At 48.4% G+C, this 106,361-nt stretch overlaps 5 protein-coding genes, 1 non-coding gene and 1 pseudogene across 13 annotated transcripts; 5 read left to right on the plus strand and 2 right to left on the minus strand.

The window, feature by feature from the left end:
• Positions 1-902: 902 nt before the first annotated feature.
• On the minus strand, positions 903-1,100 carry LOC120668326. Its single transcript, XR_005672418.1, has one exon. It is a non-coding gene; the product is annotated as a U2 spliceosomal RNA (small nuclear RNA).
• Positions 1,101-1,934: 834 nt separating this feature from the next.
• On the minus strand, positions 1,935-8,633 carry LOC120666773 (annotated as a pseudogene).
• A 1,979-nt stretch (positions 8,634-10,612) lies between these two features.
• Positions 10,613-13,682, plus strand: LOC120666774. The gene is made up of 7 exons (XM_039946703.1): positions 10,613-10,773; positions 12,208-12,345; positions 12,469-12,531; positions 12,665-12,712; positions 12,803-12,862; positions 13,126-13,183; positions 13,267-13,682. Exons 2-7 carry the CDS (start codon positions 12,220-12,222, stop codon positions 13,335-13,337), a joined length of 426 nt encoding a protein of 141 aa, XP_039802637.1. The 5' UTR covers positions 10,613-10,773; positions 12,208-12,219; the 3' UTR covers positions 13,338-13,682.
• Positions 13,683-26,685: 13,003 nt separating this feature from the next.
• Positions 26,686-28,872, plus strand: LOC120666776 (protein JINGUBANG-like). The gene has a single exon (XM_039946705.1). It carries the CDS (start codon positions 26,820-26,822, stop codon positions 28,263-28,265), a length of 1,446 nt encoding a protein of 481 aa, XP_039802639.1. The 5' UTR covers positions 26,686-26,819; the 3' UTR covers positions 28,266-28,872.
• Positions 28,873-31,027: 2,155 nt separating this feature from the next.
• LOC120666777 lies at positions 31,028-54,255 on the plus strand. The gene is made up of 36 exons (XM_039946706.1): positions 31,028-31,484; positions 31,706-31,793; positions 31,944-34,171; positions 34,421-34,535; positions 34,803-35,594; positions 35,804-36,104; positions 36,182-36,660; positions 37,410-37,536; positions 37,619-37,743; positions 37,891-38,558; positions 38,662-38,779; positions 38,895-39,011; positions 39,315-39,409; positions 39,596-39,747; positions 39,899-39,954; positions 40,044-40,257; positions 41,044-41,463; positions 41,570-41,847; positions 41,958-42,043; positions 42,116-42,202; positions 48,670-48,931; positions 49,018-49,440; positions 49,533-49,629; positions 50,521-50,837; positions 50,975-51,085; positions 51,235-51,402; positions 51,545-51,673; positions 51,768-51,857; positions 51,972-52,078; positions 52,161-52,309; positions 52,625-52,707; positions 52,778-52,873; positions 53,014-53,136; positions 53,220-53,303; positions 53,439-53,579; positions 53,663-54,255. Exons 1-36 carry the CDS (start codon positions 31,192-31,194, stop codon positions 53,993-53,995), a joined length of 9,552 nt encoding a protein of 3,183 aa, XP_039802640.1. The 5' UTR covers positions 31,028-31,191; the 3' UTR covers positions 53,996-54,255.
• A 214-nt stretch (positions 54,256-54,469) lies between these two features.
• On the plus strand, positions 54,470-58,757 carry LOC120666778 (receptor-like protein 1). 8 transcript variants are annotated; one of them, XM_039946708.1, is made up of 6 exons: positions 54,470-55,253; positions 55,363-55,512; positions 55,624-55,763; positions 55,875-56,024; positions 56,136-58,265; positions 58,628-58,757. In XM_039946708.1, the coding sequence occupies exons 1-5, from the start codon at positions 54,875-54,877 to the stop codon at positions 58,239-58,241; spliced, it is 2,925 nt and encodes a 974-aa protein (XP_039802642.1). In that variant the 5' UTR covers positions 54,470-54,874; the 3' UTR covers positions 58,242-58,265; positions 58,628-58,757. The 8 variants fall into 8 exon arrangements, with proteins under 8 accessions (XP_039802642.1, XP_039802641.1, XP_039802643.1 ...); XM_039946707.1 differs by lacking the exon at positions 58,628-58,757 and having other exon boundaries at positions 56,136-58,404; XM_039946709.1 differs by lacking the exon at positions 58,628-58,757 and having other exon boundaries at positions 56,139-58,404.
• Positions 58,758-59,423: 666 nt separating this feature from the next.
• On the plus strand, positions 59,424-69,738 carry LOC120666784 (receptor-like protein 1). The gene is made up of 5 exons (XM_039946723.1): positions 59,424-59,834; positions 59,942-60,091; positions 60,174-60,299; positions 62,710-63,228; positions 68,877-69,738. The coding sequence occupies exons 2-5, from the start codon at positions 60,067-60,069 to the stop codon at positions 69,224-69,226; spliced, it is 1,020 nt and encodes a 339-aa protein (XP_039802657.1). The 5' UTR covers positions 59,424-59,834; positions 59,942-60,066; the 3' UTR covers positions 69,227-69,738.
• The last annotated feature ends 36,623 nt before the right edge of the window (positions 69,739-106,361 follow it).

The following is a 106,361-nucleotide window of genomic DNA, read 5'->3' on the forward strand; positions in this document are numbered from 1 at the left end:
GAAAAAAAGGCTCGCTTAAGGTGGAGAGATACAGGGTAAACAGGTTCGCAGTGCAGATATATCAAAACCTGAAAATGAACTTGGTCTGAATCTATGGTACGGTGATACAAGTTTGTGTACTAATATCGCTGGAAAAGAATAATGAATGAGTATGTTCATGAATCCTCTTCTCCTGTGATGTGATGTCCGAGTAAGGGCAACCAAACAGGCTGTGCCCAGCTCGAGCTGGAGGCCCGCCTATGTTTTCGTTCATTCGATGGCTTTGCATTCGGACATGGCCTAAATTTGCTTCGTCTTTCAGCTTGGGTGCGTTTGCACCCCACCACAAGGTCTTACGCTTGATTGCCTCGCACATGAAAACAAGTTCCACCGGTGCGGCCCTCCTGTTACGAATACTGAGAACTTTAACCGCATTCTTGTCAACAACACTTAGCTTTAACCTCAGTCTAGTCACGAATACTTAAAACTTAACTAATGTACCCGATATTTAAAATATTGAGTATAGTGTAAGTATTTATGACCGATGATGGGTCTTTACGAATACAGCACGTCCCACTTGGGCTTATTGTTGCCTACAAAAAACTGCTCCATGCTAAAATGGCACTGGCATTGCAATTTGGCCCTTATTCAATCCTCAGCTGAAATTACAGCCTACTTTCCTACTAGTACCAGGTCTCCATTGTCCCTAGCGTCCACTAAGAGCATTGCCGAGCATTTGTATGTGGCTCGACAAAAATGTCTTTCAACTCAACAATCCAGACCTGAATAGCTAGAGCACAAGGTGGAAGGCACATGCTTCACCCTAACAAAGGAAAGGATACTTCTACTTTGAAGAAAAAATTTGTATACTTCTACTTTGAAGAAAAAATTTGTAATTTCACCAAATTTGTAACTTGATTTGGTAGGGGTGCACCAGGCCAAGGCTGTAGTGCAAAGCCAAGGCGACACACGAGGGCCCTAGTGGCAAGCCACTATGATGGACCCTCCCCCAATAAAAAATAAATTTAATATCAAAGTGGACACATGGTCCACATATCAGATATTAAACTGATAAGAACAGATACTACACTTGATCTTAGCCAAAAGGCCGAGAAAGGTATGAGTTATCCGGGTGTGCTGCACTTTCTTTTATAGTGCTCTCTCCCAACGCTGCTGTTTAGCTATTCGATGTGGTACTAAAACAATAGGTCGGTTCTTTCTAATACCGCTGCATCCCGTGTCCGATCATGCTTAGTTTCCTGGGCCCAATTCGGCGGCCCAACAGGCCAGTAGGCCCGTTGAATGCTGGCCATAGGTTTGCTCTGAAAGACATGAGCTGAATACTGGCCATTAGCCACCCAATTACAGCTTCAATGTAAACTTCGATGCTTGTGCTAGGACACAATGCGTTTGCGCAGGAGGGTAGACTTGGATGCGTGTTCGAGCAAATCGAATTCAGAGACTGTGTTTGTTCAGTTTGATTTATGTGCAAAGGGCTCAGTTTTTTACTCGTATTTTGGTGAAGCTAAGTTGCTTGGATGCCAGTCAGCTCCACATACAGCAACGCAAAGACAAGGGTTAAAAACTGATCTAAGTTTGTGCTGTAACTAGCTGCAAACTGCTGAAGTCAGATCAGATAGAAAAATGTATGAACTTGTAGTGAGAGCTACTGGAAGTCTGGAACCAACCTGACAGTTTAATCGATTTCATGCTTTACACACAAATGTCAGAACATGCTTCGACCAACCTGACACTGTTCGCTGGGGACAAAATTCACTTACAGAAACGAATAAATGAGTTTTGTACATGAAAATTAATGTTTCTGAAATCATCCTTTATAGAGTAGTCTCGTACAAAAATGTACAGCAAGCATACCTAGGGTTGCAGCCTATCGAGCAACGGACGGCATCCAAAATTGCAAATCCTCAGAAAATTTACCAGTTTACCACCACTTCTGACAAATTTGACCAACCATTTTATTCACTTGCTAGAATGTAATTTGTGTACAAATCATACGTTGATATCGTGTCCCGTAAAATACATGAATTCACATGGGTCCACAGTATAGAGCTATGATGCTACCACAGTCCAGAGCGCCTCTAACAAATCATGTATTGTTGGTAAAAAAATTGCTATATCCGCTGTATACTAATCACACAACCTTGGGGTTGCAACCATAAATCCCAAAAACATCCCTGTCAATAACAAAAAGAATATGTATAGACTAAGAAAATTACAGTGTTACCGGCTTAGTCTCCCTTGTGTCCCACCGAGGGCATTCCAAGCATTTGTGTATGCTGTATGCATCTAGATAAAAATGTTTCAAAGGTCATACTGCCAGGAAGGATCAAGTTTCAGATCCACTAACTTGATCTTAATGGCAGAATCCATCGCATCCTATTACTCAGCACTTTGGTCAGATTGTGCTGGAGTATCCGATTTGTTTTGTTCACCTTGTGTTGCATTGTTGCCATCATTGACAGGGAAAACTTCTGACTGCAGCACTGGCGAAATATTGTTAACTTGAAGCCATGTTGCTTCCCACAAACTGTTTTCACCAGTTTTTGTCTTTGACAGGATGCAACTTGCTTTCATCACCATCAGTACGTTCTTGATTAGCTCTGGGATAGCCTCCTGTAGCTTCTCTAACCTCCTCCCTCTCAATTTGACTTTCATAAACTTCTCTACCATTGCAAGGACTTCCAGCCAAAGCTTACCAAAACCGCTCTGTGCTGCAAGGTCTTTAAGAGACTGCAAGAACACCTTGCATAACAGTTTTACAGCATGCAAGAGGGACATCTCCATGTTTCTAAAATCTTTTGGTGAGTGATTCTGCGCAATCTCCAACAATTCATCAAGCAACTGGAAGATAATGTCAAATGTCATCAACCATGCTGAAGATGGAATTGATATTCCATCAACTACTAAGCATCTATGCAACGACAACAGTGCATGGTTTGTCACTTCTTCCCTCTGATCTGTGCACACCTTCCGTAGAGCCTGCACAAGACGAAGCCACATCTCAGCAATTCCTTCCAATATCCTGTCCACCTCTCCACCAGCTCCTTTAACCTCACGTGTCCACCGTGTTAGGCAATTCACTGAATCTGCCATTAGGATCAAAGCATGAATAGATCTTTCTGTAGACCCAAGCCGAGACTCTGCAAACTGCCTTGACGCCTCCACTGAAAGGGCAAAGTTGGCAGGTGAGAGGTGTGATCCCTCTGACATGATAAAAACTAGGGCTTCAAAACCCACGTCAGAAGCATCAGGATGGCGCGCAGTGATGCAGATCAAGGAAATGACAGTTCGCCAACCCATCTGGGATTTGATGTGGATTGCATTGGCTTTGACAAGCCGCGTGACCTCCAAGGTAATGTTCTCACAGTAAGCATCAGCTACACGAGCATCAAGTTTCAAAATTAGCTGAAGTGACCTCAGTAGGTCATCTACTAGGTTCTCCTTGTAAGGGAGCAACCTCTGACAGATGTGCAGGAGGCCAAAGACAGCCTTTTCCACCAGATTGCAGGGCATCACTGTGGACTGAATGATATGGGCTATATGTTCATAAACACCCTGCCACAAAAGAACAATCCTGACTCTGTTATTCAATGTGATAGTAATAAGAAGCTCTAGACAGAAGACGGCTGTTCCTTCATCATCAAGGAGCTGGTGATCTTCTGAGGTCGTCCAGCTGCCTGAATGAGGGCTTTTGCTAGATTTGAGAGTGAATCAGCTTGTAAGAATTTACTCTCAGTGAAGATAGCACCTATCTGGCACTTCCTTGCAGTCTCTGAAGCATTCCTCTGAGCAACAAGTTGCTCCTCGGTTGGTTGGGACCTAGGCTCTTCAGGATCGTAATACAGTAGTTGGCTGAACCTGCCCATCAGTCCATAAGATTTTTTCGGGGCGCTAACAGGGAATACTGGAGGTGCTGCTGCAGATGAGGAGGCAAGCTTGCTGGGCAACAAATCTGAGGAGTCCTGATCATCAAATGTATTGCCAGTGAGGCGAGAAGGAAGAATGCCAATCTTCTGCAATTTTAAAATGCATTCTACTATACTCGTCCATCCACTGCGTATATGATCACCATAAGTAGTTGCTATAGTGAAAACAGCCTCTGTTGCCATTCTAGCCTTCGTATCCTCCCCAAAAGCTGTTACAGGATCATCACTGTCGGTACTGTTCAACAAAGTTGTGAACTTACATAGTGCCACAACAAGATCCTTCAGCACATCATCAAGTTGATAGAATGCAGCCAGTTTCGCCACCGACAGTAAACCATCCATGCATCCTGTAAGGACCTCTTCATGCTCAACATTGTCAAAAACCACAGATATTGCAGCGATAGTTGGCCCAGCCATGATAGAAAACAAGTCATGATCAAGGAAAGGGCAGGAGTTGCAAGCAATGTACGCTGATGTTCTCTTTGACTTCCACATCAGGTCAACCCAACGGTTGAAAGACATCTCAGAACAACCAGCTCCTTGCTCTGGAATGGTTCTGATTTCATTCCGGCAAATAGAATAATAAATCTCTGACAAGAACTCCCTTGGAAGATCATTGCCTCCATTTTATACGACGATTGTTACTAATAAAGTCTTCTTCAGTCATCTTCTTCTTAACCCTTACATTGTGTTGATCGGTGTTAAGCAGGATTACTGAATATGATAACACCAATGCAGCATCAATATTGACAAATATTTGTGGTGATTGTTCATAGTATCGCTCAGAAAAAGCCTCAAGAATTCTATGTATCTTCTGTGACTCACCAGGCAGCCGGAAAGTTTCCAAGAAGAGCCTTAAAGCAGCATCCAAATTCATGTCCTTGAAGTCAAAGGTTCTAGCAAATTCATGAAGGACCTGAATAGAGAACTCGTCATGATTACCCAGGTAGTCCCCAAGAAGATTCTTGTCTAACCCAGGTGTGTACCGGAAGAAAAGAGCAACATTGTGTGGATCAAGTTTTTCAGGCAAGAGATGAGCACCTTGCAGGAACTCAAAACCCTTCTTTTTGTCCCTATTGAAGATTTCAACGCCAACCATTAGCTTGCTCTTGATGCCCTTTTGCTGGTTAACAAATTTAACCCATTGATCAGGATCTTTATTGTTCTCACACTTCAACTGCCAAAATGGAAAATATTCACTTATTTTCTAGCACTGTTTGATCATGATGCCGAGGTCCACTATTGGTCCGCTCTGCCATGGCCTGAATGACAGCTACCAAACCATCCGAAGCAAGCACATTTAAGGCCGACAAAGGGCTGTTCTGAGGAACGAGAGTACTCTATCCTGCTTGTGATGAGTGAATTGTCAACCGTGCGGTGTGATCGTGCGCTTGGTCTTTGGATTGCAGGTACACGGGCGTCGAGTGTCGACGGGGAGCTGCCGTGGACGTGCTGTGGCCGATGGACTGTGCGGTGGACGGCGGTGAAGGGCAGTCGGGACCGGAGCTCGGACCGGGCGGCAGCTGTGGCGTCCACTCCTGGATCGAGGGCGCAAGCGGCGACGGAAGGCGGGTTTCTTGGTTTGCGCCACAAAACCAAGGAGGCGGACGGCGGTTGAAGACGCCAAGTCGTGGAAGCACGGGCGTCGGTCTCGGGACTGACGGAGGCGACGGGCGTTGACGGCGTCTAGGGCCTCGCTGCGGGCGAGGAGGTGACGGGCGTCGGACGGCGTCTAGGGCCGTCAGAAGGCTGAGGCGGGAATGGCGTCTAGGGCCACGGCGCGGAGGCGGGAATCTTCCCGTGCGTGAGGTTTTGGCGGTTTTCTCAAAACCGGCCACCTACCCGGGTTTCGCGGACCCTCCAAAACCGCGGACTGGATCTTCATCAAGACGGCGGCATCGCGGAGAAGACTTCGTTTCGAAGAAAGAACCTCGGCCGTCGGATGAGATCGTGTACAGGGGGTGCTGCAGCCAACCGGTCTGACCGGTCCCTGGCACCGGTCTGACCGGTCTAACCAACCGGTCTGACCGGTCCAGCGTACCGGTCTGACCGGTCCCGCGGGTATAAATACCCCTTCACTTGTGTTAGGTTAGGAGCGGCTTTTGTATTGTGTCCGTGAATTCTCTGTTTCCCCAGGCCGCCGCCCTTGTGTTTCTCTTTCCCTGTTCATCTCTTTAGGGTAGATTTGAATGTTTTTTTGTGTGAGAACTCTTGTGGATTTGATTGGGAAAGGAGGCCCTAACCTCCTCGTGCCCTCTGGGCGGTTTGAATCAATTCATCTCCTCGTTTTGTGCCTTGTTTGATGAAATTTCGATTTCGTTTTTGGGGCACTTGATTGCGAGGAGTCCATGAGTTCTTTGCTGTGATTCCCATCCTTCTAATCCTGTCCTAAAACCTCTGGAATCACTGGCGTGTTCGAATTCGATTTCTTGAGTTCTTGAGAAAACCCCGATCCCTTTTGATCTCCCCCATAATTCTCTCGATTCGTTGATCTTTAGGACGAGATCTTTTGGGTATATGTTCACGGGGTAGGGGCGAAGCAATCCCCCAAGTTTCATCGGTTTTCGTGGTCGTTTGGTCGAGATTGACCGTTTGAATCTAAGTTTTCGGGGGTTTTCTAGGTGCCACCGGTCAGACCGGTAGGCAAGACCGGTCAGACCGGTCCAGCGCACCGGTCAGACCGGTCCAGGCAGATCAGTTCTGCAGTTTTCCCGAGTCGCTTCCGATTTGCTTCGTGGTTTCGCTCGCTCGTTCGAGGCCCTTTGTGTTGGTTTAGCTTTTCCATAGCTATTCCAAACTTTGGCCAGAACGCTTGAGGGGTTGGGTGATTTTCGGGATATAGGCCGACGGTTTGAATTTCGGAAGAAATTTTGATCGGCTCCCATTCACCCCCTCTGGTCGCCGGCTTCGGTCCTTCATGTTCACAGGGAATGCACTTTTAGACAGAAGGTTAGCTAGCTCTTCAAAAATATTTGAGCATTGCAAATCACAATCCATGTTCGCATACATCTCAGCCATAAACTAAAATCCACTAGCGCCTCCAGGGCGACTTCTTGCTGCTGATAACTAGCTCCATATCTACTCTGGGCTAATCTCAATATCACACATGAGAAGAAAGCCTCTATTTGCAGCTTAAGTTCATGACGCAAATGGTAAAAGAGAGTAAAAACAATGCTGCACACTGTCGATAGGATCAAGGGGCTCATTGACAAGCCAAAATGCATCAGATTGCGGAACAATTCATCCTATACAAAAGCCAAAAGTTTTGGGTGTCTGTGTATTGATGAAGCGGACAATTCAATAGCTGAATTAATCAACCCCAGAGCAAAGAGCGGCACATCCTCATCAAAGTCAATCGGATTCATCCTTGGCTTCACCTCAATGTCTTCTGCTACGTTCAAGAGGGAGCACAAGAATTGCAATATCTCTACCAAGCAAGGAACCCCAAACAGCTCCATCATGGTTTTGTCATGCGCAACACTAGATCCACCCCCCACCTCATCACCAGAGCTGTTCAAACACACATAGTCATTCCTTCCATTGTCCAACTCCCCAGCACCCAAACCATGGCCCTTCCAACTGGCAATCTGCAGAACAAATGCTATCAGCACATTCATAGAGTTAGCTCAGGATTGTATCAACCTTCCCAGTAACAAAAAGCTAGAGTGACAGCATTTACTTGGAACTAAGATTCCAAAATAAACCGTGAACCTAAAATGACAGTCATCCGTCATTTGTTTAGGCTGCAGACTGGCACGTCTCAGCATAGTAAGTCAAATTATTGAGTTCTGGGAGAGTGGAAAAGCAAAACATTTCATGCTCGTATGGTCGTATGGACAGCGCAAGTAATGACTAACTTGAATTTCCACAATAATCAGTCGCACCTGCTCGTCGGCAACCACGGTGGCATCAAGGTCCGGAAGGCGGGCAAAGACACAGCGGATAACCTCCTGCATGGTCTGGCGGGAGACGCGCTGCAGCAGCTCCCCCTTGGTCCCAGCCTGCTGCACGACGCGGAAGCAGGTGCTGACGATCGCGCAGACGTGGCGGTTGGACAGCGCGGGCGCGAACGCAGGCGAGCAGCACCTGCAGGACCCGCGCCAGGACGGCCTCCTCGGACGCCGGGTCGTTGACCTCGAAGCGGCAGCCGGTGACGGCGTCCACGACGGCGCCCATGGCCTCGGCAACGTTGGGCGCGGCGGGGCCGACGACGTCGAGCGAGAGCATCTTGTGCAGCGACGAGAGCGCGGCGCCTGTGATGGGCGCGCCGGTCTCGTCGGAGCGCACGACGTCGAGAAAGGGGCGGAGGTAGATGAGCGGGCCGACGTCGTCGCGCCACCGGCACGCGCGGCGGCGGAGGGACTTGAGCCCCGCGACGAGCGGGTGATCGAGGTGCCCGTCGGCGCCGCCGCCGCTGCCGTCGTGGAGGACGCCAGCCCAGCGGACGTTGCGGCGCATGACGGCGAGGACCGTGGCGACCTCGGACGCCACCACGCACGCCATCGCCACGCGCGCCGGCTGCGGAGGGTCCGGTCCCGCGCCCATCGGCGGCGGCGACGGCGCCCTGAGCCCGCCCATGGATATGAGCGCGCGGGGCGGGGCAAGCAGCTAGCCTACAAGAGGCATTCGGTAATTGGGATATGAGGGGAAGGGGATGGTGAGATCTGTTCGTGGTCTGGTGGCGACTGGCGAGTCACGGGAGGAACACAGGAGGTGGACAGGAGTGGGACGGAACGCGCGCCAGAGACACCGTGAGGGGCGAGAGGGAGGGATGTCTGCCTTGTGGGCCCGGTCGCAGGGGTTGGGTGGTGTCTAGGTGGGCCCACGCCAGTCTGGCCCCCACGGTCCAGGTCGTTTATGTGTGGGCTTTCTTTTTTTTTTTTTTTGGCCTTGGGCTAAGCTAAGGATCGAAGCTCATTTTGGAGGCCATCAGCTTGATACATACGGACGATCCCGTGTGCCGGCCCGGTCGTTGAAGTTTACCTTTCTACCAGTAAGTAGTTTTTTCTACCGTGGAAACCCCGGCCGGCCCTTTCGTTTAATTTCCAATGCCAGCACGAGTGTAGTGTAGCAATCCATGCCACTTGGAACGAGCTGCCGCTGTGTGAATCGGGCCTGTAATTGAGCCTGTGTGCGTTCGTTCTAGACCTTCAAAACACAAACGGCTTTCTATTCTACCAGAGACGATTTCATCAGCAGATAAAAAGCATCACTGATGCTCCTGATGTGTAGTAGCAACTCACTGTCAGCACGAGCATCTTCCTTGATCCATTGCTTCATTCGATGTGTTTGCTTGATTGTGGCTGGTGGCTGGTAACGATATGTTATGAGAGAACAGTACTGCTGACTGGTTGGTAGTCGGTGACTGGTACTGATTTAATCTGAAGTATACGCACGAACGAGTGTAAAAAGATAGTAGCAAAATTGGATGCCTGGGCTGATATGTATTGGGCCGTTTTCTTCTTTCCATACGGCCCCTCACTGCGCGTCGCTCCTGGCCTCCTGCGGCCTGCCCCAATCCCCCCTCTCCTAGCCCCCACCCCAATACGAGCACGGCCGCGGCGACCACCGGCGGCGACCGGAGCTCCATCCCATTTCCTCCCGTAAAAAGTCTACTTAACCCCTGAAGTATAAGTGGTAGTCTACTTCATCCCTCTAATTTTAAAACCGTCTATTTTACCCCCAAACTATCCAAAACCGGTCAAATAACCCCCTCAGTCAGTTTCGGGCGGCGATTTTGCTACAGTAACATAATTTTATTTTTTTCCTTTTTTATTTATTTCCACTAAATCTTTAAAAAAACATAGTAAATCACAGAAAAATCATAAAATGAAAAATCTAATTTTGTTGGACTCCACATGAGTAGATCTACACAATGAGCATATAATATGGTATAGTTTTGTACAAATTTTTTGATGTAGCTTTAGATCTATACTTTTCTGTAATTAATTGGAATAATTCATATGTGCAGCTTCTATGGTCCAATTGGGGTGAAATTTTTATGATAGAAAAATTATTGTATGCTTGAACTATAATAAAATTTTCATACTCATTGGATCAAGTATAAATTAGTTATAGATTTAATAGATTTCGAGCATAGATTTAACGAGCATAAAACTAAATAAATCTATAACTAGATTATACATGGTCCAATGAGTATGAAATTTTTATTACAGTTCAAGCATACAATAATTTTCTTACCATAAAAATTTCACCCCAATTGGACTATAGAAGCTGTACATATGAATTATTCTAATTAATTATAGAAAAGTATATATCTAAAGCTACATAAAAAAATTATACAAAACTATACTATATTATATGCTCACTGTGTAGATCTACTCATGTAGAGTCCAACAAACTTAACTTTTTTATTTTATAATTTTTTAGTATTTAGAAGTATTAAATAAAAGTTAATTATAAAACTACCTGCAGAACCCTGGGGCTAAATTGCGAGACAAATCTAATGAGGTATATTAATATATGATTAACGGATGGTTACTGTAGCATCACTGTAGCGAATTATGAATTAATTAGGCTCATTAGATTCGTCTCGCGAAAAAACACTCAGCTGTCAAAAAAACATTTATAAACAGATTTTATTTAATACTATAAAATAATAAAAAAATATTTAATGTGACAGGGACTTCTGAAAAAAAAATGATTCCGACCAGGGCTACTTTTTACATTTCCTCTCCGCGACTCCGCGTGCCCTTCCCGTCCCGGATCTTCACCTCCCGCTCCCTTGTCGGTACCTTCCCCCCTCCGTGAACCGTGCGGTGCTGCCCCAGGTCCCGGATCCCCCCCTCCCACACCTTCCGCCTCGCAGATCCGGCGGCGGCGAGAGGTGAGCTCATCCTGCGCTTCCCCCCGTTTATTTATTTCCCCTCCCGTGAGCTGCGTGCCGATGCTCAGGTAACGGGATCCTGATGGCACGGGTGCGCGTACGGGGAGAGGAGGGGATGAGGTGTTCATGTTCCACAGCCTTTCTCGCGCCTCCGCGCTGGGCATTTGTCCTGCCACTCGGGATCGTTGAGATGAAGCTCACGAAAAAAAACTGTTATCGTTTTCTTTAAGCATTTGCGGTGGCAATATGCTCCGATGCATCATGAATGAATGTCTTGAAGCAAGTGGATCAGCTAGCCATTCCCTTCGTGCTTGGCTCGCTGAGAGTTTTGTTTCTGCAATATCAAATGCCTCTGACTTAGTTTCTGCGTTTAATATTTCAAGACAACCAATCTGTTAACATGAACCTGCGTATATTGGTCTGTCCACTGGCCAAGTCTTGCTATAGTGGAGTTGCCATTAAAATCCATAGCGAAGTGATACTTTTCTGTCTCTTCTGGTGCATAATCTGATGCCAGTCTGGTAAGAAAGTAATGTTATCTGATCCACACCCAACAGTAAACACTTTACACCTAATAATTATTCTGAGAGGTTGTCAAAGAGAACGATTCTTTTCAAACCCACTCTGACTAGGTGGGTTTCTCAATATAATTTGCTTGGTTCATTTGGCCACTGGAAGTCCTACTGACCCAGCACGACAAAGTTTTCATGTGACTAATGAAGATATAGCTAACGGATATCATACATGTTTAGGAGCAGTTTAGATAAAAATGCAGTATCTTTTGTAATGGTAAACACTTAATGTTTATTGTTGTCTGATGATCTGCCTATAACTTTCTGTCAACAACATGACCTGACCCTAAGAAATATAGCTCGTTGGGAATTGTCAGGGATGAGATTGTTGTTTGATATCAAGCATGATTTCGGTCCCTATTCTACTGCGGTGCTATTCAGTCGATCAAACATTGCCCTTCTATTAATCGTCTGTTGAAGGAAGTTTAGTATTGGGAATGTTGAATGCATTCTCATAACCGAGTTTTGGTTGATGGGAGATCAATGTTAATGGCGTACAGAGTTATCATGAGCCCCCTTATTTAGTTGATTCGGTGATCTCCTGATATGCCATAAAGGAAAATTAATTATCTATATTTCGTATGTGAAAATATGAGTGCTTATTGGTATTCCGGAATTGTTTGCCTCACATCTGCGCATATTTTAGCTAATGCACATTGTTTTAATCAAATTAGCTAGTGTGTATCATAAATCATCCCGATCTTTATCATGATTCATGAGTACGAACTAACCATGAAGTTCATATATTAGCTAGTGTACACTTTTTAAAATCAATTTAGTTAGTGTATATCGTAAATTATCCTGATCGCTATCATGAATCATAAGTATGAACTCATCATGAAGTTGAATTCTTATCTGGTAGCTCAAGTTTGTAATGTCTGGGATGGCATCTGATGATGCAACTGCTCAAGAGAGGGTTGAAGGAGATGTTGCAGATAAAAAAGTAGAAGAAGTTCAGGACCAGAATGAAGTTGGTGGGATGCCCTCACGACAGGAGGAGGTACTGTCTTTTCCAAGCACTGTTTTCCTTTTATCTCTGTGCATGGTATTGACATAGCCTTTGTTTCATGCACTTGTATGCTTTTCCTTCTAATGGATCATTGCTACTTATGCATATCTGCAGGAGGCAGTAATTAAGAAAAAGTATGGAGGAATATTACCCAGAAAGACTCCTCTTATATCTAAGGTCAATATCATCGCATTACGTCATTGTTTTTTCCTGTTTATTTGAGCTGTGTAATATTTTTTCATATATAAATGTTGCAAATTTGTGTCTTTTTACTATATCGATATGATCTAAAATTGAAACATCTTATCAGGACCATGAACGTGCTTACTTTGATTCTGCTGATTGGGCTCTAGGAAAGGTAATAGTTTTTTCCCCTAAAGGTTTGATTGAATTTGATATTAACTATTCAAAGAAATGTGAAACATGTTATCTTCTTTTGCTCTTTCAGCAAGGTGGTGTTCCCAACAAGCCTAAAGGCCCTCTTGAAGCACTTCGACCAAAGCTTCAGGTAGCAATTTCCACCGCATCAGATGCATAATAGTTTATTCAGTTCAATTATGAGGTGTATGGTTGAAAAGTTCCCAGGCTTTTTTATTGTGAATAGGTACAGATCCATATAGTTGTCTTTTAGCATACTAATTTTATCAAAGTTGGTATGCGAGTCATCTTGATAAATTTTAGAATACTATTTGATACATTATAAGGTTGACACCACATCTTACATTTATCAAGCATATAGTAATTGTTTTTCCCTGTCTATTCTACTTCCAGCCTACTCAACAGAATGCGCGTGCCCGTCGAACTTCTTATGCATCTGCGGACAGTGATGGTACTCATCTCCTACTAGCAAATGCGTAATATTTTGATATTTACATTCCATTCCTATCACGGATCATTGTTTTTCCCTTGCAGAGACTTTGAACTTGTCTGCTGAGGATCTGGGCCAGCAAGGAGAACCTGTTGAGGACAAGAACAAGGAATAAGTACGCCTGGTGGCTCTAAGCCTTTTATACGGAAGATGCCATTTGCTGTGCTCATGCTAAGACCCTTGCCTTGATAATAAGTAACGCGGATTTGTATACTAAACACTGGTGAGTTTGACATGTGCAGTTCGAGCTGGATGTGAGGTGTGGTACATGTAATATCCGCGGCTACCCTCAGCTGTTCAGCCTTTCGGATGCCTGTAACAGCTAGGAATGAGTCAGCGAGGATGGTGACAATGTTTACAGTGCTGGATATGCACGCAAACACATGCAAATCCAATGGTTGAAACTCCCTTTGAATTGTAGTTACTACCTATAATAAAGAAGATTGTTCTGATGATGTCACTGAGATATATTGCAATGCTTCATTTGAAAAAAAAAACTGAAGTCACTACTAAGTTATCTAGATTTATTGCAATGCTTCCTCTCAGTCGTTATGTTGCAACTGGGGTTTATAGTTTGTGTGCGTGCGTGTGAGCGTCTGAGTTTAAAAAAAAATGCTTGCAATGTTAAACTCCTTATGCTCCTACATGGCACCTAATAACATTGACTTGAAGACGTGAAAGTTCGTTGCAAAAGATACCTAGGGGTATCGTATATGATGGTGTGGTCAAAACCATTGTCCTGGATAATGATCATTCGCACGAGTAATTTGCTACATCACATGGATGGTCCTGTGGGCCGGGTTGGCGAGGCTAACTTAGTCTCCTTTTGGTTTCTTCCGGTGGAAAGTGTGGGCGTTTCGTTTTCATGCCAGCGCACAAGCTAGAAGAAATCAAGAAGTCCATGGCAGAGGCAGCTCCTTCAAACTCTGCAAGAGTGAAGGAGAAGGACGGGTGAAGTGTTTGCTTTGTGGGAACGGGGCTTTGTGAGCGCTAGATTCAGAACACCGTTTGCTCACGGATTTGGAAAGTTTTGAGATGGGTAGGTAGGAAGCAAATGCCACCAAAAACGCCAGCGCTGCAAACATGGCGCAAGTTGGATTCAGGTTTCAGATCCTATCCTGCTCCAAGTTCAGACTTCAGACTGAGGCACAATAACAAGTTTGCAGCTCTAAACGATCAGCCTTCACCAGTTGACCCGAAATGCAATCTTTAGACAAGCTAGTTGATTACTAGTATTACTTTCTCCATTCGGAAATATAAGCCCGTTATCGGAACTCGACACGGTCTCCAATATGACACTTGACTAGTGATAAGTTTTAAAATATATCAAGAAACTATTTTTCATAATGATTCTAGTAATACCAATTTTATGTGTCGCCAGTTTATATAACTTTTTTGTGTGTGTATTGATAGTCAAGGGTAAATGCTTGAATTAGGATAAACCTGGACTGACTTATACTTTCGATAGAAGGAAGTAGATAAAGATAATGTGGATGGATAACTTGTGGCGAAATCAACCATTTCGTCTGCCGGCTGATTCAGCACCCGATCTACTGTATGGAAAACGACTCGATATATCCGTTGGTGATGAACCGATCGAGGGCGTCGAAAACGATGTGATCCGCGGCCGTTGACGCTGGCGTGCCGAGGCCAAGAAGATCAGCGTTTGCTGCTGCAGGCCGGCCTCTGATGATAGTTCATCAACTGCAGCATTAACTTCCAGGATCTCATTTTCTCACTGAGCTAGCAGTAGCAATCTAGGTGATGAGCTCGGTATCCTGCAGACAGATGGCGAGTTCCATCCAATCAAACGATTTGGGTGCCTGCACTCAACAAGAAATCTGGTGAGTGCTGATCAGGTTGCAATAATTCAAGATCACAATTCAGACAAGCACCTAGGTAGATTAATCTCCAATAATATGGACATGAGAACTACTAGTCTAATACTACTACTGGCTGATCAACTGCAGCTACTAATAATAGTCTAACAAGGCCTGTGTGGATATCTGAATCTCAAATTTCCTGAGGCTCGTGACTTGTCAGAGAAATCAAGGATCCAAAGATTAAGGACGAACACGGACGGATGGATCATAATAAGTAGCTACATATATCTTTGGTGAGGAACATGCTAAACACATGCTATAGTATCAGATTGGTTAGGTTGTTTCTTTCAGGTTGCTGCTGAAGGAAAACGCCACAAATTGATGCCTGGCTGCTGCAAGTCCGCAACCGCCGCAGTTAGTTAAGACGAGACATCTGCGGAGAAGGAAGTAGGAAGGGATTGATGCAGTGATATGCATGTAAGGCAACCGCTATTGCTGCTCCAAGATAATCACTTGACAAGGATCTTGGGGGGCGGTCATTTGTCTTGAGTTCGTGATTGGCGACGCTGACATGCATGGATCGTGATGTATCTGTGTCGATCTTTGTTTTCAGTATTAGCTGCACAAAGATACAGGTCACTCGTAATATTGGTAGCTGCTCCTAATAGTCAGCAAGAACGGCAGCCTGCACGTTGGTGTCAGTTTCAGTTTGTCCTGTCAATGGATAGTACGTGTTCAGACTTCAGACGCAATAGCGTAGCGAGTTTGTTGTTGTTGCTCCAAACAGTGGCGGATGCAGGATTGGAGGCAAGGGGGGCTGAAACAATAGAGATGTTGATTTGTGTGAAGATTTAATGGTGATTTAGATGTCTTGCTACAGTGTTTTACGTGTAATTAGGGGACCTTAAGGGGGCTTGAGCCCCCCTAGCCCCCCTCCTGTATCCGCCCCTGACTCCAAACTCCATCCGTCCAGTTTTTTTTTCCTTAAGAAAAACTCAGTCCAGTTTTAACCAGCAAATTGAACCTGGACAGCAAATCTTTAGACACATAACATGAGTTGATTATTTCTACTCCTAGTCTAGTCTAGATAAGGTAATGCGGACAGATAGCTTGTGTACTTCCAGCTTAGGTGACGAAGTGCTCTCCCAAGCTGGGCCTCAGCACCCGGGGGGGGGGGGGGGGGGGGGGGAGGAAAACACTGACAGAAATCAAGGGTATGGTGTCGTCTGGCGGCAGATTCAGCGATCCGTTGGCGAGCGATCGACCAACCCCAGCAGAGCGGCGTCGATCCAAGGCCAACGTACGAGTGGTTGCTGCTGGATGAAGCGCCAAGAAGGTCAGCGTTTGCTGCTGCAGCCTGCTGCAATATATATGCAGATTATTAATCTCCAATATTGACAGGAGAGCTGCTGCATGCTGATTGCTGTTGAACTAAGTTAGGATCTGCTTGGAGGAGCTAAAGTCGACTGCTAAACTTTAGCACTCATGTTTGGATACACTATTAATGCTAAAGTTTAATTTAGATGATCAAGTATAGCTAGCGTGCTTGCTTCTGAAACTTTTGATGATCAAGGCCGTTAAGTAACGATGACGATGTGCATCTGGTCTATCATTGTACTTGTCGAATATCTGGTACTGCTTATTATCAGCATTGCCGTACGATGCCCGAGCGTGCGCCGCGTGTGCGTGTTTTGATAAACTGTACGTTTGTGTATATACACGTACCATGACGAGCACACATTATATTACTTGAGAACCGCTCATCCATCCATCATATCCGACCTAAAAATACTGGTAGAAATCAAACCTAATACTAATACTAGCATTAATTATGAGTACTTTTTATGGTGGATGGAAGGCTTGTGGGAGACTAAACCCACAATTTAGTCATTTGGTCCAAAAATCAATCTCCAGTAGGGTGTGACTACTTGGGTGACTAAAATGAAATTGTGACTAAATTTCCTCCCCTACCTCCTCAATTTGGTCACTCACTATTTGGGCTACCAAACTGTGGGACCCACCATTTTTCTTTGTTTCTCTCCTCTCTCTCTCTCCTTTTTCTTCTCTTCTCTCTCCACTTTCCTCTGCCGAATATGCCGCGACGGATGCCCGACGCCGCACAAGCCCACTCCCTCGGCCGCCCCTCGCCGCCACGCGCCGGCTGAGACTGCCGCCGAGCCGCCGGCCGAGACCGCCGCCGCCCCGCCGACTGAGACTCGTCGGGTCATCTTTTCCCCCGACCTTTCTTTCTCTTTTCTCCATTGCCGACGTCAAGCAAGCTCCGTCCAAAATCTCCACTACCGGTGAGTCCCTGGTTAATTGCTCGGACCCGGATCCTACCTATTCTAGTTGCGCACCTCTAGAACCCCACCTTTCCTACCCTCCCCGGCCGTGGCCGCTGGAATCGACATTTCCGTCACTGCCGGTCGCCGTGTCCCCGCCCCCACAACCGTTGAACCTCCTTCCAGCACCTCCCCCCACCCGACCGACACATCGCAGAGCATCGCCTTGGTCAAGATGAGCTCGTGTGCGCCATAGCTCTCCCTCTCCGCCATTTTCCTCGCTGGAACACCGCCGGCAACGCCGTGCCCCTCCGTGGCTGCACCCCCTCGCCTACCGAGTTGCTCAATGACAAGTGGGGTCTACAAAAAATAGAAGTTTATTTAATCACCACTGTTGGATTGGACACCAAAATTTGAGTGACTAAATTTGAAAAGTGAGTGACTAAAATCAAATTTAGTCACTCAATTTAGTCAGTCTTGCTGGAGATGCTCTTAGGCCCTCCACGATGTGGAGTGAAACCACAAAAATACCAGGTCCCGCAACAAGAAAACCAAGCATCACTTAACTGTGCTGCAGTGTGTAAATGTTTGGGCACTGCTGCTATCTAAACTGGGGCTCACAACAAATAAAATAACCAGCTTTCACTGGCCATCTATTCTCTACTGTTCGCGTTTCCTTGGTGTAAGAATAATTTTTAATTAATTGGGCAGCGATGCCTGAACTTGCTCCGCTCCCATTTTTTCCGGCATCACTTGCAATTGGCATCGCATGCTGCAGTGGTAGAAATGATGCTTCAATTCTATCTCTCCTCTTTAGGCATCACTTTGGAGACACATTGTGGAGGGCCCGTTCAATCAGAATGCAATGAGGCAGGAGATAGGCGGTTCAGACAGAATGAAACAGAAGAAAAGGAAGTCCTCCAGGAGAAGCATTCCATTCGGGTCTGTCCTAAAGTTTTCACTAGAAAGTATCTACTCCGTATTTCCTCCAAACTGGGGTTAATAATGGAGTTTCATTCCTCACAACTTCGCGTCCCTGCTGTTCTTATGTTTATCCTCTCCTGTGCTAACTAGCCTGGCTAACTTTCTAGCCTGTAAAATCTATATTTATCATCAACAAATTACTATACAACTATTGAAATAAATATCTACCCGGGATTAAAAGTATCACTCACGGGTGAATTAAGACATACTAATAAGCAGATTCGGTGTGTCAATGAGTGAGATGATACTAATAGTAGAGTTCGTCAACCGTTTTTTTTCCACAAAATGACGTCACCTACAGTTAGGAGATGAGATGGGTAGGCCCGTGGGGACTGGGGAGACCCTTTCCCCAACTTAATTAACCTGGCGAGTTTTGCCACACGCCAAAAAAAAAAAAGGCGAACAACGTGTGTTGGAAGGAGGGAGACAGACGGCGGGTGGACGTGGCACTTTGGTGACGCGAGTGAGCTGATGATCTGTCGCGTTCTGGTGTACTCCAGACCAGGGTTTATCTTTTCGTTTTTTTTCCGAATCCCGCCGTTTGCCGGAAACGAAATTTCGGCCGAAATTTCGCCGAAATTCGCTAATTCCGAACGGAAAGGGACCTCAAATTCAAAAAACGAAATTTCGATGAATTCCGACCGAAATTTCGGTGATTTCGACCGAAATTCGGTGATTTTCGACCGGAAAATTATGTAATTTGTGTTTTTCCTACTGTTCCCGAGGTCAAATGAAAAACTTTTGAATACCAACTTTGTTCAGTTTTTCGAGATCTACAACTTTTGTTTTACGAACTTTTTCATTTGAGCAATGGTTTGAAAGTTATTTAATTATTTCAAAAACTACCAATTAAAAGTCTTTCATTTCATGTGACAACTTCCATTTTCTCTCTTAGGCCTCAACTCGACTTTTATTATTCTTGTTATTGCGGATATGCCTATAAATTATTACAACATAATACATCCAAAGTATATTAGAATTATTACAATCCAAAGATACAACAGAGGCAAAGGCATAGTCCATACTAAGTCCATGTAGCATATTCTCTGCATTTAAATACAACATAGTACACCAATTGTTATATATATTCATCATCTGACAAGGAAGCTTAATTTGTGTGAGTTCGGTCATGAAAAACATATTAATAGCTGGTTAAAATTTTCAAGTTCTCAAATACTCCAATCTATTTTACTCCTACTACTTGCCATCCTAAAATAATTACGGTCTCTCACAAATTTTGTCGCTAACTTTAAGGAAAAGCATGCATATAGATATTATTACAGGAAAAAAACAATTCACATGCATGATACGTACGGATTCATCGTCAGAGTTAATTCTACATTACTACAACTTCTCATGGTTTCTGCGTATAGCTAGCAGAAGCGACATAATTAAAGAGTAAACGTGCGTGTGTATTGCACACCTGCCCATGTCATGTCCAAACCACAAGCAAATTCCTGACAAATAAAGAAGAAGCGTTTATGTGCGTATGAAATTGAATAGGTACCTCACCAACATCATGATAAACCAAAGTCTAGTTGAAGTCGAGGGGAGAAAACAAATTTTTGCACATGAAATGACGAGTCATTCAAATTACGGTTTCAAATGTTAATTTTAGCCTAGCAAATGATCTTAGATTTGAGTGTGTTCTAGTCCTATTTGCTCAGAAGAACACCTAGTTTTTTATCATATTTTTTTTGAATTTTTTATAAATATTTTTGAATTTTTAAATTTGAAAACGAAAAATAGCGAAAAATACCGAAATTTCTCTTCCCGGTAACTAGCGAAAACGAAAAAAACACCGAAATTTCGGCGAAATTCGACCGGAAAGTTGAACCCTGCTCCAGACAGTAGGATTGTTAGAATACTCTAATAATTAATACTAGTACTCATCAATCAATCAATAAATGTATAAATATAGTTTGCCCCATGTCCTGGCGCCAAGCAAAACTATCGGCTCTCCTAATTGTTGAATTAGGAAGAAAAAAAACTTTGTAGAGTTTTTTTTTTGGGCAGCAGGGCTGGGTAGCTGCATCCTCGTCAACGGCTACATTAATCGCACTCGCAGCCAAGTTGAGCAAGCGTGCATGGGGACGGAGAGAGACGACGGAGGGGGGGGGGGGGGGGGGGGGACGTGTATACGGAGCTCAGCGTACGTGGCACTTTGGTGACGTACGTGCACACATCAATCTCTCAGCGCCAGGGCTAATTAGAAAAATTAAGAATACCGCTGCATGCTCCCCAGGCTTGGCGCCAAGATGGCAACGGGTAAAATCCCGCGGATAGTAATTTTATAAACCCGTACCCACATGCTAAAATCCGTATCTGCGCCTGTGCCCGCAATCCGCGACGGGTAGAAAACGACACCCGTATCCGCTACCCGCGGATACCCGTATGCCCGCGGATTACCCATATGCCCGCGCGCAGGAGCAAGACTTGCAGGGCGAAGACACCGGCGCTGGCTGCGAGCGCCGCCGGACTGCCGGAGAGTGGCCTGGGCGCGGGCGTCACGCAGCCCTCGAGCGCCGCCGTCGTGGGGCCTGGGTGCGGCCGTCGGTCGCCACAGGCGTGGGGGCCGGGACACCGCCGACGCGAGGCCTGGGCACGGCCGTCAGCTGCCGCCGGTGCGGGTGCCTGGGGGAGGAGGAGCGGTGGCCCATGGGAGGGGACTCGGGGTCTCACGAAGGGGCCGAGGGGGACTGGGCGACGGCCGACTGGGGGTGGCGGCCGAGAGGGGTAGGAGTGGAGAGGTCGGGAGGAAATGAGTGAACCCTAGAGATCTGTTATATATACAAGAGTATTAGGGTCCACATGTCAGCGGGTTTGCGGTTTTTCGGGTTCGGATATCAAATTTCTAAACCCATTATAGAATACCCGTCGGGTTTAAAGTCGTACCCGTGCCCGTACCCGCGGGCACAAAACACGACCCGAATCCGCGCCCAGCGGGTCGGATATCCGCGGATTTGTGGGTATTTTGTACCCGTTGCCATCTTTACTCCGCAACGCACGCGTCACGGATCAATAATGCAGATACGCACGTCGATCGTCGTAAAAAACGCGCTGGTCTTGTCTCAACGGTTTAATTAATACTAATTAATTAGCTGGCGGTTGATTAAACGCGCGCCCTCCCTAACCGAGCCTGCCACCGCGTCGCCGTCGCGCCATCCCGTCGCCCCCGCCCCCGCCCCCGCCCCCGGCCACCGCCCACCGATTGTCCGGCCTCGCCCGACTGGCGGCGCTCCCGCGCCGCCGCGCCCTCCGCCAGACAACCCGCCTCCACCGTCGGGTCGCCGCCACCCCCGGACCCTCCTCTATGGTCGGCGGACATGGAGCCACCCCACTCCCAACAATCCAGACTCTAAGACCGTTCGCCGGCGGCCGCTCCGCCCACCTTGCACCCTCCCTGCCCCCCCCCCCCCCCCACCCCCAATCCGAGCTCACGGCCGGGGCCGGAGGTTGAAGAGGACGGTCCGTGCGCAGCGCCCTAGGGCCCAATAAGAAATTCGGGTCCCCCGTCCATCGCCCAGGTCGTTTCCGATTATTGGCCTGCCTGGCCTGGCCTGGTCCGGCGCACCCGACACCGGGGGCTACTCCGATTTACCGCCTGGGGCTGCTACGGCCTACGAGTAGCTAGCTATGCCTAGCCGTTAGGAGTAGGTCCGGCAGCGAGCGGCGCATGCAGCAGTGACGGACGGTTGCGCCTCCGCCACGTGGCGCCGAGCTGCCGGAGTGCGTGCCTGCATGCACATGCACGCCCTGCCTGCCGCTCCCCAAGCCACAAAGTCCAAGGCCTTGCTGCACCGCCACTTTTGGCGCCCATCCCTTCCCTTCACCTGGTGGATCTGTATGTACGTGTCGGGTGCCACCACTCACCAGTGCCCGGTGAAAGGTGCCAAGTGGTACGAGGCCACCACGGGTTGGTTGCCTGCCGGCGGCCAAAAGCTACCGGCGGTTGGCACTTGTCAGCCTTGGCAATGGACGACGGATCATATAGCGATCAGCTGGGAGCCTGGGGTTTTTTTTTAACGAACAACACAACACTCGACGAGTGCGTTTATATTGATATAGCAGAAAAAATACAATGATATAGTCCTGAGAGGCCATAACTAAGAAAAAAACACTTGATAACAAAACCGGCGGATTGGATTGGGACATCAACACGCGCCGAACACAACTCCACATGCTGGTCGGATTGGGACGTCGACACAAACCACACAAATGTTTCCAAGAAATAAACACTGTCCAGTCGAATTAGAATGTCGACACGAACGAGACCACTCTACTACCAGAGGATTCGCACAAGCCGCCGTAGACGTACCGATCGGGCGTGCCGGCCGGCGATCGCTCACCGCCCAACTCGAACCACTTTCTGAATGAAACCTGCGATCCGGGGAGACGACCTGGGCTCCAGGGCACCTCTCTCTCACCCACGCCGCAGGCACACTGCCGATCGACTAGCAGCTGCAGCTCCGATCCGCGCGGCTGCCGGGCCGCCGGAACCAGAGGTTGCCGCTGGCGGCATCTCGCCAGCGGCGCGGCGCGCGCCAGGTGCACGTCGTACGTGTCCGCCGGACCTTCGCGTATAGGAGTACGTTTACTTCTTAACGTACTCGGTAGAAAATGCATGGCAGCCGGCCAGCTAGAACAGGTATGAGCAGGAAGCGCGCAAACGCTACTAAGTTCGTCGAAAAATAGTACGGATTGTAATACAAACTAACATATAGTAGATTCACCAGTGAGACAAGAACCCGTGAAGAAGAAAAAACACTGTATCTTCTTCCAGCTTCTACCAATTTTTAGCTCGGCGTCTCCAGTCGAGTACTCTAGTCCGCGGCGCCCCGCCGCCATGGCGCCCTCCCGGGATCCAAACATTTGTTCCAGAATAGGTCTTTGTTTTAGGTTATTTGTTCCGGTTACTTTTGGACCCGGGATAAAAGGTGGTTTTTGTCCCGGGTCCAAAGGAGCGAGGGGGATAGGGGCCTTTTGTCCCGGGTGGAGCCACCAACCGGGACAAAAGGCCCCCCTTTTGTCTCGGTTGGTGGCTCCACCCGGGACAAAAAGGTCCAACCTTTTTATCCCGGTTGTAACACCAACCCGGACAAAAGGGTGACCCTTTTATCCCGGTTGGTGGTACCAATCGGGACAAAATGCCCTTTTTGTCCCGGTTGGTGTTACCAACCCGGACAAAAGGCCCCTCCACGTGATAGTTTAAAAGGGAGTTATTCTTTACTGAGTCACATGTACTACTTAGGTGAGTTGGTAAGCAGACCATGCGTTAGGCAATAGGTCTTGGGTTCCAATCCCGCAGGGCGCAAAGATTTTTTAGCGCGAAGGACATTTTGTCCCGGTTCTACCACCCGGGACAAAAGCCTCCTGGCGGCCGAATCCCGGTTCCAAAATCAGGACAAATAGCCCTTTAGAACCGGGACAAATGACCCTTTCTGTATCTGTAGTAGTATACCCAGCGGTGGGTCGTGCTCGATCGTGCAGGCAGCGGTGATGGTCCATGGCACTGCACTGTGCACATGAGGGATTCGATCGGACAGGTGGCGCGGAGCTAGTAGCTACCGGCGTGCATGCTGCTAGTCGTACCATACCAACACGCCCTGTCAGTCATCACCAATCACCAGTGCGCGCGCACGATGCCACTGCCCCGCCACAACATCATCAGCCCCTAGGCTAGGCTAGTTTGTCCGATCCTTTTTCTCCGTGAGAGCCTGAGAGGCCAGAACATGTCGCGCATGTGAAATTTGAGCGCTCGCATTCATAGCATATTTTAAAATTATTGAATCGATCCAAAATATTAATAAATACATATATTGTAAGATTATTGAATCGATCAAAAATATTGATAAAATGAATTAGAATAACATTCGCGTAAATAACTTAGGCCATATTTAGTTCACGAATTTTTTTTGGGTTTTGGCAATTCATATCAAATTATGGACTAATTAGGATTAACAGATTTGTATCGTTATTTATAGTTAAACTATGTAATTAACTATTTTTTTCAATTGCATTTAATGCTCCATGCATGTGTCCGAAGATTCGATGTGATGGGCATCTTAAAAAAATTTTGGGAACTAACCAAGGCCTTAGTTGATCTAAAAATATTATAGGTAATTTCCAGTGAAGTTCCATAAGAGTTTTATGCACATTAAATAGCATGTCATGTCACCATTTTATGTGATGTGGCACTGATTAAATCGGTTACATCTGGATGAAACTGTGTATGCACGGTTACCGGCTCTAATAGTGTATGAAACACGCATTGTGGAGCGAGTTTCATCTATAGTTTGATTTTGTGTTTTGCTGATGTGGCATTCTTAGAAACAACAACAAAATAAAACCACCAATTAGGATTGACCTTGGTACCCATCTGCGTCCCTGCGAGCAGCACCGCAACATCAATGTCTTCCAAAAGAGAAAATAGGCAGGGGGTGGTCCTCCACCGTCCCGTTCACAATATGCCGAAATAATGAACCAACAAGAGGCGTGTGTAACAGTCTGGGACGCGAGATCGGGGTCGCCGCATCTGCATGCCCCGTGACGAAGGCCGCAGGCATCACATGTCCCCCGTTCCCTGCCTGATACTACGTAGTAGTGCGGCTAGTGCCGATTATTAGCGTATCTCAGGGCAGGATGCATGCGCCCCTGTCCGCTGCTTCCAGCAGGTCCGAACGTGACGTGCCGCCGCCGTGGTCACGGAACACACTATAGGCCGTGTTTGGTTAAGGCTGTAAAAAATTTCGCGAAATTTTTTTGGCCTTTGACCACTAATTTAGAGTAGTAAACGAAGTCTAATTACAAAACCACATCCACAACCCTCCGTGTAAATCGCGAGACGAATCTAATGAGGCATTTGACCGCGTGGTTAGAGGATGGTTACGGTAGTATCGCTGTAGCAAATCATCAATTAATTACCGTCATTAGATTCATCTCAAAAAGTTACATCTGTCTCTGAAAAGATTTTGCAAATAGATTACATTTAGTACTCCATGCGAAAGTTTCTCTGTTTGTGAAATCTTGACGTGACCCTTCACCAAACACGGCCATAAACGAGTTTCAAATGCTCACCCGCCCAGAAGATTCAAGTAAATGCTCGCGCTGGACCAGCACCGATCCAGATTTTACAGCTATGCATGATGCATCCACTTATAAACGTGGTAAAAATCCGAACGGCAGTGCTCTAATCTGCACATGATCCAATAAATCCGGTCAACCGCAAGCAGCTGCGCTGCGCATACGTGGCCGACCCGGCCGGCGTTGCATTTTGCAGCCGCCCAGGTCAAACCCGCCTGGTGGTGCATGCGCCGCCACCTGCCACCGGCACGGCCTCCCTCCTTCGGCGGCCGGCGTGGTCGTCGATCCCGTGCGCAGCAGCCGCTGCTCGTACGTTCTCCCCTCGTGTGTGGCCTCCGCCTAATTAGCGTAACCTTATCGCGCTAGCTGCAATTAAGCCCGCGTTGACATGGCGCGCGTGGGGGTGGGGCCCGCAGACGCTTCACGTGATCGATCGAGCTCCCGGCCAGCGGAATCGGTAATAATATTAATTTAATTTAATAAAGCCAGACGACGGACGGAGAAACGGTGAATCCGTGACGGGTTTCCCAGTATGGTAGCGTGACATGTGGCCGTGTACGGCGTATGTTAGAGCATCTCCAATAATTTGGCAAATCGAGTTGCCATCTTTGATTTTTTGGCAAAAACGTTAAAAATACTCCTCCAACAGTTTGGCAAAAGACTTGACAATTTTTGGCAACTTGGGAAAAACCAGCCTCCAGCGCGTAAATATACGCGCGCGGCGCGCGGTTGGCATCGTGGTTTCTAGTCAGGTGGGAGGGTAAAAAAAGAAATAAATAACAGAGAAGGGTTCCTGATTTAAGTTTTCAAAAGGTGGAAGGGCATAAATATAATTTTATTTCTCTATCAGGGTTCCTGATGTAAGTTAGATCTGGATTTGGCAAGTGAATTATGCCAAATTGTTGGAGATAAGCTCTTTTTTTATTTGACATATTTTTTTAGAAGTTGGCAAAACACAAGATATGTCATGTAAAATTTTACAAACTTTTGGAGATGCTGTTAGCGTGCCACCGGCCGGTGGAGTCGAGTCGAGTCGAGTGCACCGCGCACCACCAGCCCGCCACTCGGCAATCATTTGTACTGACCGTCTCCACATGCCGCCACGCGTCCTACTAGCCCCCTCCCGACCGCGCACGCCTTCCCGCCAAGGCGGCGGCAGCGGCAGCAGGCCCAGCGCGCGAGCGGCCGCAGCCGTCCACCTGTCACAACGGCCTCCGCTGCGACCGTACAACCGCCCCGGGGGAGGCCTCTATATATACACTAATACACCCCCCCAGCTGCCTCGTCTCGCTCTCAGCTCAACTATTTCCCAATCCCAAAATCACAGGACAGATCGACGCTTCGTCGACCTCCGGCAAGCTGCAACCCGGACGGACTACAGGCGATTCTTCTCGCTTCGATTCCTGCGACCAGGGGGCTACGGCCATGGGGAACCACAAGAAGCTGCTCCAGTTCCTGCACCCGGACCCGGCGGCTGCGGCGGCGGCCAAGCAGCAGTCGTCGTCGTCGGACGACGAGGACGACGGCTACGCGTCCTCCTCAGCGCCGACCACCCCGACCACCGGCGCCACCACGCCGACGACCGCCACCACCTCCGCGGCGGCCTCGCCCTTCGCCATGTCCCCCTGGACGCAGCTCCCGGGGCTCGGCTTCGGCGCCGGCGCCGGGTACGGCGGCGGCGCGGACGCGAACCGGACGGGGCTCCTCGGCTCGCTCGTCAAGGCGGACGGGCACGTCTACTCGCTCGCGGCGGCGGGGGACCTGCTGTACACGGGCACGGACTCGCGCACCGTGCGGGTGTGGCGGGACCGGCGCGACCTCGGCGGGCTCCGCTCCGGCAGCGGCCTCGTCAAGGCCATCGTGGTGGCCGCCGACGGCCGCATCTACACGGGCCACCAGGACGGCAAGGTCCGCGTGTGGCGCGCCTCCGCCGCCGACCCCGCCGCGCACCGCCGGGTCGGCTCGCTCCCGGGGCTCCGCGACGTGCTCGCCAGCGCGCTCCGCCCCTCGCGGTACGTGCCGACGCGCCGCCGCCGCAGCGCCCTCTGGATGCGCCACTTCGACGCCGTCTCCGCGCTCTGCCTCGACGCCGCGGCGGGGCTCATCTACTCGGCCTCCTGGGACCGCACCTTCAAGGTGTGGCGCGCCTCCGACTCCCGCTGCCTCGAGTCCGTGCACGCCCACAATGACGCCGTCAACGCGGTGGCCGCCGCGGGGTTCGACGCGCTCGTGCTCACCGGCTCCGCCGACGGCACCGTCAAGGTGTGGCGGCGCGGGGCGAGGGGCCGGAGGGGCCGCGACACGTGGCACACCATGGAGCGCGTGCTGCGGGAGGGGGACAGCGCGGTGACGGCCATCGCCGTCGCCGCCGAGGCCCGGGTCGTGTACGTGGCCTCCTCCGACGGCGCCGTCGCGCACTGGCAGTGGCGCCGCTTTGCGCCGCCGGGCGCCGCGCCCAGGAACGGCGGCGCGCTGCGGGGCCACAAGATGGCCGTGCTGTGCCTCGCGGTGGCCGGGCGCGTCGTCGTCTGCGGCTCCGCGGACCGGACCATCTCCGTGTGGCGCCGCGAGGAGGGCGCCGACCACGCGCGCCTCGCCGTGCTCACGGGACACACGGGCCCCGTCAAGTGCGTCGCCATGGACGAGGAGGAGCAGGAGGAGGGCGCCGACGGCGCGCGGCGCCGGTGGGTTGTGTACAGCGGCAGCCTCGACGGGTCCGTCAAGGTGTGGCGCGTTTCGGCCTCCGGCGGCGGCGCGCACGAGGACGCGACGACCCCCGCGCGCGCGTGGAAGGGCGCCTCGCCGTCGCCGCTGCGGTCGTGGACGCCGTACGCGGCGGCGCCGGAGCCCAAGCACATGGGCGCGGCGTGAGCGACGACGACGCAATGCCGCCGGCGCGCACCGTGGCATGCACACCGGAAGTAGAATAGGCAGGCTAGGGGATGTACACGAGGGTGTACGTAGAAATGGAAATTCTTTCTACGCCGTATCTACGTATGGCGTTACGTATTATTTTTTTTATCGTTCGTGTTTTCTAGCTGGGCCGCTGACGTGGACGGCTTGGCGTGTGTGGTTGCGATTTGGTCGGTGACCGGTGCGGCCGGTGGGCCCCGAGGAAGGTGTGAGAGGGGGTGGAAGCTCCCAAGCAACCCCTTGCTGGCACGACAGTTTGAAGGGGGAGAAATTGGGAGGTTTTCGCCTTTTCGGCTGGGAGATGTGAACGTTTTTTGTGTGGTTTTGGACTTTCCGGTTTGCTTCTCGTTTGTGAGAGAAAAAGCTGTACAGATTGGTTTTGCTTGTGAGCAAAGGAAAGAAGAAAAAATGGTGATGGTTTGCTCTCATTTCATCGTCATGAGTTTGGTCGCGGTTGCGCACTCGCATCTGCTAATTTCCGTATTAGCTTCTCTTGTAGCATTATTAAGGTTGAAAGCATGATAAATTTTCCTGTGATAGACAATAAAGTTGCATGATGATATCACTGTATATAGCCGGCTGGTGGGTCAGATGTGTATACACTTTTCGCGACAAAATAAACCTTTTTTTAGGGCCGCGACAAAATAATAAACTTGTTAAGATGGTTACGCATAGCAGTGGGGTACCAAAACCAATAAATCCATAGTACAGCACGGGGGAATAGGATTAGCGATGAACCATCTCGTTCGAACGGATGAGAGCAATTAACCGAACTCTTGTTTGTGACGCAGTGGCGCGGTGGTACAGATGAGACACCCAGACGAGAACAGCTGGCTCCTTTCTCTTTCTTTCCCATTTTTCTATTGCAGCATGCTGCTACAGGTACCTTTCTTTCGGCATCAATGGAAGGCGGCGACTAGCTAGGCGATGGAGTTCCGTGCGCGCGAAGCAATGCATCCTGATTTCCGGAGGTCTGGTCGTCTGGAGTCTGCTGCTAAAATCGCCACACCGGCCAAGGGATACGGCCACCGAAAGTCCTTTGGGAAATTCTTCAGAGTTTTCCTTGGCCACACTTGAGCGTATTCGTCCACCATTTTCAGCCGCCCGCTTCCGTATATTACGCCTAATTTATAGGTATATTTTCTGTATACGCGCGCTCGTATACATTAGTCGTATATTACACACAAAATACTTGTGTGTGTGTGTGTGTTTTTTTTAAAAAAAGTTGTTGTCCGATACACATTTCCTCAGGAGGAGACACGATGGAAAACTGAGTACTCTGCATATATCTGAACAAGCCGTGCCCGTTGCTGGCGCGTAGTTGTATTTCAAATTCACTCCGTCATCAGTTGAAAAAAGAAAGGAAAACAAGGACTGGATTTTTTAAGCGAAAAAAAGAAAGGAAAACAAGGACTGGATTTTGTAAGCGAAAAGTTGCGCCTTGTCGCATGCTGCAATCCGTTTGGACCGAAAACTAGCGCCGCCAGCCCGCCACTATGATACATGGATCGCAGCGGAGCCCGTTGAGTCGTTGAGATAAAGAGAGATGATCGAGGAAATCAAATCGGAAACTTGTTGCTGACCGTGCGGCGCAGGTAGGAAGGGTAAAGGGTGCAATATTTTAAACTAGAAAATCTAAAGGCCGGACTCTAATTTTATATATTTTTTAACTAAAAAATTTAAGGATCTTGTTGGGCTGTGAAGAGGCCACTAGGGCCATGACCCATTACCACCCTACGCGCAGGATGTTCAGAAGGTCAATCGCCGCCTGCCGAGATCTCGACGGAGAGCCGGAGTCAAAACGGGAATAGGGGCGGAGTGCCGGACCATCCAAAGCCCCCGGTCTGTCTTCAGACTAGGCCATTGGATTTTTTTAGGGATGCAAGCGGCAGCCCGCAAAACCCATGTATATGTTTACTTAAGTGGGTTGCCGCAATAACCCGCGAAAAATTTAACCTATATGTGGGTTCGCGGGCTAGCCCACTTGCATCCCTAATTTCTTTTCTTCCGCCTGGTTGTTACGCCCGCCGGAAAGAATCAGAAGATGCCAAATCGCTTTCCACATCTGGCAATTTCACATCTGGCCAGATGAGAGATAGAAGAATCCTTTTAGGCAGGAAAGACTTCCTGGTCTTGGGTTGGATTAATCGAGCTAGGAAGATTTATGTCAACCAGCCAGTCAGTCGGTCGGGAAGGCGAGGCCCGGATCATCAGGGAGCGAGGGAGGAAGAGGCGGCGAAGTTACCTGTCCCTGGCTTGGCTTTTTCACAACCGGTTGCTCCAGCTGTTCTACTGTTCACAGCTTCTATAATCTCTTTCAGAAAATACTATTCAACCAGCCGAAATCAGTCCAAACCAGCCGGCTTTTAGACCAGCTTATCTGCTGCTGACGAGTCACTGCTGACCCCATCTGCAGAAACCGCGGAGCAGAGCAAGGCGGCGTGCATCAAGACCGGCATCTTATCCGGGCAGAAGGCAAAGATAAGGTTGGAACTCGTGGGAGTTGTTGAAACTTGAAATTGTCGGGCTCCAGCCCATCAGCGTTTAGGCCAGCCGAGGTTCCAGCCCATCAGCCTATTGGACGAACTGGGCCAAACACCTTCCGTTAGTCGTCGCCGTTTAACCAGACAGCGCATCGTCTTCCCGTGTCCACCTCACCGGTCACCATCACCACCTGGGCCGCCCTGCCTATGCCTGGTGCATGCCAACCCACCGCACCTCTCCCCGCTCTCCGGCTGTCCCCGCGCCGCGCCGCCCCAACCCCTCGACCCCAACCGCTGCAGCCAATCCGGGCTGCTCCTCCCACCTCCCGCTCCCCCGCTTGCGCCACGCAAAACCCATGGAGCCCTAGCGTGGCCTGGCCCTCGCCCTCGCCCTCGCCCCGATGGTCCTCGCGGAGGCCCTGCGCGCGCGGCTGCTGGCCGCGCTGCGGCCGTGGCTGGCGGCGGACCCGGCGGAGCTGCGGGTGGAGCCGGGCCTCCTCGCCCGCTCCCGCGCCGTCGCGCGCGGGGTCGAGCTCGAAGCCGCCGCGCTCAACGCTGCCGCGGGGGAGCCCGCGGCATGGCCTGCCACGATCGACCGCGCGGCCGCCGCCGAGGTCGAGCTCGCCGCCTCGCCCTGGGCCGCCCCCGCGGTCGACGCCGTCGTGCGAGGCGTCCACGTCGCCCTCACCCTCAGGTAGGTGCTGGTGCCGCCCGGCAAACTCCTGCAATCCGACGCTCGTCGTAATACTGATGGCACAGTAGTTGCTCCACTAATACTATTGTGCTTAACAATTGTGGCATTGTGCTGAACAATTGTGGGATTGTGGTCTCATGGAGGGTTTCTTATTGAGTTATTGTGCACTAGATGGCTTAATTAGATAAGTGGGTGACACATTATCCCTGTCGGTTTTGAAGGGAGCCTGCGCCGAAGAAGCAGCAGCCGGACTACAAGGAATGGGTTTCCAAGGAGAAGAAGAGAGTGCTCGCGTCATTGGATCCTCAGGTACGGCAGTTCCTACACTTTCCGTTCATGTTCGTGACCCAAAGTGCTTGCCAGTGGCACACACTGAGCTAGAATTCTCTAGTTGTGTTGTAGTGACGAGCTTATTACTTAAAACGCTGATCAAAAGCTGCCTGCCGTGCCACTTGCCAGGGTGAGATGTTGCATGAGATGATTGAAGGTGTGGTTAACTCCCTGGAGGATAAGTTTGCTTCAGTGTTTGCCAGTGTCCTTCTGGACTGTGGTCAGGTGCGGTTTGATGATGTCACGATACAAGTTCGATACCTTGACGACTCCCATGTTTTTGTGTTGAGGATGACTGACTTGCGGTTTGGGCCTGAGCTTGTTTTACGCAGCTCTCTGTTCAGAGGACTAGTTGCCTCTTTCATGTCATCCAGAAAGAAGAATAGTCTGCTTGTTAGATGTTCTGAGTTTGAGTTTCTGATGAAGGAGAATGATTGGGTAGACTGTTATGCATCTTTCACTGGCATATCTGCTTCGGTTAGATTGGATAATCTGCAACTTGCTGGTTTTGGCATTCATGTTCGCAAAGCATGCTGGGAAATCTCACCTAAATTTGCTCCTTCACTGATGGTGATTTTGGATATCACAAGCCGGAAGGAAGAGTTTGGGGTTAGGAATGGCAGAGAACTTTGGAAAATCGCTGCACAAAAGCTTCACAGCTCAATAGTCCATCGAGGGTTTTCTTTAAGCAAGGCTGTAAGCTGTGCTGCTTTCTGGCGGCACTATGTTCATGCTTATGTACTGTTGTTGGCATTGGTAGGGTATCCCTCTGACAAGATTATAACGAGGAACTGTGGCAGGGGATCAAGGAGCAGGAAACTCTGGAGTACTGTTAGGGATCAGTGGGAAACTGTTACTGATTTGGAGGAGAAAATCCCTATAGAAGCTATTGCTAGAGCACGGTGTGCTGCACGTTCAAAACTAACTGTGTCACAGCAACCAAGCAAGCAAGAGTCATCAAAAGCACTTCTTGTTTCTTCCTTGCTGAAGATCCTCACACCCTTTTTATATTTATGGAGGTTTCTTGTGTTCATATGGAGGTCAGTGTGGGAAACTGCGGGCCCTGGAAACAAAGCATCATATGCATATATTTTTCCTGTCTCTACTCATGATGTAGACATGGAGCTTCAGCTCAGTGTACACCTTGGTGAACTCTCTGTAACCTTGTTACCTGTTGCTGATTGCTCCACTGATACAATAAGATCAGACAAGAGAAACAAGACTTACCAGATTGATTTACCGGCAAATGTTGTAGTGAGGTCATCATGCTTGCTTTACTCAGCTGGTTGTACCAGAAAATCATTGTTTTTTGTTGTCGGGGAACTGAAGACATGCCTTTCTGGTGTCCCAAAGTTGCTACAAGCAGACATTAGCAACAGTCCTAGGAGGAGTTCATCTTTTGGAACAGCAGAGTTCACCGAGGACACTGACTCTAGGATAATCCTCTGGAGCGACTCAGCTAGTAGGGACCTCTTCTCCCGACAACAACCCGACGGATCTTTTTACTGCAGCAATGATTTGTCCACTGACCTTATAAAGAGTAATATGGATGAGTTATGGTCAAATTGGATGACAGTTAGCAATCTATACAATGAATCGGGTGTGATTCATCATGAAAAGCCTTCTATTATTTTTGAATTCAAATATTTTCTCATTGATCCTTACAAATGTATAAGTGGTTTTCAGCAATGTAGGTTCACAGTTGGGAGACTAAACCTTGATTTGGATTATTTATGTGCTTCATCAACTTATCTGCTGTACAGACAGTTCACGCACCATAAACAGCCGAAAGAGCTAACTGGAAGATCAGCTGACCTTTCAAACAGTGCTGGCACCTATGTAGTGCCTACCAGTGGACTTGTTGACAAATTGAGATCATTTGATCACAGAATCAAGGTTGCAATGTTGGATGTGATTCCAGCAAATACTCTTCAAATTGTAGCACTGGTTGCTGGTCCAAGTTTAAGGTTATTCTTTGATAAATATAATACGTTGCAAAATAGCAAAGATGTATACAACCCCTTGCTTTCGCAGATGAATAGCAAGTCCTGTATAGTTTTCAGTCTAGCATATGTGGAATGTGCTCTCTGGCCAGCATCTCTATCTTCTCCAACTCTTCCAAGTGCTAATTCACATGCCAAAGAATCACGGAGCACATCTATTAGTGTGGAGGAGGCCAAAGAACATCAGCAACTACAAACAGAAAGTAGCGCATGGAATGTTTATCCAGGGTATATTGTGCTGGATGCTTGGTTCGTCTTTGCTGGCTTAACTCTTCTGATAGATAATACAGAGGCAAATCAGCACTCTCACATTTTTGGACCGATGTCAGCCAATTTACAGATTTCAACAAGCAGGTAGAATTGTCGAACACTCTTCATTTTCATGGGCGTGTGACTCATTTCATGGATGAGTTTGAAAAGTTATCTATGAGAGGTGTGAATAGTAGGCTAGGAGCATATAATACAAGAAGCAGTGATGAGCGAGACAACTTGTACTTTTAGATTAAAATTGTTCATTCTATCTGTTGTGGCCTCAGTTTGCATGATTTGAGTATATTTGGTTATAATTTTTGTAAGTTAGCAACTCTTTTATTCACCTTTCAGGAAGTATTTCTATTCCTTCTTTGGAGTGAGAGATGTTATCTCAACTAATTTAGGAGCAAGAATCGCTGGATGCATAGGTTTCGTCTGCATGGATGAACTCCTCATTGTTTGCCAGGTATGCACATTGGATTATATCAGTTTTCTTGAACATTACTAAGTCATATGTTTATTTATACTTATCTATACTTTGCGAGGGTTTTGAGACACAGTCATAGAAGAGCTGGATAATGCATGATTTAGATTCGCTTACAGTAGATGAAATTTCTTCCTAAATCTTCCATAGCATATATTTTGTTATTTTTAACCAAGTATTCTACTCCTTAATATCTGCTTTAACTAACTTTATTTATATGTACTTGTGGCATTTATCAACACTTCATAGCTTATTGAAAGCATGCACCTGGAGATATTGAAGTCTGACCTAGGCAACATTAAGTATTCTGAAGATTTTATTGGAAGACTAGCATCTTTTTATAAAAAGGATATTAATGGGAGTATAATGGAGCTTGTTGAACATATTGCCCAAGAAGACAAAGTGGATCCTCATGTAGAACTCAGTGTTGAAATGCAACTTGATTTGGAGTCAGCATACATCATGTTTAGTGCTTCACGTGATGTACTTTTCACAAATCCTGCTTTGTTTATCAACAGTTTCGTAAACTACATCAGCAGCTCATCTGTATTTGAGGGCATAGCAACACAGGAGTTATTTGATGTATTAGCTCTAGGTGTTGGGTTCTGCATCAGAAGTTCTTCTGTGAAACTTTTGCTCAATGGACAATGCACAGACTTCCTCTTTAGGCTATCTGGAATTCAGTGTGTGGTGTTAGAGAATCAAGGTCAAATGGGTATTTGTAATGATATAAATCAGCACAGAGACATACCTAGTGGCTCACTACATAGCGAGAACCAGCTCATTGTATCAGATTGCGTATTTACTATTAGTGTTGGCCCCATGAATGTCAACTTGATTGATGAGAAACTGCAAGATGAATCTAGAGGCTGTTGCATTTCTTCTTTAGGAATTTGGTATTCAATTAAAATTGAATTTGCAGATGTTTATGTTGGAGACTACAGCAGACACAGTTACCTATCTGAGTTAAGTCAACGTAGCAAACATAAAATCTCTTTGTTGATCCATTATGATCTTCAGGTTGTCAAATGCAAAATCCAGGTGCATCACTCTTCTTGAATCCTTTTCTGCCAATTCTGTTAGACAAATATGATTTCTTATTAGCTATATTGACATTATCTTTGCATGCCTTTAATGGCCATGAGTTTTCCAGATGTAGAGCATTTAATTTGTTTCTTAGTTTTCCTAATTGGCACCCCATTTTTATTGTCCCACTTTTAAGGCATTTTCTTTATTACTGCAATTGACAGGGTGGCTTGATCTTTCTGGAAACAATTTCTTTAGCTAAGCTTGTTTTGTGTTGCAAAGTTTACTTTTGGCTGCTTGTGAATCTTCCACTGCGGGCAACGTCAAACTTAGTCAAAGATTCGGTAACTCCAATCTCTGCAGGAGGGAACTATATTGCTACCAACAGAGATAGTAAGAGGGAGGCTGCAGCTGTGCCTTTAGGTCCTAATGTGCAAATTGGGGAATCCCAGTTGAATGCCATCCAATGCCTTGATATTGAATTATCTCGTTTGTCACTAACGCTTGTTATTGCGGATAAATCAGGTAACAGACTCATCCTGCTTATCCTCAGTTCAATTTTGCCGCCAAACAGATAATTGTTATTCTTTTCCTGCATTTAGGTACATATCAGGGATTAACTTTTGAAGTTGATGCAAATCTTCAACAAATATATCTTGGCATGAAGTTTTTGTTTGAAGTGAAGCGTCTTTCGATCTCCACTATTAGTAGTATTCACAAGAATGCCAATGAACAATTAAGAGAAGTACCAGCACCTCGTTTTCGATCCAGCAAGGCTGCTGATCTTTTACCTCAATCTAAAATTCAAGAATATCTCCCATTTGTACAAGCAGACAACATGGATACTTATGATCATGATGCTCCTTCAAGCTCAACTTCTGCACTGGGAAGTTCAACAGGCAACACATCACTAGATTTTTCATCACATGAAAATCAAGTCCTGAAGCATTTCTCTACTTTTCTCAAGATCGAGAGAAAAAACTTTGATGACGACTCCAGTTTGGTACACTCGAGTGGTGATTGGTCTGGAAGTGGATCTGTTTCTGGTTTGGAGGTGGCAATGTCACTCTCAAACATTGAGGTGATCCCTCTCCCTCAATCTTTCTCTCTCCTGTGTTTATTATCCTTTACCTGTAATTTATGGGTGACTAAAAAACTCGGCCTGCGGGGGGAAGAAACACCCGAGCATTGAATAAGAGAAAACCTCTCACGCAGGCTGAGAAAAACCCCGAACCCCTGCCCCACCCTTACATAGGGTCGCCGTTACCCAAATGAGTGCGGTCCGGGAGTCCGGAATCTTCCTTTATGCTTTGGCATGGTGGCAGACGAGGGGATTTTTTTATTAAAAAAATAAGGAGAACTAGAAGTCTTCAAAAAAAAAAAGTAGAGAATACCAAAAGAATGAGGAGAACCAGCATCATTTAACACCATCTTGTAGATTCTGGACCAAATTATTTAAATTGTTCTTTCATCTCGGTGTTCAGAATTGGAGCTTACTTGTCACATTTGTGCCAGCATATTACTACTATTTTCATCATAAGTACTTAGACATTCAACTAGGCATAGTTTGCCCTCTTCTAACCATGATACCAAAAGTTCTTATTTAAGAATGCATCTTTTTGCCACTATGTACCATTTTCATCCTCTTCTGTGACATGCACTCACTTTTGGAGAATGAATTGGAAATATCTTGTTAGGAATATGGAAATGCACCCATCACATTACATGAGTACAAAACATTGGGTCATGGCTATCCAAGTTAAGTTTGGACCAAGTCTACTGCACATTTTCTTCTATGAATTGACCAATGAGTAAACCTTCTATCTGCAGATGGTCTCGTCATTACTTGCTCCTTTACATGGGATAATGAGTTCTGGCTCAACCCAGAAGGAAATACAGTCTGGTGGCACCACTCACCAAACACCGCTAGATAATATGGATTATACTATACCTGATGGTAATTCTGCTTAATGACAGGTGGATGCATCTTATGGATCTAAAAATTCACTGTGCTGATCTACGTATTACTTCTTTAACAGGGGCAATTGTTGCTATAAGGGATCTTAATCAACAGATGTATGTATCAGTAAAAAACACTGGAAATACATACCAAGTGTTTGGCGTGTACCATTATTCCCTTGCTGGTGAACACGCATTATTTAAGGTTATAGCTTGATACCTGTACACTGGAATTAATTTCTCTATTTAAGGCTTATAGCTTGATGCGTATATACTGGAATTAGTTTCCCACTATTAATCATAGTCATCTACAAGGGATGATATAAAAAGATTATTTTACCTTTTTTTTCAGGTGAAACACCATAAGGGATGGAGATCCAATGCACAATGCATTTCTCTTTTATCTTTATATGCAAAGAATGAAGGCAAAGAGCTGTCCCTTAGTTTCTCGCAAGGATCAGATTTTGTGGAACTTTCTTCTTATGTTGACAAGCCTTGTTCAATTTGGAGCACACTTCCTTTCCGAATTGATAATTTTGATGATGATGGTGATGATGCAAAATCTTACAAGGTTATGCCAAGAAGTTCATACCATCTTGTCAACAAGAAAAACAATTATGGCATTGCATTTGTTGATGGCTTGCTAGAGTTTGTGAAAAAACCAGGAAATCCATTTAAAGTGCAAGTTTTTGACGAATCTATTTTTCCTGATGTTGCAAGACTCATTGTTCCCCACATGAATTTGGATAGTGACACTTATTTAGAAGTGGAAGATGATGTGCCTTTTTCTGCGAGGGATAGATTGGCGAGTGGTGCAAGTTCTCAACATATAATCATCAGTGTTGACAAAATTGTTTTTACCATCACTAATGAAGTGTTTGATACTGATAATGTTTTCCCACTTGTGCAAACTTGCATAAGTGATATCCGTGTTGTTACACAAATATTCCCATCCAAAATCAGGATTCTAAGTTCATTCAAAGTCTCAGGGCAGTACTTTAATGCACGAAGAAATCTGTGGTCAGTAATCTGTAACTCCTGTTTCGTGTCTAATTGCATTTTGTTGGTTTCTTGCAAACTGGTGAGGAGACTTGAAATTAAATCGTTGCTATCTGACACGCAGGGAGGAACTCATCTCTCCTATTGCCTCCTATACGTTCTTTCGATCTAGGTTTTTTACCCCAGATCCAGTTACTAACTATGGAAAGATGCCCATCCGTTTCTTCTTTCACTTGAATCAGGTGCAATGCTTTATAAATATGCCCATTTCAACTACACATAAATGTTTAGCTGTAATATAGTTTATTCTCACCTTCATTCTTTCTTTTGACCGAAGGCTCATCTTCCTTCTTGCAGGTGGATATACTTATTAATGAGCTTTCAGTTGACATCCTTCTATATTTGGTTGGGAAGTTAGACTTGATGGGTCCATATGCTGTCAGAAGCTCAGCTATCTTTCCTAACTCCTGCAAGGTTTAAATTAAAACTTCTATTTATATTATTCAACATTCTAGCATAATTGATTTTCACTTTGGATACCTTTTTTTTCTCGAATATGCAGGAGATCATTTTGGATACATGAATATGAATTACAGTGTTATGTTTACCATTCTAATGATATGGCTGATAGCTTTGAGACTCATATCTTGCCATATTCTACACCTTGTTCCATATATGCTGTGTTGCATATTGCATGCATATATACTTCTGATTTCTTTGTCTTTTCACTAATGCCTCTTTCTTGAGATATGAACATACTACCCGTTGTTTCTGCAGATAGAGAATGGCTCAAGGCTGGCACTTGTGTGCAATTTTAAAGATAATGGGGATGCAATAGTTCCTGGACAACAGTCAATTTCAGTTTTCTTGAGGTCCGTTTATTTTGTTGGTTACCTAGATCATTCTCAACATTTTAGCAAGGGATATGTTTTGTACATTGTCATCAATGGACAATGGATAGCTTCTGACTAGTTCAGTTCTCTGGATGTTCATCCTTTCCTTCACTTTTATATTCTACTACTGTTATGGTTGACACTCTATGTTTATACATCCTCCAGGCACTTGACATTTGATGATAATATTTCAAATGATCAAAACGTGGTTTCTATTTGCTTATTTAAAGAAGGGTTATTTTCAACTATTCCAATCAGCATTTCTCTCCATGAGTCTGGCGTTTTCGCATGGAGGACCCGCATATCACCTGTCAAAGGTATTTCTTTCAGCAAATATTCATCCATCAAAATAATAGTGCCAGTTTTGTGATTAATTTTTTGAAAGTGTTCTTGATCTGAACCATGTGTTGCTTGATTTAAAGAATATTTTTGTTTGAACTTTGAACAACTTTTCCATTACCTCTGTAGACTTGAGAAGCTTTTCTGGACCATTTGTTGTGGTCAAGGTGTCCCAGAATTCTGAGGTAGGAAAGCAAATGATTTGTAGTTTACCTTACATATGACTATCATATTCTGATTGTGGTTTCTAATAGTTAATGTTAACTAAATACAGGAAGGCTTATCTCTTTCAGTTCAACCTTTGTTAAGGGTCTATAATAAGAGTGACTTCCCCCTTGAGCTTCGGTTTCAGAGGCCAAACAAAACTAATGAAGGGGCAGCATTTGTCACTGTTAGAAGTGGAGACATGGTTGATGAATCTACTGGAGTATTTGATGCCATGGATTTATCTGGTGGATCGAAAAGAGCATTGATGTCTCTAGCTCTTGGCAAGTAACTATACTTTATCTTGGCATGAAATTTATCCCCATTTTGCATGATGATTTAGCTCCTAATTCATTGCATGGTGAGGGGTGGAAAATTGTTGGAGAAAAGGGGTAGGAAAGGTCCTCCATAGGGCCATAGTATACATAAACTTTACTTAATTTCTTTGGATATTCATCTTCCCTGTTTAGTGTCTATTCAGACACTATCTTCCATCCACCCTTCTACAGATGGATGTGCAGTGGTGTTTTTATTCTTGTTAGCATAGCATTGTTTACCTTGGGACAGTGGTGGTAACTAGGAAGTTTTTGATTTAAGCATTAGCGTAGTGTTAATCCTGCATACCATTCTTTGCGAACATACTTATTCCACGGACATCCTCTGTGTGCAACTTGGTACTATTCACCTTGCACACAATAATTATATGCATACTAGTGAAGCCTAACAGAAAAGCAAATTTTACTTGCATTTGGGATTTCCCTCTCAAATTGTAAAAACATGTTTCGTGAGTCGTGACCCATGTGTGTATATATATTTGTGTTATTGTTGTATCAATCAAATAGGCAAGCAGTGCTCTAGTATTCAAATATCGACAAGTCATGCAGTCTGTGTCCAAATCGTAAACTAAGTTCAGATATTTGTCATTCCATATACATATCATGTGTTATGTGTAGTTCATGCTTCTTGTGGTTGCAATCCAAGTGTGCATGAGTCTAAAATGGCAAGTATTCAGATCAGAGGTAGTAATTTTGAATACCACACTTATCTGACAGCTGTTCAATCGATTTCAGGAAATTTTATGTTGTCAATTAGACCTGAGATTTCAGCATATTCTGAAAATATTAGCCAGCCATCTTCAGTGAACTGGTCAGAGGACATAACTGGTGAAAAAGCTATCCGGATATCTGGGGTTATAGAAAAACTTAATTATAACTTAAGAAAAGCCTTCAATGTTGATTCCATGAAGTCTTCTTTCAGCTCTTTGAGTTGCCCTGTTTTTGTCAATGGCCATCATGTTACAGATCTTCATTTTTTAATTCATACCCTGGGTAGAGATGTGCCCGTTCAGCCTACAAATGGAACTCATCTATCTGAAAGAAGTTCACCAGTAACTTTACAGGTCCAGAGAGAAATTTTTGTATACCCAACTGTACAAGTGCATAATTTCTTGCAAACAGACATACACGTGATTCTGACAGATTGCCAACAGGGTAATTTCTTATCCATGAATATTCAGTTATGGCAAAGTGGATGTTCCTATTGAAGGAAGCCAAAACAAAAGATGATATGTTTTACTGATTCGTTTCTATAATACAGGAAATGCTGTAGAAGATAACTTTGGCAGCATTGGCAAGCAGGCAACGATTTCAAGTGGTTCAAGTGCTTATTTCTATGTGAATCCTTCCCTATTTAATTTCTCGGTCACACTAATTTCATATGGTTCAAAGTCTGTGACAGTTAGTAGTAGTGAGTGGGTTAAGAGAATGCAAAAGCAAACAAGTAGCGCTCAGTTTCTTGACATGCTACTAGAATTTGTTCCTGGGAAGTTTCATTCTTCTTTAAGATTATTACGTCAGGAGAAAGGACTGCTGGAGGTAGGATGATGATTTTCCATTGATATCTTATGAAACTGTATGCCTTTGGGAATTAAGAAGTCTGAAGATATGAAATGATCTACCTGATAGTCAATCTATTGATTTTGCAGGTTGCTCTATTCACAAGATACACATTAAATAATACCAGTGACCACCCCTTACAATGCACATCTGCCCATCAAAAAGCACTGCCTGCGTATGTAAATCTGAGTATTACGTAAGCATTCGTGCTTACATGGTTTATTCATGAAATGCTGAAATGTTGCAGGACGGAATCAGGAATGAACAATATCAATCTTCCTCCCCAACATGGATGTATTTTGCCCTCAATGTCGATGAGCTCCTGGTTTATAAAGTAAGCATCCACATTGAGCTTTGTTCTCTGTTCATTGAAAAATGGTTCTTGATTCAACGCAGCAGGGCTAGGTAGTTTGCACAAAATTTCATTCACTCACTGTCTTATATCGAAAGTTTGCTTTCGCAAATAGTCAATATGTTATGGTTGTGAATTGTTCCTAGCCGCAGCTGGTTTGTTCTCTCTAGCCCTAGCCTGGCTGTAGACTTGCCTGGCCATGAAAACAATTATTTCAGTACTGTTAATAATGTTTAATATATTGCCAATTTGCCACCTGCTGTGCTATCATTATTCATATGGCTGGTTTAGGGGGTTCCTGCCAGATAGTTCATAAACAGCATCTGTGGATTGTCTATTCAATGTGTTACAACTTACAGATGTGTTTTTTTCAATCTTTTGTTCTTATTCAAGGTTTGAGCCATTTAATTCATTTTTGTTGTTTGAGAAACATTCCCACAATGTCTATGATTATTCTGGAAAAAATGTATTGTATTACCATAAAAACACAGCAGTATTCTTTCCTGGCACCGAGTCCACAAAACTATTGTGATGTATTAGTGGATTGCCCACCTCTTCCCAAGAGCTTAAGCTTTTGGGTTCATCTGGTTGGTACATGAAATCTAACATGGTATCAAAGCCAGAGGTCTCGAGTTCGAGTCTTGGTAGAGGCATCTTTTAAGTCCTCCGCTCCGTTCTTTATTTCCACATTTGCGCCTTGTTCCGGCTGCATGTGAGTGGGAGTGTTGTGATGTATTAGTGGATTGCCCACCTCTTCCCAAGAGCTTAAGCTTTTGGGTTCATCTGGTTGGTGCATGAAACCTAACAAAAACATGTTTAACTGTTGGTGTATATGTGAGCCCATGTATTTGGCCCATCTAGAGGCCCATGTATAGCTACTATATAGCCCACCCTTCTAGGGTTTGGATGAATACAAGGAAATTAATCCCCGAAACATGGTATCTAGCCTTCTCTTCCCTCTCCCTCCCTCCCTCTAGCCGCCGCCGGCCCCACCCGCCGCCGCCACCACCGCCGCCATGGCCGGCCGGCCGCCGGCGCCCCCTCCCATCTCCTCCTTCCCTCCCCTCTCTTCTTCCCCTGCTACTGCGGCGCGCGCCGTCCTTGGGGGCCGGCCGCCGCCCTTGCGGCGGCTGCCGCCGCGGGGGGCGAGCTCCTCCCGGCGGGCGGAGGTGCCGCCGCCGCGGGTGTGCCGCCCATGGCTGCAGCCGCCGCGGATCTGCTGATCCCGCCGCCGCCGCTGGCCCCTGCGGGCGGCCATCCGTCGCCGCCGCCGCCTGGGGGCGCGGATCTGGCACCGCCCCCTCCTCCGCCCGCCCCTGCGGGCACGGGCCCGCAGCCCCCGCCGCTCTTCCTCTCGATCTGGGCGCGGGGGGTGCCGCCGCCGCCGCCGCTACAGCCGTTGGCGCGGACGCGGGGGGCGCGGCCTTTACCCCTCCTCTTCCCTGGCGTGGACTGGGTATGCACCCCATGGACGCACTGTTCGCCGCCGCCGCTCTCCGTGGGACGCCGCCCCTCCTCGCCGGAGTTGCTACGGCCGACGCTGCTCTCGCCGCGGCTCTCCTCGCCGCCAAGACCGAGACTGCGGCGGCTCAGGAGCGGGTTCGCGCGGCTGCCCTTGCTTGAGAGCGCGAGCGCTCCGCGGCCGATGCTCTCGCTCGCCGGGTCGCTGAGGCGGAGCACTATATCCTCCTCACCAGCCAGCAACCCGCCGTCCCCTTCGTCGAGCACGCCGCCTCTTCTTCCCACCAGGCTCCGCCCTCGGGCGAGTGGTACACCACCGGCTCGACCCGACCGATCCCATGGTCGTCCAGCTCCACCTTCAGGCCGCCGGCGTCCAGAACATCAAGGCCCTAGTCTCCGTCCTCCTCGACCCTACGTCCTCCTACGGGCGCTGGCGGGACCAGGTCCTCGCCCTCCGCCGCTACGCCCTCGACGACCACGTCATTCTCGACACGCCGGTCGAGGCGCGGGACGTGGTGTGGCTGCGCCTCGACAGCGTCGCCCTATTCTGGATCTTTGGGACCATCTCCCTAGATCTGCAGGACATCGTCAGGACTCACGGCAAGGCGCGGGACGTGGTGTGGCTGCGCCTCGACAGCGTCGCCCTATCCTGGATCTTTGGGACCATCTCCCTAGATCTGCAGGACATCGTCAGGACTCACGGGGCACCGCGCAACAGGCCTGGCTGGCGCTCGAGGGGCAGTTCCTCGGCAATGCTGAGTTCCGCGCTCTCCAGCTCGACGCCATCTTCCGCACCTTCGACCAGGGGGACCTCTCCGTCAGCGAGTTCTGTAGGAGGATGAAGGGCATGGCCGATGCTCTTCACGACCTCGGGTGCCCGGTGCCTGACAGGGTCTTGGTGCTCAATGTCCTGCGGGGTCTCAGCGACACCTACGACCACCTGCGGACATGGATCACCCGCCAGAGGCCCTTCCCCTCCTTCCTACAGGTCCGGGACGACCTCGTTCTCGAGGAGATCACCAGGGGTCCCGCGACTGGCTCGTCCTCGTCCTCTTCCACCGCGCTCGTGGCTGCTCCACCGGCTTCCTCCGCCTCGCCAGTCCCTCCTTGGTGCTCCTCCCACCGGGCAGACCGGGAGTCGGGGGGGCCGCGGTGGACGTCGTCGGCGGGGGACGTGGTGGTGGTGGTACTGGTGGCCCTGCTGGGCCAGGTGAGGGCTCTGGTAAGGGCCCAGCTCCCGCTCCTGCCCGTCCCTGGAGGTACGCCCTGGTCATCCTTCAGTAACTCATGGTCAGGGCGCATCTCGATGTGGCCGTTCCAGGGGGGGGCTCGTTCACAGCAGCCGGCGGCCATGTTCACCGGTGTTGCTCCCCTGTTCGCGCCGTCCTGGACTCCACCCGCTCAGCCCAGCCAGCCACCCACCTGGCCTGGGGGTGGGACCAGGCCGCGCTGGCGCAGTCCTTCAACACCATGGGGCTGACTCCGCCGGCCAGTACTGAGTGGATCGCCGACTCGGGTGTCTCCTTTCACACCACCCCAGACGCCGGTATCCTCTCTTCTGTCTGATCCCCACATTCCTCTTGTCCTTCTTCCATCATGGTGGGTGATGGGTCCTATCTTTCTGTCACCGCCGTGGGTTCTGCTTTTGGTTCTTTCCGTCTTCCGAATGTTCTTGTTGCTTCTCAAATGATTCATAATCTTTTTTCCATTCGCCAGTTTACTGCTGACAATTCTTGTTCCATCGAATTTGACTCTGGTCTTACTCTGAATGATTCGGCTTCCCGACGTCTGCTCTTCCGATGTGACAGCTCGGGGCCCCTTTACACCATTCGTCTTCCTACTTCCGCTGCTTCGCCTTCGACTTCCTCTTCGTCTGCTGCCTTTGGCACGACACCGTCTTCCACCACCTGGCACTGCCGGCTTGGTCACCTCGGCCGCGACGTTTTGGCTCGGCTTAGTCGTAGTACGGATATTTCTTGTACTAGGGCTCCTGCTAAGCACTTTTGTCATGCGTGCCAGTTTGGTCGTCATGTTAGACTTCCTTTTTCTTCTTCTTCTTCGCATGCGACATGTTTTTGATCTTGTTCATTGTGACCTGTGGACTTCTCTTGTATTCGGCATTTCTGGTTATAAATACTATCTGGTGGTGGTTGATGATTTCTCTCATTACTCTTGGACTTTTCCTTTGCGCGCCAAGTCTGAGACCTTTCCCATCCTCCTTCACTTCTTTCCCTGGGTGTCCACTCAGTTCGGCCTCACCATTAAGGCCGTCCAGTGTGACAACGGGTGTGAGTTCGACAACTCCACCTCCCGTTCTTTCTTCTTCTCTCGGGGTGTTTAGCTGCGCATGTCTTGTTCGTACACCTCTCCTCAGAACGGCAAGACTGAGCGGATGATTCGTACGACGTCATGCGCACTCTTCTGATCCAGGCCTCTCTGTCTCCCCGTTTCTGGGCTGAGGGTCTCCACACCGCCACCTACTTGCTCAACCGCCTTCCGTCCACGACTTCTCCTGCTCCCACTCCTCACCACGCTTTTTTCGGTACCCCTCTCAGCTGTGAGTCCTATGACCACCTCCGTGTCTTCGGGTGTGCATGTTATCCTAACATCTCCGCCACTGCTCACAAGTTGGCACCTCGCCCGACTCGTTGTGTGTTTCTTGGTTACTCCCCTGACCACAAAAGCTACCGATGCTTTGACCTCTCCTCTCGTCGGGTCCTTATCTCCCGACACGTGTTTGACGGGTCGGATTTCCCCTACCCCACCTCCTCTACACCTTCCCCTGACCCTGAGCTGGAGTCCTTGTTTTCGCCTGACCCGGTGGTTCAGCCACCTTTGTCTGTCTGTCCTTTTCCTGCAGGTCTTCCTGGTACACCGGCACCGCCTCCGGTGATCTCTGTCGCGCCACGCGCGGCCTCGGTGTCTCCTGCTGCGCCACGCGCGGCCTCGGTGCCCCCTCCTGCACTTGCACGCTACGCCTAGCCAGTGCAGGTGTACCGGCGTCGTTCGGTGCTGGCACCGGCGCAGGCCCCGGCTCCGGAGGCCCCAGCGTCGCCACCGCCACCTCCACCGTCTCGCTCTCGTGCCGAGCCGGTGGTGTACCACCCGCCTGTCATCCATCGGGATCCTGGTCATATTCATCCCATGGTTACTTGGCGGATGGCTTCTCAGACCGCGACACTCTCAGCCACCGAGGGCGAGCCGCGGATCTCTTCGGTACCCTCCTCTGTCCGCGACGCCCTGGCGGATCCTAACTGGCGTCGTGCGATAGAAGAGTACGCGGCTCTTCTTGCCAACCAGACGTGGGATCTCGTGCCGTGTTCGTCTGGTTGCAATGTGGTCACTGGCAAGTGGATCTGGACGCATAAGCGTCGGGCTGATGGCACACTAGATCGCTACAAAGCTCGTTGGGTTCTCCGTGGTTTCACCCAGTGGCCTGGTGTGGACTATGATGAGACCTTTAGTCTAGTGGTGAAGCCTGCTACAGTGCGCATGGTCCTCTCGCTCGCTCTCTCTCGCTCATGGCCTGTGCACCAGCTCGATGTGAAGAATGCCTTTCTCCATGGCACTCTGTCAGAGACAGTCTACTGCAGTCAGCCGGCGGGATTTGTGGACTCCAGTCGTCCGGATATGGTCTGCCAGCTCAACAAGTCTCTCTATGGTCTGAAGCAGGCTCCTCGGGCTTGGTATTCTCGGTTTGCCATGTTCTTGCTGACCTTGGGGTTCACCGAGGCCAAGTCTGACACTTTTCTGTTCATCTACCGCCGTGGAGATGAGGCTGCCTACCTGCTGCTCTATGTTGATGACATTGTGCTCACAGTCTCCAGTCAGCAGTTGCTTCAGCGCATCATCTCATCTCTGCAGCAGGAGTTTGAAATGAAGGATCTTGGTCAGCTCCATCACTTCTTGGGTGTTACTGTTGAGCCTCGCCCGTCTGGCTTTTTCCTTCACCAGCGGCAGTATGCACTTGACATCCTGGAGCGGGCTGGGATGACTGATTGCAAGCCATGCTCCACTCCTGTCGACACTCAGGCGAAGCTGTCTGCTGATCTGGGTGATCCCGTGGCTGATCCTACTGCCTACCGGAGTCTTGCTGGTGCCTTGTAGTACCTCACCTTCACCAGGCCGGACCTCACCTATGCAGTCCAGCAGGTCTATCTTCATATGCATGATCTCTGGGAGTCACATCTTGCTGCGCTGAAGCGTCTCCTCCGCTACGTCCGTGGCACTGTTGACTTCGGCCTGGTTCTTCACCGCTCTCACTCTGCTGAGCTGGTTGTCTACACCGACGCTGACTGGGCTGGCTGTCCAGACACTCGTCGCTCCACTTCCGGCTATGCCGTCTTTCTGGGCGGCAACCTTGTCTCCTGGTCGTCCAAGCGGCAGCCGGTTGTCTCCCGCTCCAGTGCCGAGGCGGAGTACCGTGCTGCCGCTAACGGCGTAGCGGAGGCGTCCTGGCTTCGACAGCTCTTGGCGGAGCTCCACAGCCTGCTCGCCAAGAGCACGCTCTGTGACAACGTCAGCGCCGTGTATCTCTCCACCAACCCCGTTCAGCATCAGCGGACGAAGCATGTGGAGATCGACTTGCACTTCGTTCGCGACAGGGTCGCTATCGGCGATGTTCGGGTCCTCCATTTCCCGACCACCTTCCAGTTTGCTGACATCTTCACCAAGGGTCTCCCCTCGAGTTTCTCGGAGTTTCGCTCCAGCCTCAACGTGGCAGGTGGTTAGTTGTGGCTGCGGGGGGGGGGGGGGGGGGGGTATTGTCCCTGTGTGTACTTTCTTTGTTCTCCAGTCTTGAACACCGCTGTGCCGGTAGTTCAGACTGCCGGGGGGGGTTGGTGTATATGTGAGCCCATGTATTTGGCCCATCTGGAGGCCCATGTATAGCTACTATATAGCCCACCCTTCTAGGGTTTGGATGAATACAAGGAAATTAATCCCCGAAACATTAACTATGTAACATGACAAGAGCTTATATATGGCAGGTCAAGCAAATTACGAATAAGCCTACATAGTGAGAAAGGATCAGATGCTATTATTGATTTGGAAGCATTGTCTGGCTTCACTGAATTTTTTCTAGAGATCCAAGACAATATAGTGCCTCATCGTATGACAGCTTTTGGATTGTCTTTACAACCTGTTATGTATAACTTGCCTGTGCCATCACAAGTTGTACTAATAGTTCCAAGATATGTTGTTTCAAACGAGTCTGGTGATGCAATTGCTGTTCGCCAATGTTTTGTTGAGGTGTGCCACTTTTTCTCTAACATGTATTGATACATTCATTAATTACCCTTGCCTGATGCTAATGGTTTTGGTTACAACTTTTGTAGCATGAGATAGATGGATTGACTGTTGAAGCTAAACAGCGGGCTACCTTACAGACATGGAAACCTGGAAAAAAGCGAGAAATAAACTACTTTGATTTATTTGTTAAGAAGCACAGAAATGTGTTTGAGGATTCTCACATTTTCATCCAGTTTTGTCCAAAAGAACCTGGATTCGGTTGGTCTGGACCAATCTGTGTTTCATCAATTGGCCGTTTTTTCTTGAAATTTAGAAGATCAGATGGCATGATCACAGATGGTATCAAAAGAGGCACCATAAATGATGGGAAGCTGAAACTGTTTGCTTCTGTTGATGTTGTTCAAGAAACCACTTCTTTTGTCTTGCACTTCACTAAGCCACCGAAGGTTACACTACCGTACCGAATAGAAAATTACTTGAATGAAGCATCTATCATGTATTTCCAGAAGGTGCCAATCTTTTAATAGTTCTATAATTCTGTTCTATCACAAAACAAATCATTACCGGGATATTACTGATATAAATATAATTTTTTTTCTAGGATTCAGTTGAATCAGACGTATTATGCCCTCAAGAGTCAGAACAGTACACTTGGGATGACTTAAGTTTACCTCGCAAATTGGTTGTGCGCATTGTTGGTAAGTTCTTAACTCCTAATTCTATACAGTTACTACTTCTGTTGCATCATGTATTATGTTGGTGGTTGTTACTAATTACAAAACCAATGTTGGTGGTTGTTACTAATTACAAAACCACTAAAGAAACTGCATTAAAGTTCAGTATTAAAATATTTCGTGTCTCTGCAAGCACTTTTTTACTGTTAGTCCTATTTTTTCTTTTGGTTTTTGTGGGGTTTCATCTCTACCATACCCCAACTTGCTTGCTTGTTGTTGTCTATGCAAAAAGAGTGACAATGCACAAGTCAGCCCCTTGCAATACCCCCAAATTGGGAAGATACAGTCATGTGTATACACATAGGCAGAAAGCACCCTGCTTTAGAGAATAACCGCATGACTAGACATAACAATATGCAACACCAATTCTCAGCAAAGTGCTAAGCCAGCAGTCACTTTACCACTTAATATTTGATAGTAAACAGATTGTAGGGACAAGTGAGCCTTACATATCTATGGATAGTAGGTATTAGCAATCATTAATATCTCACATTATGTGTAATATAAATTGAATAAAATCTAATACTGTTGACTACTACAAAGAGTTACCTGCAATTTGTTTTCTCGAACTCGCAGGAGAGTACCTGCAACTTTGTTTTGGTTATTTAAACTAGTAAAGATAAAGAATAGAAATGAACTGACCACATCAATGGTGTGAAACAGACTAATTCAGTTGCAGTGTGGTAATATTTAGGAAGATATTGTTGGTCAGATGCCCTTATTATTCACATGACTTTCTGGTCCTAGCCTTCCTTGTCCAGTGAAGTCTTTTCTGGCTTACACATTGGTGCTTTTCACATTTGTTATGGGCCTTCTCTATTCATAGCTTGTAACATTATGGTTGATCTTCTCCAGATACACCTGCACTGCGTGAAATTAAAATAGATAAAATCAGTCCATGGAAGCCATTTTTGAAGATGCGGCAGAATAGCAGGCTCAACCTGGATTTCTCATTCAGTGATGGACTCAGTTCAAGAAAACAAAGATTTGATGAGTCATTTGGACTGAGGGTGTTCAAAATTGGTTATGAAGTGTATGCTGATGGTTTAACAAGAGTTCTACGAATATGTGAACATGCAGATAACCCCGAAATCAAGAAAATTCGACGGCCAATATCAAACCTACAGTTCAGAATTTCTTATGTGTGTATTCATCTTCTTGACAAGGGCCAGGTTTGTTCCTTCCTTTTGATCTCCTCCTGGCATAAGTGTGAAACCACCTTTTCATAAATTATGTCAGCAATCTATTCATATTTGCAAGTCAAACTCAGCCTCAGATTAATTATCTGTTCATGATTACCTTGTTGTAGAGTGGGGAAAATGTACAATTGCCATCTACAATATTGACAGCAAGACTTCAGCATGTATCTGCTGATTCAATTGCCACAGAAAGCTTCAAACATGTATCCGTTGCAATTCATGTAAGTAGTGGTCCCTCTGCAGTTTTATATTTTCAACACAAACAATGCATATAGCTAGACTAACTATTGACCAGAATAGAGTTTGCAATTTTTACACCCTTCTTTTTGTATGTTTACGTTTGGGGTTTATATATTTTAAATAACTGCAGTCAGTGAATGTGGATGAAAAATGGGATGGAGCTTCCTTTGGGTCAATTCTTAGGAGGAACAAACTTCAGGATGCTGCTCTCGATGAAAATATTCTTCGTGTAGTCTCTGTACTGAATTCAACCAACAACAGCGTCAAACAAATACAGTATTGTTCAATTATTCTACAGGTAACTTAAGTGGTGTGCTTGCTCCTTCCTAACATCCACAATAGCCCGTTCTTAAAGATTCCTGTTAGTTATTTCATCCATTGTTAACTTGTGGAATATTGCAAGAATCATAAATTCTCTTAACAAAGATACAATGTCACAGCCTGTTGATTTGAAGATTGATGAGGAAACGTTAATGAAGCTAGTACCATTTTGGAGAGCATCCCTTGCTCCTTCAGGAACACTGAGTACGCAGTTTTATTTCAGGCATTTTGAAGTACATCCAATTAAGGTGCTCTACTCGTTTTATTTCACATCTGTAATTATCACGTGGTATTAATTTTGAAACACTGATTCGCTTTTCTTATGAATGCAATGGTCTAAAGATTATAGCAAGCTTTCGTCCTGGTAGCCGGCGCACAACTTATAGTTCTGCTCAAGAGGCTCTGAGAGCACTACTGCATAGTGTTGTAAAGGTATGTTTTTAAGCATCTTTCATCTGTTGTTAAGTGGACACCTTGTCAACTATTAAAGGGACTCTTTCATTACTTTATATCACAGTTTCATCTGTTACCGTATTTCATTTTCAGGTGCCTGAGATTAGCAATTCAGCTGTGGAGCTCAATGGGGTTCTCCTAAATCATGCCTTAGTTACATTCCGTGAGCTACTTCTGAAATGTGCTCAGCATTATTCATGGTAAATCTTTTCCATTTCTTACACCATCATCTTCTGAGTCTTGATTACCCAAATTAATGAATATTCTTTGAGTAATTGATAGGTATGTCTTGAGGGCAATCTACGTAACAAAGGGAAGCTCATTGCTTCCTCCATCTTTTGCCTCAATTTTTGATGACTCTGCTTCATCTGTTCTTGATGTTTTCTTCGACCCTTCTGATGGAGCACTCAACGTCCCTGGGCTTACCATAGGTAAAAGATAATAAACTATGTTCTGATATTTGTAGGAATACTCCATATTCATCGTAATATATTGAGTTAAATAGATACTAACTGTTGGAAAATTACTTGATTGGAGCTCCGATCTTGTGTTTGGAAGATGTCTACTACCATAAATTGAACAATAATATAACAGTGTGTTCATTTGAAGCATGTATGCGTTGCTTTATTTGAAGGACTATACTATGGCTACTAATGGGTTATTGGTTTGCATCTAATATCTACTGTTATACCCTCTGTTATAGATTTTAACTTATGACTTGCTTTAATTATTTGTGGATTGTGCAGGCATGTTTAAATTCATAAGCAAAAACATGAAGTCAGGCGGTTTTTCTGGAACAAAGCGGTACCTTGGTGATCTCGGGAAAACTGTGAGCTTCCAAAACTTACTGGTTGTATCAATAATGTCTTGGGATTAATGTAATGTCGAGTCTTCTGTAGGTTAAAACTGCAAGTTCAAACGCTCTCTTCGCCGCTGTCACAGAAATTTCAGATAGTGTCGTGAGAGGAGCAGAAACAAATGGTTTGAATGGCATGGTATTTACTCTCTTTACATGAACTTGTCCTTTTTTATTACCTTAAAAGAAGGGAGCCACATGCAATTAGACTAACTAGACCAGCAGAATTCCTCCTTACAGCGATAACATTATTAAGCATTTTTCCTCTTTTGTACATAGGTTACTGGTTTCCACCAAGGCATTTTGACGTTGGCCATGGAGCCATCTGTATTAGGACAGGCTATAATGGAGGGAGGTCCTGACAGAAAGATCAAACTCGATCATAGCCCCGGACTTGACGAGGTTCTGCCTCTTTTACTTGATTTCAAATCTTTGTAATTCAGATTATGTTACCAATTTTTAACATTTCCTGTACCCTCCTTCAGTTATACATCGAAGGGTACCTACAGGCTATGTTGGATGTCATGTTCAAGCAAGAATACCTCCGTGTCAGGGTGATCGATGACCAGGTAACTTTCTTGTGTCCATTTGCTTTTTGCAACCTCCTAAATGTTATTCACCTAGAACTTTTGTTTTCTTTTCCTTGAAAATCAAAATACTGCAGTTTATCTGAGGAATCTAATGCTGGACTCTTTACCTTCCAGGTTATCCTAAAGAACCTACCACCAAACAGCGCCTTGATAAATGAAATCGTGGATAGTGTCAAAAGCTTTCTTGCGAGCAAGGCGTTGTTGAAAGGAGACTCTTCTACGCTCCGTCCGCTGCGCCATCTGCGAAATGAACGTGTAAGTTTCATCTTCACACGAAGGGATACCTTAAGGAAGATGCCACCTGCTGCGAGTGTAACTGACCTCACAGCTGCCTGCAGGAATGGAGGATTGCGCCGACGGTGTTGACTCTGTGCGAGCATCTGTTTGTGAGCTTCGCCGTGCGCGTGCTCCACCGGGAGGCCAGCAAGGCCATCGCGGGAGTCATGACGAGAGCGAAGAAACCCACCACTGGAGAGGGCGAAGGTGACCCATCATCGTCTGGTGGAGTCCTGTCGAAGCCGAACAGGCTGTGGACGGTCGGGAGGTTCGCGGTGTCAGGCATGGTCGCCTACGTGGATGGCCGGCTGTGCCGGCACATACCCAACCCCATCGCAAGGAGGATCGTGAGCGGGTTTCTACTGAGCTTCATCGAAAGCAAGGGCAGCGAATAGGCAGGCAGGGTACACATGGCATCGCATTCTGCACCTGCAGATTAAGTCATTACCACGGTGGATAGGAACGCAAGTCGCGCAAAGAACTGATGTGAGGTAGTGCACCGTGCACCGTGCACCGTGCACGTGGCCGCTCACTGCAACATGTAGAGTTGTACAGAAATTTTGACCGCGCCGAGCGCACGTTTGGTGTACATAAACACGGGGACACTTGTAATTACCATCCCTCTCTAGATACATTCCGATTCCATTGTTGTGAATTTGCAAGGCCCAGACTGTGCTCCCTCTGCAGCTGTACGTAGCCCTTTTGGTTGCTACTGCTATGGAGAACTCTTCTGTACGCTGTACAAATGTTACGCTCCACCTTGGAGCCCCAAAGCCCCACCTTGCAGTACTAGTCTCACCTCTGCTCTCCTCTCAATGTCACGCAGGACGACTCCTCCCTGACGACCACCCGCTGTGGCCAAGCGGACCTCCGACTCATTGCATGGCAATTGCCAGTTTGCCAACGAAGCTGGCGTGCCGCCGATGTGTGAAGCATCATCCTGTCATCATCGCTTTGACGGGTATGCCTCTTGATAGACCTGCTTCTTGCTGTGGAATGCTGGAAGTCAAACTTGCACCTAACCTCATGTGCCAAGACGAAATGAGTCCGTGCCCCAGTCCCTTATGTTATTTCGGTCGTTGGTCAACTATCCTATCTTCTCAAGACAGAAACTGGGCAATTTATTTGACCAGTCTGCTTGGTTTGACACATCCAGCCTGTTTTAGTCTAGAAAAAATCCAGGTTGTTGTCCTCACTCTTCTTGCTGCTTAATACTCGCATAAGGGCAAAAGCAGAACCCTCGATCTCTTGGCATTTGCATTCACCAAGAAACTATGAGCTGCTGCTTCCCACTGGGAACCATGCTTTGGGTCCTATGCGTCTTGCAGTTCATGTTCCACATGGCAGGTGGCTGCGCAATCGAGGAGAGGATTGCTCTTATGCGCATCAGATCTTCGTTGGTGGAGGCAAACTCTGAAGTTCCTGCTTCTTGGGGACGGAGTGACGACTGCTGCTCCTGGGAAAGGGTCCGATGCAACAACAGCACACGTGTGTCGGGTCTCAACCTCGACTCCGTGTACCAGAGAAAGGATCATACCATTGTACCAGTTGGAGGTCCATGCTGGAATCTCAATTTGACCATATTTTCCTCGTTTCATGAGCTTCAGCAGCTGGATTTATTTTGGAATTCCGCTTGTCTTCATAATTTTGATGGTACGTATGTATAGATCCCTAGACATGAATGTGCTTGACTACTTTTTCCCGTACTTTGTGCCAAAGAACCTTATTCATAATTCATAAGAACTTTTACGGTTTTATCCAGGCCTTCAAGGATTGACTATGCTTCGGTATCTCAACCTCAGCAACAACAGATTGATCGAGAATAATATCTTGGAATCTCTTGGTAAATTGGCTTCTCTTGAAGTCATAAATTTTGAGCGAACCGGTTTGAGCGGTGCTCTTCAGAATATTGGTACAGACATAGCTAATTCATAGCATTCTTGTATGTTGCTCTTGTTTCTTGTCTTTTGGATAGGTGCTTCAGTTGTTTCTATTTATTCTTGTGTTTGTTTGTAGCATGCAGCTTTCAGAAATCTCAACAACTTGCGACATTTGCGTCTAGGATCCAACCGACTCGATGGAAGCATCCCAGCTTCCTTATTTGAGCTTCCTCGCCTTCAATTTTTGCATCTTTCAGAAAATCTCCTTCGAGGACATATACCGGTAAGCTCATCTTCAAATATTCCTTTGTTGCTTCAAACTCTCAAGTTATCAGCAAATAATCTGAATGGGATGTTTGATTTCTTTTGGGTATGAAACTGCTCCATACTAAAGAAGATAGACCACTCGACAAACCTTAAGAACTTACAACTACTGCATTTGAGAACCAATCAATTGAGTGGAAGTATCCCAACATCCTTATTTAAGCTTCTTCAGCTTCAATCTTTGGATCTTTCAGAAAATCTCCTTCAAGGACATATACCGGTAAGCTTGTCTTCAAATGTTCCTTTGTTGCTTCCAACTCTCAAGTTATCAGCAAATAATCTGAATGGGACGTTTGATTTATTTTGGCTATGAAACTGGTCCATACTAAAGAAGATGGACCTCACAGGAACCCTCAAAAACTTGCGAGAACTGTATCTAGGATCCAACCGACTGAATGGTAGCATCCCAACATATTTATTTGATCTTCCACGCCTCGAATACTTGTATCTTTCGGGAAATCTCCTTGAAGGACATATACCTATAATCTCACCTTCGAATCTTTGTTTATCGCTTCAAACTCTCAAGTTAGCAGAAAATAATCTAAATGGAAAGTTCGATTTCTTTTGGCTACGAAACTGTGCCATGCTACAGGAGGTAGATCTATCAAGGAATGCTGAATTAGATATTGATGTGACGTTCCTTACAAGTGTGACTCCATTTCAACTGAGAGCACTAATGCTCTCTGGGTGTAACCTTGACAATACAATCATTTCAGGACCAAATTTATTTGGCACACAACGTCATCTGCAATCCCTTGATCTGTCCAACAACAACTTTTCAGGGAGCTTGCCCAACTGGATGTTTACAAATGAAGCGCCTTTGCTCTATCTGGGTCTTGCACATAACTCGCTAGTAGGATCATTGGATCATCTGATGTGGCAGCAACAATCAAATCTCCGAATGATCAACATATCTATGAACTATTTCACAGGACAGCTTCCAATGGACATCAGCTCAGTATTTCCGAATCTGACAGTTCTCGATGCTTCTGATAATAATATTTCTGGACATTTACCACCATCTCTGTGCAACATTAACGACTTGGAATTTGTGGATCTATCAAACAATAAACTTACAGGAGAGGTGCCATCTTGCTTGTTCACTGAGTGTGGGTCGCGGGATTTCCTGAGGCTCTCGAACAACAATCTGGGGGGTCCGATACTTGGTGGGGCCAATAATAAGTCTATTTGTGGAGGAACAATATATCTTGATAGCAACTATTTTGAGGGACCATTGCCTAACAATTTATCAGGTGAAGTGTCAATCATGGATTTTCATGATAATAAATTGTCAGGTGAACTTGATGTATCATTTTGGAATATTCCTTCATTGGAATTTCTTAGTGTTGCTAGCAACAGTTTAACTGGTCAAATTTATCCAACAATCTGCAAATTGACTAGTCTTAAGTATTTGGATATATCCAATAACGACTTTGAAGGATCTATACCAAACTGCAGCAGTAAGTTAATGTTGTATTTTCTGAACATGTCGAGCAATACCCTCTCAGGATTTCCTAGTTATTTTTTCAATAGCTCCAACGTTGAAGTTCTCGATATAAGGTATAACCGGTTCATGGGCAGTCTTGATTGGATACTACATCTTTATCAAATAAAATTGCTCTTGTTGGGCGGGAATATGTTTGAGGGGCATATCTCTGCAGAACTCTGTCATCTCCAGTACTTGAATATTATTGATATGTCGCAGAACAGACTTTCAGGTTCATTGCCACCTTGCATTGGTGCAATCCCATTTGGATACCATACAGATGATGATGATTTTTTGTCCAATTATTTCTACGATGTGCCCTTTGATGTGTCGCTTTCTAGTATGGATTTGCCGTTGTTTGACGCCATTTATGTCCTCCAAGGCTTCACCTTCTCCACTAAAGGGAACATTTACACATTTAGCCGTGGTTTCTACAATCTCATGTCCGGCATTGACTTATCGGCGAACATGCTATCAGGGGAGATCCCTTGGGAGATAGGGAATCTGAGCCATGTCAAGTCCCTCAATCTATCGCATAATTTCTTTATCGGTCAAATCCCAGCTACCATTGCAAACATGAGCGCTCTAGAAAGCCTGGACTTATCCCATAACGAATTGGGCGGACCTATACCATGGCAACTGACTCAGATGTCATCTTTGGAGGTGTTCTCTGTGGCCTACAACAACTTGTCAGGGTGCATACCAAACTCCGGCCAGTTTAGCTCGTTCAACATGGAGAGCTACCTGGGCAACACAAACCTTCAGAATTCGTCACAGGAGAACCAGTGTTCTCCTGATCTGGGCCCTATGGAAGTAGAAGATGTGGGCGAGGCATCTGATGATCCGGTCCTTTATATTATCTGTGCCGCCTCATTCGTATTGGCATTCTGGGCAACTGTTGTGTTCTTGTTCTGCCTTCCATTTGGACAGCGTGTGATGCTTCAGCTATAGTTCATCACAACTGTTGTTGTGCAGGTGCAACCAATGTTTTTCTTTTTATTCTAGTTATGTGTAGCGATAAAGCCAAGTTTTCTTACGTTTTGAATCTCTCCATCACATTGTACCCTTTTAACTTCTGTTCTAAGATGAATGTATCGGACCGTACAATTCAACAGTATGGAGTAGCATTCTGAAATATTATCTGTAAGTACATTGCCTTACATGATAGAAATTTTGTGTTTCGGCCGCGATGTGAGCACAGCATTTTTGTGAGTGCAGAAACACCACTATGGAGAACTCTTCTGTACCCTGTACAAATGTTACGCTCCACACTGGAGCCCCAAAGCCCCACCTCGCAGCACTCCTCTCACGTCTGTTCTCCTCTCAATGTCATGCAGGACTCCTCCCGACCCTGACGACCACGAGCCGTGCCCAAGCGGACCTCCGAGGCTCCGACTCATTGCATGGCAATTGCCAGTTTACCAACGAAGCTGGCGTGCCGCCGAAGTGTGAAGCATCATCCTGTCATCATCACTTTGACGGGTACGCCCCTTGATTGACCTGCTTCTTGCTGGGGAAGACTGGGAGTCAAACTTGCACCTAACCTGATGTGATGTGCCAAGACGAAATGAGTCCGTGCCCCAGTCCCTTTATCTCGGTCGTCGGTCAACTATCCTATCTTCCCACGACAGAAACTGTGCGATTTATTTGATCACACATGTTGACTGCATGCCGGCCGGTCTGCTTGTTTTGACACATCCAGGCTGTTTTAGTCTAGAAAAAGTCCAGGATGTTGTCCTCGCTCTTCTTGCCACTTAGGTCTCGCTTAGTTGCGCTGTTTAAAATTTTTGAAAAATCATCTTCCTACATTTGAAGTACTAAACATAGACTAATCACAAAATAAATTATAGAACTCGTCTGTAAATCGCGAGACGAATCTAATGGGTCTAACTAATCCATCATTAGAGGTTGTTTACTGAGCATTACTGTAACAATTTAGCGTCTAATTACAGTCTAATTAGGTTCATTAGATTCGTCTCGCGATTTACAGGCAAACCGTACAATGCGTTTTTTATTTCGTCTAGATTTAAGTCTCCATGCAGGTGCTGGAATTTTTTTTTGGAATTTTGAACTTTGCAACTAAACAAGGGCTTAATACTCGCATAAGGGAAAAAGCAGAACCCTCGATCTCTTGGCATTTGAACTGATACTTTCCAATGGTAACCATGCTTTGGGTCCTCTGCATTTTGCAGTGCATGTTTCACATGCCAGTGGCAGGTGGCTGCAACGTCGAGGAGAGGATTGCTCTTATGCGCATCAGATCTTCGTTGCTGGAGGCAAACTCTGAAGTTCCTGCTTCATGGGGACAGAGTGGCGACTGCTGCTCCTGGGAAAGGGTCCGATGCAACAACAGCAAAAGAGTATCAGATCTCAACCTCTACTCTATGTATTTTCCCCAATAAAACTCCACCCCTGAAGGTCAAGCAACTGTTGACGCTGAAGGTTGCTCGAACTGGAACCTAAGTCTCACCATCTTTTCTTGGTTTCATGAGCTTCAGCTGCTAGATTTATCTTCAAATTTCGCTTGTTTCCAAGATTTTGACGGTATGTAGCTTCCTTCCCATGCATACCTTATTCATAAAAAACTTCTCGTCCAGTGCTTTGTATCATAGAACCTTATTCATGTATCATAGTTCATAAAAACTTCTCAGGTCTTCAAGGAGTGACTAAGCTTCGGTATCTAGACTTAAGTGACAACAGTTTGACTGGGAATAATATCTTTGAATCTCTCGGTAAATTGCCTTCTCTTGAAGTCATAAACATCCATTCAAGCAGTATGAGTGGTGCTCTTCAGGATTCAGGTTAGCAATATGTAACTTCAGGTATCCTTTTGTGTTGGCTTTGTTCGTTATTATTGTATTGAATGTATGCATCATGTGACAGCTTTCAGAAATCTTAAGAAACTGAGAAAATTGCACCTGGGATCAAACCAACTGAACGGAAGCATACCACCGTCCTTGTTTGAGCTCGCACGCCTTGAATACTTGGATCTTTCAGGAAATCTCCTTCGACAAAACAATAGCTCAAATGCCTACAGATAAATCTCCAGAACCGGATGGCTTCAATGGCCTTTTCTTCAAGAAGTGTTGGCACATAATTAAAGAGGACATATATGATCTTTGCAATGAATTCTTTGCTGGAAATCTTGATCTGAAGGCCATCAACAGCTCATTCATCACCCTAATTCCTAAATGTAATAATCCAAACTCTGTCAATGATTTCAGGCCCATCTCCCTCCTAAACTCAATTTTGAAGCTATTGACCAAGATCATGTCTGATCGGCTACAAAGAGTTATTATTCCTCTAGTCCATCAAAATCAATATGGATTCATAAAAAATAGGACAATACAGGATTGTCTTGCCTGGTCATTTGAGTACATTCACCAATGCCAATACTCCAAACAAGAAATTATCATTCTTAAGCTTGATTTTGAGAAGGCTTTTGACACAATTGAGCACAGCACCATCTTGTGCATGCTGCATCACCTCGGTTTCACATCTACCTGGTGCAACTGGGTTAAAAGAATCTTGGACACAGGCACCTCGGCTATCCTCTTAAATGGAACTCCTGGGAAAGAATTTCAATGCAAAAGGGGGGTTAGGCAGGGAGATCCCTTATCACCTCTCCTATTTGTCATTGCTGCTGAATTGCTCCAATATATTGTGAACAAAGCTCACTCCCAAGAGATTTTCAGTCTTCCAATACCATGCTCAGCTTCCAATGACTTCCCTATTATTCAGTACACGGATGATACTATCATGGTAATAAAAGCCTCGGAAAGAGAACTATTCTGCTTGAAAGGAATTCTTGAGGGTTTCTCACAATCAACTGGCCTCAGAGTAAATTACCAGAAATCTTGTTTGGTGCCTCTAAACCTCAGCCAAGAGAAAGCATCTAGTCTCACTAGAGTTTTTGGTTGTCAACTTGGATCCCTTCCCTTCACTTATCTGGGTTTACCACTTGGAACCACAAAGCCCAGAATAAACGATTTCGCCCCCCTTATGAATCAAATGGAGAGAAGGCTAACTGCTACAACCACATTCCTTGGACTTGCTGGCAAAGTTGAACTCACAAAATCAGTATTCTCAGCACTTCCTACATACACAATGTGCACCTTGAAGATCCCATTAGGAGCAGTAGAAAATATGGATAGAGTAAGAAGGGACTGCCTATGGAGAGGTACTAATGTAAATGATAGAAAGAAACCTCTGGTGGCATGGAAAAAGGTACATCGACCAAAGGCGAAGGGAGGACTTGGAGTCATAAACTTAAGAAGCCAAAATACAGCCTTGCTCTTAAAACATTTAGATAAATTCAACAATAAAAGGGACATTCCATGGGTCAAACTCATCTGGAGTACCTATTATGCAGATGGTACAATTCCTCATGCAGCCCGGGAGGTTGGTTCATTTTGGTGGAAAGATTTGTTGAAGCTATGTGACCAATTCAGAGGTGTGGTTACATGTACGGTGGGAGATGGAAAAAGTGTTCTTTTCTGGTTAGATGTTTGGAATAACAGGCTCCTAAAGGACTCACTTCCAAGGCTCTTTAGCTTTGCAAAAAACCAGAATATATCGGTGGCACAATTCCTGCAAACCAACACTATAGAAGAGCAATTCTACACACCATTATCAATGGAAGCCTACCAAGAGTTTGAAGAACTTCAAAGCATCATCCAGGGAATACAAGTATCAGTAGATCGACAAGACACCTGGCACTACATATGGGGTTCCAACAAATATTCCTCCAAGAAGTTCTATAACTTTCAATTTAGAAACATCAAGCCACCAGACCCTTTTCTCTGGATATGGAAGTCCAAATGCAGCAACAAGTTGAGAGTCTTTTGTTGGCTTCTTTTAATGGACAGATTAAACACAAAGAACCTATTGAGAAGAAGGAGTTTTCATATCAATGGAGGAAATTATAGTTGTGTAATGTGTAATGAAAACATTGAAGAAACAGCATTTCACTTGTTCTTCAACTGCAACTTTGGTAGAGCTTGCTGGGGCAAGATTGGCATGCAATGGAATCAGAACCTTCCATTCTTCAGAATGATGAAGACAGCTCAAGAATTAAACAACAACAGTTTCTTCATGGAGATTTTTATTATAGCTTGCTGGAATATATGGAAACAGAGGAATGCTTTAATATTTGAGGGCATCAGGCCATCCATCAACTCATGGACCTTCCACTTCATTGAGGAGGCCAAGTTACAATCTCACAGATTAAAAGATAACAGTAGAGAGGACTTTCTAAATTGGGTCAATTCTGTACAGTAGCTACCATGTGTAGCATCTGAAGTTGTTTTTTTAATGAGGATCATGCCATCCCCATGCTTTGTACAGCTTTTTACTTATTTTTATTAATATTAATATACTACCACAGTGGGGGTCTCCCCTGCTGTACAGTTCAAAAAAAAAGGACACATACCTATAACCTTATCTTCAAATCTTTCTTCGTCACTTCAAACTCTCAAGCTATCAGCAAACAATCTAAATGGAACGTTTGATTTCTTTTGGCTACGAAACTGCACCATGCTTAAGAACATAGACCTGTCAAGGAATGCTGATTTGGCTATTGATGTGAAGTTCTGGGGATATGTGCCAAAATTTCAACTGAGAAAACTAATGCTCTCTGGATGTAACCTTGACACCAGCATCATTGCTGGACCGAATTTCCTTGGCACACAACTTCATTTGCAAATCCTTGATTTGTCTAACAACAACTTGGCAGGAAGCCTACCCGACTGGATCTTTAGAAATGAAGCGAGTCTAGTTTATCTGGACCTTGCAAATAACTCACTGGTAGGATCATTAAATCTGATGTGGCAACGCCAATCAAATCTTCAAATGGTCAACATATCTAAGAACCGGTTTGTTGGGCAGTTGCCAACAAACATCAGCTCAGTGTTTCCGAATCTGACAGTTCTAGATGCTTCTTACTGTTGGAGAGAATAATTGTGTCTATTCCTCAAAATCCTAAAAGGATAATATATATAGTTCCTATACATGGGTCTCTAGATGGGCCTTTATACATAAGCTCACATATACACCAACACCTCCCCCGCAGTCTGAACTACCGGCGCAGCAGTGTTCAAGACTGGACAACAACAAGAAAGCCAACCCCCCTCCCCCGTAGTCTGAACAACTATCGCAGCGGTGTTCAAAACTAGGCAAGAAGAAAGTACAAAGGGCAAACACCCCCCGCAGCCACAACTAGCCACCTGCTACGTTGAGGCTGGAGCAAAACTCCGAGAAGGTCGAGGAGGGCAGTCCCTTGGTGAAGATGTCGGCATACTGGGAGGTTGTTGGGACATGAAGTACCCGAACATCGCCGATGGCGACCCTGCCGCTTGGACGACTAGGAGACCAGGTTGCCGCCCAGAAAGACGGCGTAGCCGGAAGTGGAGCGGCGAGTGTCCGGACAGCCAGCCCAGTCAGCGTCGGTGTAGACAACCAGCTCAGCAGAGGACGAGTGGTGAAGAACCAGGCCGAGGTCCACAGTGCCTCGGACGTAGCGGAGGAGACGCTTCAGCGTAGCAAGGTGTGACTCCCGGGGATCGTGCATATGGAGACAGACCTGCTGAACAGCGTAAGTGAGGTCCGGCCTGGTGAAGGTGAGGTACTGCAAGGAACCGGCCAGACTCCGGTAGGCAGTAGGATCAGCCACTGGATCCCCCATGTCAGCAGGCAGCTTCGCCTGAATGTCGACAGGAGTGGAGCAGGGCTTGCAATCAGTCATCCCAGCCCGCTCCAGAATGTCAAGTGTGTACTGCCGCTGGTGAAGGAGAAGACTAGACGGGCGAGGCTCAACAGTGACGCCCAAGAAGTGGTGGAGCTGACCAAGATCCTTCATAGCAAACTCCTGTTGCAGAGAGGAGATGGCGCGCTGAAGCAACTGCTGACTGGAGGCTGTGAGCACAATATTATCAACATAGAGCAGCAGATAGGCAGTTTCATCCCCACGGCGGTAGATGAAGAGAGACGTGTCAGACTTGGCCTCGGTGAACCCCAATGTCAGCAAGAACGTAGCGAATCGAGAATACCGAGCCCGAGGAGCCTGCTTCAGACCATAGAGAGACTTGTTGAGCCGGCAGACCATGTCCGGACGACTGGAGTCCACAAATCCTGCTGGCTGAGAGCAGTAGACTGTCTCTGACAGAGTGCCATGAAGAAACGCATTCTTCACATCTAGCTAGTGCACAGGCCAAGAGCGAGAGAGCGCAAGCGAGAGGACTATGCGCACAGTAGCAGGCTTCACCACTGGACTGAAGGTCTCATCATAGTCCACACCAGGCCGCTGGGTGAAACCCCAGTGAACCCAGCGAGCCTTGTAGCGCTCCAGTGTGCCGTCAGTCTGACGCTTATGCATCCAGATCCACTTGCCTGTGACCACATTGCCACCAGACGGACGCGGCATGAGGTCCCACATCTGGTTAGCAAGAAGAGCCGCGTACTCCTCTTCCATCACGCGACGCCAGTGAGGATCTGCCAAGGCGTCGCGGACAGAGGAGGGTACCGGTGAGATCCGCGGCTCTCCCTCGGTGGCGGAGAGAGTCGCGGCCTGAGACGCCATCTGCCGAGTCACCATGGGATGGATATGTTGAGGATCCCGATGGACGACTGGCGGGTGGTACACCGCCGGCTCGACTCGAGAGCGAGGCGGCGGCGGCGACGGCTCTGGTGTAGGTGTTGCAGGAGCCTTTGGAGCCAGAGGCGGCGCCGGTGTCGGCACCGAATGATACCAGTACACCTGCACCGGCTGAGCGTACCGCGGCGGCGTCGGTGCCGGCACCGAATGACGCTGGTACACTTGCACCGGCTGAGCGTACCGCGCAGGTGTAGGGGGAGGCACCGAGGCCACGCGTGGCACAGCAGGAGACCCCGGGGCCACACACGGCACGACAGGAGGTCCGGGGGCCGCGCGTGGCACGACCGCGGGCACCGGGGCCGCGCTCGGTGCAGCAGGTGTCACCGGAAGCGGTGCCGGTGCACCGGGAGAACCTGCAGGGAAAGGACAAACAGGTAATGGTGGCTGAACCATCGGGTCAGTTGGAAACAGTGACTCCAGCTCGGGGTCAGGAGAAGGTGTGGAGGAGGTGGAGTAGGGGAAATCCGAATCGTCAAACACGATGTGTCGGGAGATCAGGACGCAGCGAGAGGTGAGGTCAAAGTATCGGTACCCCTTGTGGTCAGGGGAGTACCCAAGGAACACACAACGAGTCAAGCGGGGCGCCAGCTTGTGAGAAGCGGTGGCGGAGGTGTTAGGGTAACACGCACACCCGAAGACCCGAAGGTGGTCGTAGCGAGGAGGGGTACCAAAAAGAGTGTGGTGTGGAGTGGGAGCCGGAGAAGCAGTGGACGGAAGACGGTTAAGCAAGTAGGTGGCAGTGTGGAGGCCCTCAGCCCAGAAGCACGGGGGCAGAGAGGCCTGGATCAGAAGGGTGCGCACGACGTCGTTCGTCGTTCGAATCATCCGCTCAGCCTTGCCATTCTGAGGAGAGGTATACAGACAAGACATACGCAGTTGAACACCCCGAGAGAGGAAGAAGGAACGGGAGGTGGAGTTATCGAACTCCAGCCCGTTGTCACACTGGACGGCCTTAATGGTGAGGCCGAACTGAGTGGACACCCAGGCAAAGAAGTGAAGGAGGGTGGGGAAGGTCTCAGACTTGGCGCGCAAAGGAAAAGTCCATGAGTAGTGAGAAAAATCATCAACCACCACCAGATAATATTTATAATCCGACATGCTGAGTACAGGAGATGTCCACAGATCACAGTGAACAAGATCAAATGCACGCGCAGCATACGAAGAATAAGAAGAAAAAGGAAGTCTGACATGACGACCTAACTGGCACGCATGACAAAGGTGCTCAGCAGGAGTCCGAGTACATGAAACATCAGTACTACAACCTAGCTGAGCCAAAACGTCGCAGTCGGGGTGACCAAGCCGGCGGTGCCAGGTGGTGGAAGACGGCATCACGACAAAAGCAGCAGATGAAGAAGAAGTTGAAGGCGGAGCAGCGGAAGCAGGAAGACGAAGGGTGTAAAGGGGCCCCGAGCTGTCACATCGGAGGAGCGGACGCCGTGAAGCCGAATCCTTCATAGTAAGACCAGATGAGTCAAATTCAATGGAACAAGAATTGTCAGCAGTAAACTAGCGAATGGAAAGAAGGTTGTGAACTATCTGAGGTGCAACAAGGACGTTGGGAAGACGAAAGGAGCTAGGAGCAGAACCCACGGCAGTGACAGGGAGACAAGACCCATCACCAACCATGATAGAAGAAGGACAAGAGGGGTGCGGGGGTCGGACAGAAGAGAGGATACCGGCATCTGGGGTGGTGTGGAAGGAGGCACCCGAGTCGGCGATCCACTCGGTGCTGATCGGCGGCGTCAGTCCCATGGTGCTGAAGGACTACGCCAGAGCGGCCTGGTCCCACCCGTAGCCAGGTCGGCTGCTGACTAGGTGGCGCGAAGAGGGGAGCAGCACCGGTGAAGATGGCCGACGGCTGGAGCTGAGGACGAGGCCCCCCCGGATCCTGGAAGGGCCACATTGAGATGCGCCCTGACCATGGGTTGCTGAAGGATGGCCAGGGCGTATCTCCAGGAGCAAGAGCAGAAGCGGGAGCCGCTGGCGGAGTCGGCGCGCCCCGACGGCCCCCACCACCACCACCCCGTCCCCCCAGCCGACTACGTCCACGGCCGCCCCACCTCCGGCCTGCCAGGCGGGAGTAGCACCAAGGAGGGAGGTGGCAGGAGCGGCGGAGGAAGCCGGTGGAGCAGCAACGAGCGCGGTGGGGGTGGACGAGGACGATCCGGGCGCGAGACCCCTGGTGATCTCCTCGAGGGTGAGGTCGTCTCGGACCTGCAGGAAGGAGGAGAAGGGTCGCTGGCGGGTGATCCATGTCTTCAGGCGGTCATAGGTGCTGCTCAGGCCGTGCACGACATTGAGCACCAAGACCCTATCAGACATCGGACACCCGAGGTCGTGAAGAGCATCAGCCATGCCCTTCATCCACCGGCAGAACTCACCGACGGAGAGGTCCCCCTGCTCGAAGGTGCGGAAACTAGCGGGGAGCTGGAGAGCGCGGAACTCGGCGTTGCCAAGGAACTGCCCCTCGAGCGCCACCCAGGCCTGTCGCGCGGTGGCGCCGTGGGTCCGAACGAGGTCCTGAAGATCTAGGGAGATGGTCCCAAAGTTCTAGGACATGGCGATGCTGTCAAGGCGCAGCCACACCACATCCCGCACGTCGATCAGCGTGTCGAGGAGGACATGGTTATCGAGGGTGTAGTGGCGGAGGCGAGGAGGACCTGGTCCCGCTAGCGTCCGTAGGAGGAGGACGTGGGGTCGAGGAGGACGGTGACCAGGGCCCTGATGTCCTGGACACCGGCGGCCTGAAGGTGGAGCTGGGCAACAGTGAAGTCGGTCGGGTCATGCCGGGGTCCAGATCCATAGGGCAGGGCCTAGTGGGAAGAGGAGGCGGCGTGCTCGACGAAGGGGACGGCGGGCCGCGGGCCGGGGAGAAGGATGTAGTGCTCCGCCTCAGTGACCCAGCGAGCGAGAGCGTCGACCGTGGCGCGCTCGCGCTCCCAAGCGAGGGCAGCCACGCGGACCCGCTCCTGGGCCGCCGCGGCCTCTGACTTGGCGGCGAGGAGGGCCGCGGTAAGAGCGGTGTCGGCCTGCTGCCCACGGAGTGCGGCGGCGGTGAGCGGTGCATTCTCGGGCGGCATCCCGGGCCCAGGCCATGCGGGAGAAGCCTCAGGAAGGGCGGCGTCGGCAGCGGGCTGCTTGCCAGCCACGACAGCGGCACGATGGGCTACAGCGGTGGCAGCGGCGGCGACGGGATCGGCGGTCGGCTGCAGGGGGCCCTGCGCAACCCCCGCGCCCCCAGCGCCCGCGGCCCCTGCTGCCGGGTTGGGCTGCTGCAGGGGCAGCAGCGGCACCTGCAGGGTAGCGCCAGCCCCCACGACAGGGGCGTGCTGCTGCAGGGGTGGCGGCGGCGCCCGCAGGGGCGGATCGGCCGGATCGGGCCCCGGCGGCATCGGATCGGCGCCCCACGCACCAACCACACCCCCTGCACCCGTGGGCAGGGGCGTGAGCACGGCAAAGGTGGCGGCGGCCGGGACGGCAGCGCCCCCCCGCGGAGCTCCCCGCGCCCGCCATGCCCACGGGCACGCCGGCGGCAGCTGCGTTAGGGCTCAGGCAGCCCCAGGCGGCGGCGGCGGCGGCAGGGGACGGAGCAGCGGGCCAGGCGGCGGTTGAAGCGGCGGCCCAGGCAGCGCGCAAAGCAGAGGAAGGGAGGGGAGGGAAGGAGGAGAGGGGAAGGGGGGGGGGGGAGGAGGCCGGCGGCGCCGGCGGCCGGCCAGCCATGGCCGGCGGCGGCGGCTGCTACGGGCTGGGATGGGAGGGAGAGAGAGAGAGAGAGGAGGAAACCCTAGGCTAATGATACCATGTTTTCTCTTTGATTTTGTATTGGAGAGAATAATTGTGTCTTTTTCTCCAAACCCTAGAAAGGTGGGATATATAGTTCCTATACATGGGCCTCTAGATGGGCCTCTATACATGAGGTCACATATACACCAACACTTACAAAAGTATTTCTAGAGATTTGCAGCCATCTCTGTGCAACATTAGCAGATTGGCATATATGGACCTATCAAACAATAAACTTACAGGAGAGGTGCCACCTGGCTTGTTCACTAATTGTTCTGAACTGAAAATCTTGAAGCTCTCAAATAACAATCTTGGTGGTACAATACTTAGCGGGGTTAGGAATTTGTCCTTTATATCAGCAATATACCTTGCTAGCAACAATTTTGAAGGAGCACTTCCTAACTATCTATCCGGTCATCTGGAAATCATGGACCTGCATGATAATAAGTTGTCTGGTGAACTCGACGTTTATTCTGGAATCTTTCTTCATTGCAAGTTTTGAGTGTTGCTATCAATAGCTTAGCCGGTGAAATTTACCCAACAATTTGCAAATTAACTGGTCTTTAGGTTTTAGATATGTCAGCCAACAGCTTTGCAGGGTCACTACCAAACTGTAGTAGCAAGTTAACACTGCATTTTCTGAATATGTCGAGCAATACGCTCTCAGGCTTCCCTAGCTGTTTTTTCGATAGCTCCATTGTTACAGTTTTGGATCTGAGATATAACCAGTTCAAGGGCAGCCTTGATTGGATACAACATCTTCCTCAAATAAAGTTGCTCCTACTGGGAGGGAATATGTTTGAGGGGCAGATCCACCCAAACTTGAGCCATCTCCAGTACTTGAATGCCATTGACTTGTCGCACAACAGACTTTTGGGTTCATTACCATCTTGTATTGGCGGAATGTCGTTTGGATACCAATTTGATTACCTTGATTTTTGGCCCTCAGTCTATTATCTTGACTTTGGAGTGGGGTTATCTAATATGGATATTGATGATCCATCTTTCATGTATAAGGGAAACTCTACACATACGGTCAGAGTTTCTTCAATCTGATGCTTGGCATCGACTTATTGTAGGACCGAGAAATGCGACCAGAGGGGGGGGGGGGTGAATGGGAGCCGATGAAAAATTATTGCGATCGAAAACTCGGCTAAGTCCCAACGAACACCCCCTACCCCAGAGTCCTAGGCGTAGTGCAGAGCAGCTACAGAGGAGCTACACTAACACAAAACAAGCCTAGGAACAAACATGATCAAGCGCGGAAGAAAAACGCGAAGAAGCAGCACAAAACCAGCAAGGTATATATCATCGGTTGATCCGACGCTCACAGAATTGTGTGCGTCGGTTAAACCGATGATATAGGGCCTGCAGCACTGAAAAACAATGCACCAGTTAAACCGACAAATTCGAAATTAACCGCCGGTGCAATTATCCAGAGACTCCTCAGAACGAGATTTGAACACACCGGTTGAACCAACGAAATGGTCCACAAACACCGGTGCAGTTGTCCTGAGGGAGCACAAACGGACCAGTGAGCACCGGTTAAACCGACATGCACAGAGGACACCTTGTCGGTTTAACCGACTAGCAACAGCCGTCAAAGCAGAGAGTCACTCACCGGTTAAACCGGTGTGAAGCAAACTGAACCCAACAGTTAAACGCCTAAAAACGCAACACCTGTGGTAATGTCGGATGAACCGATGCACGTAGAGGCTAATGCACTGGTGCAACCAACAGAAACCCCAAAAACCCTAACTCATGAGAATCCTTCTCACCGGTTGATCCGATGACATCGAATACGAACGTCGGTTAAACTGGTGATAAGGAAAAAATCGGCGCGAAGCAGAGACTCTGTTTTTGCTCACGGCTCGATCCAAGACTTGACGATTTGTGGCTCAAAACAAGTCCGAATCTCACCAAAATTTGCAGGCACGATCACAAAGACCTTGTGAACATATCCACAAGAGGAATCGACGATTCACTCCATGGTTTGAGAGAAATCGACGAAAACTCGAGCAAGAATGGGGTTTTCTCAAAACAAGAAACGCTCAAGAACAACGATCCTAAGGAGCTCGTGAATTCCAGGAGTTTAGCGCTAGGCAAGAGGGCATGAATTCACCACAAAGAGCTCTAGGAACCACCACGATCTCGTGCACACAAAGAATCCATCTCGGAGTCGAAATTCAACTCAAACATGAGAACACGAAGTATTGAATTCACAAGAGATTGAAAAGCTCAGAGGGCACAAGAAGGATGGGGCCTCCTTTCCCAGTTGAAATCAATACATCGTCTCAAAAATCCATCCCTAAAACCTTACCTTAGAGGAGGAGAGGGAGGAACAGAGAGAGGGGCGGCGACGGGAGCAGCATCGAGGACACCGTGCTTGTGTCTTGTGCGCCAGCAAGAGAGGGGAGGTCACGCCCCTATCCTGCCTCCTTTTATCCCCCGTGAGCTGCTGCCCCTGCCCTCTTTCTTTTCCTCCAAGTCTCCCATTAAAGACTAGAATACCCCTAAGTGCTGAAATTAAACTACAAGGTCCTTAGGGGCAAAACCGGAAAAGATACATTGAAGACCATCCGACGGCTGCGACGACTTGGAGAAGTTTGCTTCGACCCGACGCAATCCCTCTGATCTCGCCACACGTCCTTCTGGAATCTTCATGGGGGCAGTTTTGGGAAAACTGCCGAAACCGAGTTCGGGGGTGGTTTTGGAGGAACCGCGAACCCTTCCCGCGCGATGTTTCCGGCACACCCGCCAAGCCCGATGTCACCATGTGTCCGACCTCCCGCCGGACCCTCTCCGACTTGGCCGACGTCGACGTATCCCAGCCGTTGGTTTTTCCCGAGCTACCAACAAACTCCACGCCGTCCCGCCTTGGCACCAGGAGTGGATCGCAACGCGGCCCAGCAGTGGCCCAAGCATCTGGGCCGTCCTTCTCCACCGCACGGTCATCCGGTCGAGCCTCCAACACCACTGCAAGGTCTCCCGCCTCCGTATGGTCGTCGAGCTACCTGCCACCGCATGGTCGTTGAGCTCCCTGCCACCGCAATGCCGCCGCATGGTGCATCGGCAAGCGCCTCGCTCTTGTCCAAACCATCTCGCTGCCACCGCGTCATCCGTGTACTTGCACACCACAGACCAAGAAACCGGCGCAATCTCCACAGAGTCGTGACTACACACTGTTAGTCCACTCCACGTGTTGGCAATCACTCATCACACCAAGGAGCAGGCCTCCACTGCCTCTCAATCTCCCCCTTGATGTGTGCATTGTCAACACCACACCCCACACGGGCACTGGTGAAAGGAACAGATAACCAAAAAAGAAATAGAAAACAAAGAGAGCTAACTCAAGTGAACAAAAGCGAATGAAAGCCAGAAAAGATCACTTGTAGATAGCAAAGCCCAAAAGAGTCAGCCCCTAAGACAAGAGCAACGGCTCGACGCACTGACTCCAAGACATGCTTGACCCCTCAAGAAAGAGGCACGGCTCAACACAGCCAAGCATGTGCAAAGCTGGTCCCTCCAGAAAGAGGCCAGGCTCAACACAACCAGCAAAGAGCATGAAAAGCTCAAAACTCCCCCTGAAATGCAGCTCCCCCTCACTATACAACTCTCCCCCAATGTGTGCACACTCAAAGACTAGAACTCTCCACAATCTCTCAAACTCTCCTCGAGACCAACCAAGAATCTCTCCCCCTTGTTGACAAGGCACACGTCAAGGAAACTCCACCTGCCTAGATGCTCCCCCTGGAAATATGCCATGAAGTGCAATGCATGCGTGGCTAAACAGCTTCCAGGTAGAGAACAAGAGCATTTGCAAGGGTCTAAACCGCACACGAGGGTGCATATACAAAGACAATGCATGGAGAAGCTCATAAGAATATATCTATACGGATCATGAGCCAACATTTGTCATTTGTAAAAGGAAAAGCATCACCATAAAGGATCTAGCATACTAGAAGGTAAGCAAGTATGCTAGTGCTAGCAAGAACATACCGGTGAGCTATCCAAAGCATATCATAGCAACTGCCACTCAAACAACGGAAAACATGTCAAGATTAAAGTTTGATACCACATGAAAACCCTTAATTTCTCAACAAGAAGAAGTGGTGCCAGGGGTTGAAAACTTGCAAGTGCTTAACTTAGCGAATGTGCCAAGCCTAGGTCAGGGACCATCAGAAGCTTAAGACAACACTCTCAGTCATCCACAGCCTTGTCCAAGTTCTCCAGAGGAGCAGTCTCGGCACAAGATCAGTGGTTCAAGTAATCCCACCTGGATCTTTTCACTCAAAGCAAATCATGATATACAAGTGTTGGATTTTTGAAAACAATCATGAAGCAAAAGAAGGCATCTTGTTGCATATGATAGCAAAAGACCTAGCCACTAAGCATGAAACAAGTAGACCTGGGCATGGGCTACCCGACCCGACGGATCCGACCCAACCCGCCCGAAAATAGCCCGACCCGACCCGACCCGAAGAGTTTGATGGGCGGGCTCGGGTCAAAATTTTTGACCCGGTATGACTGACGGGCCGGGCACGGGCTAAAAATTGTGACCCAAAACCCGAAAAACCCGAAGGAACCCGACATTTTACATAGGCCCGGCCCGACCCAACCCGGCTGGCTGTCGGGTCGGGTGCGGGCTCAATTTTACGGCCCGGCCACCGGGTCGGGTCGGGCACGGGCCGCTAGAAAAAACACCGGGCTTTTTTTAGCCCGACTTGAACCCGACCCGGCCCGGAGGATGCCCAGGTCTAGAAACAAGATAGCAAAAGCATACAAACCTACACATGCTAGTAGCAGATCCTGAAGGTGACCATGTTTTATGATTTTCAAAGAATAAAATAGCTAAGCTCAGAGCCAATATACAACATATTCAAAGGAGCTAGCTACACATGGTCAAAGCATATATATAACTCATAGCATAGCACAAGGCACAAGCAAATGCAGATATCATACAAGAGAAGCTGGTGCAAGTGTAATGCATATGAGCAAATGCTATGCAAAATGGTATGTACACAAAAATGCAAGAAAAAGCAAAGAAGAAAGGAAAACAAATCCTACACTACAGAAACAACTACCAACTCAAAATGGGTAGCACACACCAAGCTCTCCCCGCAAGCGAGCATAGGTGGCTTGTTCTAGGGGCTTGGTCAGGATGTCAGCTACTTGATTATCAGTGGAAACATGGGTCAGCTCAACATCACCCTTCTCATAGTGATCTCTCAGGAAGTGGAACCTCACGTCTATATGCTTGGAGCGAGAGTGTAGGACGGGGTTCTTGGCTAAGCTTATGGCTGAGGTGCTGTCAATGAAAATGGGAACTCTGCCATAGGTTATGCCATAATCACTGAGAGTGTGTCTCATCCAAAGGATCTGGGAGCAGCAACTAGCAGCAGCTATGTATTCAGCTTCTGTGGTGGAAAGAGCTACACTAGTTTCCTTGCGGGCAGACCAAGACACAAGAGAAGTTCCAAGAAACTGGCAGGTGCCTGAAGTCGACTTGCGATCAATCCGACACCCACCATGATCAGCATCAGAAAAGCCAACCAACGCAAGATAAGAGGAAGAAGAGTACCAAAGGCCAAACTCTGGAGTGTATCGAAGGTACCTGAAAATCCTCTTCACAGCGTTTTTGTGAGATGTGCGCGGAGAAGCCTGGAACCTTGCGCAGAGACAGACCGCGAACTGGATGTCGGGTCTGGTGGCCGTCAGGTACAGGAGCGAGCCGATCATGCTCCTGTACTCCTTCTGGTCCACAGCAACACCTTCAGTGTCCTCATCCAGCACCGTAGAAGTGCTCAGAGGAGTCGGCATGGGACTGAGGTCCCCAAAGTCGAACTTCTGGAGCATGTCCTTGGTGTACTTGGCCTGGTGGACGAAGGTGCCATCCCGGGTTTGCTTGATGTGCAACCCAAGGAAGAACTGAAGCTCACCCATCATAGACATCTCAAACTCCCTACTCATATCATCAGAAAAGCTAGAAAGAAGAGAGTGAGAGGAGCCACCAAAGATAATATCATCCACGTAAATCTGAACCAACAGAAAATCAGCACCACGCCTGAGGAGAAACAAAGTCTTATCTACCGATCCCATGACAAACCCCTGCTTAAGCAAAAAGGCTCTCAACCTCGCATACCAGGCTCTAGGGGTTTGCTTCAGGCCATACAAAGCCTTCTGAAGCTTGAAGACTCGGTCTGGAAACTTGGGACTCTCAAAGCCAGGAGATTGCTTCACATAGACCTCCTCCTCTATAAACCCGTTTAAGAAGGCACTCTTCACATCCATCTGATACAGCTTGAACCCCTTCGAAGCTGCAAAGGCTAAAAAGTTCCGGATGGCCTCTAAATGAGCTACAGGTGCAAAGGTCTCCTCATAATCTATCCCCTCCTGCTGGCTGTAACCCTGAGCTACTAACCTAGCCTTGTTCCTCACAACCATCCCATCCTTACCCTGTTTGTTCTTGAAAACCCATTTGGTACCTATAGGGTGGCAATATGGTGGAGGCTCTACAAGAACCCAGACTTGGTTTCGCTCAAAGTTTTCTAGCTCTTCATGCATGGCATTGACCCAGTTAGATTCAGATAAAGCGCGTCCAATATCTTTGGGCTCAAAAGTGGCTACAAATGCAGAATGAGCACAAAAAGAGATAGAGGTAACCTTCGACAGCGTCTGAACTCCTCGGTGAAGGTCCCCGAGTATCCTCTCTGGAGGATGATCCCGCAGGGCTCGGTGGTGTACTCGCTGAGGTGAAGTCACCTCGCCACCACCCTTAGCATGGTTCCTGGAGGAGGAACCTTGAGCTGGACGTGGATCGGCCGTAGTCGAAGCTGTGGGGAGCGGGCCGCCATCGTCGTCAGAACTCGACTCTCCAGGAAGTGGGCCTGCAGCCGGCGCAGGGACACCACCATCACCCTCAAAGGCCTCAGGCTCATCCTCATCCTTGAAGATGTCCTGGCCAAACTCATCGTCACCTGCACACTCCAAAGAAGCAGACAAAGAAGGAGTGGACTCGTCGAATGTTACATTACAAGTTTCGACGATCCGGTTAGTCTCAAGAATAAGAACACGATAGCCTCTAGATTGAAGAGCATAGCCAAGAAAGATGCCATCAGAGCTCCTAGACTCAAACTTATCAAGATTTCCCTCCTTCAAAACAAAGTATCTGCAACCAAAAGCACGCAGGTGGGACACCTTGGGCTGTCGACCAAACCGCAACTCATACGAAGTCTTCTTCATGAATGCGCGAAGGAAGATGCGGTTGGCAACATAGCATGCGGTGTTGATCGCCTCGGCCCAAAAACGCCTAGGAGTCCTATGCTCATAGAGCATCATCCTGGCCATCTCCACTAGGGTTCGATTTTTGCGTTCAACTACGCCATTCTGTGGAGGAACATAAGGAGAGGAGTACGGGTGATCAAGACCAAAGAAACAACAGAAGTCATCAAAACGAGCGTTCTTGAATTCAGAGCCATTATCACTGCAGATAGCCTTGATGGCATGTGGAAGCTCGTTCTGTAACCTCAAGGCAAGGTCTCGAAAGTACTGAAAAGCCTCATTATTAGTCTCCAAGAAGAAAACCCAAGAATACCGAGAGAAGTCATCAATGATCACAAGAATGTACCACTTCCCACCGACAGAGCGCACACGAGCAGGACCAACGGTGTCCATGCGAAGAAGTTCGCCTGGGTGCGATGTCATCACCTGATTCATAGGTGGGTGTGGAAGGGAAACCATCTTCCCGTGACGACATGGTTGACAAACAAGGTCCTTATCCAACTTGAGCTTGGGCAATCCTTGGATCAAATCAAGTGAGCTGAGCCTAACTAGTAGATCAAATCTCAAGTGACCAAGTCTCCTGTGCCACTTCCAGAGCTCAGAGGACTGACCAGTCACCAGACAGTGGGAAGTGCTCGAAGAAGATCCAAAAAAGTCAATGCAAAACACACGACCAAAAGGAACAATGCCGCAAACAAATTCCCCTCTGGAATCAAGAACACACGAGCAACCTCTCTTGAAGCTTACCTCAAACCCATCATCAAGAAGTTGCGAAATAGAAAGTAGATTAAAACCAAGTTTATCAACAAGAGCAACCTCTCTCAGGGTGAAGTCGTCAGAAATCCGAATAGCGCCAACTCCACGTACCTTTCCTCTGCTGTTATCCCCGAAGGAGATGTATTCCTTGTCCTTTGTCAGGGTGAGGTTGGAGAACCATCTGTGACTCCCGGTCATGTGGCGCGAACAACCGGAGTCCATGAGCCATATGTTCTCCAGGTCTCGAGTGTCCTGCTCAGTAAGAAGAGAAAGAGTGGGCAAATGGCCCGACACTGGAGTTAGCACAGAAGGAAGCGAACCAGAGTCGTGCCATCTGCTCGAAAGCAGGGTAAGTATCCTTAAATGAAAATTGTGGCTGGCGACCACCACGCTGAGGAGAACGTGGTGCGCCTCCGCCACCAAAGCCTCGGCCACGCTGACCACCACCGAAAGCACGGTGTGGAATGGGGCCGGTGAAACCACCACCAGGAGCGCGGTATCCACCACCGCCTCCCCCTCCACCAACACGACGTGGCCTGGCATCCCGCCTCTACCCACGTCGAGCTGGAGCGTGTCCACCTGTAGGCTGGTGGAACACCTCCGGAGCGCGCCTCTCAGACTGCCTGCGCTCAAACCTCAACCTCCGGAAGCAAAACTCTGCCAAGTGACCCTCCCTTTCGCACCACTCACACTGGTAAGGCTCTCTTTTGTGTGTAGGCTGTGATGTAGGTGCTGGGGCTCTCTGAGGTACTCACCTTGGGCTTAGGAATTGGCTTACCACTAGGAGGGAGTGTATCCAGTCAGTTCTTGAGGTGGTTTGGCTTGGGAACCCACACTGGATTCTTGGGTGGAGCTTTGGGTGGCTCAGTGAGGATTCCATACTTAACTGGTGCTGGCTTAGGAACTGGTGGAGCTGCAGAAGAAGAAAGTGCACTCACACTCGGCTCAAGAATCTCACCAATCTTGCCATAGGGTTGGACAAAGTCAGAAGGTGTAAAAGCAAAACCAACTCCAACACCATCAGGACGCTTAAACTGCTGAACCATCATGCCCAACCGAGGCTCGCAAGCGGACACCCAACTGAGAATCTCCCTAAGGTGGGAGTTCTCCTCCTCCATCCGGGTCTTGTCCTTCCGTGCCTCCTCAAGCTCAGAGGTCAAGCTTGGGCACAAAGTACAATCAGCAGAGCAAGAGCTAGCGACTGCAGATTTCTCTATCTTTCTCAAAGCAGCATTCTTCTCCTTAAGCTCTTCTCTAAGCGCTGGGCACTACTTACAAGCACCCAAGAGGGTAGGCCGGGACTTGAGCTCGTCCAAGGCCTTCTTGCCCTCCTCGAGGTTGAGCAAGTTCTCATCATACTTGCTCCTGAGCTCGGAAAGGTCAGACATCAAACCGATGCACTGACTGCACTCATCCTCCTCAACACAATCCTCCACTATAGGTGCAGACTGAGCAATCTCTAGAGCTAGCTTAGCTTCCTTCACATCCTTAGGAGTGGGGTGCTTAGGACGTACCTCAATGATCAAATCCTGATTATCTAAGCAGTGTAAAGATCCTCCAACTCCTTAGGAGTGGGGTGCTTAGGACGTACCTCAGAGCTCGGCTTTGGCTGAAGTGCAGGCAATGCAGTAGTGAAGGAGTCCCGTCGGCGTCGGAGTCGATGGCCATGGTGTAGAAACTGGCTGCCTTCCCAGCATGGAGGCAAAGGCCAGTAAAGCCCTCCGTGGCCTTCTTCTTGGTGCTCCGCTTCTTCTCGCCGCGGTGGTGTGAGTCGGAGTCACTGGAGCTGGATGAAGACGAAGACGTCGAGCTCTGTCTGGTGGAGGAGTGATCCTCGCTCTGGGCGACGAACGCCTGCTTGCTCTTGTACTTGCCGATGTTCTTCTTCTTCCGCTCGTGGTGCCGCTTGGAGCGTCCGCCATTCTTCTTGTGGGAGTGCCCACTCTTGTGCTTGTGGTGGTGCTCGCGGTACTCCTCGTGCCTGGAGCGGTCATCCTCATACCTGGAACTCTTCTTCTTGGGGCACTCAGTGGCGAAGTGACCGGTCTTGCCACAGTTGAAGTAGGTCTTCGCTCATGCTTGTCTGTTGTTGAAGGCGCGCTGGAACTTGTGGATGATCAGTGCAAGCTCCTCGTTCCCAAGCACCTCCAACTGCTCATCTGTCACAGACACAAGAGAAGACAAGCAAAAACCTCCCAGAGAAGGGTCAGAGTTAGCTCCAGAGTTGCCTACCAGGGCCATCGACTTGGAGGCGGAGGCATCGACATGATTGCCTTCCATCTTAGCTCGAGAGAGCTTCTCCACCTCCGAAGCCTTGAGCTTGCTGAAAAGCTCATCCACGGTGAGGGTCTCATAGCCAGCAGACTCTATGATAGTCTGGACCTTCACATCCCAGACCTTGCGATCAAGAGCATAGAGAAGCTTCATAGCGTTCTCATGATCGGAGTAGGTCTGGGTGCCCTGTGGCTGGTTAGCACGCACCTTGTTCACAATCAACTGGAAACGACTGAACATGGTGTCAATGCTCTCACCCGGCAACTGAGTGAAGTTCTCATATTCCCGCCGGTGAGTCTCGAACAGCCTAGACTTGACATGGTTGGTTCCCACATGGAAATTGGCCAACCTTTCCCAAATCTCCCGGGCTGTGAGAAGATCGCTGACACGATCGAACTCAGGACGAGCGAGACAGGCTATATGAGCGTTGTACGCCTTGCTATTGACCTCATGTCTCCTGACCTGAAGTTCGGTCGCGCGAACAGCAAGATTCACGTAGTCGGGGTCCTCGCAAATCTCCCAGACTTCGGAATCTAGACTCAGAAGATAGGCATGCATGCGCACCTTCCAATAGTCATAATCAGTCCCATCGAAGATCGGGGGTTTGCCGGGAGAACCCATGGTCGCACAACGGTTTCGAACCGGGAAGGGCTAGAGAGAAACCGTTCCGGCTCTGATACTAATTGTAGGACCGAGAAATGCGACCAGAGGGGGTGAATGGGAGCCGATGAAAAATTATCGCGATTGAAAACTCGGCTAAGTCCCAACGAACACCCCCTACCCCAGAGTCCTAGGCATAGTGCAGAGTAGCTACTGAGGAGCTACACTAAAACAAAACAAGCCTAGGAACAAACGTGATCAAGCGCGGAAGCAAAACGCGAAGAAGCAGAACAAAAATAGCAAGGTATATATCACCGGTTGATCCGACGCTCACATAATTGTGTGCGTCGGTTAAACCGATGATACAGGGCCTGCAGCACTGAAAAACAATGCACCGGTTAAACCGACAAATTCGAAATTAACCGCCGATACAATTGTCCAGAGACTCCTCAGAACGAGATTTGAACACACCAGTTAAACCGACGAAATGGTCCACAAACACCGGTGCAGTTGTCCAAAGGGAGCACAAACGGACCAGTGAGCATCGGTTAAACCGACGTGCACAGAGGGTACCTCGTCGGTTTAACCGACTAGCAACAGCCGTCAAAGCAGAGAGTCACTCACCGGTTAAACCGGTGTGAAGCAAACTGAACCCATCGGTTAAACGCTCAAAAACGCAACACCTGTGGTAACGTTGGATGAACCGATGCACGTAGAGGCTAATGCACCGGTGCAACCAACAGAAACCCCAAAAACCCTAACTCATGAGAATCCTTCTCACCGGTTGATCCGACGACATCGAATACGAACGTCGGTTAAACCGGTGATAAGGAAAAAAATCGGCGCAAAGCAAAGACTCTATTTTTGCTCGCGGCTCGATCCAAGACTTGACAATTTGTGGCTCAAAACAAGTCCGAATCTCACCAAAATTTGCAGGCACGATCACAAAGACCTTGTGAACATATCCACAAGAGGAATCGACGATTCACTCCATGGTTTGAGAGGAATCGACAAAAACTCGAGCAGGAAACGTTCAAGAACAACGATCCTAAGGAGCTCGTAAATTCCATGAGTTTAGCGCTAGGCAAGAGGGCATGAATTCACCACAAAGAGCTCTAGGAACCACCACGATCTTGTGCACACAAAGAATCCATCTCGGAATCGAAATTCAACTCAAACACGAGAACACGAAGTATTGAATTCACAAGAGATTGAAAAGCCCAGAGGGCACAAGAAGGATGGGGCCTCCTTTCCCAGTCAAAATCAATACATCGTCTCAAAAATCCATCCCTAAAACCTTACCTTAGAGGAGGAGAGGGAGGAACAGAGAGAGGGGCGGCGACGGGAGCAGCAGAGAGGGCACCGTGCTTGTGTCTTATGCGCCAGCAAGAGAGGGGAGGTCACGCCCCTGTGCTGCCTCCTTTTATCCCCTGTGAGCTGCTGCACCTGCCCTCTTTCTTTTCCTCCAACTCTCCCTCTAAAGACTAGAATACCCCTAAGTGCTGAAATTAAACTACAAGGCCCTTAGGGGGCAAAACCAAAAAAGATACATTGAAGACCATCTAACGGCTGCGACGACTTGGAGAAGTTTGCTTCGACCCGACGCAATCCCTCTGATCTCGCCACGCGTCCTTCTGGAATCTTCACGGGGGCAGTTTTGGGAAAACTGCCAAAACCAAGTTCGGGGGTGGTTTTGGAGGAACCGTGAACCCTTCCCGCGTGATGTTTCCGGCACACCCGCCAAGCCCGATGTCACCACATGTCCAACCTCCCGCCGGTTGTCGGGGGAAATCTGAGCCATGTCAAGTCACTCAATTTGTCGAACAATTTCTTCCCTGGCCAAATTCCATCAACTTTGGCAAACATGAGCGCCATAGAAAGCTTGGATCAATACTGAAAGCGAATATGGCCAGGAATATGATTGATTGATTAGGTTGCAAAGCACATTTCAAGTACATATAGGCAAGGATGCCGCGGTAGATGGAAACAACCCTATCTGGGGGATCCTTGCCTATCCTAATCAACTGAGAGATCCTGAGGTGGGGCGCACCTAGACACAGTGGGTGCCCAGCCCCTAATGGCCATTAGGCCGGCTAACATGCTAACACCCCCCCGCAGTCTGATCATCGGCACCGCGGATATTCAGACTGGACCTGAACTCCGAAAACATAGAAGATGGGAGCCCCTTGGTGAAGATGTCGGCGTACTGGGAGGCAGTCGAACATGCATGACATGGACTTCACCAATGGAAACACGCTCCCGCACGAAGTGGAGATCGATCTCAATGTGCTTGGTGCGTTGATGCTGGACGGGGTTGGAGCTCATGTAAATGGCACTGATGTTGTCACAGTAGACCAACGAGGCATGCCGAAGTGGAGCATGAAGCTCGAGGAGCAGCTGTCGGAGCCATGTAGCCTCTGCAACACCATTGGCTACAGCCCTGTATTCGGCCTCTGCACTGGACCGGGACACTGTGTTCTGACGCTTCGATGACCAGGAGACAAGATTATCTCCAAGAAAGGCAGCATAACCCGAGGTGGATTGGCGGGTGTCGGGGCAGCCAGCTCAATCAGCATCAGTGTACACAGTCAGCTCAGCCTGGGCAGAAGGACGGATCAGAAGTCCCAGATGAAGAGTACCCCGGATGTAGCGAAGGATATGCTTCAGAGCGGCAAGATGAGATTCCCGTGGATCATGCATATGTAGACACACCTGCTGCACTGCATATGCAATATTAGTCCTGGTGAATGTCTGCCACTAAAGGGCACCGGCCAGACTGCGAAAATTTGTGGCATCCTGAACAGGCGGACCATCAACTGAGAGCTTCGGGTTGGTGTCAACAGGAGTAGAGCAGGGCTTGTACTCGGCCATGCCTGCACTATCCAAGATCTCCAACATGTATTGCCGCTGAGTGAGGAGAAGACCAGAACCGTGGCGCTCCACACACATGCCCAGAAAATGATGCAACTCACCAAGGTCCTTCATGGAGAACTCCAGCTGTAGCGCCTGAATGGTGCGACGGAGGAGTGCCAGGGAGGAAGCTGTAAGTACAATATCATCAACATAAAGCGGCAGGTAAAGCATGTCGGTCCCGCACTAGAAGAGGAACAATGAGGTATCAGTCTTGGCCTCAACAAACCCGAGAGACAGCAAGTAGGTGGCGAACTGACTGTACCATGCACGTGGGGCCTTCTTCAAACCATAAAGCAACTTGTTCAGATGGCAAACAAAGTCGGGGTGAACAGGATCCTCAAAACCAAAAGGCTGAGCACAGTAGACTGTCTCGGACAAGGTGCCATGGAGGAAGGCATTCTTCACGTCGAGCTGAAATAGGCCAACCTCTGGAGAGAGCCAAAGAAAGCATTGTACGCACCGTAGCAGGCTTGACCATCGGACTGAAGGTCTCAGCAAAATCCACACCAGGACGCTGAGTGAAATCCCGAAGAACCCATCGAGCCTTGTAGCGCTCCAGGCTACCGTCAGACTGGAACTTATGCTTGTAGACCCACTTTCCAAAAACGATATTAGCCCGCGGCGGACGCGGAACTAAATCCCAGGTATGGTTCTGTAGAAGAGCGGCGTGTTCCTCCTCCATAGCAGCCCGCCAATTTGGGTCGGCAAGGGCGCTGTGGAAGGTCTTCGGGAGCAGGGACAACGGCGCTACATGGTAAACTGCTGGAAGACGAATGCCGTGCTTAGCCCGCGTGGTCATGGGGTGCTGGTTCGTCACTGGAGGAACAGGCAACGTGCCACGAGGCTACGGGGCAGCGATCGGCGGGGTAGAAGTCGGTGCGGCGGGTGGAGGCACATGCCGGCGGGAGTAGACGTGTCGCAGCTCGCGCGGTGGTGGCGCGGCGATGACCGGCGGCGAGGTAGCTGTAGGTGCCGTACCACCGGCTGCAGGTGCCGCACCACTGGCTGGAGGGCTGCGGACCAGGGGCGTCCGCTGAGAGCCTGGCGCAGCAGAGGAAGAGGACATTGGGGTGGCAGCTGCTGGATGCCGATCAGCCGGCAGGGGCTGGATGCCCGGCGGGATGATCGGCGCCGTCCTGGGGAGGACCGCATGTGGCAGCGGGCTAGCCGAGCTCGGAACCTGGCCGGCCACGCTTGGTGCGGGGTGGGCTGCCGCACGTGGCAGTCCAGGGAGAGGTTCCATGTCGCCAAGAGGTCCTGCACGAGACAAAACATGAGTCGGTCCAATGGGGGCCGGCTCAGTATTAGTGAAATCATCCAGGAAGTCAAGGCTGGCGGAGCCAGTGGAGCACTCAGTGAAAGGGAAAGCAGTCTCATTGAAGACGACATGGCGTGAGATGAGCACTCGGTTGGAGTCGAGGTCAAGGCAGCGGTATCCCTTATGATGAGCTGAGTAGCCAAGGAAGATGCAAAGGATAGAACGTGGAGCCAGCTTGTGTGCAGTAGTGGCTGAAAGGTTAGGGTAACATTTGCAACCGTAAACGTGAAGGTGATCATAGGACGGTAGTGACCCATGAAGGGCAAAGTGCGGCGTGGCAAATTGCAGCGTTTTGGTAGGCAAAATGTTAAGGAGGTATGTGGCGGTGGCGAGTGCTTCAGCCCAGTATGAAGCAGGTATGCTCGCTTGGAACAGTAAAGAGCGAATGGCATTATTAATGGAACGAATAATGTGCTCAGCTTTACCATTCTAGCAGAAAGTGTAGGGCACGACATACGAAGATGAACCCCATGAGCAAGGAGAAACGTGCGGGCACTAGAGTTGTCGAACTCACGGCCGTTGTCGCACTGGACCGCCTTGATAGTGGCGCCATACTGGGTGGTCACATGAGCAAAAAAGTTAGCGAGTGTAGAAAATGTGTCAGACTTAAGGCGTAAGGGGAACGCTCATAAGTGGTGCGAGAAATCATCCAAAATGACCAAATAATATTTATGACCCGAGACACTGACCACAGGAGATGTCCAAAAATCACAATGTATAAGATCAAATTTATTTGACGCACGTGAGGAGGACGAAGGGAAAGGAAGCCTGATGTGGCGACCTAACTGGCACGCATGACACAAGGAGCTGCTACTGTTTTTATTACACGACGGTATGGCGGGAGCAAGCTTGGCGAGAGCCTCATGACCAGGATTTCCTAGGCGGCGGTGCCAAAGAGTAGCGTCAACACCAGCGACAAGGGAGGTGGCGGTGGGCAGCTGCAGCGGGTAGAGGGGACCGGAGCTATTGCACCTGGCGATCACTCTCCGGGACTGTAGATCCTTCACAAAACAAACAGCGGGATCAAACTCAATGGAACATTTTTTGTCACAAGTAAACTAGCGTACAGAAATAAGATTCTTAATAAGGTTCAGAGAAACTAGAACGTTATTAAGAGAAAAGGGGCCTGGCAGGCGAGCTGTACTAGTGGCAGTGACAGGTAAGAGTGAACTGTTACCAACAACAATTGATGAAGGGGAGGGATACCACGTGGATGAAGCAAAAGAAAGAGTGGAAGGATCAGATGTCATGTGGGAGGAAGCACCTGAGTCGAAATACCATTCATTTTGTTGCGGGGGGTTGAGCGACACGGTGCTGAAGGTGGACGCCAGGGATTGCTGGTCCCAGGATGGGAGGCCCGTGGCCGGGTTGAGATAACCCGGCACGGCCCACATGGCCGCCTGAGGAAGCGCGGCCTGTGGCGCCTGTTGCTGGACCGCCTGAAGCTGCGCCTGGGCCTGCTGAAGAGCCTGCGCCTAGAGGAGGGCCTGCACCTGCAGCTGGGCGTGCTGGGCCTGTAGCGCCTGGGCTTGCGCCTGCTGGGCCAGCATGGCCTGCTGCGGCTGCGGGCTGGGACGAAGCGCGGACCCCTGCTGGCCGGGCCACATGTGAATGGACCCGGTCCAGGGGTTCAGCAGAGAAGGCCACGGCCCAAGTGGCGCTGGAGACCCGGTGGAGGAAGCAGGGGCCCCCTTGTTGCCGCCGCCTCCACTGGAAGCAGCACTACCGTCGAATCTCTTGTCGCGCTTGCTGCGGCGCGACCTGGAGGAGCCGCCGGATCCCCCGGAACTGCCCTGAGAGCGGGAGCTCGACTTGGGCGCAGGCGCCGGCGTAGGAGATTGGGAGGCAGTGGGCGTCGCGGTGATGAGGGCGGTGGAGGGCGCGGTGACGCGATTGGCGGTGGTGAGTTCCTCCAGAAGAAGATCGTTCTGGATCTCCAGGAAGGAGGGGAACGGTCGGCCACGGCGAAGATGCATCCCGAGGGCGGCGTAGCGTTCGTTGAGGCCGCGCAGCATGTTGAGCACCAGCGTGCGGTCGGTGACGGGCTCACCGAGCTCGCAAAGTTCGGCCGCCATCTGCTTGAACTTCTTGCAGTAATCTATAACAGAGAGATCACCTTGCACGAAGTTTCGGAATGCGGCATCGAGATGAAGGGCACGAGTCTCGCGGTTCCCAAGGAACTGGGTCTTGACGGCGAGCCATGCTGAGCGCGCAGTGGAGTTGCGCTCGAGGACGGCATCGGCGAGATCATGGGAGATCGTGCCGGTGATCCAGGACCGGACGACGCAGTCCATGCGCGCCCAGTCGGGATTCCCGGGCGAGGCAGCGTCGGAGAGGATTTGATCCTGGAGGGAGTACTTGCCGACGGCAAGAACAAACTGTTCGCACCACCGTGCGTAACTACCGGAGTTGACGTCGAGGATGATGTGGACGACGCTCCAGATGTTGACGGCGATGGCTTGGGCGTGAAGGTTGAGAAGAGCCGCGGCTTCATGAAGCAACACGGCATTGTCGAAGGCGGCGCGATCCGGATCGGAGACGTGTGTGGCGACGTTGTGGCCGTCGCGATCGGCGTCGGGATCGGGAAAGGCGACGACAGCCTTCTGTCTGGCGGCGGCGGCACGGGCAAGGGCGTCGCGTGCGCCAGCGGCGGTGGCGTCACGCTCCTGCCCGGTGGCGGACGCTTCCTACTCAGCGGCATCGGCGTCCTTCAGGGTGGCATCGCGCACGGCCTTGGCGGCCGCGGCGTCTGCGGCGTCCTGGTCGGCGGCGGCTGGAGGGATGGTTCCGGCCATGGTGCAGCCAAGGTGGCGCGCAGCTAGGGCAGCGGAAGGAGGAGAATCACAGGGGAAACCTGGACTCTTGACACCATGAAAGGGAATATGGCCAGGAATATGATTGATTGATTAGAGTGCAAAGCACGGTACAAGTACATATAGGCAAGGATGCTGCAGTAAATGGAAACAACCCTATCAGGGGGATCCTTGCCTATCCTAATCAACAGAGATATCTTGAGGGGGGGGGCGCACCTAGACATAGTGGGCGCCTAGCCCCTAATGGCCATTAGGCCGGCTAACTAGGGCCGGTGGGCCAGCCTATACATAACATGCTAACAAATATCTTGGCAATTGACTCAACTGTGGTCGTTGGAGGTGTTCTCTGTGGCGTATAACAACTTGTCAGGGTGCATACCAAGCTCTGGCCAGTTTGTCTCGTTCAGCTGGGATAGCTATCTAGGCAACACGAACCTTCACAATGTATCACGAGGGAACAGGTGCTCTCCCATTCCGGTTCATGTGGAAGAGGAAGATGTGGGCGGGGCATCTGATGACCCAGTCCTTTACATCATCAGCGCTGCCTCATTCATATTGGCATTCTGGGCTACTGTTGCGTTCACATTCTGCAATTCGTCTAGGAAGTGTGTAGTACTCCAACTGTTCTCCATTACGCCATGAAGAACCTATAAGTTTCGTTTGTACATGGAAGCGATACTACCTTGACGAAGATGCCTCCTATCTAAGTGTTTCAGATTAACATTACTCAATTTGGCATTCGTAATTTCTTGCAGGAGTGGAGGGCATTGCCGACGGTGCTCTTGCTGGGAGAGCACTTGTTTGGTGAGCTTTGCTGTGCTCGTGCGCTGTGTGTGCTGCACCAGCTGGAAGCCATCCTCGCACCATTCACCCCTCTGCTCTCTGTTGGCGGCCAAAATTGGCAAACACCGAGGCCGACCGGTCAGACCGGTCTGGGTCTGTACAGTCCGAATAGAGTTAGGTTTGTATTTTGGAATCCGTTTGTAACTCAATTTGGAAGGGGTATGTCTTTCCCGGTCTATAAATATAAAGGCCACGACCGATTGAGGTCCTTCTACCCAATCAAATCAAAATCAATCTACTATTTACCTTTTTCCTCAAACCCTAGCTTTTCCAACCTTGTGCTGTTCTTTGCTCGTTTCTACGGCGTTCAAGGGCATCTTGGGTGGCCTGCCGACTCCAAGACAAGCCTAGATCTTCAAGCTCCGATAGGGTCCCTTCCGAGCTTGAGGCTTTAGGTCTCGCGGCGTTGTCTGCGTCCAACCGGTTTGACCGGTTGGCGCGACCGGTCTGACCGGTTGCCAGGGTTCGTCACTGCTGTTCTGATCGTTGCGATCCTGTGCGTTCTAGCACTTGTGTGTTGGCCAGTTCTATGTCAACATATTTTTTGGCGACTCCGCTGAGAATAGATCTGCATCCATCGGTTACAATGACCGGTGAAAAGATTAACCCCTCCAAGGTAGATTCCACTCCCGTCGACGTCAAGTATGAGGACATACCTGAGGAGAGCCGCAAGAAATTCGAGGCCCAGCTCAAGAAGGAGCAGGAGGAGGCCACGAAGAGATTGCTTGCATGCTATGGGAAGACTCGGCAAAGCGTGTTTGAGAAGGAGAAGTTTGTCATGCCTACGTTCACACCGCCACCGCCGAACCCATCTACTACGGCTACAGCTGCTGCTTCATCTACTTCTACTTCAAGTGATGTAAGTTTTTCATTCAATTCCATTAAGCAGTTTGCCGATGCCTTTTTGAGTAGATTCGAACAGTCGCAGAAGTTCACGCAAGATTTACTTATCGACTTGAATCTACAAAATAGGGGTAAGAAACCTGTTAATGATTACTCTAACCTAACCCCTATCCCTAGTTTTTCGGCCACACCAACAGAGAATTATCAGTATGGTATGCTGCCGAATTTCTTTGTGGGACAGATGCCACCGCCAGGCACAATTCGGCCGTCCAGGACCGAAACGGTCAAATCCGTCCAGCCGACCGGTCAGACCGGTGCCTCGGTAGCTGGACCGGTCAGACCGGTCACTCAGACCGGTCAGACCGGTGCCATGGTGCTCGGTTCCGCGTCACAGCCACATCTCGTGCCTCTTCCTACTCTAGCTGCCCCTAGCCTGGAAGAAGAATTGGCGGAGTTTGTGCCGCCGTATACTACAAAGTCAGACGGCGAACCCCCGTTTCCTCCGCCGTTGCGCAAAGATGTTTGGGATGATTGGCTCAAGTCAAATCCACAATATGCCACGCAAATGATGTCCTCTACTGATCCTGCGACATATCGTTTAGGTCAAACATCTACTGGCAACTATGAGGCCGATCTTCTTAGGATGAGAGAGGATCTGGCCAGTATGTTCAAGTCTAAACTCGGTTTAGATGTGGGTAGGAATCGGCTTTATCAAAGGTCGTATGTTGATGCTTTCGATTTGATTCCTTACCCTGCTGGTTGGAGTGTTCCCGATTTCGTTAAATTTAGCGGTGATGATAACCGATCCACTTAGGAGCATATCAGCCAATATATCGCTTAGCTTGGGAAAGCCGGTTCTAGCAAGTCTTTGCGCGTTCGCTTGTTTTCTTTGTCTTTAACTGGAACCGCTTTCTCTTGGTTTTCGTCGTTAGCCCCGAACTCGATTCGTTCTTGCGGGTTTGCGTTCTAATTATAGAGAGAAGCTTGATGGTTCAAGTTTTTATTCTTTAAATCAGCTTCAAGTAAGAGCTTTAGGCCAACAGATAAAATTTAAAAAGGAAAAAGATACCTATAAAATTTAAAAAGGAAAAAGATACCTACAAGTCCCATCATTCAAACACGCATATTGTTGAATATGATTCCGACTTATCGGACGATGAGGATAAGGAGGTATATGCTACTGAGTTTGTTTGGTCCGCCTCGGCCAAACCATGTTCTTGCGCGTCTCTTAAGCCGACTCAAAGGAATCGGCAAGAAGAGATGAAATTTACTTTCGATGTGTCCAAGTGTGATCGTATTTTTGATGAATTGTTGAGACTTGGGCATTTAAAGATTACTCATGTTATACCGCCACTTGAGGAGCTAAAGTGGCGTGCTTATTGTAAATTTCATAATTCTTCATCTCATGCAACTAATGGTTGTAATATTTTTCGTCGACAGGTACAATCATCCATAAATGAAAAACGATTGACCTTTCCGGAGATGAAGATAGATAAAGCTCTGTTCCCTGTTCACACCATTGATCTGAACAACTCCAAGGTACTTATTCGGCCGGATCAAGTTGAAGTTCCATGTTCACACCATTGATCTGAACAACTCCAAGGTACTCATTCGGCCGGATCAAGCTAAAGGAGCAAAGGGCAAGAACGTGATCATTGGTGATGAGAGGCCGTTGACTGTTGATAACAAGATTCTGGACAGGGAGGTGATTCAGGAGAAAGCTCCTGATGGGAAGAAGAATCTAAGGATTATAATTAAACCTCGTATGCTCGGGGGGCAAGAAGGTTCTTCTTCAGGTGACCGGTCTGCTGCTTAGTCGAGACCGGTCAAACCGATTGATCCGACCAGTCAGACCGGTCCTGGTGGTCGGTTAGACCGCCCTGGCGGTCAACCCCAGACATTTAAGCCTAAATGTTCGGAAGTGGGTACATGGAAGACAAACCAGCCAAAGGTGCAGGGCAAGATCACAAATCAGAAGCCCACCTTTGGTCAATTGCTGAACAAGTACTCAAAGGCCGTTCGAAACGATCGGCCCCTAAAAAAGAGATCGAGGTCACCTCCGCGTCAAGGCGCACCTTCATCTCCTAGGAGAGAATCAAGCAAGCGCAGGGGTGATGTGGTTACCTTGTTCCCTCGACAGCAAATGCAGCCGATGTATGCCACCATGCCTTGGCCGCCACCGGCATCGGATTCTCAGTTTTCCGCATGGGAGAACGGAGGATTTTGGATGCAATGCTATCCGATGCCGTACCCGCCACACTTCCAGGGGGAGGGGAGTTCCAGAAGGCCTGTCTTCGACAGGTTGAAACAACCAGTTCACGACTGATTGGGACAAAACCAATTTGGTCAGGGGCAAAACCCCGGACCGGTCACACCGGTTTATCCCGACCGGTCAGACCGGTCTCAGCAGAGATCGGCCCAAGTTCGTCCTACACGCCAAGAATATCGCATCAAGGAGAAGAAGGACGAACCAGAGCCAATGCAGGTAGATTCTGAGAAGGCTCCAGCTGCTGATGTTGTGCAAACCCAAGATGCACAAAGGGGACCGATGATCATTGAGAAATCGGTCGATGCCTCTCAGAAACTTGTCTTGGCCAATGATCATGAGGCCAGTGGCAACAACTCCAAGAATCAAGACAAGGAGAAGTACTTCCAGCCTAGGTGGTGCCCACCGGGATTGACACATACTCAGAAGAGGAGGTTGCAGCGTCTTCACCGCCAAAAACAGAAGGAAAAGGAGGCGGAGAAGTTGAGGGATGAGCAATTCGAGAAGTACAAGCCAAGAATCCCTCAAGGCAAGGTGTGGCTAGTCAAGTCAGCTGGCCAGCCAACAGGACCGGTCGGACCGGTCCAGCCGACCGGTCTGACCGGTGTCACCGACCGGTCTGATCGCTCAGAACAACCGGTCAGACCGGTCCAGTCTGAGCTTGAGCAGAAAGCCGAAGAGATTGTTCCCACTTCGGCTCCTAGCGCATTAGAGGTTCTAGCAGCTCCTTCAACAGCAGAGGACGAGGAGCTGATGGATTATGAGGCATCTCCGGAATGCACCAATATGGAGATTAATGTTTTATGTTTTTTCGAAGACTACTTGGTGATTCCGGAGCAGGAAACTGCTCATCTGGACTTTGGGCCCCGCGAAGCTATATTTCAGAAGCCCAAGGATTCAAATAATCATTTGAAGGCTCTCTACTTGAGGGGGCATATCAATGGGAAGTCAGTTTCTCATATGCTCGTGGATAGTGGGGCAATTGTGAATTTGATGCCCTATTCACTCTACAAGAAGCTTGGTGGGACGGACGAAGAGTTGATCAAGACCAACATGACAGTCAGCGGCGTTGGAGGAGGTGATCCCATTGGTGCCAAGGGGGTTGCTTCAATGGAGTTGACCGTTGGAAGCAAGACGATCGCGACGGCATTCTTTGTCTCTGAGGTGCAAGGTAACTTCAGCCTCATACTTGGACGTGATTGGATTCATGCCAATCAATGCGTGCCATCTTCCTTGCATTAGTCCCTTATTCAGTGGATCGGTGATGAAATTGAAGTAGTGCATGGTGATGCATCTTCTTTCATTGCAACCGCCGATTCCGAGTTCGTTGGTGCACATGACAACATCAAGTGCTTATCGGGCTTGGACTTGACCGATTACGACTTGATCAGTTGCACCAAGAAAGGTTTTATGTCTGCAGTCCTAAAGCCGATGGTGAATCGGCTACATTTACTTCTATGATGCAGCAGGGCGACAACATAGAGCCGACCGGTCAGACTGCTACCTTTGACCGATCAGACCGGTCCAGCGCAAACTGGCTGCGGCAGCGCATCGAGCACTATCGGGTGAAGGCGAACGATATGTGCAAGGCCATTGAGGACTTCGGTGATTTTGATAAGTTAGGCCAAGGTTTCACGTCGGCTGATCCTTTAGAAAAGGTAGACATTGGAGATGTTTTTATTCCTAGGCCGACTTTTGTAAATGTAAATTTATCGGATGATTGTAAAGCCGATTTAATAAAGTTATTAAAAGAATATGTCGATTGTTTTGCATGGGAATACTCTGAAATGCCTGGTTTGAGTCGTGATTTGGTTGAGCATCGGCTGCCGATCCAGGCCGGTTTTAGACCTTATAAACAACCTGCTATGCGTTTTAATCCCGTTATGTATGACCGAATAAAAGAAGAAATTAATCGCTTAATAGATACTGGATTTATTTGGTCTTGTCGTTATGCGGAGTGGATCTCTAATATTGTGCCCGTTGAAAAGAAAGATTCGGGCAAGATTAGAGTTTGCATTGATTTTAGAGATCTTAATAAAGCTACTTCTAAAGATGAATATCCTATGCCTATAGCCGATATGTTGATCAATGAAGCTTCTGGACATCGTGTTATCAATTTTCTTGATGGTAATGCGGGTTACAATCAAATATTTATGGCCGAAGAAGACACGTCTAAAATGGCCTTTAGATGTCCTGACTTTGTTGGTTTGTTTGAGTGGGTTGTCATGACTTTTGGTTTGAAAAATGCTAGTGCTACTTATCAAAGGGCTATGAATTTGATCTTCCATGATTTACTTGGTATTATATTGAAAGTCTATATTGATGACATTGTGATCAAATCGGCCGGCATGAGTCATCATTTGGCTGATTTGAGACTTGCTCTTGAGAGGATGCGTTAGTATGGATTGAAGATGAACCCACTCAAGTGTGCTTTTGGTGTATTGGCTAGGAAGTTCTTGGGCTTCATTATTCATGAGAAGGACATCGAGATTGATCCAAAGAGAGTTGAAGCCATGAAGAAAGTAGAGGCTCCTACTTGCAAGAAATACTTGCAAAAGTTTCTAGGCAAAGTGAATTTCCTGAGAAGATTTATAACTAATTTGTCTGGAAAGATAGATATTTTTACTCCTATTCTTCGATTGAAAGATGATGCTGAATTTACTTGGGGGGCAGAACAGCAAGAAGCATTTGAGAAGATCAAGAAATATTTGTCTTCACCACCGGTTCTCAAGGCGCCTAAGAGAGGTACTCCTTTTAGACTTTATGTGGCTACAGAAGACAAAGTTATTGGTGCTGTTTTGACTCAAGGAACCGAAGGAAAAGTGTATATCATTACATATGTTGGCAGACAGCTTATTGATGCGGAAACAAAGTATACATTTATTGAAAAATTATGCTTATCATTGTATTATGCTTGTACCAAGTTGAGACATTATCTTTTATCAAGTACTTGCATAGTTACTTGTCAAACCGATGTTATTAAGTATATGCTACAAAAGTCGATTTTGAGTGGTAGAATCGGAAAGTGGGCTTATGCACTTGTCGAATATGATTTGGCTTATGAATCTTTGAGAGCTGTTAGAGGCCAAATTGTAGCGGATTTCATTGTTGAACATCGGATTAATGATGAGCATAATTTGGAAGTCGGCTATATTACTTGCACACCATGGAAATTATTCTTTGATGGATTGGCTTGTGATGATGGTCAAGGAATTGGTGCTGTTCTTATTTCTCCGAGTGGCAATTCTCAAACCGATTAGAAGAAGAGCGCACGAATAATCAAGTTGAATATGAAGCACTTTTATTTGGCTTGGAATTCTTGGAATCAATGGGTGTTAAACATGTGGAAGCTTATGGTGATTCGCTTCTGGTGGTGCAGTAAGTATCCAAGGTATGCCAATGTTACAATGGATCTTTGAATGCATATCTTGATAGATGCCTTGATATTATCTCTTGCTTCGATGAATTTGTAATTTGACATATTCTAAGAGATAGTAATAAGAAGGCATGCTCTAGCTCAGCAAGCATCTGGCTACAATGTTACTAAGAAATATTTTAACATGAGAAAGTCGATGTAAGCAATAGCCGAGCTACTGGTTCTGGACGAACCGGTTAGACCGGATGCTCCGATCGGTCTGACCGCCCAGACCAATCTGACCAGTCCAGAGACCGGTCTGACCGGTCAGACTGCTGAAAACAGCAAGTCGGCCGTCGTTTCCAATTCCAATGGGAAGGCCGAGGTTGCTGATTGGAGGGTGCCTATTGTGACGTATTTAAAGGACCCTGGTCATGGTGCAGAGAGGAATATTCGGCGTTTGGCATTTAAATATATTTTGATCGATGATGAGATTTATCGTCGGACCGCTGAAGATGTACTTCACAAATGCTTAGATTCTGATCAGGCCCGTGTTGCTATGGGAGAAGTTCATGAAGGCATCTGTGGTACGCATCAATCGGCTCCTAAAATGAAGTGGTTGCTTAGGAGAGCCGGTTTCTATTGGCCAACTATGATGGCAGATTGTTTCAGATATTATAAAGGGTGTGAAGAATATCAGCAGTTTGGTAATGTTCGGTTGGTGTCCGCTGCATTATTACATCCTGTTATCAAGCCATGGCCATTCAGAGGATGGGGGGATGGATTTCATTGGTCAGTTTAATCCCTCTTCTTCAAAGGGGCATCGCTTCGTGTTGGTTGCTACGGATTACTTCACTAAGTGGACCGAAGCGGTTCCTTTGAAGAATATGACACATCGGGAGGTAATTGAGTTTATTACTGACCATTGACATATGATCAACGTTCATTTATTTCAAAGGAGGTACGTGATTTTGCAGAATCTTATAAGATCAAGATACTCAATTCATCTCCATACTATGCTGAGGCCAATGGTTAGACCAAGTCTAGTAATAAGATCTTGATAAAGCTTATCAAGAAGAAGATAGAGGAGAATCCCAGGAGGTGGCATGAGGTTCTATCTAAAACATTGTGGGCTCATCGTATATCTAGACATGGTGCTACTAAGGTTACTCCTTTTGAACTTGTATAGCCCTGGGCGTTCGGGTTAGCCGATTGTTTCGGGTCGGGTAATTTGGGTAATAAGAAATTCGGGTAATGAATAACGCTATCCGAATTTAGTCCCAAAATATTACTACCCGAAATTTCGGGTACCTGATAATTCGGGTTCGGATTCGGGTATTCCCGATCTACCCGAATTTACAGAAAACATCAAAACAATACAAAATGTTAGTAGCATTTTATACATAGTTTCAATAATATTTTATATAAAATTTCAATAGCGATTTATAGAGAATAATATATTATAGTCACTTGTTCAAACAAAAGAGAATTGCAAACTAATAAAGTGTTAAGATCAAGTGTTCAACCAACAACACATCATAAATATAGAGACATATGCACATATTCGGGTAGTTCGGGTACCGTGATGTATTACCCGAATTACCCAAACTAATTTCGAGTAATCAAAATCACTATCCGAAATTGGGATCGGGTAATTCGGGTCCGGGTCCGGGTCCGGGTAATTCGGGTTCGGGTAATTGGTATCGGGTATTTTGCCCAGGTCTAAGCTTGTATATGGTCAAGAGGCCATTTTGCTCGTTGAAGTGAATCTAGACGCTTATAGATTGGCTAAACAAAATGACCTTACCGCTGTTGATTACTATGACTTGATGATAGATAATATTGTTGAAGTGAGCGACAAGCGGTTACAAGCTTTGAAGGAAATTGAGAAAGACAAGCTTCGGGTGGCTATAGCATACAACAAGAAGGTAAGAGCCAAATCTTTTCAGGTTGGTGAGCTGGTGTGGAAGACAATATTGCCTCTTGGGACAAAAAAACAACAAGTTTGGCAAGTGGTCAGCGACAGGCAACACGTAGAGCCGGGAGGTCACTGGATGCGCTGGCAGACACTGCTCCCTCGTCGATGGCCCGCAATTCCGTCACGCGCCCGGAGATTCCGGAGAATGTCGGGCGTGCCACCTGACCTATACCTGATCAGGAAGGTGCGAACATGCTTCAGATGATTTGCTTGCGTACAAAGACATGTGTAAACATCAGTCCGAGCCGCGGTGTCGGCTCCCCGGGACGACTCTTGCATCGGCTTTATAGGAGCCGATCGAGTCCCGGTGTCAGATCAGATCTGTGTCTCCGGATGTCAGTGAATAAGGCATAATTATGAAAACTGCTTCAATTAAATCTAGCTAATCTAATCTATGATGGTAAAGCTTCACTGCTAGATCGGATCATCCTACACGTGATTGAGCCTAACAAACGTAACAAACAACCGTGCATTAACCAGAACAGAGGCCTAAGAACAAGCAAGAGCTAATTCCCGGATCAATTCCCTATCAAGATCAAAGCAAAGCATCTAATACACCGTCGGATCATTCAACCCGTTTGCAAGGCCTAACCTAGCAGAGATTATGCTAATTCCCAAGCATGAGAACAACCATAATAGATTAGATCTACTAAACATAAAAGAAGCAGGATGTTGCCTTTGCGCAGCTAACTCTATGCAACAAGAGCTAGCATAAGATGATAACATGATCGCGCAAAGACAACGTGGTATTCATAGTAGATAAGCGATGAAAGCATGATAGATCTACTAAAAGCTCTACTACGAACATCAAGATAACTAGCACTACTCGCCATAAAAAATGCTTCAGTACGAGTAATACCAAGGTAAAAGCAAGAACAATACTGCCTTGATCGCGCAAAGCGATCAAGGCAGCATGGCACTTACTTGGATGCAACCCTAGAATTAGGGGTGGTGTTACGCCGAGATTGATGTTGCAAACGTGAGGACGTTATCCCTTTTACGAATAACATAAGATACATATTTATAGTCCGGAGACTTGGGAAACAATCTATCTATCTTGTCCCGATTGGACTCTATCTCTAATTTTAAGCTAAACCTAAAGATACACGGCCTATGTGGCTCAAATGCTCGTGCAGGAGCCGGTTTACAAGCCTTCTTGATCTTCTGCTTTAAGCCCAACTTGCTTTCGGCCCATAAATTAACCCTGTTAATTTATGGCAATAACACATGCCCCCTGGTTTTGGCAATGATAATTCCAAAACCACTCCGTCGCTTCACCTTCCGGTTAATGCTCATAAAACCGCACTGCAACCACCACGGAAGACGCAACGTCTCTGCAACTGGCCTCTTCGTAAAACGTGAAACCGCCGATCCATTTTCTAATCTTTTCTATTTAATCCCCTCTCAAATCGGCTTCTTCACCACAAACCTTCTTCTTCCCGAAACCAACAGCACAGAGAAAACCACTCCCCCGCCGACCATGGCGATCTCTTCCTCCTCTGGCTCCAACTCCTTCGGAGATTACTCCTCTTCCTCTTCCTCTTCCCCTTCTTCCTCTTCTCTCTCTGCCTCCTCCATTGATTCCATCCCCGAGAGTCGGGAACCAACTCCCGAGTGGGACCTGCAAGCAGCCTACGAGGCGCTGGCTCCTCTGCATTGGGATGCAGAGGAGTTCGACTTCGGGGTCGCCTCCGAGGAGGACGAGCCCAAAACTGAGGGAGAAGAAGACCTCCAGTTCATGTTCCAGGAGGAACTGGAGAGCAGCGAGGACGATGGCTTCTCCTGGGAGGGAGTCGATTCCTCCGAGGAGATCGACTCCTCGAGCGACGATACGGCGGCAGGCGGCAACCTCCGCCAATTCCTCAAGGCTCCCATGGAGGGAAGCGAGGAATTAGGCAGCAGCGGCGGCAGACGGAGCAGCAGCAACGCCACCGACGATGACAGCGGCGACGGCGACGACGATGACGACGGAGATGCTCTGGCACGAAGCCCCAAGCGCCGTAGATGCTCGGACACCTACGACTAGTAGACGTAGGTAGCTTCATTAGGGGGTAGGATCACAAAGCCGAAGGATCAATTCCTTTGTAGAAATCGGCTTTTCCTTGTAAAAAAACTTTCTTTCTAATGAAGTCAGTTTCCTTTTCCGCATTCAATTTGTTTTCCAAAAAAGAGCCGATGGCAACGCATCAGGCTTCTATAAATATCTGAGAGCCGATGAAATTCAAATCAGAAGCAACCCGCACACGAGTAGAGTATCACTCCCACCGAATTCGAAATAGACTCTCAAATCCGAGTACAATTCGAAAACCTTACTCTACAAATTTGAGCAAGAACCTCTCCAAGCATCCGGAATTCGAATCAGAGCCCATAGCAGTCAAACCCTAGACTAACAGATCTAAACCATGGCGGACTCTGCAACTCAGACAGCAAATCTTGCAACCAACGATGCAGCAATTTGTGGCCTGAAGGTAATACTCGGCCTAATCCTTTAGCTTTCTTCAGCTTACCAAGCTTCTGAAACTTTTAAACTCTGAATACGACACCATATGTGAACTTCTGAATTTCTGAACTTCAGGTGTCAGACATCCTTCTGCTGCATCCTTCTGAACCAAAATCCTTCTGTCTTGGCCCACGGACCTATGAAAACCCCATAGATTTAATCTCTTGTGAAGCAAATAGGATCCCTTTCATGAGCCAAAACATTGATTTGAACTCCTGGGCTGACTGCCTGAGAGCCTGGCCCAATCCACCTGAAAGCTGGATAACATGGTACAGCAGAGTAGCAAAAGCCTACATGCCCTTGTGGCAAGAATTAAACATAGCTGATGCACTTAGCTTATCACTGTCCCCTCTTGACACAGATGAGAACCTTCTGAAAACCATCGGTTATTTCTGGTCCGATGCTTTGAACTGTTTCCTCTTTGGTCACGGACCCATGATCCTTACTCTGCTAGATGTCACCATGATCACTGGCCTTGACATCGAATCCCCAAATCCTGCTGCTTACAGAATGGCAGAAGTTCCCTTCAAACTTTCATCCAAAGCTGACTGCACAAACTGGAGCACATACATGAATCAACACATGAAAACCAAAGGCCCAGTAAGCAAAAAGGAACACACAGCCTTCTTAAATCTTTGGCTAGAACACTTCATCTTTTGTGGTCCTTCTTTAGCTCCAACTAAAAACTATCTTCCTTTGGCCTACCATCTGGCCCATGGCAAACGCACTGGCCTAGGCAAACTCTTCCGTGGAGAAACCTACAGATATCTCCATTTGATGACATCCAATCTGCTTAACCAAAAGAAACTGAGAACTAGAGGCCCTTGGTGGTTCATCCAGTTGTGGGCACAACTGTACTTTCAACACCAGATCCCAAACTTCCAAGGCCTGACCAAGAATTCCTTCCCTAATGAGAGTGGCAAGCCAATTAGATGCACCAGTTATGGCCAAGCTCTTTTTAGTCTTCCTGGCAGCAGACTGAACCCGACAGATGCAGCAAAATGGTTTAGAGTCTTCTACAAAGGTTTAGAAAATCCTCTCTTCTTTCCATTCACTGAATCTGAAGCCTTCGAGAACCCAACTGCCTTCAGACTAGACAGCTTCGCCGATGATGACAGCACTCAGCATCTATACTCGCTGATGATCCGACCTGGCTTCCTCCCTGTTGGCATCAGCACTTCCAATAGGATCATCAAGCCAGGTTATGAAACCTGCCAACCAGTCATAGCAGCTCAGCAATTTGGCTTAGGACAAGTCTCTCCCCACTTCCATATTCACCACTTGGTGGAGAGCAGAGCCGAACTTCCTGATGGCCTCACCAGTTCAAGATGCTACAGCATGTTCGATGACCTCCACATCCCAATACCAGCCGATTTGAACTTCGTCACTTCATCAATTGACTTCAGCTCATGGTGGGGCATGTGGAAAAACATGTATTCAGAAAAGCCTTAGGCCCTCTATTGCAGCAAATCAACCCTGAATATGTATCTTCTGAAGAAGAGGTACTGAATTTATACATGCACCTTTCTGAATCCTCTATCTTTCACTTTACTAATTCTGCTCACCCCGATTGCAGCAACAAGATGGTCTAGAACCTATAACTAGCAACAGGGAGTCATTCCACTTCCTTCCCATGGCCCCTGATGTCCTCTTCTGCAAGGGATCTCCAACAATGAAGAAAGTAATAATGACTGCTCAGCCAGAGCTGCCCCAGTCGGCTTTCAAACGAAGACAGACCTCAACAAATGTTGCCCTTCGAATTCCAACCAAGAAAAGGAAGATGCTTGCAAGAAGAACCATCAAAAAAGTTGTCATGTCTTCCTCGACTCCATCAGATACCAATTCCAACCAGGTACTTTATCTTCTCATCGGCTTTATGATTCGCCTTCCCACATGCTCAGGAAATATTTCTTGAGATGTTGGCCATTAACAGCGATAGGAAACTTGACGCCGTCTAATTCCTCGAGCATGTATGCATTCCCGGGCAAAACCTGATCAATCTTGTATGGCCCGTGCCAAGTTGGAGACCACTTGCCATACTTCTTGTCTTTAGTCCCCAATGGCAGCACTGCTTCCCAAACCAAGTCTCCAACCTGGAAATTCTTTGGCTTGACTTTCTTGTTGTACGCACGAGCGACTTTAGCCTTGTTTTCCTTAATCTTCTCCAATGACCAAAGTCTTAATTCTGTCAGGTCTTCCACGTTATCATTCATCAAGGCTGCATATTGTTCAGATGTCAGATCGTTTTGGAACTCAACACACCTTGATCCAGCCGTGATCTCCCAAGGCAACATAGCGTCTTGGCCGTAGACTAGATGGTACAGCGATGTCTTAGTGGACCCATGACACGAAATACGATATGCCCACAAAGCCTCCGTCTATGATATTCATCAATTTTCCTCTTTATCAGCTTGATGAGGCTCTGATTAGACGCTTCAGCCTGTCCATTAGCCTGGGCATAGTATGGAGATGATCTGATCAGCTTAATCCCAATGTCATCAGCGAACTTCTTGAATTCTTCAGATATAAAGACCGATCCTCCATCGGTCGTAATGGTCTGAGGAATCCCAAATCTGTGAATGATGTGCTCTTTGACAAAGCTGATCACATCTCTTGATGCTATTGACCTCATGGGCACTGCCTCTACCCACTTCGTAAAATAATCTGTGGCAGCTAAAACCCATTGGTGCCCCTTGCTGGATGACGGGTTGATCTGGCCAATCATGTCCATGGCCCAACCTCTGAATGGCCACGGCTTGATGATAGGATTCATCACTGATGCTGGTACTATCTGAATTTTGCCGAACCTCTGACATGCCTGACATCCCTTGTAATATTTGAAGCAATCCTCAAGCATAGTAGGCCAGTAATAACCCGATCGCCTGATCAGCCACTTCATCTTGTGAGCCAATTGATGAGTACCGCAGGCTCCCTCGTGAACCTCATGCAAGAGCCGATTTAATTCTGAAGGCCCCAGACATTTAAGCAGTAGTCCTTCCAAGGTTCTGTAGAACATATCATCCCCTATCAGAACATACTTCATAGCCTTGAGTCTTATCCTTCTGGGTGCCCCCCGAGCCGAATCCTTCAAGTAATTGAAGATATCGGCTCTCCAATCACCAGGTTCCAGAAATTGAACCTCTACGTCCACTCCATCGGGTGTTTCTTTATACCCGGAAGCCATCTATGCTAAATCATTAGCTTCATTATTCAGAGTTCTGTGAATCCAGTGGAAATTGATGTACCTGAATTGTGACATCAACTCACGGCATTGCAGCCATATCGGAAAACGAGCCTCGCTCCCGCACCTATATTCCTCCGTGAGCTCAGAAATCACTAACTGCGAATCCCCAAATATTTCCACTGCTTCTGCACCAGCTTCCAAAAGTAATTCCATTCCTTTGCGAATGGCTTTATATTTTACCAGATTGTTAGTGCATGGGGAATTCATCCTGATTGAAAAGGAATAAGTTGCCCCCTGAGGCGATACCAACAGAATTCCCACGCCGCACCCATCATCGCAAGCCGATCCATCAAAAAACATAGCCCAAGCGCGTATAAATAATGCAGCGATATCAGTGTTGATTCTGTCTGCAACAAGATCTGCTAGCGCCTGGCCTTTAACTGCCTTTGCAGGCTGGTACCGGATATCAAACTCTGACAATGCAAACATCCATTTTCCAAGTCGGCCCTTCAGAACAGGAGCCGACAGCATGTGCTTTATGACATCCGATTTGCATGACAATAGTTTCCGCCGAGAGCAAAATATGTCGAAGCTTTGTGCATGTAAAGAATAAATAAAGACAAAGCTTTTCAATCTCAGGATACCTGGTCTCGGCGTCTAGCATGCGCCTGCTGAGGTAGAAAACTACCCTCTCCTGGCCGTCGTGCTTCTAGACTAATACCGAAGCAATAGACGTGTCCCCCACGGACAAGTACACATAGAACGGCCTGTCTTGTTGGGGAGGAACCAGCACTGGAGGCTTTGATAAATATTCCTTGATTTCATCAAAGCTTGCTGCTGTTCTGCCCCCTAGCGAAACTCATCATCTGATTTGATCTTTACTAGACCCATAAATGGTTCGATGCGTCCAGACAGATTAGAGATAAATCGTCTGACAAAATTGATTTTACCAATGAGTTTCTGTAATTCTTTCTTCGTAGTAGGCGGCTTCATTGTCTTTACAGCTTCTTGACTATTTAGGCCGATCTCAATTCCTCGTTCGTGCACCAGGAATCCCAAGAATTGACCGGCCGACATGCCAAAAGCACACTTCTTTGGGTTCATTCTGAGCCCAAACTTTCGAGTTCACTCCAAAACCTAACGCGGATCTTCTAGGTGCCCTTAGCGGATGTAGACTTGACTACGACATCATCGATCTAGATCTCCACTCTGCATACCGGCACGGCCTGATGAATCCAGCATCCAACATCTTCTCCACCTCTTTCTTGACTTCCTCTAGGACTTCGGCCTTCATCTGACGTGCTCGTTGTTGGAACGGCCGAAATCCTTTCTTGAGCGGGAGCCGATGCTCTACGATGCTTCTGTCTAGACCGGGCATCTCAGTGTAATCCCACGCGAAGCAATCCCGGCATTCTTTCAGCAATGCGATCATCTCCTTACGCAAGGCTGGGTCCAACTTTTTGCTGATAAATGTCGGTCGTGGCTTATCCCCAGGACCGATGTCAACCTCTTCTAAATTATCAGCTGACGTGAACCCGTATCCTAGCTTGCCGTCATTTGAAAAACCAGCTGCGAACGCAGGCGAATCTTCGTCATCAGCAAGATCGGCGGCAAACACAGGGAGATGACAAGAAAAATTACCCAACCAACCGCATGGGCTGGCCATTTCCAAACTTTTATTATCATTCGAGACCAAATGTTCAGTAATTGGCCAACTGCTAGAGCAGGCCATTGTCTGTACATCATGTAACAATTCCGATTCTAAACAAGATCTTTCTATTTTTTGGGGCCGGTTGCTTGGACCGGCCTTTCTAACTCTACTGCATCATGTAGTATGCCAGGATGCCTCTACTCTGTGAGGCTAGTGGATAAGACCAGCCTCAATCCGTTTTTTGTCGCCTCGATCCGATCACAGTCCTCTAGCGCGATCCCTGAAATCGGCTCTTGTCCTTCTGCGTCCCAGGCGTTCATGTCTGCGACCGAGACCTCACTGGACTCATCTGCGGGGACCACCTCCACTTCATCGCCATCCCATTGGACCAGATACTGATGCATAGTGGAAGGAACGCAACAATTAGTGTGAATCCAATCCCTTCCGAGCAGTACCGTGTAGGTGCTCTTGCTGTTGACGATGAAGAACGAGGTTGGGATCATCTTGCGTCCAACTGTTAGTTCCACATTAAGAACTCCCATTGCCTCTGACGTCTGCTCGTTGAAGTCGTTGAGCATCATGTTGGTCTTGATGAGGTCAGCAGTGGAACGCCCCAACTGGCGTAGTACTGAATATGGCATCAGGTTGACTGCAGCGCCAGTGTCGACCAACATTCTGTTGACAGGCTTGCCGTTGATGAAGCCCTTGAAATAAAGCCCCTTCAGATGCTTGTAGCTCTTCTCCTTTGGCTTCTCAAAGATGATCGGCTGAGGGCCAAGATCGAGCTGTGCAATAGGCAAATCTTCCGGCCTGGGTGCCCGGAACTTCGATGGGAGGACGAACACCATATTCACCTCAGCCGATGGCTTCTCATCGGCTTTTGACTGCTTGGAGCGCCACTCTTTCCTTGCAGGGCACCTCTCCACCCTTCGCGGACGCCTGACCTGTTCCACAAGATCCGGACGCGCCTTCCTCAGCATGTCAAGGTACTTTGCCTCTGCTTCTTCGAGGCTGCGCAAGCGTTGCACCCTGCGCTTCTGAGAATGGCTGAGACCATCAGGACACCACCGTGGGCGATGGTACTTATCTTCTTCTTCTTCCGGTTCGAGATCACCCCTGGTTGGCCGCTCAACACGGTCATCATGACGCACTTTGGGCCCCAAAACGCCGGAAGACCGATACTCCCTCAGACTGGCGTGTCCGAGGCCTGCACTCCAGACAATCATCTATAGTAGGCAATCGGCTCATGCCGGAGTTCCAACAATACCTAAAGAACAGACAGTGCCAGTGGTCGCGCACGGCCTGACGTCTCCCCAGCGTCCTTCCCGTGCGGTACTCGTATTCTTCTTCTTCTGACTGGTACGAGCGATGCAGCTTGTGCTGATATTCATATTTTTCCAGAAGCCGGTCAGAAAATGGGAGTTGATTACGGATGTGAAGAACCTGTTCTTTAGTAATGTGTTGCTGCCCTGGTTCATCTCGATCTTGGGGCCGCTTGCCAGAAACAGCCTCCCTCCTCTGCTCGTCACGACGGCGCATAGGCCCCGCCATGTTGATATGGAATGAAAAATTCTGGCCCGTAGGGGTAACGTCTGGAAGCTCCACCACATTGACCTGTGGGAAGGGCCTCGTGTCTACCTTCATCGTGTGTTGAGCCAGGATCAATCGGCCTTGCTCAATAGCCGATTGAATTTGACGGCGCAGCTCCTTGCATTCACCCGTGGCATGAGTGAACGAGTGGTGCCATTTATAATACAGCTTCCCCTGCAGCTCTTGTGCGGTTGGCAACTTATGATTCTCTGGGAGCTTCACCTATTTTTCTTTGAGCAGCAGATTGAATATCTGCTCCGCTTTGGTCACGTCGAAGTCGAAGCCCTTTACAAGCCCCTGCTACTTGATCCACTTGCACGGGACGGGGTTTACCCCCCCGAGTCCACTCTGCTACAGCTGTCTCGTGTTCCTCGCCAGAGTCGTCAGATTCGTCCACTTGAGCCATGTTCACATGGCGCTTGAACTTGTCCTGGTACAGCTCAGGATGGTAATGCTCATACGTCGTAAGCTTCTGCACCAGGTGCGCCAGAGAGGTGAACTCCAGTTGAAAAGCCATATCCTTGATTGGCTTGGCGAGTCCCAGCACTGCCAGATCGACTGCCTCTTTCTCGGTGACGCGCGATGAGTAGCACCGGTTCTTGACCTCTCTGAAGCGTTGTATGTACTCTGACACGGTCTCGCCCCGCCTCTGCTTGACTTGGGCTAGGTCCGCAATCCCAGCTTCGGCAGATTCCAAGTGGTATTGGGTATGGAACTGGTCTTCAAGCTGCCTCCAAGTACGGATCGAATCCGGGGCCAAAGACGTGTACCAACCAAAAGCTGGGCCGGTGAGAGACTGGGAAAAGAACCGGACCCTCAGAGGATCCGACACGGAGATCATCCCGAGCTGCGTAAGGTATCGGCTCACATGCTCGATGGAGCTGGCTCCTTCTGAACCATTGAACTTGGTGAACTCAGGGAGCCGATACTTTGGTGGCAGTGGAATCATGTCGTATTCACTTGGATACGGCTTGGAATAGCCGATCGCCTTCCTCTTGGGCAGGATGCCGAACTGGTCTCTCAGTACTGCACTGACCTATTCCACACTAAGGGTTCCTGGGGCCGAGGGCTCAGCACTCGGCCCGGTAGCGTACTTCGCCAGCCATGCTTGTTTTTCCGCATCTGGTCCAGAAGCTCCTGGGTTTGCCAACTGTACCGAGCGTGTTGAATTGACGTTGTCAGGGATGTACGCGCACGTGTAGCCGTACGGGATCTCCTTAGGCGGCTCGGTCAGGAACTGGCCTTCTCCAGGATCACCGCCAATCTTGTGGACAACGTAGATCGGTGAACTCTATAGTCTTGGAGCCGCGAAAGAGAACGGTATCGGCGGCCTAGAATGCATTGCAGCTTCTCCTGCATGTTTCCCCAGGGCTGGTCCTGATGGAGAGTACTGGTTCTTGATCACCTCCTGGATGACGCGATGCGCCATGTGCTCAAGCTCGTTCATCAGGCTCTCAGAGTGTCGATGAAGC

This window comes from Panicum virgatum, chromosome 3N, assembly GCF_016808335.1.
Source record: "Panicum virgatum strain AP13 chromosome 3N, P.virgatum_v5, whole genome shotgun sequence".
NCBI lineage: Eukaryota > Viridiplantae > Streptophyta > Magnoliopsida > Poales > Poaceae > Panicum > Panicum virgatum.

Excerpts from the sequence above, each read along its gene's own strand:
- LOC120666774 (XM_039946703.1), top strand. The coding sequence starts at position 12,220 with ATGTCTGGGATGGCATCTGATGATGCAACTGCTCAAGAGAGGGTTGAA. Across the intron at positions 12,863-13,125 it reads CACTTCGACCAAAGCTTCAG|CCTACTCAACAGAATGCGCG; the intron begins GTAGCAATTTCC and ends TTCTACTTCCAG. Across the intron at positions 13,184-13,266 it reads TGCATCTGCGGACAGTGATG|AGACTTTGAACTTGTCTGCT; the intron begins GTACTCATCTCC and ends TTTCCCTTGCAG.
- LOC120666776 (XM_039946705.1), top strand. The coding sequence starts at position 26,820 with ATGGGGAACCACAAGAAGCTGCTCCAGTTCCTGCACCCGGACCCGGCG.
- LOC120666777 (XM_039946706.1), top strand. The coding sequence starts at position 31,192 with ATGGTCCTCGCGGAGGCCCTGCGCGCGCGGCTGCTGGCCGCGCTGCGG. Across the intron at positions 42,203-48,669 it reads ATGAGCTCCTGGTTTATAAA|GTCAAGCAAATTACGAATAA; the intron begins GTAAGCATCCAC and ends TATATATGGCAG. Across the intron at positions 52,310-52,624 it reads CGTCCCTGGGCTTACCATAG|GCATGTTTAAATTCATAAGC; the intron begins GTAAAAGATAAT and ends TGGATTGTGCAG.
- LOC120666778 (XM_039946708.1), top strand. The coding sequence starts at position 54,875 with ATGAGCTGCTGCTTCCCACTGGGAACCATGCTTTGGGTCCTATGCGTC. Across the intron at positions 55,254-55,362 it reads TTGTCTTCATAATTTTGATG|GCCTTCAAGGATTGACTATG; the intron begins GTACGTATGTAT and ends GGTTTTATCCAG. Across the intron at positions 56,025-56,135 it reads TCCTTCAAGGACATATACCG|AAGATGGACCTCACAGGAAC; the intron begins GTAAGCTTGTCT and ends TCCATACTAAAG.
- LOC120666784 (XM_039946723.1), top strand. The coding sequence starts at position 60,067 with ATGAGTGGTGCTCTTCAGGATTCAG. Across the intron at positions 60,300-62,709 it reads TCTTTCAGGAAATCTCCTTC|AAGGACACATACCTATAACC; the intron begins GACAAAACAATA and ends AGTTCAAAAAAA. Across the intron at positions 63,229-68,876 it reads TCTGACAGTTCTAGATGCTT|CTTACAAAAGTATTTCTAGA; the intron begins CTTACTGTTGGA and ends TATACACCAACA.